Raw genomic sequence first — 144,179 nt, forward strand, 5'->3', positions numbered from 1 at the left:
ACCCGTTCTTTGGAGGCGATTACCATAATGTGAATTGATTTGGCTTTAACATTTGCTTTCTCATGGAAATCACATTTCAAGGAATTTTCAATATAGGTGTCCCTTTTAGTTTAGCCCAAATTAATAAGAGATACACCACAGTTTAAAATATACCTATTACTATTAGTTAAAATAGTTTTGCTCTAATTTATAGTGCATACCAATATAGCAAAATAAGCAATTTCGGTTGGATGATGTGTTTGAATCGGTTCAGATTTGGATATAGCTCTCAAATATATTTTCGTCCGATTTGAGTTATTTGGTGCACGCAAACACGCAAATTCTGTCCAATTTCGATGTAATTTGGAAAATGTCAGCGAATTCGAACAAGTTTGGCAAATATGTCTCACTCTATTTTATGCATTTGACACACCAAACACAAACTTGAACAGACATTTTTATGATTGGATTTACTACTTACTTACTTAGCTGGCCCATTACAGAACATTTGTTCTATAGGCCGAACTAAGAAGAGATCTCCATTCCTCTCTATTTGTTGCTTTGCACTCTGGAATACCGCGCCTTTTCATCTCATCATCCACTTGTTTGCGCCATCCATTCCTTGGCCTGCCAATTCTGCGTGCACCGCCATGTGGCATGTATTCATACGCCTTTTTAGCGGGTTCATCATCGCTCATTCTTATGATATGGCCTAGCCAACGCAATCGCTGCATCTCGATACGTTTAGCTATATTGATGTCGTTGTATAGCAGATACAGCTCGTGGTTCATGCGACGTCGATATTCACCGTCAACGCAGATTGGTCCGTAGATCTTTCGAAGAATTTTTCTCTCAAACACACCAAGCACTGCCATGTCTGCTTGCGCAAGTACCCAGGCTTCGGAGCCATACATCAGCACGGGTAGTATCAGTGTTTTGTAGAGCGTTATTTTTGTTTGACGAGATGTGGCTTTGCTTTTAAACTGCTTACTTAAACCAAAGTAGCATCTGTTGGCCAATACAATTCTTCTTTTTATTTCACAACTGATGTCGTTTGTTGTGTTTACGGAGGTGCCGAGGTATAAGAAGTATTTTACTACCTCAAAATTATAGGAACCAACTTCAACAGTTGGTCCGATCTCAATGGACGCATTGCGCGTCGACACCATCAACTTGGTCTTCTCACCGTTTACCGCCAGACCCACCTTAGCAGATTCTCCTTCGACCTTCCTAAAGGTATCAGTTACTTCTTTTACTGATCGGCCCATGATGTCTATATCATCAGCATAAGCAAGTAACATGTGACTATTGGTGTAGATTGTGCCACTTCTTTTGACGTTTGCCTCTCGTATAACCTTTTCTAGCAGGATGTTGAAGAGGTCACACGAAAGGCTGTCTCCTTGTCTGAAACCTCTTTTGGTACCAAACTCTTCGGAGAGGTTCTTTCCTATTTTAACTGAGGACCTCGTGTCAGTTAAAGTCATTTTACAAAGCCGGATGAGCTTTGCGGGGATACCAAATTCAGACATGGCTTGGAATACCTTGGAACGCAGCGGGCTGTCGAAGGCTGCTTTATAATCGACAAAAAGGTGGTAGGTGTCGATCTGCATCTCCTGGGTCTTCTCCAGGATTTGCCGCAGGGTAAATATCTGGTCAATGGTGGACTTGCCAGGTCTAAAGCCGCATTGGTATGGTCCAATTATCTCGTTGACCATAGGCTTTAGTCGTTCGCACAATATCCCTGACACGATCTTGTAGGCAATAGGGAGTAGACTTATGCCCCTATAGTTAGAGCATACAGTCTTATCTCCCTTCTTGTGGACGGGTGATTGGATTTGGTCTAGAATAAATTTTGCCAAATTTTATTGAAATTTTTGTGGTGTAAGGTATCATATAGTCGGCCACGCCCGACTTTGATCCTTTCCTTACTGGTTACTGGGAATCTTAATTTCCAATTAGAGCAAGTTTGGGCCGAAAGTGTGGAATGCAAATTCAAAATACCTGAAAGCAGGCACCTTTATGTGGAGGTTATAACCTATGCCAACAATAAACTAATAGGAACCTCAAATACCTTATTATATTATTACTAGCAAAGTGCAGCTACGTCATATGTGGAAAGGATATATGAAACAAATTAACAATATTTCATATGAAACTATCGAAAATAAAAATTTTGTTGTACTAATACCAATTTTATTTTTTCAAAGTACTGTTCCTACCACTTTAGTCCGATTTTCAAAAAATCAACCGTATCTCACCCTTAAGGCCTCGACACATAAGAAGCATGGCATTCTTGCTTAAGTCATATCTGGTAAATGACTAAAGACCAAGTTCGAAATCTTTTTATTAGGTCGAACTTGGTCTTTGGTTTTTTATCAGATATGACTTAAGCAAGAATGTCATGCTTCTTATGTGTCGAGGCCTTTACACATCAACAGCGAGCCACATTTTTGAGGCATTTTAATTAAGGGCTTTCTGTCCTCAGAAGGTAAAACATCTTTGTTAAGCAATAAACCCAAGACCAATTTTAGTACCATTTAGTACTTTTTGTGGATGTACTGTAGGTATTTCCAATACCATTCAGTCCACACGGTCGCTCTGTTCCAGTACTGCAAGAATCTGCTAATTTTTACTATTTTTTTGATAACATAACGGAAAAAATATTATCGTAGTAAAAAAAAGTAGCTTCTTGCAGGTTCTAGAACAGAGCATATAATTATATGCTCATACAATCACAAAGTGGTACCAAATGTAGTACTTTTCGTGCAATAAAAAAATTTCATTTTTATATCTACCATATATACCAACCGCGATTCTCATTTCCAGCTCTATCAGTTCCTTTAATATATCATCCATAGTATGGCGGAGGTCCTACGCTGCGAAAACTTGGACCTCTATCGACAAAATTTTTGCAATATCGACTAAAACCTTGAAAACTGTATCCATTTTCGTTGGAAAATGTGGCTGAAATCTTCAAAGTATTCAAAATCGGGAGGTACCCTGCAATAGGGATGATAACAAAACGACAACCAATATAGCCCATTTTCAATACCAAACATCCTAGATGTAATAGAAGCTTCTACACCAAGTTATAAAGCTCTATCAACCCAAATTATAAACCTCTATCTTATATTTATATCGACTTACCCCCAGTTTTTGTAAAAAATTTATTCTTCTCACACTAAATGTCAAATTTTTAGATCGATTTACTCGCTTTAGCGCGAAGAATTCTTTACTGAATATGGAACTCGTCTATGGAATATTAGGTCTGTATGTCATCTGGGGGCAGAGCTATGGATGCCTAAATTATTACGAATATAGACGAACGAACAAAAATTACTTATAAAAACAGGGGTTAGAAATTTATGTTGACCAAATTGTCAGAATCTATTAGAATCTGTCCAAGGTATTTCAAATTTAATAATAAATTTCTAACTTGTTCTGTTAGTGCTTTCTATAACAACATATCGACGCCTCCAAACAATAGTATGCTAAGTCGACTTAGCATGTTTTCAAGTTCTTTACATTTTTATATTTAACGTCCTTTAACTTAAATTCTGTCAAATTTTGGTAATGATCGGACAATCCGAACAGAAGTTATAAACAAATATTTACTTAGCATAGTACTGAAGGTCAAAGAAATTTCCAAACTTTTAGAGCTTGTCCTGCAAAACTCGCTTTTCAGAATTAGCAAACTATTATTTGGAGGTGTCGAACGCCCTTTAACTTAAATTCTGTCTAATTTTGGTAATGATCGGTCAATCCGAACAGAAGTTATAAACAAATATTGACTTAGCATAGTACTGAAGTTCAAAAAAATTTCCAAACTTTGAGAGCTTCTCCTGCAAAACTCACTTTTTAGACTTAGCATACTATTATTTGGAGGCGTCGATATGTAGTTGTTATTGTAAAATTGTTAGTTTTTGCAATTCATGCATACACCTTATTTCTTACCCTTATAGTTTACACTTTTTAAATTTTAAATTGCTTGCACTGTTAAAATCCCATCTCTGTATCACGATACATTCCATCGTCTTCATATTCCTCGGGCTGCTGACGTGCCAATAAGGCAAAACAGTCACTTACAATAGACGAATATTCGAGGCGGTAAAACTTTATTATTTTAACTGCAAAAAGGTAGATCGTCGGGATATAAATAAAACCAAAATGGAACTTCAAGTGCTTTGAGAGAAAGCTCTTAAATAAGACTCCCAAAGAACTTATGTGCATATGTGGCAGCAACCGGAAGAGAATGTGGCAATTGCCAAATGTATAAATAGTATTCACATTCAACACAAGGATTGTGTGTTCTGTAGCAAGGATGACAAGGATTTTATGTTGATTGTATTCAACGAAAAACCGCCATCAAGAGCGAACACATATTCAATTTGAAATTTATGATTTCCATAATTTTGAAAAGTTCATTCCTTTCTAGATTGGAGGTCCCAATCAATTTTGCATACACATTTGCGTTGTTTCGTAGTTTTGCTTTGCTTCCACAAGAAGAATATGCGGAAAACAATTTAATTTTATTGTATTTTGCATAAATTTTGCCAAAGTATGCCACACTTGGCATAAGGTTATAGAAGTCTTAATATATTCACGATTTTTTGGGCGAAATATTGACATCTTGATGGAATAGAAAAATAATTGAGTCACGTATTCAGATTTTGGTAAGGAATATTTATGTCCGCCCATTAAAACTAATGAAATTTTATGACTTTGTCTTTTCATTGACTGTATCATATGAGAAATATACATAGATACATATGTACGTATGTATGTACATCTTATGTGGTAGAATTCTTGTCATCCGGATATGTCCGAAGACATTCTGTTTGGTGTTGTCTTACACATGTTAACAAAATGTTTGTGTCAAGTACTTGACACAATTGAATTCCGTTCCAATGAATTGATTCTACTTAAGTTTAAGCGCTCACATGGGAATTACGCATCGTATAAATATTTTAATGCCACTGGTATTTGTATGTAAATAGCCTAATAAATTGTTATAATCCTTTTTTTCTTATTTGAGTATGAATTTGAAATGGGTGGTTGAATTATTGACACGGTTAACTGAACACTGAAAAGTGTCTTTCAATTAGAATACGAGAAGTATAAAAATTCACATATAATATTTTTAAATTGTACTCAGAAAAAACACATTCTACGTACGTCTTCTTCTCCTCATGGACTAAAAAATTTATTAGAAATGAATGGATGTGTGTTTACAATTTGTAGAGAAAAAATAATTTTCTAGAGACAAACCATTAAAATGTTGGAATGCAGCATTTGATCTCAATGCCCTTACTGGACTTTAATTTCCGAAAAGTGGCAGTTATACTGGTTATGTCACTTATACACTTGGGAGAGGTTGGTATGATGAAAGCCCTAAATGCAAATTTCAGATTTCTTGGGGCATTCAAAAGTACGACAGAAGTACAGATTTGTTTTTAGTTAATTATCAAAAATATCTATACTTATAAAAGAGTTCAGTAATGATGACTCACTGACTCACTGACTGACTGACTGACTGATAATCAACGCCCAGGCTAAACGGCTGGAGCTAGAATCTTGAAATTTTGGGTGAGGGTCACTCATGGTCCGAATAGGTCAGATAAGGCTCGGTTTTTGGAAATTCGAACTAGAACAGTACGAAAAGTACAAAAAGGTACTAAATATGGTACCCTTAGTATTAGGCAAACGCGAAGAGCTAGAATTCTGAAATTTGGAATGAGGTTCACCGATGGAGAGTTAGAAAGGTGTACCAAAGGGTTTTTGGAAATTCGAACTATAAGTGTACGAAAAGTACTAAAAGTTACTAAATTTAGTACCATTTGGTATAACGTGAACGGACAGAGCTAAAATCTTGAAATTTGGAATGAAAATCAAGGTTTAGAAGATAAGTTGATATTAGGAGGTGGTTTTGAAAATGTGTACTCATGTGTACTAATAGTACTAAATAGTACTAAATTTGGTAAAATGCGATCCGATAAAGTTGGAATTCTGAAATTTGGAATTACTATTACTGTTGGAGTGTAGGTTTGAGATACGGAGGTAGTTTTCGAAATTCGTACATATGGGTACGGAAGGTACTAAATAGTACCAAATAAGGTACAATTTGGATTTGGGGGAACGGATGGACCTGGAATCCTGAAATTTAGAATTAGGATTACTGTCGGAGTGTAGGATAGAGGTATTTTGGAAATTCGTACTTTTGGGTACGAAAAGTACTAAATGGTACCAAAATTGGTACAATATGAATTTAAGTGATCGGATAGAGCAGGAATAGTGAAATTTGAAATTAGAATTACTATTGGAGTGTGGGATTGGGATACTTGTGAAAATTTGTACTTATGGCTACGAAAAGTACTATATGGTACCAAATTTAGTACAATTTGAATTTGGGTGATCGGATACATTTGGAATCCTGAAATTGGAAATTAAGATTACTGTTGGAGTGTTGGATAGAGGTAGGTTTGGAAATTCGGACATATGGGAACAAAAAGTACTAAATGGTACTAAATTTGGTACAATTTGGATTACGGTGATCGGATGTAGCTATAATCCTTAAATTTGGAATTAAGATTACTGTTGGCGTGTAGGGTTGAGGTAGTTGTGGCAATTCGTACTCATGGGTACGAATAGTACTAAATAGTACCAAATTTGATACAATTTGGATTTGGGTGAACGGATATAGCTGGAATCCCGAGATTTGGAATAAGGAGTACTGTTGGAGTGTAGGATTTATAAAGTTTTGGAAAATTTTAGTTATGGTAGGAAAAGTACTAAATGGTACTAAATTTGGTACAATTTGGATTTCAGTGATAGGATACATTTGGAATCGTGGAGTGTTGATAGAGGTAGGTTTGGAAATTCGTACTTTGGATACGAACAGTACTAAATGGTACCAAATTTGGATTTAAGTTATCGGATGTATCTGGAATCCTCAAATTCGGAATTAAGCTTATTGTTTGAACATAGCACTGAGGTAGTTTCAACAATTTTTAATTATGGGTACGAAAAGTACGAAATGGTACCAAATTTGCGACAATTTGGATTTGGGTGAACGGATATAGCTGGAATCCCGAGATTCGGAATAAGGATTACTGTTGGTGTGTAGGATTGAAGAAGTTTTTGAAATTTTTAGTTATGGGTACGAAAAGTACTAAATGGTACCAAATTTGGTACAATTTTAATTTGTGTGATCGGATACATTTGGAATCCTGAAATTCGGAATTACGATTACTGTTGGAGTGTTGATAGAGGTAGGTTTGGAAATTCGTATTTTGGATACGAAAATTACTAAATGGTACCAAATTTGGTACAATTTGGATTACGGTGATCGGATGCAGCTGTAATCCTGAAATTTGGAATTAAGTTTACTGTTGGCGTGTAGGATTGAGGTAGTTGTGGAAATTCGTTCTCATGGGTACGAATAGTACAAAATTTGGTACAATTAGGATTTGAGTGAACGGATATAGCTGGAATCCCGAGATTTGGAATAAGCAGTACTGTTGAAGTTTAGGATTGATAAATTTTTTGAAATTTTTAGTTATCAGTGGGAAAAGTACTAAATGGTACTAAATTTGGTACAATTTGGATTTTAGTGATAGGATACATTTGGAATCGTGAGATTCGGAATTTAAATTGATGTTGGAGTGTTGATAGAGGTAGGTTTGGAAATTCGTACAAACGAATAGGACTAAATGGTACCAAATTTGGATTTGAGTTATCGGATGTATCTGGAATCCTGATATTCGGAATTAAGCTTATTGTTTGAACTTAGCACTGAGGTAGTTTTGAAAATTTTTACTTATGAGTACGAAAAGTACTAAATGGTACCAAATCTGGTACAATTTGGATTTGGGTGAACGAATATAGCTGGAATCCCGAGGATTACTGTTGGTGTGTAGAATTGATGAAGTTTTTGAAATGTTTAGTTATGGGTACGAAAAATACTAAATGTTTTGGAGTTAGAGTGAGTATTGCAACGTTGGTTTCGCTGTTAATGTGTAAAGGTGAGATAAGGCTGATCTTTTTGAAAATCGAACAAAAAGGGACGAACAGTACTAAAATAAATATTGATTAAAATTCGCCATTTTCATATTATATATTGTTATTTGTTTTTATACCCTTTCCGCATACGAAGTAGCAGGCACTTTGCTAGTATATATGGGCAATATTATTGAAAATTTAACATCGTTGAAGCCAAGGTTTACCCCTTTATAACTCGCGAATAGTGGTTGTATATTGTACAATTTAAATGCTTTTGGATAAAATGAAATGTTTTTAGACTTGGCAAAAAATATTGGGTTTCAAAGTTGATTTGCGTGGAAGCTGTGGCTATATTTATGTTAAAAAATGGGTAAAAATGGGTTGAAGCCAACGTGTCTTTTTTTGTTTTCTCTCGATTTGTGATTAAACCACACTTTTTACGATTTTCCCGGTAAAGTAAAAGTAGAAGGCAACTAAATAAGGATCATCTCACTAGTGTATAACTTCTCAAAATTTGATCTGCGTCTACCATTAAATGATGCTGACATTTTGAAGCCAGATTTTAAGTGTTTTTTGAAATTTTCTTATAATTTCGTTCCGCAAACAGGTTTTTCAAAAAATCATATATTGGAATGAAGAACTCACGATTCTGATTTATTTGATATATGTGTCGTGAATGTAGCCTACACAGCTTCAGAGAAATCTGTATCCAAATACGAAAATTTTGTGTGAACAAATTTCTAAAAATCATATTTTTCGGGCCTAATTTTTACAATTGGCATTCGATTTACTCGTACTTGATTGCAAATTTTTGATTTTTACGTTGCGGATCTTATAAATCAATACTCGTGAAATTCCATCTACTAAAACGCGAGATACGAGAAATTCCAAGGTAGGAAAATCACCTAATATTGTTTTTGAAAATATCGCGCATTTTATCGCGTATTCTGTCGGCAGCTTGCACTGCTATGAAAAAACTAGTGCAGGATCTTCCTTTTTGCGGAAACAAAGATTTAAAAACTTCACTGATAAGGGAACTACATTCATTTTATCCCAAAAATAGTGTGTGATGCTACATCCACGGTTCTTGACTGATTGCCTTGAAATAGGTATATATCGATGCAGATTTTCATGGTGACACTAAAACCGGATGCGGAACGAAATTGTATGAACTTTGGGAAAATTAGCGATGTTTTATAGGTTTTTTAATGCTAAGATGCAGCCGATGCTACATCTTAGCGTCCAAATTATATTTCGAAAAATATATACAAATTAAAAGATATGGTCTTGCTGTACATGAAAATCACATGCGGACAAAACGATTTTGATAATTACGCGATTTACACATATTTTAATAATGCATATAAGTTAAAGCGGTTTATTTGAACTCTGTTTCCGTTTAAGAAGTCTAATGATTTATTTCAACAACCCGATAACTTTCCTCAATGGGAAACCTTCTATGTGAATGTAGATAAAGCAAAATCCGCCCATTTTCTTGGGAGTTTCAAGAAAAATAAAAGAAGTACTCTTATAGAATTTTTCCAATATTTTCGACTCTAGAATGCGTGTGAAAACTATTATTCTAAACCAAAATTTGTTTTTTGTAACACAAATATGTGCTTATTTTGGCTATAATATCCTAACTACTATCCCGATGATTATAAGTTTGGTCTCATTTGATTCCCCGTGAAGTCTTTATTTAAAACTGTAACTTTTTTGTAATTTTTGACAGGTATATGGAGCTATATTTTCAAAAATGTCGGCTTACATTTAAAATTTTGTCAATTTTTTGTAAATTCCGCGAATGCTGAGAAACATTTTACAAGTATTATGCAATCTACTTAATGACGTCACTTCGTGATAACTTTTTAGTGACAATTGTGCTCAATAAAATAATTAGCGTGTTTATAATAATTTTTTCTTAAAAGCAGAAGTAAAACCGCGATAACATTTGTCCGCAACAACCAAAAATTTGCTCGCGAGCGGATTTGTACTGGGGAATTTTTTCTTAACCTATGTACCAAAAATCGTTAATGTAGCGCGAAAAGAAAAAATTCAATTTTTTGGAAATGGAATATGAAATAATTGGCAGTTTTGCCCATATATGAGGAAAAGTCAAAATTTTTTAGTTTCCATGAAGCCAAGGTTTGCACTATTATAATACGCGAACTATTGTAGTTTACCAGTAACTATGACTATTACTGGATTAATTTAGATGTTTTTGTACAAAGCTCGAAAATTTAGCAAAAAAATTTAATTTACGTGGTAGTTACGACCGCGTAAAGGAAAAAACATAGGTAAAAACACGTTGAAGCTAAACAGGTTTTTTACATTGCTATTCGATTTCTGATTAAACCATTCAAATGACGGACATCTGTCCAAAGTAAAAGTAGGAGAATACAAAATGAAGATTACACTTCTAATGTATCACTTTCCAAAATTTCCACTGCATCTACCTTTTATGGATGCTGACATTTTGAAGCCGGATTTCAGGTGTTTTTTGTATTTTTTATGTAACTGGGACGCGCATTCGGATATTTCGAAAAACCAATTATAGGATTAAAGAACTCGCGATTTCGCATAATCTGATATGTATATTGAGTATGTAGCCCACACAGCAGCAGAGTAATCTACTGCCAAGACCAAAATTTAGTGCGATATTTTTTCTAAAAAACCTATTTTTTGGGTACAGTATTTACAATGTCGTTTTGAGTGTGCTGGTACCCCGCGATATTTTAGTTTTTCGACGATCCGGATCATATGAATCACAGATCGTAAAAATCCATCAACTAGAACGGCGGAAATGGCTACTGCAAAAATTGAAAAATTTGCGAAAAATGTTTTTGAAAATATCGCGGATTAAATCGCGTTTTCTGTGGATCGTTTCCTTTTCAATGAAGAAACTGACACATCACTCAAGTTTTTGCGAAAACAGTGGTTTAAAAAATTTAGTGCCATGGGGGCTTTATCCGATTTATCCCAAAAATAGTGTGTGATGCTACATCCACGGTTCTTGATGGATTTTATCGAAATGGGATTAGATCGATGTATTTTTAAACGGTTGGTAGTGAAATCGGATGCGCATAAAAAGTGTATGCACTTTGTGCAAATTATAAGCATTATACAGATTGTTGCATACTAAACTGCAGATGATGCTACATCTTAGCGGCCAAAGTAAATCCTAGCAAATGTGAACAAATTAAAAGAGAAGAATTCGCTGTGTTGTTAAACCGCATGCGCATCAAGTGATTTTGAGGATTTCGTGATTTACACGCATTTCAAAAAGAACATTACTCTATACAGTTTTATTTCAAGAGTATACCACATTAAAAGGAACCCAAGATTTATTTGAACGATACCCATATCTTCCGCTAGATGTTAGTGTGTATTCGAGATGTGATTAGAATAAAAAATTCGATTTTTTTGCGTGAAATTTCTCTAAAATAGAAGAATAACTCCGACAATTTTCCTACATTTTTTCAACTAACTCACAAAATAAATTTTAATAAATATTTTCTCTTACAAAAATTTTATAAATTTCCTCAATATATATTTTTGTTTTTGCTATAATATGCAAACCATTAAACGGTTTTGTATAGTTTTGGTTTCATTTGAATCATCGCGATGTTTAGATTACGTACATATTTTTTTAAATATTTTTAGGATGCGTAAACAGCTTGAATTTTATTAAAACAAGTTACAAAGTACCAATTTTTTTAACTCTTTCTCAATTTCCGCGAAAACTTAAAACTTTTTCACTGATTTATGGGGCCTCAGTAATCATATATTACGTAGGGAGCCCCTAATTAAGAGAGTTTCTCAATATAATGATTAGAGTCTTTTAAAGATTTTTTTCTTTTTGTCAGAATTGAAACCATAACTTTTGCGCGCAACAACCAAAATTAGTATCTCGAACAGATTTAAGAATGGGATTTTTTTCCCAATCTATGTACCAAAAATCTTTCATGTAGCTTAACATTTTTTTTTTTAATTTTTTTTATGGAAAACTAAAAAATTTTGTCTTTTCTTCATATATATATATATTTATTTATTACTGCCTTAACCTAAGGAGTTGTAACAGGGACGTACGCAGGATTTCATTTCGGGGGGGGCCCAACTTGACCAAAAATCATGACAATTAAAAATGTTGGGTATCGTTACGTAAAGCTATTTTAAAGGGGTTTTAATCGATTTTATGTATATTCAATATTGCCACAAAGTATATACATTCATAAGAGAGAAAGATCACAATATTTTAAATACAAGATTGAAATTTGGAACTGATTATAATATATCAGTCCTTGGATAACACATATCAGACCACGTTCGGCATAGTCTCCTTACAAAAGTTTTTAACCAAATTCTCCAAGAGAACTGAAGCAATAACTAAAACATCTTTCAAATTAATATTACCCATATAGATGTACGTTTTGTTGTATCCCAGAATTTTTAACCACATAACCTTTTATTTGGCATTTTGGGTTCTAAATCCCGCAGCGAATAGCTTTCGAAACATTTTCTATATTCGAGGCTATTAGCATAGTTTGTAAAAATATCGTCAGTAATATGGATTTTGGAAATCATTTTGTTGGGAGAACTTCCATGCAAAAAGTGGTGAAAATAGATCCACGTTCGAACGCAGGGATTGCATTCGCGAATATGTCGAATAGATATATACATTGTTTGGAGGATTTAAACAGTTCGATCCGAACATAACGCCGTTTAAAAAAGTTTTGTATTATTGTAAGAAAATAATATTTTATATGCACTTAATAAACACCAAAACTTTGCTATTTTACAAGAAGTGATAGAGTCCGTGAAAGCCAACTAATAATTCAGAAAATTACATTAGAAAAAGAAAAAAAAATATCAGGATCCGGGCGATGCAATCTACGACTCATAGACTCCGAATCCAACTCGCAGTACTGTTTGAGACTGCGCTAACACATGGTCGAAAAATATCTCTAAAAAAAGCTCGGCAACATTTTAGCCAAATCCTGAAAAAATAGTTTAAGACGAAAAAATACATCTGATACATCAATGGTTGTTGTTGCCGCTTATTTCTATCTTAATTGTACGACTACATGTTTATGGACTCGATGACCTTACAAACTTTCCAACGACCAATCACTTCTGTCGGCACAGCGGATACAAACTTATGAAAATTCACAACTTTTGTTTTCTGGAAAGCAAGTAAAAAGTAACAGTCGGGTTTGCCTACAGAGATATACCCTCAGCCTGTGTGAGTTGGGACTTTTATATATAGACAGATCGAATACGGGCTACATAGCCAATTTTTTCTATAAATTGTGTAGCCAAGAAGTTTCAGAATTTGATATGTACGTAATTTTAGGATGTTTCGGTCAAATCGGATAATTGAAATTTTGTGTTGAAGGAATCTGAAGGAGTGAATCGATATAATCCATATTCGAACCTACTCTAGGTCTCGAAAAAATCGGATTGGACTTTGCTCAAGATTTTAGGGAAACATTTTGAAGTCTGGTGTCCAAAGGAAGTTTGGACAAAGTATTGCGAGATCCAAAATTTGGACCAAATCTGTTGATCTATCCGAGAGTTATAATGGGCACGAGCCAGACAGACGAACGAACAGGGATAAATCGACTCCAAATTGTTTGACGCGTGTTTCGTCAAAACATATGATTAGTCTAAGAACATTATTTCGATAGTTCAATATCACGGTGCTCTTGAACCAACGTTAAATGAATGGAGCTTACAAGTGGGAAGTTTTTGTGGATTCTGAAACAGCAATGTTCATAGATTGGAAAAATCCAAAAACAAGAAAAATAGCTTGAGGGAATTTTAAATTAGTTCACATTTTTAGGTTTCTTTTAGGTTTCCCCGATTTTGCTTAGAAACCACAAGTCCTGTCGAAATGGGGCTAAGGAAAATGTTGTAACTTTGAAAATTAGTTTGATTTGTTCCTAGGTTTTACCATTTTTGAGATATAGAAGTTCAGGTCACATTTTTAGTTTTGTTAAGTTTTCACGATTTGCTTCAAAACAGTAAATCTTGTTGAAATGGGACTACAGAAAATCCTATAGCGGTGAAAATTCTTTACAAGATTGGGATTCGTAATTTTTTTACTCGGTTGTACCATTTTTGAGATATATAAGTATAAGTTAGGAAATTGTAGTACTGACATTGTTTTATAAGGAGACGATACAGTCAGTGAATTGTCCAAATTTGAACTTCTATATCTCAGAATTGGTAAAAACAACGAAAATATCATATATGAACAATATTGTAGAGAATTTTCACTGCTACAAAATTTTCTTTGGTTCCATTTTGATAGGGCTTGTGGTTTCTCAGCAAAACCTAAAAACCCTAAAAATTATTATTTTTTTTTTTTTTTTTTTGATTTTCTCATCTAAGCTTCTTTCAAGTAAAATTGGTTCAAGAGCACTGTAATATACAATACAAATAACAGCAGATTTTAATACAATACCATATAACGAAAGTTTGACCATTAATATCGTTTACGGTTGTTTTCAGCTACAAATTTGTTACTGATAGGAAAAAATTCAGATGGGCACGCTATTTGTAGCAGATATTATCACTTTATAATGCACAACAATACATTTTTCTCCATTATTTTATCCCACTGTTTAGCAAGAAGTTGATATAAAATAGGAATACAAAATTTTGATTATGGCAGTAAAACAATTTTTTAACTGGTTTTTGAGATATACTCCACGGAAAACCCTTGATATGTCGTACATATTGTCCAATAGACATTTCATTTTATGTACTTCTAATCCACACAATACTGAATTTGTAAATGATTTGAATACAAAATGAGTTTAAAGCCTAAAGACCTTTATATTCATTACAGAATTCCAAAACACTGGCATGGCATAAAGAAGGAATTCAGTTTTACTGGAAGTTTCTCTAAAAAGAGTATTCAAACAAAAAATTTGAATATTTCTTAGACAACTTGATGACAAAGTACATTTTCAGTACAGAACCTTCAGAACAATATCAGTTTTCATTTTAAAAACAAAAATTATTTTAGAGAAAAAAATCGTAATAATTTGTTAAAGTAGCTCAAAAAATTGTAGTCGACCAAACCATTTCGGGGGGGGGGGCCCGGGCCCCCAGTGCCCCCTCCTGCGTACGTCCCTGAGTTGTAATAAAATATTATATCTGCCTTATTTGAAGAGAAGTAGTTGTCAGTAGCTAAACTATAAAGCAAAAATTGGTTGCAACGGAATATATTATTGTACGAAACTTTACCGAAAAAGAGAAAGAAATAACAAAATTATAGTACGTTTATATATAACCGGATTTAACAAACCCACTGGGTTTTAAATGTCAATTCCATTACAATTACGTCAAACAAATCCTCATAAAGAAGGTTAACCCTGCAAAAGGCTATAATATAAACATGGCTTTAGAATAATATAACTTCTATTTTTCTTTGCATTTTTGCAAATAACATGAATATTATAACTCCGAGATTTACGCCATAGGCTTCATTTTATTTCTCACAATGTCTGGAGGCTGTTGTATTTTCTTACATACATATTTTTTGCAAGCATAAGCGCTATTATTTCAAAAATATACAAATACGTACAATTTGTAAAAAATTTGATTTTTCGCGAATCCATTAAGACATCTCAAGAGTATTTTGACATCATCGCAAAGGGTACAAATTCAAGCAGCGATTTTTTAGAATTTTTCTAAATATTAAAATTAAAAAGGTCATATCTTTCGCGCGCAACGTTCAAGGTTAGTCACATAAAAATATTTGGAATGACCATTTTTTTTCTTTATCTTTGTACAAAACATCATTGATGCATCATCAAAAATTCTTTTATTTCTTTTTTTTAGTGGAAACTCGATTTAAGGAAATTTTCCGCATTTCGAAAGATTTTTTTGTAAAATCTTCGAACAGAAATTGCTGTAATTTCATATTGTGTGTTTCCAGAAGATACAAAATCTCAGGGATTAAAAATAAATGCAAAGAATAAACAGTTCGTGGTGGAAGGTATAGATAATTCGAACTTAACGCCATTCTTATTTTTTTAACATATCTCTGTTATACAGCAACGACTTTTACAAATTGTTTTTAAAATGTTGTTGTGATACGGAGCTTAATTATGGGCACTTTAAAATTTTCACCTATTAACAATTATTGGTAATTCTAAATTTGACTATTTTGAATAGAAAACAAGTAAAATAGCGTTAAGTTCGGCCGGGCCGAACTTTTCATACCCTCCACCATAAAATATTCTGAACTAAAATTGAATAATTAGTTTTCATTCCTGTCCCCAACTTTAAGTGGGTACGTTAAAATGTCAGATAATGTGCATAAAATGCTTCCTTCGGTAGGCCCTTTTTTATGGTGTATGTTGACAATTTTTGGTGGGCTAGAAATTGGGAGGTACCGTTATATAGGGGTTATAATAAAACATGGACCTATGTTGACAATTTTTGATGGGAGCCTTTAATGTCAAATAACTCCTAATTCGGTTAAAAATTGTAGCTAGAATCCTCAAAATACCGAAAATCGGTACATAACGTGGGAACTTCAAATGTCATTAACTGCTAGTTCGGAGGTATGTGGGCTATACGAAAATATGAACTTAAATGAAAAATTTTTGTTGGCTTTTAAATTTCAAATTACAGAAAGATCGTCCAAAAAATAAGGCTAAGGTACGGAAAATCGGGAGGTTTGTTTTGGGGATATACCAAAACATGGACCTACGTTGGGTTAAACATTTTAAGTAAAATCCTCAAAGTACCGAAAATCGGGAAGTATCGTTATATTGGGGCTATGTTGAAAATTGTTGATGCAGATGTGTGGTGACCACTACAACCTTCAAATGTCAAATTACAGTTAGTTCGGTTAAAAATTTTAGCTAAAATTGCCAATTACTGAAAATTGGGAGATAGTTATATGGGAGCTATATCCGAACATGGACCTATGTTGACAATTTTTTATGGAGAGGTGTTGTGACCACTAAGAACTTCAAATGTCAAATTACTGCTAGTTCGGTTTAATATTGTAGTTAAAATCAACAAATTACTGAAAATCGGGAGGTACTTTTATATGGGAGCTTTATCAATACATCGACCTTTCTTGACAATTTTTGGTGGAGAGGTATGGTGAATGTCAAATGTTCAAATTACAGATAATTCGGTTAAAACTTTTAGGTAAAATTCTCAAAATACCGAAAATCCGTTATATGGGGATACCGAAATCCGTTATACCGAGGTACCGTTATATGGGGCTATACCAAAACATGGACCTACGTTCATAATTATTTCGAATATAAGTTTTTGTCCACTAGTTATATAAATTTATTAAATGTCAATTTATAGCTAAATCGGTCTGTAAATGTAACTAAAAACGTCAAAATGCCATAAATCAGGGGTAGCGTTATATGGGGGCTATACCAATTCGTGGACCTATGTCCACAACTTTTGTTATATACGTTTATTTACACCTAAGAACCCTAAATGTCAAATTATAGCTTAATCGACTTGAAAATGTAGCTAAAAACGTCAAAATACCGTAAATCGGGGGGCACAATTATATGGAGGCTATACCAAAAGGTGGACATATGTCCACAAGTTTTGTTATATAAGTTTATTGACATTTAAGAACCCTAAATGTCAACTTATAGCTACATTGGTCTGAAAATGTAGCTAAAAACGTCAAAATACCGTAAATGGGCGCTATACCAAAACGTGGACCGATATAACCCATCATCAAACTTGACCTTCCTGCAAACAAAAGACGCATTTTCCCAAAATTTCAGACAATTTTTGTTGAGAGGTGTGGTGACCACTAAGAACTTCAAATGTCAAATGTTCAAATTACAGCTAATTCGGTTAAAACTTGTATGTTATATGGGGCTATACCAAAACATGTACCTATGTTCATAATTTTTTCGAATATAAGTTTTTTGGTCACTAAGAACCCTAAATATCAAATTACAGCTAATTCGGTCTAGAAATGCGACTTAAATCGTCAAAATACCTGAAATCGGGCGGTAACGTTATATGGGGGCTATTCCAAAACATTGATCTATGTCCACTAGTTTTGTTATATAAGTTTATTGACACTTAAGAACCCTAAATGTCAATTTATAGCTAAATCGGTCTGAAAATGTAGCTAAAAACGTCAAAATACCGTAAATCGGGGGTACCGTTATATGAGGGCTATACCAAAATGTGGACCTATGTCCACAACTTTTGTTATATAAGTTTATTGACACTTAATAACCCTAAATGTCACATTATAGATAAATCGGTCTGAAAATGTAGCTAAAAACGTCAAAATAAACCAAAACGTGGAGCTATGTCCACAAGTTTTGTTATATAAGTTTAGTGACGCTTAAGAGCCCTAAATGTCAAATTAGAGCTAAATCGGTCTGAAAATGTAGCTATAAACGTCAAAATACCGTAAATCGGGGGTACCGTTATAAGGGGGCTATACCAAAACGTGGACCTATGTCCACAACTATTGTTATATAAGTTTATTGGCAATTAAGAAAATGTCAAATATAGCTAAATCGGTCGAAAAATGTAGCTAAAAACGGCAAAATACCGTAAATCGGGGGGTACTGTTACATGGGGGCTATACCAAAACGTGGACCTATGTCCACAACTTTTGTTATATAAGTTTATTGACCCTTAAGAATCCTAAATGTCAAATTATAGCTACATCGGTCTGAAAATGTAGCTAAAAATGTCAAAATACCGTTAATCGGGGGTTCCGTTATATGGGGGCTATACCAAAACGTGGACCTATGTCCACAACTTTTGTTATATAAGTTTAGTGACGCTTAAGAGCCCTAAATGTCAAATTAGAGCTAAATCGGTCTGAAAATGTAGCTATAAACGTCAAAATACCGTAAATCGGGGGTACCGTTATAAGGGGGCTATACCAAAACGTGGACCTATGTCCACAACTATTGTTATATAAGTTTATTGACACTTAAGAACCCTAAATGTTAAATTATAGCTAAATCGGTCTGAAAATGTAGCTAAAAACGGCAAAATACCGTAAATCGGGGGGTACCGTTATATGGGGGCTATACCAAAACGTGGACCGATATAGCCCATCATCGAACTTGACATGCCTGCAAACAAAAGACGCATTTTCCCAAAATTTCAGCGTCCTATCTCCATTTTTATGGATGCTAGAGTGATTACCACAGACGGACGGACGTGCACAGATCGACTCAGAATTTTTCCCTGATCAAGAATATACAATACTTTATAGGGTCGCAAATGTGTATTTCAATGCGTTACAAACGGAAAAACAAACTTAATATACCCTCCATACTTTGTTAGTCCACGTTCAGTGCATTTTATACTCTACAAACCATATGAAAAATATTTTTCCTTCATTAGTTTCGATTACGACATTTACATATATGTATTTTAATTTTTTATTTTCTTATTTGTAAAAAAAATTCCCCAAGAAAATATGGACATTTTCCAGCGTACATTACGCTGTCACCCGTTGGAAAATAAAGAAGAAGAAATCGAAATTTTTGATGCTGAATCTGAAGAAGCAAACGCTGAAGAGGAACATGAAATCCCGTTGGAGGAAGAATCTCTAGATTTCAATATCATAATGCAAGAATTAGAATGTATGAAACGTCATATTCAGAAATTGCAATTGCATCTGAAAACTCAAATGGATGAATGTCCAAAGGAGGAGCAGTGTATTGATTTTGAAGTTCTCCTAAATTGCTCTGAAAACAAGGAAATATGCACACTACAGAAAAATCAACACAAACTTCAGTGTCAAATTAGCGAACTTGTTAAATGTTGTGGTATTGCCAAGAATCACATTAAAGATCTACGTTTTCGCCTATGCGAAAAGGCCAAGGAGCTGCTGCAACAGCAGAAGACAGTGGCCAACCTTGTGCAATGGAAAAATACTTTGGATCATGAATTTGGCAAATGCATAGAACGATTTGAATACTTGAAACATGTTAAAGCCGAATGGAAAGATGTGCGAGAGAATCTTGATGAACAAAAGAATAACTTTCTTGTTGCACAAAAAGCTTTTGTAGCTAAACTTTGTTTCCAGCAGGAGAAACAGTCGATTTTTGGAGCCATCAACGCTATTAAGGAAATGTTCAGCGAACTTTTTGAATATCAATTACATCGCTTTGAATGTCTGGAGAAACGAATTGACAATGTCCCCAGTGGCCAATAATATTTCATAGGAATGTGTAACACCTCTCCCTGGATTATACGGAATGTTTATTGTTGTTGTTCCAATAATAAAAACAACTGAAAGAAAAACAAAGAAACTCTAGCTTCATTAACATCGAAATTAATCTCATTTCATGTAAGTTTAACAAAAAGTTTGTTTTTACTGGGCAATAATAATTAAATTTTTAAATGTTTATCCGGTACTGTTTAGAAAGCTACGACAACGAAAGGAAAAAAATAAGCCTAATGTTTTCGCTTACGTATACTTTTTAGGCATTGTTGCTCTCTCGTAAGGTTTGTCGACATAAGGATAGAAATGTGTTTGAAAACATACATTTCATTACCAATGACGTATTTTAGCCGCCTCACAATGGGGGTGGCGTGCCCCTAAAGACGACTATTTTGGAAAATACTTATTTTTTGTAGATTTCTGGAGAAAAAAATAAATATCTATTTCCCAGAAACTATAATTTTTCATTGTTATGTAGGTTGGATTATTGTTTTTAAAACAAGGTACTATCCATAAGATCCATATTTTAGTCAAATTCCAAATGTAGTGAACCAGAACTTTTGATTCTCGCTACGGCCCCTGGTCTTGTATACACAGAGAGATAACAGAGAGTGCCGTCTTACAATCCACAACGTTTGTACCTATCTCGATCTATCTGTTTAACACTTTTTTGTTTACATTTACATATATGAAACATCTTTCATTATTGATATTTCTTTAATTTGGTATTTCGCTTTTTTCGGTAAAGGAAACCTCTTACCAAAATTTGTGGATACGAAGGAATATTGAGGCCACACCCTTACCCACAAATTTAGAGGGGGAAGTTGTATACCCCAACAAAGACTAAATACCAAATTTCAGCCATTTCGAAGGAATATTGAGGCCAAAACCTTCAAAATACAGAAAATCAGGAGGCACCGTTCTATGGGGGCTATATGAAGGCGTGAACCTATACCAACAAATTTCAAGGGGAAAGTTGGGTACCCACAACGAAGTCTAAATATCAAATTTCAGCCATTTCGAAGGAATATTGAGGCCACAACCTTCTAAATACCGAAAATCGGGAGGTACCGTTTTATTAGTCCATATGAAAGCGTGGACCTATACCGACAAATTTAAAGGGGAAAGTTTAGTAACCCCAAAGAAGTCTAAATTCCAAATTTAGCCATATCGGAGGAATATTGAGGCCACTACCTTCGAAATACCGAAAATCGGGAGCTACCGTTCTATGGGGGCTATATGAAGTCGTGATCCTATACCGACAAATTTAAAGGGAAAAGTTGAGTATCCCCAACGAAGTCTAAATACCCATATTGCTTTTGGTTTCATATTCATGTATTGTCATCCAAATCTGAAAAGTGTGCAAAGTTTCAGTTCGATTGGTTAACTGCAACTGTGTTAAAATAGAGTTACTAGATTTGAACTAAACGGACACCAAAGCAAGTTAAATAAAAGACTGTAAAAATAGAAAAAGTTCTTGAAGTAAACGACGGATGCTGAAATTTTTAGGACTGAAAAATGTGTTTTTTTACATTTTTGTTATAATCGGGACGTGCTGCCGACTATATATAAAAACATTTATATGATTGTAGTACTCGCAATTACGCATTCCATAACTTCATAGTATCACAGCAAACCACTCTTAAAAGCAGAAATGTTTGTGCGTAAATTTTTCAAAAAAGCCTATTTTTTGGTTAAAAATTTACAACTGTTTTTCGATATCCGTGGAAACCCGCGTAAATTGATTTTTTTCATTGTGAATCTAATAAGCCATCCACCCGTTTTTGTCCCAATTTACATTGGGCGAGTTTACTTGCGGCAATTGTCAGTTTGTAGGTGAGAGAGGGTGCTGAGAGGCAAAGGGTTACCGTATGCCTCACCTCTCTCTCCTACAAAATGACAATTGCCGCAAGTAAACTCACCTAATGTAAATTGGGACTTTTAAAGCTGTACACGCATCGTCCAAATGTAATGACTGTAACGTGATATTTCGGATTCTAACAATGTCACAAGTGTACTTAAACTCGTGGTGGTTGTATAAAAAGTTCAGCCCGCCCGATTTAAACACTTTCGTACATGTTGTGGATAAGTTTCTTTGACCACTAGAAACCGTAAATGGCAAATTAGAGCTATTTTGGTAGGACATTATTTTTCTCACCTATGAACATTGTAGTTTCAGAATCCGCAATAACTTTCCAGGCGTAAGAACTTTTTATACCCTCCACCATATTTTGTCATTCCGTTTGTAACACATCGAAATATTGATCGGAGACTCTATAAAGTTGATCAGGGTAAATTTCTAAGTCAATATAACCATGTCGGTCTGTCCGCCCGTCCATACTTCCGTCTGTTGAAATCAAGACACAACTGGCAATTTTTAAGATAGAGCTTTGTAATTTGGTATAGAAGTTTCTAATACTCCTAGGATGTTTGGTATTGCAAATGGGCTATATCGATCTACGTTTTGATATAGCCCCCATAGAACGGTACCACCCGATTTTCGGTATTTTGAAGGTTGTGGCCCAACAACCCACCGAAATGGCTGAAATTCGGTATTTAGTCTACGTTGGAGGTAAAAACCTTTTGAACTAAAATTTTTCGTTATAGGCACACGTTTCGATATAGCCCCCATATAACGGTACCTCCCGATTTTCACAATTCTGAAGGTTGTGACGTCAATATCCCACCGAAATGACTGAAATTTGATATTTAGTCTTCGTTGGGGGTATAAAACTTTCCACTTGAAATTTGTCGGTATAGGTCCACGTCTTCAAATAGTCCCAATAGAACGGTATCTCCCGATTTTCGGTATTTTGAACGTTTGAACCTGGGCTTTGGAGTCGGAGTCTAGAGTCGGAGTCTAGCAAATTTTACTGGAGTCGGAGTCAGAGTCGTAAAAAAAGCTCGACTCCGATTCCGATTGCATTTCCTATTTTTGAGATAATTATCTCTAATCTTTTTTTTTTTTTTTTTGATATGTTGATGCAGTCCAAAATGTTGGGCAAAATTTACCTTTTTATTTGTTAGATCAGTGGTAACTCTTCTAGTTAAGTGCATACACCAATGTAAAGGTTGTGAGCGGGAATAAAGAGCACAAGGTAGGTCCTGCCTTATATAGGCATACATACATATCTCTCTGTAAACAGTTTACATGTACTGAAGGAGACAAGTAGAGAAATCAAAACAAATACAAAACACACATTCTGGGTTTACGAACCACAGAGTAAAAACATTTATTTACCAATAAATAATCCTTTAACAGATCGAGAGGGATCCAATATTCAGAAATTCTTTTACTCCAATTTTGTCTTTTTCGGAGTTGACTCCGGAGTCTGCGTCGGAGTCGTAGTCGTGAAAAAAGTGGCCTGGAGTCGGAGTTGCCCAATTTTTACCTCGACTCCAAAGCCCTGGTTTGAACCACATTATCTTACCGAAATATCGGAAATTTGATATTTGTCTTCCAGAAAATTGTCGATATAGATCGACGTTGTGTTGTAACCTCCATAGAACGGTGCCTCCCGAATTTAGGTATTTCGAAGTTTAGCCACATTGTTTTACCGAAATTGCTGAAATTTTGTATTTAGTCTTCTTCATAAACGATAGGATACTAATTGTTCCATTTTACTTCAATACAACTCGTGATGGATTGTATAACAATTTCGGCCGTTCTTATTTGTTTTAAATTAGATAAGGCGCACCGTGAATATAATTAGGAATTATTAAGCCCACAAAAGTACATACATATATGATGATCGGTCCAACTATTTTCGCACACCGAAAAACGTGTTTTTAACAAATAAAAAAGGCGTAAGTTCGGCAGGGCCGAACATTTTATACCCTCCACCACGAACCGTATTGAAGTAAATATGCACAATTAGTAACTACTAAGCTCTTCGTCTACGTTAATTTTAATTCCTTGGAGGAGAATAATTCTTCAACTGATTATAATCACTTTATACTGACCTACCATTCTATGGGGCTGTATGAAGACGTGGACCTATACCGACTAATTTCAGAAAGTTTTATACCTTCAACGAACACTAAATTCCAAATTTCAGCCATTTCGGTGCTATAATGAGTATAAAACGTTTTTCTTCTTCTTGATTTGAACAGACAAACGGACGGACAGACATGGCTATTTCGACTTAGGATTTCAAGAATACCTGATCAAGAATATACATACTTTATAGAGTATCCGATGAATATTTTGATGTGATACAAATGGAATGAAAAATGTCATTATACCCTCCATATTATGGTGGAGGGTATAAAAACAGTGTCAGATGAGACAAAGATCTACTAAAAAGAGAAATCGAAGAGAAAGATTTATGAAAAAATCGATTTTTGGGCTGGGAGTAACCCCTTTAATATTGTGTGTTTGTTAACACACAATTTTTACAAATTATTACTGGATGTTGTTCGTTTACTCTACAGTACATTGCAAAAGACCTTAGTCAGTTGAAAGAAGTTACTGGACTTGTACAAATTTGTACAAATTATTGAGTAAACGAACACACCTATTGCTAGCTGTATCTTGATTTCAACAGACGTACGGACACGGTTATATCGACTAAGAATTTTATGCTAATCATAATCGTATATACATACTCCGAGGAATATACCGATGTGTTACAAACGGAATGCCACAGTTAATTATACCCTTCATATATTGGTGGAGGGTATAAAACATTTTTTAGCGCTGTTTAAGGGCTTTTCGAGTATTATTTTGAAATTTTCACCCATGGTATTCCTTTCCGTTCTGTTTATCACGATATAATGGTTTTCGAGGTAAGTCAAAAAATGGCTAGAAAACTATTAATATCCCAGTTCGGTTAAATGAAATTATGGATTATTCGAGGATTTGTCTGAAATTTATTTATTTGCGAACGAAAATGTCCTCTCCACATAGTGGTATATTCACGTCACACGTTAATATGTGGATCGGAACTATAAGTATGTACATTCCTAGCATACTAGACAGTACCATAAGTACTTTCGAAGAGTTTTTTGTAAGGGAAAAATCGGCGCGGTATGAACTATGAATTTTACTAGCTCTATATCCACATTGTCATATACATATACGTTATCGAGTACCAACGAGTCTTTGTAGAGGTTAACTTCGTCGTTTCATATATACTACATTACAAATCTTCATATTTGGTCTAGCTAATTTTAGAAATCTCCCCCACTTGTTTCCTTCGCATTAAACTTTTGGCCATAAAAATTATATTTTTTACTGTTCTCCACTTCGCTTCCATTTTGGTAAGCGTGTTTATGTCCCTCATTTAGCATTTCCGCATGGGCATTTGCGCCTTCGTTTTATCACAAAAATCAACCCCCATCTTTTCATTTTTTTCCTTTGGTAAGCAGTTTCCATTACCATGGTAATCATTGCATGTGGAAGTGGCAAAGAACTCTGAATGAAAATGATGCTTCGCAATTAAATTCATTACGCTTCAAATATAAATGTATTGACTTGCATTGCGTTTTTTTGGTGGACAATTAAAATGAATAATAATATGAGATTTTGTTGGATCATTGAAATTTGTAATTAAGTTGAGATTGAATTATTGTAAACTAAAGTAGAATAAACTCGCCTCCTTTCGATTGTTGAAAATGTATTGCAATTTACCAACAGAAAAAGGTTGGTTAATTGATAACACATTTTTTAAGAAAAAATTTAGAAAATAGATTGTGTTAATCGTTGTCCTAAGTTAATTGGATATATTCTAACATCGATGTTTACATTAAACATCCGAGACGATATGTTAACAGTATAGTTTCCAACGAAAATTTATTGTATATTTACCTATGTATAAATTATCATCTGTCATTCGAATGTGAGTAGCATTTCCTATCTAAATCCATTTCATACCCACCACCAAACACTTTATAGCACCAAAGTACAAATGCCGAATTTCCCACCAAGATAAAAGTTAACACCAAAGACATCAACGAACAAAGAGAAGTTGTGGCATTTTCAAATCAGATTAGCACTGATTTGTCTTTGGATAATAAAACTACCATCTGACACCTTTTGAACAAACACAAATATTCACCAACAATCGGCTATATACGTTACACCATTTACAATACACCTACGCTAGAAATGTACAAATATAAAATTAGACATTTTACAAAGTTTACGACAAATATGTGGAGAATCAAGGAAAACCGTTATCTTGCAAAGTTTTAAGCAAAACATAAGTAAAGCCTTATGAAATAAACGTATTCTCCCATTCCATTTAGTGGCAAAATATCAACAAATGCAGTGAACAATTAATCATGCATGTTCGAAATACAAATCAAAATATGTAACCAGTTTACCGCTCTTATTTTTGTGTGCAAAATAGTGAAAAAATTTCGTCACTTCAAAAACTCCAGTGAACGCCCATACCTAAAGAGTAACAGTAAATGGTGTTCCCAATATTGTAATAACTAAACAAATTGCTCAGAATGCCACGATTCACTCACACAAAGCCATATAACTATTCGTTTGCTATGAATCCGTAATGGTGATGACAACGATGCCAACGTACGATTGAAATAGAAACAAAGAACATTTGGGCAAAAAACAAAGCTTTAATCAAAAGATAAGAATGTTTTACAATCCCATACATTTTCGGTTGTGTATTAGTCAGTCAGTGTTCATCTACTGGATGTGTTAGTGGTTACTCACACAGACACACATACTCACACAGATAGCTATAAAATCATTAATACACCCAAACATAGATATCCAATTCGTAATTGTACGAGTTTGTTCATTTGTTTTAGTCTTTGGCCATATCAATAAAAAGGGATCAACTACAGCTAAATGGTTAAATTGGTATCCACTTTGGTCCGTCATAACGACCAATAATGCCAATGAATGAATCTCATGAAATTTTTATTCGATGGGATGTGAAATGAAATTTTCAAATGACCGGATTTGCTTCTATTCATTTATCAATATGTATACGCCACAGTGGTCAAATGTATACCCTCCACCATAATATGGAGGGTATACTTAACTTTGTCATTCCTTTTGTAACACATCGTAGTATTCGTCGGAGACCATATATGTATATACTATACTTTATTCTGGATCAGCATAAAATTCTAAGCCGAAATAGCGATGTCCGCCTTTGCGTCTGTTTGTCTGTTAAAATCAAGATACAGCTCCGATCAAGATACAGCTCCACTTCTCCTAGGAATAAGCTTTGGCGTTACGGAAGAGCTTAGTACATTCCATTTTACCTCAATACAACTAGTGGTGGAGGGTATAAAAAGTTCGGCCCGGCCGAACTTAACGCCGTTCCTACTTGTTGTGTATTGCAGGGAATATTTTGGATTATTGTTGTTAACTTGAATACACATGCATATACATACATACATACTATTTGCTTACAAGCATTCATACATATGTATATAACCAATAAAGGCTAACAATTGTGGTGTTAATTTCCATTGTCCTATAACAATTAAAACAATCCATCTTTAGAAATTAGAAGATTGTGCGTGTGCACACAGCAGAATGATGTAGAAAGACTCATAAATAATTCATGGTAAATGATATATGTAACAACAAAGGAAATAATCCATTAACACTTTGTCCAAAATAATTGGGTACTTATCAAGAATATCATCTATACGCTTTACACTCATCTTGTTATGATGTAAATGATGGAATTTAATACATAATGAATGAATGAGTTAGGACATGATCAGTTAAATTTGAGAAGGTTAATTTTTGTTCAGTTCTTTTTAATTCAACAATTTTCAATTATTCACCGTAGGAGCAAAGCTCAATTCGCTTCTGTATTAAACTAAAAACAACGACTTCGAATGAATAAAGTCAGTTCTTATTAACCGTGTTAGGGTTAAGTGGTTTCATATCGGATTCTCTGAAAAATGCTAATCGAATTACACTATGCAACACTGAAAATGCAAACAACTTCTAGTATGAATTTTTTGAAAGTACATATTTAGACTACAAAAACCCTAGTAGGGTTTTTGTCCTGTCAGATCCAGTTCGGATTTTATGGCCTCATCTAAACCGGGCTAAATCCACACTTTTTTGCATTTATTAGGCCTTTATCTCAGAAACGAATAGGAATTCGGCCTTGCTGTTTTTAGCAATATTGTAGCCCTAAACTAGTAGAACTTATATGATGTACAGACCATATAAGAAAAACTCCATCTAAGGCATCAAAATCGAAAAAATATGGAAAATTTTACATAATTGCTGAAATTCTGGTCAGTATCGGCTAAACTATTGGGAGTTGAACCAAGTAACCTTTTGCAAAAATCTTCCAAATAATGTTCTCTACAATTCTTTAGAACATTCTGAAACTCTAAAATGCTTACTTCATGTTGTTTCAGCCGTATTTTGCATCATATCTTTTACAACACCTATTTCAAACCCAGTTCACACCAACAGTTTATTCACGCATTCCGGATTTCACTACATTATTGACATTTTTATTAAATCGTAGTTGAAAAATGTACTGAAAACAACGTCATAGAGGCATTTTACATTAATGACTTGTTCTGAAGAGTTGTGTATTACATTCCAGGGAATATTTTTCCAAAAGGAAATATTCAGAAAAAATTAACGGTTTTGGAGATACGGTGCGAAATGCATAAAAATTGTGGAATTTTTGCATATATTTTGAAATTTGAGACAATAAATGTAGATTTTCGGGCTCATTATTTATCCAAATATTTTATTCTTGTCCTTATCCATAAATTTGCTTCAGAGGTCAGAAGAAGATTCGCATTGGTTTCAGAGATATAGCCCCGAATTTCTTTAAAAACTCAATATTTAAACAAGTTTAGAAGGGGCCATAAAATCCGAGCTGGATCTGACACAACAAAACCCAACTAGGGTTTCTTGTCGTTTGGGTATGTACTTTCAAAAAATCCTCGTTTCGAATTGTTTGCACAAGATGACCTTAAAAATGTTGCACAGTGTTATTTTTTCTTCACAGGCTTTCGTTCGTGTATTTTCCTATGAAAACCAAAAATATTACGAAAATTAGTTTGATAATCACTTTATACTGATAATTTTCTGTGTGGAGTTTTTCTTTTTAGATTCCATCGTAGTTCTTTCTATCCTCTGACTACACTCAATGTCAAACTAAAGCAATCTCGTTTCGAAAATTTGCCAAATGAAACTCGAAATACCTACATAAAATTCGGCAATACAGGTTTATGGGGGTTAGATTAAAACTTACATACATATATACATAGTTTTATTGCGAGTAAGTTTTCTATCTTCTGGGAACATAAGAATCCAATTAACAACCACTTCGGTGGGAAAATGTGAATAAAATCTTCAATAAATATTAAATCGGGTTTTTACACTTACATACATTGGGGTCCCGTTGCATGGGGCTAAACCAAAACATTGACATATTTTAATAACTTTTGGTACGAATGATTCTTACCTTCCAAGAAGGCGATATACCAAATTTCAGCGGAATCGGTTATAAAGTGTCGCTAAAACCCCCAAAATATCGGTACTGTTATATGGGGGCTATTACAAAAGATGGGCCTATTTTCAAAAAATGTAACAGAATTGTTTTCTACACTCTCAAAATCCTAAATATACACATTAAGGAAAATCGGTTGAAAATGCGGGTATTACCGTTCAATTTCAATTGAATACTCATAATAAGTATTTACAGTGTACAGTGTTACGTAATTAGCACACCCCCTTGGAGCAAAATTATTTCAGCCAAACAGTTTCGAATTTAAAATCATTCCCTATGATGTACCAAAGCAGATTCAATAATATGTATGTAAAAAGTGTCATCCGCAGTTGCTTGAAAATAAAATTAACAATAATTAGAACAGTATACTGGACCGACCCAAAAAAAAATATATATATCAGGAATATTGTCAATTATTTCATATTCCATTTCAGAAAAAAAGGATAAATTTTTTTCGCGCTACATCAACGATTTTTGATAGGTAGGTTAAGAAAAAAATTCCGAGTACGAATCTGGTCGCGAGCCAATTTTTGGTTGTTGCGGACAAAAGTTATGGCGCTTTTATTTCGCTTTTTAAGAAAGAAAAAATTATAAAAACGCTAATTATTTTAATGACCACCATTGTTACAAAAAAGTTCTCTCGAAGTGACTTCAGCGAGTAGATTGCATAATACCTGCAAAATGTCACACAGAATTCGCGGAATGTACATAAAATTGGTAAATTATTGAATATAAGTCTACTTTTTCAAAATTAAGGCCCATTTAGTGGTCATAAAGTTACAAAAAAAAAATTGTTGTGGATCCAAACTTCACGGCAAATCAAATGAGACTACAATCATACAGATTGATGTTATAGTTTGGATGTTACAGCCAAAATAAGCACATATTTCGGTCAAAAAAATAATTTTTTGTTTAAAAAAAATATTTTTCACATACATTATGTAGTAGAAAATATTGTAAAAATTTATAGGAATACTTCCTTCATTTTGCTTAAATCTCCCAACAAAATAGACGGATTTTGCTTTATTGACATTCATATTAAAGCTTTCCCATTAGGGAAGCTAATTGGGTTGATGTGGATATATGTCAAAGCTTCTGAAATGGAAATAGAGGTCAAATAACCCATTTTTATTTATATGCATTTTTAAATACGTGTAAATCGCGTAATTATAAAAATCAGTTTGTCCGCATATGATTTTCATGTACAGTAATACCGTATCTTTTAATTTGAATATAGTTTTCGAAATTTAATTTGGAGGCTAAGATGTAGCATCGGCTGCATCTTAGTGCCTAAAAACCTATATAACGTCGCTAACTTGCGCGGAGTGCGTATGCTTTTTGTCCGCATCCGATTTCAGTGTCCACCATAAAAATCTACATCGATATATATCTATTTCAAGGCGGTCAAAGAAGAACCGTGGATGTAGCATCACACACTATTTTTTGGGATAAAATGAATGTAGCTCCCTTATCAGTGAAGTTTTCAAATCACTGTTTCCGCTAAAACAAAGATGCTGTATTAGTTGTTTCATTGCAGTGGAAACGAACCGCAGAAAACGCGATAAAATACGCGATATTTCCAAAAACAATTTTAGGTGATTTTTCTACTTTGGATTTTCTTGTAACTCGCGTTTTAGTGGATGGATTTTCACGGAGAATGATTTATTAGATCCGGAACGTAAAAAACTAAAATGTGCAATCAAGTACGAGGAAATCGAATGACAATTGTAAAAATTAGGCCCGAATAATATGATTTTTAGAAAAATATTCACACAAAATTTCGTCATTTCGATACATATTTCTGTGAAGCTGTGGAGGCTACATTCACGATATACGTATCAAAAAGCTCAGAATCGCAAGTACTATAATCCTATTAAAGCCTTTTTGAAAAATCGGTTTGCGGAACGCGACTAGAAGAAAATGTCAAAAAACACTGTAAATTTGGCTTCAAAATGTCAGCGTCATTTATTGGTAGACGCTGATGTAATTTTGAAAAGTTATACATTAGTGAGATTATCCTTATTTAGTTGGCTTCTACTTTTACTTTGACAGGAAAATCGTGAGAAGTGTGGTTTACTCACAAATCGAGAGAAAACAAAAAAAGACACGTTGGCTTCAACCCATTTTTACCCATTTTCTAACATAAATATAGCCACAGCTTCCACACAAATTAACTTTTGAGGCCAATATTTTTTGCCACGTCCAAAAACATTTCATTTTATCCATAAACATTTAATTTGTATAATATACAATCACAAGTCGCGTGTTCTAAAAGGGTAAACCTTGGCTTCAGCTATGTTAAATTTTCAAAAATATTGGTGATATATATTTTTTTTTCTTGGAACTCCCCTTAATTTTTTCCATTTGAGCCAAAAACCTTATGTATAAAATTTTAATACGATCGGTTAAGGTTAACCCGTGCCACCCGGGCGATCTTGTTTTTTTTTTCGTTCGGTCCCACGCCACTCATACCCACCCCACCCGACCGAGGTGGCCACCTCGCTATATCGTAGGGAACGCGTACACCCCATAGACCGCATTATGTAGGGTTAGTAGAATGATGGGATGACCGGCTACATAGTAAATCAGCCGACAGACAGTAATAGTAAACAAGTATATATGTATACACCAAAACTAATTATAATATGGTTAGATGAAGAAGTACTAAATCACAAATCATGCATACGTGTCTGGCACTCACTACATACGCATAATAGAATTTTTTGTCATGTTTAAAGGGTCAGTAAACGATATACTATTATACACTACCGCTCACTTGAATAGAACCCCCCTGCAACATTTTTTTCAACCTCCATTTTTTCCAAATTATACAAGATATGAAATTATTAAGTTTTATTATATTTTGCTTCATGTGTTTGGAGTAAACTTAGTCATTCATTTGCATTCACATCCAATTTTTATTATTAAGGACATGAGCGTCAATTTACTTCACATTAATGCGTACGGCAATTTATAAAGGAGTTCTGAAACAGACATATCCAGTAGTGAGTAACATTTTTGGATATCCCGTGTGGAAATTTCATAACGATTTTATAAACTTTTGTACACTTCGAGTCATAACAACTTAAAATTTTGAAAAGAAATGCGAAAATCCTTGCGGGTCCGCCATATTCTACAGTGGTAAATATTCTCTAAAATGTATGGGAATGATTTATGCGTAAAATATACGTCTATAGGAGACAGCACGCTTCCAAAAATAAACTTGTTGAATGAAAAAAGCAAGCTTTGTTGGGCATTACACCTGATTATTTAAAGAATCCTTGCCAAAGCAGGATATACGGGTGTATCCTTAATCAGGAGGGATATACTTTTACTGAATATTACTGAAAGTACTTCGTTTTCAATATAGAGTAAATATGCATCGATATTCTACTACAATCTTTCTGTATTACCAAGTTTTAAAGGGGGGTTCTATTCAAATGAGAAAATTTTTTACTTCAATTTTTGACTTTATTTTGTTTTTCTTGCATAATTCTTATAAAAATTAGATTTGAATGCAAATGAATGACTAAGTTTACTCCAAACACATGAAGCAAAATATAATAAAACTTAAAAATTTCATATCTTGTATAATTCGGAAAAAATGGAGGTTGAAAAAAATTTTGCAGGGGGGTTCTATTCAAGTGAGCGGTAGTGTATATTATTAAAGGATTCACATAGAGATCTCATGGGATTATTAGCTTCATAATTGGTTCTAACGAGTGGCAAATTTAGTGGAATAAAATTTCGAGTTAAACGAGACGTGAAGTTAAAATTTATTTCACCTAATAAAAATGGAGAATCAATTAATCCATGAGTCAGTTTTATAATAAACACTGATTTCAACATGAAACGTCTTCTCTGGAGTGTGGGCAGGTCAATTAACATAAGACGACTTTCATAAGGGGGAGCGGTACAGACGTATCCCAATTTAAGCCGCGGAGAGCAAACAAAATGAATTGACTTTGAACTGATTCAATTTTATCTGTTTAACACTTATAAGAAGGACTCCATATAATACAGCCATATTCTAAGACCGGACGAACCAAGCTAACGAATAGACGTTTGGTCACGTAAGGATCCATAGTAATTTGTATGGGACCAAAGGTGCATTTTCACGAACAATTTCTAAAAACCGCATTTATGGTCAAAGTCTGTTTTATTCTTATAGTACGTTTATATATAGACGGAATTTCTTGGCGTATACATAAAATAAATCCTCATTAAGAAGGTTAACCCTGCAAAAGGCTATAATATAAACATGGCCTTGTACAAAAAATGTTAACTTTGGCACCCCGCCAACTAACGTTATTTACAAAAACTAATGATTTTCGATAGATATGAAGTGTTTTTATTTTTCCATGCAAAAAATATAATGTTGGAACTTTAAAAAATAGTTTCGGTCAAAAATTTCGTGATTGGAACCATAGCACCTGGCCTAACATAGCTGAAGCCAAGGTTTACCCTTTTAGAACACGCGACTTGTGATTATATATTACACAAATTAAATATTTTTGGATAAAATGAAATGTTTTTGGACGTGGCAAAAAATATTGGCCTTAAAAGATAATTTGCGTGGAAGCTGTGGCTATATTTATGTTAAAAAAATGCTTACATTTTTACTAAAAATGCGTTGAAGCCAACTTGTTTTTTTTTTTTTTTTTTTTTGTCTCCCGATTTTCTGATTAAACCACACTTCTGACGATTTTCCTGTCAAATTAAAGTAGAAGCAATCTAAATAAGGATAATCTCACTAGTGTATTTGTTTTCAAAATTTGATCTGCTTCTACCATTAAATGCTGCTGTCATTTTGAAGCCAGATTTACAGCGTTTGTTGAAATGTTCTTCTAATATCATTCCGCAAACAGGTTTTTCAAAAAATCATATATAAAATTGTAAAACTCGCATTCTGAGTTATATGTGTCGTGAATGTAGTCTACACAATTTCATAGAAATCTGTATCCACATTTTGTGCGAACATTTTTCTAAAGATCATATTTTTCGGGTCTAATATTTACAATTGTCATTCGTTCTCCTCCTACTCGATTGCAAATCTTAAATTTTACGTTCCGGATCTAATAAATCATTCCCCGTGAAAAGCTATCTACTAAAACGCGAGTTACGAGAATTCCAAAATAGAAAAATCACTTAAGACTTTTTTTGAAAATATCGCGCATTTTATCGCGTTTTCTGCGGGTCGTTTCCTCTGCAATGAAAAAACTAGCATCTTCGTTTTAGCCGAAACAGAGATTTGAAAACTTCACTTATAAGGGAGCTACATTCATTTTATCCCAAAAAATAGATATATATCGATGTAGATTTTCATGGTGTCACTGAAACCGGATGCGGGCAAAAATTGTATGCACTTTCCGCAAATTACCAATATGTTATAGGGTTTTTAATGTTAAGGTGCAGCCGATGCTACATCTTAGCCTCCAAACTAAATTTCGAAAAATATATATGATATATATGAAAGATATGGTCTTGCTGTACATGAAAATCACATGCGGACAAAATGTGCATTCCGCGAAATCCGAGTAACATTTTACATTTATTATGCAAACATCTCGCTGAAGTCACTTCGAGAGAAGTTTATAGTAACTCATTAAAATAATTAGCGTTTTTATAATATTTTCTTTCTTAAAAGCCGAAATAAAACCGCCATAACTTTTGTCCGCAAAAACCAAAAATTGGCTCGTGAGCAGATTCGTACTGGGGAATTTTTTTCTTAAACTATATACCAAAAATCTTTGATTTTTGAAATTTAATATGAAATAATTGACAATATTTGTGATATACACTTTGATAAGATCATAAATGTGCCTCATCGAAATAACGGTTTCAGACCCCAAGTATGTTTGAACGAAATTCGTTTCAGACAATTTGGAGTTGATTTAGCCATGCCTGTCTGCCTGTCTGGCTGGCTGTTAACTACAACTCTCGAACGGAGCAACCGATCCGAACCAAATGTTGCAATATGTTTCCCAAACTTGGTTTAAGTTACATCGGTCCACTTCTTCAGGTACCCCACGAAAAATCAAAATTTTTTCTAAACTTACTGCTTCATTTCTGACATAATAAAAATAAAAGAATAAAGAAGGCCGAGCAAATTTCGAACTGGGTTGCCCTTTTCTTTTTTATTATTTTATCAGAAGCAAGCAAGGCAAGTACATACTTCCTGAAATAATGACCTAAAAGCTCCAAGAAACCCGGACGACACCAACTAAAATGGAAAATCCGCAAGATAACTCTCGCAGTTATCTCTCAGGTTGGAATATGGACTATATCGGTCCCGTCATTAAGGTACCTCCCACACAAAGTTTGGAAAAGTGCAGATTGAGGACTCGTCTCTGATCTATTTGAATTTTTTTGCAGAAGGTTGTTTAAACGGTCCTTATAACAACGGTCCATACTTTCTGAGATAATGGAGCTAAAGCTCCAAAAACCTTACTTAATAATAATAATTGTTCCACAAACATCCCACAAGGGACAAGAGAGACTTCTCTCATATCAATGAGTGCACCCTCCTTACACATATTAAAATTGATAGAGTGTAAGCTAACTCTCAACATTTACAAAAATTTCTTCCAAACTTAGTTTAACGTAATTTAATATTTCGATATCTCTCTGAATCAGAAGTTTGCTTACTACAAATTTTTGGTATATGGGCAAAAATTCGTAAAATTGAGTTTTCCATTTTAAAAAAAATTAAAACAAAATTAATTAGGCATGAATGATTTTTGGTACCTAGGCTAAGAAAAAAATCGTCATTCCAAATCTATTTTTGTAACATAATTAACTTGAATGTTTAGAAAAAAAATCTAAAAAAATCGCGGCTTGATATAATAAGCTGTTATAAGTCATTACCTTTAACTGACTTCGTACTGTTTGCGATGATGAAAAAATAATCCCGAAATGTCTAAATGAATTCGAGAAAAATCAAATTTATGACAAAATATTACGTATTTGAAAAGGTATTTTGTGAAAATAGTAGAGCCATTGCTTATAAAATATATATAAAAAATTTCAACATTTATTTTGTATTATAGTTGACCTTTGGACTTACTCTTCTTAATATTTTTGTTCGGCTTGAGGTCAAGCCAAACAAAAATATTAAGAAGGAAAAAATTTGCTCTTTTCGTCAAAATTTCGTGCAATAATGATGATAACCAATTTTTACCTACCTGTTTTCGCACATTTTAAACAGACGTATCGCTCTATTTATATATTAAAGGTGAAATGACATATTCAAATCGCGTTTTAATACGCGACATTTTCAAAAATATTTTTTGTACATTTTCGAAATTTGAGGGGTATCACATCCATCGACCTAATTGAAATCCTTCAATAAGACGAGCCATGGCTTATTAGATTCAGAATGCAAAAAAACTAAATTCACGCGTGTTTCCACGGTAATCGTATGACAGTTGTAAAATTTTAACCAAATATATATATATATATATATATATATATATATATATATATATAAGGAGGTGGCTTTGGAATAGTATCCGAATATGTACGAAAAGTACTAAATGGAATTAAAATTGGTACAATTTGGATTAGGGTGAACGGATTGAGCTGGAATCCTAACATTTGGAATTAAGATTACTGTTGGAGTGTAGGATTAAGGGAGTTGTGGAAATTCGTACTTATGGGAACGAAAAGTACTAAATATGGTACAATTTGGATTTGGGTGAACCAATAGAGCTGGAATGCTTAAATTTGGAATAAAGATTGCCGTCGGACTGTATGATTAAGGGAGTTGTGGAAATTCGTAGCTATGGGTATGAGAAGTACTTAAGGGTACTAAATTTGTTACAATTTGGATTTGGTGAACGAATAGAGATGGAATCCTGAAATTTGGAATTAAGATTACTGTCGAAGTGTGGGATTGAGGGAGTTGTGGATATTCGTAGTTATGGGTACAGAAAGTACTAAATTTGGTACAATTTGGATTTGGGTGAACCAATAGAGTTGGAATCCTTAAATTTTGGAACAAATAATGCCGTTGGAGTGTAGTACTAAGGTTGTTGTGGAAATTCGTACTTATGGGTACGAAAAGTACTTATCGGTACTAAATTTGGTACACTTTGAAATTATGATTGCTATTGGCTTGTAGGATTGAGGAAGTTTTGTAATTTGTACTTTTGTGTGCAAAGAGTACTAAATGGTACTAAATTTGCTACATTTTGGACTTGGGTGAACGAATGGAGATGGAATTCTGAAATTTGAAATCATGATTACTGTCGAAGTGTAGGATTGAGGGAGTTGTGAAAATTCTTACTTATAGGTACGAAAAGTAAAGTAACTAAACGGTACTAAATTTGGCGCAATTTGAATTTGGGTGAACGAATAGAAACGGAATCCTGAAATTTGAAATTGCTGTTGGCTTGTAGGTTTGAATAGTACTAAATTTGCTACAATTTGGATTTGGGTGATCGAATAGAGATGGAATTCTGAAATTTGAAATCATGATCACTGTCGAAGTGTAGGACTAAGGGAGTTGTGGAAGTTCGTACTTATGGGTACTAAAAGTACTAATCGGTACTAAATTTGGTTAAGAGGGGTTAATCGGGTGGACAAGGAAGATTGATAGTGTATGGACCGCTTTACTCTCTGATTAGGAAGTGTTCGTACTCACCCATTATTTTATAAAAATATAAGTTAAAATGCTTACAACGATACGCTATTGGGCAAGTAGTTGACATCCAAATGTCAAAACGGAAAACATAGAAGAATTCTTAGGCCCCGGCGAGATTCGAACTCACGATCTCCTGTTTACTAGACAGGCGCTTTAACCAACTAAGCCACGGCGCCCTCACATTCCATATTTGATACAAAAATAATCGCAATCAATATTGCTATTGGTCTACTTATTATTGATGCGTACGTTTTAAAATCATTTGTATGGATAATTTGGTCTAAAAAGACAACAGCAATAGATAATACATTTTTGTATTATGAAAATGTTGACTAACTTATTGAAATTGATAAAGCAACATTAGTTATTTTTCGATATAATCCCGTATCAGTATGTGGTTCCTGCATCGTTTCAAGTGGGTAAATAGAAATACGCAGGGCATACATTATAAGACTGTTTTCGGTCAGATATCTAAAAACTTCAAAATATCAGTCAGTATTACTATACAGGCGGTATTTCTATATCCCTGTAAAATGATACTTCGGGTTCCTAGTGGTAAAATTATGGACAAAGGTAAAAAGCCATCGACTGTAACAAGAATGCAACATTGAAAAAATTGATTTCTGGAATAGAAGGGGGACAAATGAGTCGTCTTTGGAAATAAAAAGCTTCAATTTGAACTTCACAAATGCAAAATTGCAATCTTGGATGTATAAATAGGAGCTCCAAATGGCGAAAATTGTCTAGCAATAACAACAACATCTAATATGCCTGAGGATGTTAGCCTAACCAGCTAACGAAACGATCGTCGCATAATGGTTGATGTGTGTGTGTAGGACTTCCCTAGATATCAATTTTTCAATGTAATCTCCTTAAGTCATAAAAAGCTCGATTAATTAAATTAGGTAAACATTTTATTTTAGCCACATATAACAGCATCGCTGATGTCTTTTTTTAATTCAAGGTGTGGGAGCTTCAAGTAACAAACAGAATTAATTTGTCTCTTTAATAGCATATAACTTCTAGAAGGAGATTACTGCTAGATTTTTAAAATTATACGCTTTGGTAGACAGTGGTAGAAATTATACGCTTTGGTAGACATAAACTTTAAACATATTTCGATGAAATGAACTGTTTTAGCACGATACACAGAGGGATTTTAGAAAAAAAACTATTTGCGCGGAAACTGTGGCTACTTTAGGGTAAAAAACTAGGGAAAAATGTGTTGAAGCAAACATGTTTTTTTTTTTTGTTTTGTTCAATATTTATTTTGAAAATTGTGAGAAATTCAGTTTTAGTTTTTTGTGGGGATTTTCAGACTTAAACCACTATAACTTAGCCATTAGATTTAGATTTAGATTTATTGAGACTTTTTGTTTTCAGTAATAAAGTATATAAAACAATTATTGATGAGAATACTTAAAACTATATTCTATTATTTTAATGTCATGACTAAAAGATTTTGCAGCTTGCTTACACATTTAAATGATGATCATTAACAAGTTTGAAAACCTTAATGGGCCCTTCGCGGTTCTTATTCCTGGGATTGAACTGAGCAAAAAAGTCCACTACACCATAGGTCTACGGTGAAAATCGAGCCTCCCGATCTTGACTTTAAGTTTTTTATCCACGTTTTTTGGACATTTTGGCATATAACAGCCAAACCATCGAGATTTTCGATCGAACACAAGCACAACAATTGTAGCCAAGACAGTAACTAAGAACTCTCTAATACATCGCAAAAGCATTGAAACGCTCCTTCAGGCAGTTTTGGGCTTAAGAAGGTGCAAACTTTTCGAAAAATTTCGATAAATGGCACTGTGCTACAAAAGTTGACCAGAAAACTATTCAAGCGTTCTGATGCAAAATTATATCGTGTTGGGATCCATGGACAACGACAATGCCTTTAGTTCGTTTAGGTCACTTCGTTTTATTTTTTATAACGGTAAAAGTAGTGAAAATCTGTGTTTCTTTCATTTTCAAATTTAAACGAACATATCTTCATTCTTTACAAAGGATTTTTTGATCCTTCTTTCTTTTAAAGGTGTGAATAATATCTTTCGAACAAGTTAGTATTTTTTTTAATCGGTTAACAAATGGCTAAGTTATAGTGGTTTAAGTCTGAAAATCCCCAAAAAAACTAAAACTGAATTTCTCACAATTTTCAAAATAAATATTGAACAAAATAAAAAAAAAACATGTTTGCTTCAACACATTTTTCCCTAGTTTTTTACCTTAAAGTGGCTACATTTTCCGCGCAAATAGTTTTTTTCTAAAATCCCTCTGTGTATCGTGCTAAAACAGTTCATTTCATCGAAATATGTTTAAAGTTTTTGTCTACCAAAGCGTATAATTTCTACCACTGTCTACCAAAGCGTATAATTTTAAAAATCTAGCAGTAATCTCCTCCTAGAAGTTATATGCTATTAAAGAGACAAATTAATTCTGTTTGTTACTTGAAGCTCCCACACCTTGAATTAAAAAAAGACATCAGCGATGCTGTTATATGTGGCCAAAATAAAATGTTTACCTTTGTCCATAATTTTACCACTAGGAACCCGAAGAATCATTTTACAGGGATATAGAAATACCGCCTGTATAGTAATACTGACTGATATTTTGAAGTTTTTAGATATCTGACCGAAAACAGTCTTATAATGTATGCCCAGCGTATTTCTATTTACCCACTTGAAACGATGCAGGAACCACATACTGATACGGGATTATATCGAAAAATAACTAATGTTGCTTCATCAATTTCAATAAGTTAGTCAACATTTTCATAATACAAATATGTATTATCTATTGCTGTTGTCTTTTTAGACCAAATTATCCATACAAATGATTTTAAAACGTACGCATCAATAATAAGTAGACCAATAGCAATATTGATTGCGATTATTTTTGTATCAAATATGGAACGTGAGGGCGCCGTGGCTTAGTTGGTTAAAGCGCCTGTCTAGTAAACAGGAGATCGTGAGTTCGAATCTCGCCGGGGCCTAGGAATTCTTCTATGTTTTCCGTTTTGACATTTGGATGTCAACTACTTGCCCAATCGCGTATCGTTGTAAGCATTTTAACTTATATTTTTATAAAATAATGGGTAAGTACGAACACTTCCTAAACAGAGAGTAAAGCGGTCCATACACTATCAATCTTGCTTGTCCACCCGATTAACCCTTTTAACCAAATTTAGTACCGATTAGTACTTTTAGTACCCATAAGTACGAACTTCCACAACTCCCTTAGTCCTACACCTCGACAGTGATCATGATTTCAAATTTCAGAATTCCATCTCTATTCGATCACCCAAATCCAAATTGTAGCAAATTTAGTACTATTCGTACTCATAAGTACGAATTTTCAAAAACTCCCTCAAACCTACAAGCCAACAGCAATTTCAAATTTCAGGATTCCAGCTCAATCCGTTCATCCTAATCCAAATTGTACCAATTTTAATACCATTTAGTACTTTTCGTACACATGCGGATACAATTCCAAAGCCACCTCCTTATATGAACAATACTTCTAAACCTTGATTTTCATTCCAAATTTCAGTCGTTAAGCTTTATTCGTTCACAAAATATGAATTGGGACCAAATTCAGTACATTTTAATACGTTTCGTACGCTTATATTTCGAATATCCAAAAAGGAGTGTAGGATAGACGTACCAATCCTACACTCCATCAGTGACCCTCGCTCCATATTTAGTACTTTTCATGCCGATCTAGTTCGAATTTCCAAGCCTTATTTGACACCTTCGGATCAAGGGTGACCCTCACCCAAGATTTCAAGATTCTAGCTTTAGCCTGGGTGTTGATTGTCAGTCAGGCACTCATCATTACTCAACTCTTTTATAAGTAGAGATAGCCCATTTAACCCACATGTGTAATCGAAAGCCCAACGCGAACGACCCTAACGAAAACTCTCCGATGTTTTTTTTTTTTTAATTTTTGTCAAAAGGTAGCGTTTGTTGCGCTGATTACGGAAATGTATAATTTTCATTTTTCGCCGGTTATTTGACCCGAAAGGCCAGGGTATCGTTTGAAAGCTTAAGCAAATACCTTTGTTATTTGAACCGGTTCGCCTCATGATGTTCTTACGCGGTTTAATTCTTCACATGTGTAATTTGACACTTATATCGCGATATCTCAAGAATGGTGACTCCTACTGAAAAGCCATAAAGATCATTATTGTAGACAATTTGTAAGCCTAATTTACTTTACCCAATCTTTGTTAGGTCTTACCGTTTTTGAGAAAAATAAAAAGCTGAATAAGCCTTCCAAAAAATTACCTTTGACCCTGAATAATTTCGTTTGCACATATGGGAGCGATGGATGTTACTTCTACTGGCAAACCCTAGCTTTCCACTAAGTTTTTCCCATATTTCCCCTTATACACATGTCTATTTTGACTGGGCTAATATGTCAATGACATCCCAGCAAAATTTGAAGGAAGGGGTTCTTTGCGATAAAGTGATTTCATGGCATCTTTTGTATTGGTTCAAAGAAAGTCGTGAAAGATCCGATCTCTTCATTAGCATTTGAACCCATGCTAAGGATGTCGTGAAAGATCCGATCTTTTCATCAGCATTTGAACCCATGCAAAGGAAGCCGTGAAAGATCCGATCTTTTCATCAGCATTAAAACCCATTCCTTCGATCCAATAGAGATGAATTTTGTGTTTTTATTTTTACACATTTTCTAAATATATAAGATTAATTATTTACAATAGGCTTGATGTTGTCGGAAATTCGAAATCACAACCAACGTTGTGAAAACTCTCGTCGTAATCATAATGTCATTGTAAAGGGTTGGTGAAAATGACATTCCAAAGCATTGGTGTAAATTACATGATTTGTATCCAATATGAGATTTGTATCTCATATAAAATTCATCGATGAAGATGCTAAAAAGATGACATGCCAGAACACTTTCACCCATGATTAAATGACATCTTTGGCATCAAACATTTTGCTGGGATGGTATAGCCCCACATTAGCATACCCACATAGTCCACGTATTTAGAAGCAAACTCGTGATGCAAAATTAATACATTTACTGATACTTTCTTACTTGTTGAGATATAGAAGTTTAAATTGACAGTGAAAATTCTGTACAACATTTGAACATTGACCGCGATTTATTTAAAAAACTCTCCGCCGATTTTTTTCTTCTCATCTATGAACAGAATCCTCAAAATCTTCTCAGGTGTAAGCACCTTTCATTTCAGGTGCACCGTGTATATCAAAACCTTCCTTGCATAAATGTAAACATTTTAAAACATAAACAAAACAAATCTGTTGTAAATTGGTCGAGTTTTAAATATACTTACGAACGTCATTTCAGTTTTATATACGAGAAAAGTATCTTTGGCAACAACTGCGACTCTACAATACTTTCCGTAAAATACGCCTAAAAAGAATCCTCTGTCTACCAAAGCGTATAATTTTAAAAATGTACCAGTAATCTCCTCCTAGAAGTTATACCCCGTTTACATATAACCGGATTTAACAAACCGACTGGGTTTTAAATGTCAATTCCATTGCTTATATTTCAAACAAATCCTCATAAAGAAGGGTAACCCTGCAAAAAGCTCTAATATAAACAGCATGTTATATGCGATTAAAGAAACGAAATAATTCTGTTTGTTACTTGAAGCTCCCATACCTTGAATTTATAGAAAGTACATCAAATCATAAAGATAGGAAATTAAAATTGTTATGCTTTGGAGGGAACCACAAATGCTTAACTTAAATCAGCGATGCTGTTATATGGGGACATTCATTCATTTTACAGTGATATAGCAATACCGCCTGTATAGTAATACTGACTGATATTTTGAAGTTTCTAGATATCTGTCCGAAAACAGTCTCACAATGTATGCCCTGCGATTTCTATTTACCCACTTGAAATGATGTAGGAACCACATACTGATACGGGATTATCAAAATGTCGAAAAATAACTAATGTTGCTTTATCAATTTCAATAAGTTAGTCAACATTTTCATAAGTAATACAAATATATACTATCTATTACTCTTGTCTTTTTAGACCAAATTATCCATACAAATTATTTTAAAACGTACACATAAAAAATAGGTAAACCAATAGCAATCTTGATTGTGATTATTTTTGTATCAAATATGGCACGTGACGGCGCCGTGGCTTAGTTGGTTAAAGCGCCTGTCTAGTAAACAGGAGATCGTGAGTTCGAATCTCGCCGGGGCCTAAAAATGTAGTTTCCTTTTGCAACATAAGAGAAATTCTAAATATTCGATGTTTTCCGTTTTTACATTTGGATATCAACTACTTGCCCAACCGCGTATCGTCGTAAGCATTTTAAGTTATACCTTTATAAAATAATGGGTAAGTAAGAGAACTTTCTAAACAGAGAGTAATACATACGGTCCTGTTCTGGCATTCACCTCACCAGTACAAGTTAAAAGCGCACACTCAAAAAAATGTCTGCACTATGGTTTCACACTGCACTATGGTTTCAATCAGGAAATTTTTGGCCAAAACTATATTTTTTAGTTTAAAAATCTTTTTTGAGCAGAATAATAAAAAACACTTCAATTCAATCGAAAATAATTAGTATTTGTAAACACCGTTAGTTGGGGCAGTGACAAAATTGATACTTTTTTGTATGAACATAAAAAAAATTTGTATTGAAAAATATGCTCTTTTGTTGTGTTGTGTCGTTGCATAAATATACCGAATTGAGACCAGAGTTATTATGAATAGGGAAGCTGACGGTGAGTACTTTCATAATATTTAAAAAAGAACGAAAAGTTTTGTTAAATTAGCGTAGTAAAATCAATGTTTATATGTATTTTGAAAATTATTTTATATACATATTTTTAAATATATTTAAACTTTATAAAAAATGTCCACTGCCAAATCGTTTTTGGAAACTAGCAGAGGGAGTGTACTAATATATTCAGAAGTAAATTCTTGCTCAAATTTGCCACAGTTAAAATAAAGTGGATTTTTGTATTTTAAGATTGGTAAATTGTTTATAAAAAACTGTTGTGACTGTAATTACAACATTTTCAACTGTAATTCAGAAAATAGCAGTTGTAATTCAGAAATTCCATTTGAAATTCAGATATTTTATTTGTAATTCAGAAATTCTATTTGAAATTCAGATATTTTATTTGTAATTCAGATATTCCATTTGAAGTTCAGATATTTTATTTGTATTCAGATATTCCATTTAAAATTCAGATATTCAATTTGATATTCAGAATTTACGTTTGATATTCAGAATATTTCATTTGAAATTCAGAAAATGAAATGTAATTTAAATTTGATATTGTTTATATATCGTCATAAAGTAATTCTGAATTTCAATAAAAAATTTTATGAATTTCAAATGAAACATCTGAATTTCAAATGGAAATAAAATATTTGAATAAAATATCTGAATTTCAAATAGAATTTCTAAATTACAAATGGAATTTCTGAATTAAAAATAAGATATCAGAATTTCAAATGGAATTTCTGAATTACAACTGCTATTTTCTGAATTACAGTTGAAAATTGAAATATAACTGTAATAAACACATTTATCAACCGATTTTCTTTTAAATTAATATTTCGGGGTTTGAGAATGCAGAAAACAAGTCCGTATCATGTTTGTTTGTTTTTTTTTTGAGGGTACAGCCTGATTCACAGGGGTTTAGCGACATTTTATAACAGATTCGGGTATAATTTGGTATTTCAACGTTTTGGAAGGTAAGAATCCTTTGTACCAAAAACTATTAAAATATGTCAATGGTTTAGACCCCATACAACGGGACCAACCTGTTCAAAGTTTGTGGGCGACAAAACTTAAGGGTTGCTGTTCTTACACATTTATTATAAATAATAATTAATTTTAGTAGAAAGAAAGTAGTTTTGGCCAAAAAATTCTAGATTTGCGACTATAGTGCACTGTTATTTTCTTACTGAGAGCCTGGTGTATTCCTGTTTTTATACAAATAACGGAATTTGACCGCCAAAATAAGGCTTTGACAAAAATTTAATATATGTATATTAATAAGATGTATGCGAAAATTCAAGCCACGAAAAGAACAAATTCACGTAAAAAATCAATTTTTCTTGAAATGTCACAATCCACCTTTAAATTTGTAGGCAAAATAGTTGTTTACTTTTTTGTGCACATGAAATAAAAATAGAAAAATTTGAAAGTTCTAGGGCGGCCCAAAAAAGTGACAAAATTGTTTTTTTTTTTTTTTTTTTTTTTTGAAATTAAACTATTTTCCAATCGATGAAGTAGATTTACCAGTAGTGGAATTCTGTAACTCATTTTTTGAATTACCGACAAAAATCGGTAAAATTAAAATTCGGTAATTAACGAAATTTTTCGGTAAGTTAACAACCAATATAAAGCTGTCGCGAAGTCCTGCCGATAACAACAGCGTTGTCAACTTTTGTTAATACTTTTCATTCATTGTTCATTGTTGTGTCTAAAAACGAGTCCTAAATTTTTTTTTTTTTTTTTTTTTTTTTGAAATAGTGGCCTTTAGAGCGATTTCCTGAAAATTCGCCTTTGGCCCCTATACAAGGTATTATGGAAATAAAGATCGATCAAGGTGCAAGGGTTATCGTTAACCGATCATCACAATTTTTTTTGTAGAAATCGTTTTTTAGCCACAATAATGAACTGGTAAATTTTTTTCATCGATTGGGCCATAAATGCGGCAACATCAACACGATATGATAAGTGGCCCCAAACTGCAACTAAGCAAAAATGTTTGATCTTTTATGGGGAATGAATATTTAGTATTCCTCCTATGTTGCAAACGGAAACTACATTTTTAGGCCCCGGCGAGATTCGGACTCACGATCTCCTGTTTACTAGACAGGCGCTTTAACCAACTAAGCCACGGCGCCACCACATCGGCGTAGTATTTCAATTTAACTACATTCGTGAAAAGTCCAAAAGGCTAAAGATAAAATATGTTACAGGAATCTTTTTCTATTGTAATATCACAAAAGTGTTATATTCACGCTGAAATTATAGCCCCGAAATAAGGGAAAATTAATTGCTAAATTCGAATTATGGTATATTATCCGTTTTTGTGGAGGCAGGCGGCATTACGGATAATCGATTTTGACAGATAATGGTGTCAACGCTTTTCAGCGGCTTTTGAACACATTTTTTAATAAAAATGGCATAATATCGTACACATTTGCAAAATGATATTTAACGGTGCTATTTTTATTATATTGGTTTAAGGATAGAAATGAAATAAAATTAAGAATTCAAGAATTTACATCTGCATAAAAATATTTCGAGAACATAAAGCTATTTATGCTTGCCTTGGATGTTATTGTGATCCCATGAATGCACAAAATGTGTGAAACAGGAGAACTTCTTTATCAAATTAATTGAAAGGTGTGTTTTTACTCCCGGATAATGAAGTTTTTAATGGATAATAGAGCAATCGAAACAAGACCATCATTTATTTTCTATAATGGAGGATCCTGAAAAATCGATTTATGGATAATCGAGGCTCAACTGTATTTATCATTTTATTTATTTATTTATAAAATTTATCTTATATTAAATTAAATATAAGATAATTTGGAAGAATAGCATTAGCAGTTTAGGCCATCGGCTACATATATTTATTATATTTTTGACAATTAGATGATGGCTAATCAAAAATTTTAGAAATAAACCGGAATACTCGTTGTCGACTTTTAGATATCCTATAAGGATATAAGGACTAATATTGGATTCTGGATTGTGAGAACGCTTAGAGACAGCGATGATGATGGCGTGTCAAATATGAATTCCAATTTTCTCCAAGTCGGACGGAAAAGGTTAAGATATGGGATCTCCATACTGGGTCTCAGTGAAGTACGTTGAAACGGTTCAGGTGAATATAACTCTCACAACAGTAACACCAATTTCCTATATTCTGGGAAACCTATTGGCAGTAAACATAATATGCGTCATGGGTAATTTAAATGCAAACGTTGGCTCCGACAATACCTCACTACACCATGTAATGGGCAAGCACGGCTTGGGAACTCGAAATGATAATGGAGAACGGTTCATGGACTTTTGCAACGCACGAAGAATATAGAAAGATGACCAGTTGAAACGTCCGCAGAAGCTTGCAGTGTACCGAATGAACATATTAACTCGGTAAAAAAAAAACAATTTTATTGGCAAACTGCGAGAAGAAACATCGAGAACAAATGGTGAACGTAACGGCTGCAGGAAAATGGAACAAAACCAGAGACATATTAATGAAATGCGCAAAAATACTCTGGGTCCTCTGACTAAAGGCAGACAAATATGGATGACGGACGAAACATGGAACATCATTCAAAATCGATTGGATCTAATGGAGAAAATCCACTCGCGGGAAAACATTAGTCCAATATAAGTTAGAATATCGATCCCTCCATAAAGTAGTGCAGCGTTCAGTCAGAAGAGACAAACGAAGTCATAACATTGTTGACTCCCGGACAGTATTTAGGATCACCAATGAATTGATAAACCGCAATATACTTAAGATGAGACAGGAAATCTTCTTAACACCGACGAAGAGCAACTATCTCACTGGAGGCAACACTTTTTAAACCTTTTGAATGTGGAAATTAATTGTGAACATCATATCGATTTTGATTCCAGCATCTGTGATGTAAATTCAAGGATACGAGCAACAAATCCAAGCTTATGTGAAGTCACGTATATAGTATAATTTCAATAACTCGGTCAATTTTGATCGAATAGCCTTCAAATTTAATATGTAATATTTTCTTGGGCTCATGAGTAGTTCTACCGATTCTCACAAAAATCGCATCAGATTTGGATATAGTCCCCATATATATCTTTCCCCGATTTTGCTATAACTCGGTCAATTTTAATCGAACAGCCTTCAAATTTTATATGTGATATTTTCTTATGCCCCCGAGTAGTTTCACCGATTTTCGTAAAAATCGGTTCAGATTTGGATATAGCTCCCATATATAACTTTCCCCGATTTTGCTATAAATCCCTCAATTTTTGATGAATAGCCTTCAAATTTAACATGGTATGTTTCCTCAGGCCACTGTTCAGTTTTACCGATGTTGATTTGATTTCGCAAAAATCGGTACAGATTACGAAATAGGCTCTATATATATCTTTCACCGATTTTGCTATAAATCGATCAATTTTTGAAACATAGCCTTCAAATTTAACATGGGATGTTTTCTTAAAGCCTTTTTCAGTTTCACCGATTTTGACAAAAATCGGTTTAGATTTGGATATATCTCTCATATATATTTTCACTAAACACGCAATGTATGTGAGATATTGGTTAAATAAGAAAAAATGTTCAAACCTGAACCGATATGGACCAAAGTTGATTTTTTTCATTCCTGTGCCCTCATAAGTACTTGTGCAAACATTCATCAACCTAGGTCAAAGGTAAAACTGAACAGATCCTGAGGAACATCCCATGTTAAATTTGAAGGCTATTCATCAAAAATTGAGCGAATTATAGCAAAATCGTGGGAAGATATATATGGGGGCTATATCCAAATCTGAACCGATTTTTACGAAAATCGGTGAATCTATTCAGCGGCCTAAGAAAATATCGCACATTACATTTGAAGGCTATTCGATTAAAATTGACCGAGTTATAGCAAAATCGTGGGAAGATATATATGGGGGCATATCCAAATCTGAACCGATTTTTACGAAAATAGGTGTAGCTATTCAGGGGCCTAAGAAAATAACACGAACTAAATTTGAAGGCTATCCGATCAAAATTGAACAAGTTGTAGCTAAATCGGGAAAAGATATATATGGGGATTATATAAAATCTGAACCGATATATCTCAGAAGGTTGCAGGGATGGCAGAAAGTTTTTGCACATTTCGCTTCGGAAGAGATGTCCAATTAACAGAAAACAAGAGCCGAGGTGGCAATCAAAAGATCTGCTCTACTAAATAATAAGAATTTGAATTTTTTTTATCAAATTTAAATTTTGATTTCTTGATAACGGTACATTGCTCACGTGCAGTTGATGTCAACTTTTTGTACTAAAATTTTATATTTATAGCCCACCCATCAAATCCCCATCCAAAACTTTTAATTTTATCGACAAACTTTTCAGAAAATGTTATTTTAAAAATTGTCTAATTTGCATATGATTACCGCTTTAGATTACCTGGGAAATATTTTTCATATTTCAAGGGCTATAATTTCATTATGGATGCACATATCGACAAAATTCTTTCAGATTCGTTGTATGGGATGTGTTTAATGTAAGAAAAAATCATGAACATATGTAAAAGTTAACATCACAATTTTTGATTTTTGTCCACGAAGCAACACTGTGCGCCATCTCCACACATAATAGTCGAGTAAGCCGTGCGATAGAACAGTGATAGTAACCCCTTGAGACTGTCAAGCACTCCACGCTGTTTGAGTTATCGAGCAGACTACGCTCCGGCCAAGTTTGAAACGTTGGATAATAAATTATATGTTTGGACCCCTGTCGTACTGTCTAACCTATAACGTATGCGGATGATTGTGCGAACTTGGTGTCGGGTGCCTTTCCTGATGACATTTGTGAATGGATGAACTCATTTTTGTCTGATCTTACCAACCTTTTCCACGCGAGGGATATACAAATACCAGCCAATAAATCTATGGATATTTTGTTGAGGTGAATTTAATGGTCGATGGGAGCAGAACCATGATCAAGCAGGTTTAAGAAATATTCACAAGAATTCAGTCGCAGATTCAATAAACAACTATCTATCGTCTGCATGCGGTCCTCGGAGAATATGCACCATTTATCTCAGATGAGGAGCGTCAGCTGTCAGGACAAAACAGAGTATTTTTGGCTCAATACGCTCGGGATGGTGCTGCCGTCTAAATTTCTATAGGGCAAGGTTTCATTACACAAAACATCTGCTCAGCATCAAATCTACTAAGAAACTTCAATATGTAGCCCACATTCATTAAGCAGAAAGATGAACATATAAACTACTGTTACAACAACAAACTGCAATTATAATTTTGATGATAATTAAATTATAGTTATTTCGTTAATTGAATAAATAAAAAAACATGAAAATCATATTTCAATACAGCATTTTCCGAACAAGACGTGAAAAATTCATGCCAAAGGGTTGGTGAAAATGACATTCCACCGAGTTAGTGAAGATGACATGCTTAGGATCTGGAAATGAATTGCATCTTTTGGGGGTCACGCTCTTGTAAAAAGAATGAGTGAAGATGCTAAAAAATTACATTCCATTTCACTTGCACCCATTCTTGAATAGCATCTTTGTCAATTACTGGATTGAAGATTGCTCAAAAAATTAAGTGAGTGAATCACCCTGTGCCTTGGTTTGTGCCTTCGCTTCACTGGGTGTTAAACATATTTTAATTCACAATAACACTATCATATTGTAGTATGTATTTCAGTACAATCCCAGCAAAAAGTTTGCATCCGCGGATGCCGTTGAATCACTACAAGTGTACAGTACATTTGCCGTTGGAATACATCTTTTCCTATGAATTCACTTATGAATTTTACAAGAGAGCGCGCAGCTAGGATGCACTCCATTTTGCTTCCACAGCACACAGCTAGGATGCACTCCGTTTTCGATCCAAATCACAACTTTTTATGTAGTATTTTGGATTGAATTTAAAGGCACTCTTCGGATTGTGTTTTTAATCAATCCAAAGCTGCAGTAAAAATGCAAGCTATTGCGAAATATCCCAGAATAAATAAAATGCATTTATTATTTGTGTAAAACAAGAATACAAAGAACTTTATTAAACACAAATTAAAAAAATTTCCATTAAATTGAATCACATTTGAGTTTACTTTCTCCGTTCTCCAATTAATCCAAGCGCATCTGATTTTGCTTCATCATACTAAAGGGTTTTTATGTTGACTTCCCATCACTAGTTCAGCTTTCGACATGGACTCCAACTGCACTTCACTCCATTAACAATTTCCGTCTCGTGAATTACAGCAGAAATGTTCGCAACTTCAGTTTATATTTCTTTATTTTATAACAAACTCTCCGAAATGTATATGTACACTCTTGTTTGTCTTTTGAAGAAATGTGCAGGGATCAACCAACTGGTTTTTTGCTGTATGGATCAGGGATCTCTACAGCAACTGCTTAAAAAAGGTATGTTACGGAGTGCATTTTTCATAACTCTGTTGGACTACATCGAAAGATGTTGTGAAATCATAACTCCAATTGCACAACTTCCAAAATTTTTTGCTGGGATTATGGTGAATTACGTTGTCCGCATTCACAACATCACAACCTGTATTATGGACGTAAACCCATTGAATGGTGTGGCATGGAATCGGAGAGGAATCAGAGAGTTTATAAGTTTATAAGTGTTGGTGTGAATCAGAGAATCAGAGGATATTTTGTTGTTGTTGTTTATTCAGCAGCATTTAACAACAAATTATAATTCGTTAATTTGTTGTTAAATGCTGCTGAATAAACAACAACAATTTTGGGGTTAAATATAAATTAACAAAATCAATTTGAAAGATGCAAACATTCAATACATACATTAATTGTGTTTACTTTATAATATAAAAAAATTCATTATGTCGAAAGAAAATGATTGCGAACGAAAAACACCCAAACTTTGGTTTTCGTGGCAATATTGACTTTGTTTTTCATTTTTTAAATGTAGTTTAAAAGTCCAATATTAAGAAAGATCGTCTAAGTTTTGTATTGGCATCAATTTTGTTACTGAAAGTCTTGCTCGCTGAATTCCAGATAACATCGAAATATCATTTCTCAACGGTGGCAAAACGGCAAAACGGCGTCGTTAATATTGACGTTAAGTGTTCTTTGTTATCCTCTCTTATTACGGATTTGTTTTCCTTTGTTCCTACAGTTCGTAGGAAAATTCATTCGGACGATAGTTGGATTAATACGAATCCTATTAAGTTGGCTCGTTCCCTTCGTAAAATATAGGAACAAAGCGAAGACAATTATTCATCGCGAAAGAAGGAAGTATTACTCGAAGAAATTTAACGGGATGGGTTCGACAGCGTTGTGGCGGTTTTTTAGGGTGTCTGGTTTTACGGGTAATGATGGTATGGCATTTGATTTTGATGTTGATGACATGAACTCTTCCTTTGTGTTTCAGGGGTCGCCGAATGTTATCGATTTTGGTGAACATTTTTCTGATTTTACTAGTAGCTCTGTTCCAGAACCTGCAAGAAGCTACTATTTTTTACTACGATAACATTTTTTCCTTTATGTTATCGGAAAAAATAGTATAAATTAGTAGATTCTTGCAGTACTGGAACATACCAAAAAAATGGGTTTTCCTTTAATTGTGTATGTATAGATGATGTTGTCATTGCCCTTAATAAAATTAAATCTAAGTCTATTGGTATTGATGGGATACCTGTGGATTTCTTGAAAATAGTTTTTCCATATATTTCGGGTCATGTTCTAGATTTTATTAACTCTGTATTGACATCTTCAACTTATCCTTTGGATTGGAAGTGTGCTCGCGTTGTCCCAATACCCAAGACAAGTGTCGTTAGTTGTCCTGATGATCTAAGGCCTATTTCTATACTTCCTGTTCTGTCGAAATTGTGTGAGCACATTTTGAAGGACCAAATACTTTGCTATGTGTCCAGTAGGGTTATGACTTTTTGACATTTTTCCTCAAAAATGATTTCCTGTAGCAGGGATGAATGAACTTTTGCCTACTAATCACTATGCTATCGTTTATTCCATTGAAATATAAAAAAGTTCACGCACAAATCGATTTTAAAAAAATAATTTTTTGAAAAAATATATGAAATGAAAAAAAAAAATTTTTTCAAAATATTATTTTTTGTTGCACGAATGAATAAATATAAGCCTACTAATAACTATAATAACGTTTATTTCATTCAAATATTAAAAAAGTCGCGAAAAAAGTCACTTTGAAAAAATTTTAAATTTTTTGTTTTTTGTTAAAAAAATATATTTTTGAATAAAAGCGTTTACGACATTTGTACGATTCTAAGAATTAAAGAAAAATAGTGAGAAATAAATGTTATGTCATTTTAATTATCTCATGTGGCTCTAAAGTTTATTTTCAATTATATATCTGCTTTCAGTGACTTCAAAAAATTGTCCATAATTTTGATAAATTAAAATTTTAAAATCATTTTGTGCGTGAGGTTTTTTCGCCGAATCACCTTATAATTAAGATTTTATGTAATCTTATGGCAAAACTCATCACGCTATGATACAGGGATATGAGGTTGTAAAAAAGTCATAACCCTAGTGTCCAGATTTATTTATGATGGTCAGTTTGCCTTCCGCAGACATTATAGTACCACCGGATTGCTTTTGTATTTCACTGATTTAGTTAGGAGCAATGCTAATATTAATAAAAGCACTCTTGTGGTCTCTTTGGATCTTACTAAAGCCTTTAACTCGGTTTCACATCCCTTACTCGTTGCTAAACTCAAGAATGAGTTTGGATTTTCGGGAACAGCTTGTAAGCTCGTTACCTCTTATTTGGTTGGGCGGTCTCAATTTGTTTCGTACAATGGAAGATCTTCGCAAAGTTTACCTCTTGCATGTGGATTACCGCAGGGATCTGTTTTAGGTCCCCTGCTTTTTATTCTTTATGTAAATAATATTGCTGAATCGGTTTGTGATGTGAATTGTACACCGCTTTTGTTTGCCGATGATATTTTTCTTATTTTTAGTGGGGATAGGAGCTCTCTATCTAGTTTGGAAAGTAAGGTTAATCACTATCTTTCTCTTGTTAAGGAGTGGTCGCTGAACAATGCTCTGACATTGAATCCTGCTAAGACCAAAGCCATTATGTTTGGTAGCCACACCCACGCAATCAACATTTTTCTTGACAAGTGTCCAGTAAGTATTGTGGATTGTCATAAGTTTTTGGGCATATTTGTTGATGATAAACTTTTGTTTGATCATCATATGGACTTCGTCCAGCGAAGGGTGTATGGGACTTTAAGGAGGTTGTATTCAACAAATTTATTCGTACCGCCTTGGGTTAGAAAAAGGTTAGCTCATGCTCTTCTTATGCCACATATTAATTATGGTTTAGAGGTCATTTCTGGGTCACTGGAACGGGTGTTTTTGAGGTTGCAACGTACTGTAAAGTCTATTGTGCGCTATGTTTATGGGATTAGACGTCGTGAGCATGTCTCGAACTATGTTAAGGACTTTTTGGGTGCGAATTTTGAGCACTTTGTGGCTAGTAAGGTATTATGTTTATTCTATAAAGTTATTCGGAGGGGTTCACCAGTTTTCCTGACGAACTTGTTTGTTTTTAACTTATTTTCTAGAAGTACGCAGATAATTATACCGAGGATATACAATTCTTGGTTTGAGAAATCTTTTGTGATACGAGTTGCTCGGATTTGGAATTATTTACCGTTGGAACTAAGAATATTTTCGCAGTCGAACAATGCGTTTCGATTGAAACTACTGAATCATTTTTTGTCTCCAAGCCCTCATATCTCATAGCATGATTCCGATGATCCTTATTGTAAACGTATGTTCCGAGTACTCTACTTATTTGAGTGCGTTTTTTAATAAATCGCTTGTTGCTTTTCCCATCCTGTTTTATAATTTTCCACTTTTTTAGTTATGGCTGGGGAGCCAATCTTTTTCCTTTGCTTTAGAAATTAATAAATTTCTTTGCTTTTGTTAATTAATTGATGAATATAAATATATATGGGGGTTTCTGAGTGAAATCGGACACTTTTTCAAGATGAGGTTTTTGATTTCCTTTATTTTTTGCTGTGGTGATGCTGCTCATTGGCAAAATATTTTAGTATATTTTTAGATTTTTTTGACTAACGGTTTCAGAGATATCGCGCTTTGAAAAAGTCAAATTCTGTATAAACTACATGCAAAGAAATACTCATAACTTCTTTAATATTGGTCCAATGTAAAAAAATCTTTTTTTGTATGCTTTGTTGTTTTATCAGCTATTTAATGAAAAATAGCAAAAAAATTTGCACAGTGGGCTTGGATGCTATTTTCGCGATTTAATATTTAAAATCAATTTTTAAAGATGTTCGACCCCTTCGATTTTCTTTAATTTTTTTGTATTAAACTACGTTCAATTACACAAATTTTAAGTCCTATGTGGTAATGGGATTCGGACGATTACTATTTTATCTGAATTTTTTAAAATTTGTCAATACAATTTTTCCTTTATACCAGTGTGAAACATTTGTTATTTTACACAAAAAATACAAAATTAAATTTGTTTAACATTTGTTTTGTTGCTTTATTTACGAATTTATCTTAAAAGTCTTAAAAACCGCGACATTTTTCGATTTTGAAGATGGTTTAGCAATTATTCTATTTAACAATTATTGTATGACTGAATGGCGTTTTTTGTGCCCGCGATAAGTTTAGCCACTTCATATCTCAAATTCAACTCCTCTTTCGAATTTAAATAATCATCTTCTTGAGAAAATCTCTCTTTAATAATTGGTAGATTATTTGGCTCAGATGCCCATTCATGTAATTCCCAAACCGTGGTTATTTTATTATCAATTTATTAAGCTTATTGTCCGGCTGGTACACTTATTGCTAATACATTTTCAAAATAGAAAAATTACGCACTTTTTAAGATGTTTAAGATAAATTCCTAAATAAAACAACAAAACCAATATAAAAAATTTATTTTGTATTGTTTTGGTAAAATAACAAATGTTTCACTCGGGTATAAAGGAAAAATTGTATTGAAAAACTTAAAAAAATTCAGAAAAAATAGTAATCGTCCGAATCCCATTACCACATAGGACTTAAAATTTGTGTAATTGAACGTAGTTTAATACAAAAAAAAATTAAAGAAAATCGAAGGGGTCGAACATCTTTAAAAATTGATTTTAAATATTAAATCGCGAAAATAGCATCCAAGCCCACTGTGCAAATTTTTTTGCTATTTTTTATTAAATAGCTGATAAAACAACAAAGCATACAAAAAACGTTTTTTTCAATTTGGACCAATATTAAAAAAGTTATGAGTATTTCTTTGCATGTAGTTTTTACAGAATTTGACTTTTTCAAGGCGCGATATCTCTGGAACCGTTAGTCAAAAAAAATCTGAAAATATACTAAAATGTTTTGTTAATCAGCAGCATCACCACAGCAAAAAATAAAGGAAATCAAAAACCTCATCTTGAAAAAGTGTCCGATTTCACTCAGAAATCCCCATATAGATGTTAATTTAGTCTACTTTGAGCATGAAATGTTTTTGTAATACTATTTATTGGCCTTGAAGGCTTTAGTATTATTAAATGGATTAATAAATAAATAAATAATTAAAACCACTCATTTCATCGAAGGAAAACTTCTCTTACAAGTAATGTCGTTAGACACACCATTCGGACTTGATGATAAAAACAAGGTCCGATATGATTGAGTTAATATGAATGGGGGTGCACTCATTGATATAAGAGAAGTCTCCCTAGTTGCGTTGGAAGGAGGTGGAAGCACAAAAACACTTTTACTGCAAGAAAAGATCAAATTAACATTCAAATAATTAAACTTAATACCTATATTTTCCTGCGCCATATACACCTATACACGAACTTGGTAGAAGTAGAAATGACATGATGCGCATCCGATTTTCCAAAACAGCGCGTCAATTCCTTTTATTCGATATACACTTTGTGATATTCGATTTGGGTCCACGATATAGCATCTGTTGCATATTAGGGTCGAAAAAACAGTAAAATGGTCATAATTTCCACGAAGTACATTTACATTTCATGCGCATCTTATTTCAATTATCACCATTAAAAAATACATCATTCTATGCCGTTTCAGTGCGATCCATCGTTTTTAAGTATCCGTTTAAAAATGACACATCTAACACGTGTTTTAATACGGGATATTTGCAAAACCATTTTTTGCAGTTTGTCGAAATTTGAGGGGTATCAAATCCGCCGACCTAATTGTAAGAGGTATATCGAAAGCAAAACCTGGCAAGGAAAGTACAAAATATCGCCTTTACAACGATGTGAAGTAGATTGTCATAGGTGGTCAAACAACAGAGATATCGCAATAGTCGGTAATGTGTATCCCTTTTCTCCATTTTGTGTGCAATCTCACAGAGAAAGAAGCCTATTGATGGTTGGCGTATATCCCACTTTTCCATTTGTTTATTTGAGTTGTGCTGACGATGCACTTAAATGCGTTCCAACAAAATTAACCTGTATTAATGAAGACATTCAGAGCAAAGGCGCTAAGCTATCCCAATTTTATTATATTTTGAATTTTACCAGTCAAAAGCTTATGCACAGGGATTGTGGTGTAGAGTATCACGTAGTCCGCCCCAACCCGACTATAGCCTTGGCTCGCTTGTTTAAAACATACAAAATTTCTTCAGATTATAATAAAAATAATTTTTAGAGTTTTAAATAATCAAAATTAATAATAACAAGTATTGGTCTTTTTTCTGGATACCTTTTTCGAATTTGTTTTTAAATTATTATAAAATGAATGTTTTATATGAGTATCAATATAATATGAACATCAACAACTTGAAATAAAATATCTATGTTATTTGAATATTTGTATTGAATTATAAATGGCTTTACATTTTGGATTCGAATCCACTGAATCCTAAGCCATTACACTTTTGAAGAGTTGTCTTGATCGCGTGGTAGGAATGAGTAGCCAGTAGTGGGATTTTTTTAACACATTGTTTGCTTAACGACAAAAATCAGTAAAACTAAAATGCTTATAAATTCTGTAATTAACGAAATTTGTCTGTAAGATAGCAACCAAAATAGAATTGTCGCTAAGTTCTACCGATAGCAACAGTGTTTTCAAGTTTCTATTGATAATTTTCATTCACAATTTTGCATTTTAATTGTACCGACCTCTGTCGGTAACCATAAAATGAGTTACAGAGTTCCAATGCAGATACCAAAAATGTTTGGTCTATCTGTTCCACTGGGAAGGTCGAATTATTGACTGTGTATGTGACATTGGATTTGACGTGTGCATTATGAAGGAATACATGAATGGTTTGTTAGTGATAATGTCATGAATACCAAGATAATATGTCCATTGCTGTCCTTTGTAGTTTGGGTGGTGTTGGCAAAAATTTCATAAAATCCAATGCTACAACTGCATATATTTTCTGGTTAAGTCCAATTGCATCCCAGCAATTTAGTATCAGCATATATTTGTTTGCAACCAGTCCCAAACATAACATATGTAAGGGTCCTGCAAACAAATATATGTTTGGGTGCAAACAAATATTTGTTTAGATAAAATATAAATACAAACGCAAAATCCACAAAAACACAAAAGCAATACCAAACACAAAAGCAACAACAGACGGGTAGATACATTCAAAATTGCAAATAAAAAAATAGTGTCACACTTTTTGAAAGAAAAACAAATAAAAGCTATTAATTATAAAATATAGAAACATCGTTGAACGCTTCTCGTTATCTGTAAAATAAAACACATTTTCCTCAAAATTGAAATCATCAACGGGAAATCGGCATCTGAAATCAAATGATTATGTAATGTAATAAATAGGTACATCCGTATTTCAAATACATGCATGTATATTAAAAATGTATTAATGTTATTACCAATATTAAATGCGATTTCTTCCTTGTCCAATAAAATATTTCCATTCACCTTTTAAATTCAATTATAAAATTTCCAATTATAAAAGGTATTAGGCATTCAATTTACTAAAAAGCATAATTTCTTAAAAAAAAAACAGATAACACTGATTTATTCACTCACTTTGCCGTCTTTACTCAACGACTGCCTTGCGGAAACTGAAGAGAAAAAAATGCGAACATGCCACCGTGGTGCAATGGTATGCACGCCCGCCTTGCACGCAGAAGGTCGGTGGTTCGATTCCCCGGCCAGGCAACATCAAACATTTTTCAACGGTGGCAAAATACCCCTCAGTAATGTTGGCGACATTTCCTGAGTATTTCAGCCTTGTAAAACTTCTCCACAAGTGGTGTCTTAAGACACGCCGTTCGGACTCGGCGATAAACAGTAGGTCCCATATCACTGAGCTAAATATGAATCGGGGTGCACTCATTGATATGAGAGAAGTTTCCCTTGTCCCGTACGGGATGTTGTGGAAAAATGTTTGTTTGTTACAGAACAAAAATAATGCATACCATTTTTTTCTTTTCATCTTCGCTTGGTTAACTGTTACAGAAAAAAATTACTGCTTGTGAAAGAATAAATCGTAACAACAAATAACGAAGCACAAGAGTTTGGCCGCATACCGCATACACACCACCAAAGCAAAAACAAACTTTTTATCCTTCCGTCGTCGCTTCTGTGTCTTCCATTGCACCATACACACAGCTCTTTAAAATAAAATAAGTGTTACGCTCTTTGACAAAAATCCTCTCTCCACTCATAAAAACTATGTTCCACATATACACTGATTTTGTCACCCACTTTATTGTGTTTACTCAACGATTGTATTTAGAAAACTGAAGAAAAAATAACTACATTATTCATACCATTTTTTTCTTTTCCTCCTCCCTCCTCATTTCTCCCTTCTTCGCTTCCATGACAACATACAAACATATTATGTTGGGATCCAAACATATATTTTTTTGCAACCAGTCCCAAAATAAAACTTTCCACCTGAAATTTGGCTGTATATGTCCGCGCCTTCATATAGCCCCCATATAACGGTACCTCCCGATTTTCAGTATTTTGAAGGCTTCAGCCTTATTATCAAACAGAAATGGCTGAAATTTGGTATTTAGTCTTCGTTGGAGGTAGAAAACTTTTCACCTCCGAAATGGCTTAAGTTTGGTATTTAGTCTCCGATGGGTGTATAAAATTTTCCAACTGTCTTCCATGGGGATATAAAATATTCCCGATGAGAATTATCAGTATAGGTCCTCGTCTTCATATAGCTCTCATAGAACGGTACCTCCCGATTTTCGTTATTTTGAAGGTTGTGCAGAAAACTTTTCCCATAGGCCCACGTCTTCATATTGCCCTCATTGTTTAATTAAGATATGCTGCTCTTGCAAGGAATAAGAGGAAGAGTTTAGTACTTTATTCAATAATTTACACTTCGTGGTGCAGGGTATAAAAAGTTCGGTCTGGCCGAACTTAACGCCGTTCTTGCTTGTTCTGAATTCCTAGTGGTAAAAAACCTTTTCCAACAAAAATTGTGGCCTAAATTTGCTGTAATTGGTAATTAGAATTCCCAGTGGCAAGACAACTTTCCCTCAGAAAAACGAACAAATTGAGGATCTTGCTTTTGCTTATTACATGATATAAGCAAATGCAGGATCCTCTTTCTTCAGAAAGGCTCATTGTCAACTAAGGTTCGTTACCAATTATGTCTTACAAGTACTATAAAAAAATAAACTAAACTAGCAGGAACACGAGGAAGAAAAGAAAATTGCTGTTCACCTCTTATTTTCTTTCTCTAATAAAATATGGACTTGAAGCTCTTGATGTCTGTTCCTTTACAAACCTTAAAGATATCTAGTTGCTACACGATAGTGGATATAATCAATTTCAAAGGATAATAAAAATAGAGGAAATGCAAAAACCTAAAATAGTGTTTTTATACCCTCAGCATTTATGCTAACGAGGGTATATACACTTTCATACGGGCAAAATGTGCCTCATCGAAATAATCGTTTTAGACCCCAAGTATGTTTGGACGAAATTTGTTTCAGACAATTTGGAGTTGATTGAGCAATGTCCGTCCGTCTGTCTGTCTGTCTGGCTGGCTGGAGCGCACGATAAATCTCGAACGGATAAACCGATTCGGTTCAAATTTTGGCTATCGCAATATTTTACCCAAACTTAGTTTAAGTTCGAAGATGGGTTATATTGGTCCACACCTTCCGGTACCTCCCCCACAAAAGTTCGAAAATGTTCGGAAAATTTGTACGTACGATAACTCTTGAAGGGAGTAACCGATTTGGTCCATACTTTGCAAATCGTGAAATGTCTACCAGACTTAGATGAGTTTCCAATATGGACTCAATCGGTCCACTCCTTCGGGTACCACCCACACAAAATTTGGGATAAGTTCAGTTTAGGACCTGCTCTCGAATCGCTTTGATTTTTGTTTTAGCAACTTGTATTCACTGCCCCCTATACGCCGGTACGAATTTCATCAGGGGCAAGTCCACACTTCCCGAGAAAATAGCCCCAAAGTTGCAAAAAAAACCTATGACACCCTGTAAGGTGGTTGGAGTGCAAGATAACTCTCAAACGGATCTGCCGATTCGGTCCAAAATTTGGCCTTAGTCATTTTTTGTCCAAGCATAGTTTAAGTTCGAAGATAAGCCATATCGGTCCATTCCTTCAGGTCGGAAAAAAAATTGTTCGTACGGTAACTCTTGAAGGGATTGGCCGAATTGGTCCATACTTTACACATCCTAATATATCTTCCAGATATAGATCAGGTTCAAATATGGACTATATTTGTCCACTCCATCCGGTACCTCCCACATAAAATTTCGGATAAGTTCACTTTAAGTCCTGCTCTCGAATCACTTTGATTTTTGTTGAAGCAACTTGCATTCGCTGCCTCAATTACGATGGTAAAATTTTTTTCAGGGGCAAGTCCATACTTCTTTAGCAAACAGCCCGAAGGGTGCAAAAACCCCCTTTGGCACCATATGTAGTAATTGGAGATCCACTTCCATAATGGTCAATGTCGATCCATTCCTTTAAGTATCTCCTCCGCAAAACTTTTGATCTTTAATCCTAATCAACATTTTTGTCGGTTCATACATCCAAAATTTTTAAACCCCCCTAAATACATACGTTTTTTTGGGAAAATTGTTTCAATATACATAGGCTGAGGGTATATCTCTGTCAGCAAGGCTGGCTGATACTTTTTTACTTGTTTCCTATGATTCGGTTATTTTTTTCTGATGACCAGTTGAGCAATTTGGCCACCAAATGCAACATACTTTAAACACTAAATAAATGTTCGCTTTCAAAGTTAAAGACAAGAATGTCCTTATTATAACACTTTAACGATCACTTTAATTTTCCAACAATTGATAACATAAGATTATAAGTCTGCATATCAAATATTTATCCTTCAATCCTTATATACTAAATAAACGACAACAACAATAAAATATGACGGTCTCTCATAGACAAGTTTTGTAAAATTATCCATTTTCTCATCCATTAGGTGACGCATGCTCATGTGGATACCTTGATTTTGTTTTTCAATCACCGATAGAATACAAACAATGCGATGCCTGTACCGAAAAAAAAAACAAATTTTAAAATTTGTATTACAAAAACATTTCTTTACCTCTTATGATTAAATCTTCGAACTCCATCACGTATGTCAGTAGCTAAACTTTCGGCTAGCTGTAGAGAGCGCCATGAATCGTAAGATCGACTAAATCTATCCCAAGTTAAACGTTCCTCAATAGAAGATTCAATGAGTTTATAAACTTCTTCCATGCTGAAGTTTGTTCTGAAAAATTCCCAATCACGTGATGGTTTTGCATTTGCCTCCTCAGCTTCATTTTCCCCCTCAACTGTGGCCATCTTTGTCAATGCCTTGCGTCGTCCCAGCATAGATTCAGACAGCAAAGCATTCATGCGGTTTGTGGTTCGCACTGAAGCCGTGATTCTGAAAATAAAAATATTCACAAATTTCCATTAGGACGTGTTTGGCAGGATGACTAGCGAAAACCCCTAATTCAGTAATTTATGTATTTAGAATGGGTGCCACCGTGGTGCAATGGTATGCACACCCGCCTTACACGCTGAAGGTCGTGGGTTCGATTCCCCGGCCAGTCAACATCAAAATTTTCAACGATGGCAAAATAATGTTGACGACATTTCCTGAGTATTTCAGCCATGTAAAACTTCTCTACAAAGTGGTGTCTTAAGACACGCCGTTCGGACTCGGCGATAATCAGTAGGTCCCATATCATTGAGCTAATATGAATCGGGGTGCACTCATTGATATGAGAGAAGTCTCCCTTGTCCCGTATGGGATGTTTGTGGAACAATTATTATTATTATATGTATTTAGAATAATGTATTAAGAAATTGAATATAACAAACCGAGACTTCATGTTGCTCCATGATGACATTTCTATTGAATAACAACGATTTATTGTATCCCTGAACTTTCCAGCGATTTGCTTACTTCATGCACCGTTTGCATGTGACTGAGCTTGCATATTTGTGCAACATTACAACAAAGTAGGAAAAAAGTCTTAAAACCATAAAGTTTTTGTTTTCAATTTTTGCCTTTCATTACATTCCTCATATACAGTTACATACCACCCCCACCTGATGATGTGGTTATGTCTGACACATCGTGACTTAAGGACATGAGCACGGTATGGGTGACGACAAAGCGTTCGTTTTCAATAAGCAAACAAATAAGACCTTGTGGTCTGATGGAACACATTGTGGATAATTTACAGAATTATTGGTTTATAAAAATCTAAAAGTAAGGGTTTTAAAACAAAGAATTTAAACTGTCATTTATTGAACATGTTAACTTCTCCAACAGATAATTTGTTCAAAACTAAATTGTCTAAATTGCCAGAATCTACAATTTTTACTACGATAATAATTTGTCCTTTATGATATCGACAAAAATGGAAAAAATTACTAGATTCTTGCAGTTCTGGAACGAACAGTAAGTAAATGGATAAATAAATAAATAATCATATAACAAAACAATCATATAGTAATTATCGTGGAAATTAAACCTTTTTATTTTAATGTGTACGTACAGATTGAATAACATTGTGCAACATTTTTAACGTGATCTTGTGCAATCAATTCGAACTGAAGATTTTTTGAAAGTACAGACCCAAACGACGAGAAACCCTAGTTGGGTTTTGTTGTGTCAGATCCAGCTCGGATTTTATAGCCCCATCTAAACATGGTTAAATATTGAGTTTTTAAAGAAATTCGGGGCTATATCTCTGAAACCAATGCGAATCTTCTTCTGACCTCTGAACCAAATTTGTAGATAAGAACAAGAATAAAATATCTGGAGAAATAATGAACTCGAAAAAATACACTTATTGCCGCAAATTTTAAAATATATGGAAAAATTCCCCAATTTTTATACATTTCGCACCGTATCTCCAAAACCGTTAATTTTTTCTGAATATTTTCTTTTAGAAAAATATTTATTTATTTATTTATTTCAGTCTTTAGAACAATCTTTCCTTACAGACTATGATGGGATAGATACAAAAAATATGTTTATATAAATTTTACAATTTGGTAATGAAATACAATTTAAACTCATCTCTTGATATGCTAAACTCTATATATTTATGATATTTCTTTTGAAGTTTGTTGCTGATGGTATTTATAAAAGAAAAAGCTCTAGTCAATGAACTATGCAATGCATAATTCACACGATGTAGAGGAACATTGAACACATCAATGTACCTCATTTGCCTAGGAGGACATACAGTGGTATAGTGGATAAAAGTTCAGGCGAATCAATTTCGTTATTTATTAAATCATAAATGATTAGAGCGGATTGTATTTTTCTTCTTTGCTCAAGCGTTTGCAGTATAAGTACCATTGCCTATATCGGGGAATTTCTTAAAAGCGTACTTTATAAACACACGCTGCACTCTTTCAACACGAGATATGTGATTTTTACTGTAAGGATCCCAAATTATTGATGCATATTCAACTTTAGATCTTACAAAGGATGTAAAAATGGACTTCAAGGTATGCGGATCTGAAAACCAATTACAGTTTCTTTTCAGAAATGCTAGCATTTTGTAGGCTTTGGGAAGAATATAATCGATATGAGGCAAAAATGTCATACCAGTATCAAAAATTACCCCAAGATCACGAATTGTGGAAACTTCCCTGGAATGTAATAAACAACTCTTCAGAACATGTCATTGTTGTAAAATGCCTCAATACTTTTGTTTTCAGTACATTTTTCAACGACGATTTAATAACAATGTCAATAATGCAGTGAAATCCGAAATGCAAGAATAAACTGTTGGTGTGAACTGTGTTTGAAGTAGGTATTGTAAAAGATATGATGCAAAATACCTCTGAAACAAGATGAAGTAAGCATTGTAGAATCTCAGAAAGCTCTAAAGAATTGTTGAGAACTTTATTTGGAAGATTTTTGCAAAAGGTTACTTGGTTCAACTCCCAATAGTTTAGCTGATACTGACCAGAATTTCAGCAATTATGTAAAATTTTCTATATTTTATAGATTTTGATGCCCTAGATGGAGTTTTTCTTATGTGGGTTTTTCAAAAGATAGGTTCTACTAATTTAGGGCTACAATATTGCTAAAGACAGCAAGGTCAAATTCCTATTCGTTTCTGAGACAAAATGTAGGTTTAGCCCGGTTTAGATAAGGCCATAAAATCGGAACTGGATCTGACAGGACAAAACCCTACTAGGGGTTTTGTAGTCTAAATATGTACTTTCAAAAATGCATACTAGAAGTTGTTTGCATTTTCAGTGTTGCATAGTGTAATCTCAATCAATATTCATATTTGTTGATTTAAATTGTTAGAGGACCTTCGTTTTACCATTTCTATTGACAATTCATGTTGTTTTGGCGTAAGTGCAATTTTTCCGGTATGGTTGTACGTACGGCGTAAGACGCGGTGTGCACATGTCTCACCTGTTCTTTGTTGATTTTTTACGCCGATTTTCGCAAACTTTGTGGGTTTGCGTGCATCGAAATGATCTATTTTATTGATACCTCCACCCCTTTTTCACAATAAGCGATTGTAATGCAATTCTTAGATTGTACAATCTCTACCTGGATGTATTAGAGTGCAGAACAGTGTTTATTATTTAGCAAAAGCAAATAAGTACATACTCGTATGTAATATGAATTTTGTTTTACACAATTGAATTTAAGGTTTAAACATATGGTATGGCGAATCCATGTTTAACGTACTACAACATAGATATGTTTTACTTTCTGCCGTGAAGTGTTCCAAAGTGGGATTAATATATATGCGATGTATACAATAGGGCCCAAAAAAGTTTTTGGGACTCCGACCCTCCAATTTTCTCTTTGATCCAAAAACCTTAGATTTTGATTTTTAAAATAGTCAGGCTTATCCCAAAGTCTTTGTTTTAATATTTTATTAAAACTGCTTTAATTTATTAGTGGGAAAAATTAGCGCTGTTTACCAAGAGGCAAGACAGGGAAGACTATAATTTCGGATCTCGCCACAGATCCTCATCAGTTCCCTTGCTTCTTGTTTTTCAACAAGAAACTTGTTATACCCAAGTGTTAATTGCTCCCTCAAATAGATAAGTGTCCAAAGAAACACTCTGATCGGAAATTTCTTTGGCACTACCTAAACTCGAGCAAGTTGCAAACAAAACCAAATCTTTCCCCCTGCTATGCGTTCGTTGAGTCTTAACGAAAAACACATAACTAATTTTTTGGTATTGCTTTTATAACAATAAACCACACATGACGGTGCCCGGTCTCACAAAACCTTAAACCAAAAACCTTATAACCCGTGCCACCCGAGCGATCTTTGTTTGCATAGTAATTTGTATGGGGAAATGGTGCATTTTCACTAAAATTCTCTAGAGGCCGCAATTATTCTCCAATCGATGAAAAAACTTTATAGCTATTTATATCAAAATCTGGTCAGATTTTCACAAATTTTTGTAGGATTCGTTTTTTAGTTGAAATCTGCTGTCAATTGATCATAATTGCTCATCAAATCCTGCACAAAGAGAAGTACTCGATGTTTGGTAATTGATGGAGCTCGCCATCAATGAAAACGCTAGAACGCTGAGTAGCTAGCCACTGATGAACTTGGTTAACCTTTCTCATTGATCATTTGCATCGACAACAATCAACACAATTGATCCCCATAGGTTGAACTCATCTAACAGATTACTTAGCCACTATTTATCTCTTCTGCCTCTTAGTCATTGTCCATCTATGGTACTTTTAGTAATACATTGTATAAATTTGTATTTATCATACCTCATCAGGTGTCCAAGGTATGCGATTTTTCTTTCAATGGTAACACTGATCTCAAAAAAAAAAAAAAAATTGTTGAAAACCTGGCTAAACCTTTAAAACTATGTTGTTTATTCTCTTTTCTGATATGTGTTGATCATGTGTGCTGCAAAATATGAGTATGTATGTTCGGTGCAGTTTTATTATAGCAACAATATCAAATAGCATTAGCTTCGCTAGCAATATTTTTGTGTAATATGTTGCTACATGTTGCCGTTGTTCATTGTTGTTAAACTGCAAATTTTCGCTGCATTTGCTAATATGACGTCAGCATTTTAAGCCCTGATTCTCAAGCATGAATTATACACTTTTGCATGCGCTCAAACCAATTGTTGTATCACTTTTTTCACTCCGAATGTTACAACTCCATACCATGATTTTTGAGCGCTTCAACAAAGGATGTCTCTATCTCAAGGTAAGTCGCATGACTATTTTGCATTATTAGTTGACGCACGGCATCAATGTTTTCTGACACAACGGCATCAATGTTTTTTGACAACCTTCGTTATTCAGCGAGAGTCTACCACGATTGAATTCAGTTTTTCTCAGTACTATGGGACGGGTCTTCATCGCTATACAAAGATTTAGTTTCATCGATGCATTCTTACTGTAATAATACACGTCGAAATTTGTGACGAAAAAGTTCACAAGTAAACTGCATTTTTTTTCAAAGTGATTTTTTCGAGTCACTGTCATGGTAGAACAAATATAAGGTAAAGTTAATACTACAACAAATACAACTCGAACAACAACCACAAAGGAATTTGTTTTTGTTTGTAACGTTACTGCCAGTTGTATTTGTAAACAAAGCAAGGAAATGTCTATAAATTATTGGAATTTAAAAAACTAATAATTTTTCACATTTGGTTGAATATTTTGGAAAACATGAATGAAAATTCGTTACATTTTCAATTTTTATGTTTCCACATCATTCCACTAAATGCATAAATTCTCGCAGAAAGTAGAATTCTTGCAGAAAAGTTTGGGGTCGCTGGAAATTCATAGAAAAAGGAGAAGCTGTTTCAATGTTTTGTTTTAGAAATCAAAGAAGCATATGTTTATTAGGGCTTTATTTTTTTAAATTTTAACAAAATACCTCACATGTTAACAAACGTTGTATCGCCTCTACAAGCGGGGATTTACTGCGCGGCTTATCGTTCGAACTTGGAGGAGGTTACGTATCATTGATATGAAGAAGTCTTTCTGGGAAATGTTTTTTCCGAATGATATATTTTTTTCTCAAAAAATATATGTCCCCAATGTACATCGAAATAGAAATAAATGTATAAAATGTCATATGAAATTTGACACTAACGTTACAACCCAGTTCAGTCAGCTGTGTATTGCTGCTACCTTTTCTTATTCTACCATGAGTCACCGTAAGAACGCAACACATGGTCGTACGTCAAACCGTATTGATTACGTTTAGACTAAACACTGTCAAACTTTTCAAAAAATACCAAATGTCGTCTGTCAAGACTATGTGCTGCTTAGGCCAGAAACTTATCTAGTATTAAACAAGTGAGCAAAGGCTATAGTCGGGACGGGGCCGACCATGTGATACCCTACACCACTACCCCTGTGCATAAGCTTTTCACTGGTAAACATTTCTTTGAGGGAATATAATCCGACTACCAACAAACATAGTATGCCTCTTTCTCTCTGGGACCCCCATAAGCAACAACAATTTCGTGACCATCCGATCAAAATTGCGACCTGTAGCGTGATTGCAAAAAATGGAAGAATTGGTAGCATTACCGACTATTGTGGTATCTCCCTTTTTTGGCCACCTTCGCCAACATACTTTACACCAATATAAAGCTAATATTTTCTTCTTCCATTAACAGGCTTTGCCGTTGGAATACCCCTACTAGAAGCCGATATATTCACAAAGAATAAAACTTCGAATTTTTCTTCACATGAGTTTTTCCCCATTCAATAGGCTTCTTCCTCTGTGCGGCCCTCATCAACCCCCAAAATTTCGTGACTATCCGATCAAAATTCCAACCTGTGGCGTGATTACAAAAAATGGAAAAATTGGATATATTACTAACTTTTGCGATATCTCGGTTGTTTGACCACTTACGCCAACATACTTTGCATCAATATAAAGGAGATCTTTTCTTCTTCCATTGAAATACTCCTACCAGAAGCGGAGATATTCTCATAAGAAAAAAACCTTGACTTTTCTCCACATAAGCTTTTTGCTTGTTGCGACTCCTGAATATTATCCGAACATCACCAAACTTAATAGGCTTCTTCCACAGCGGAACCCGCAACAACTCCCAAAACATTCGTGACGATCCGATCAAAATTGCGACCTGTAGCGTGATTACAAAACAATCGGAAAATGTGATGCATTACCGACTATTGCGATACTACTTTACATCGTTGTAAAGGTGATATTTTCTACTTTCCTTGTCAGGTTTGGCTTTTGATATAGCTCTGAAAGAAACTGAGATATTGGCTTTGAAATAAAACATTGACCTTTTCTCCAAATAAGTTTTTGCCCACTCCGACCCCTGAATATTATCCGACTATCAACAAAATCAATAGGCTTCTTCCTCTGTGGGACCCCCATTAATCCCCAAAATTCCGTGACGATCCGATCAAAATTGCGACCTGTAGCGCAATTTCGAAAAAATTTGAAAAATGGGATGTATTACCGACTACATATTGCTATATCTCCGTTATTTGGCCACCTACGCCAACCTACTTTGCATCATTGTAAAGGTGGGATATTCTACTTTAATAGTCAGGATTTGCTTTAGGAAGCTCCCCAACCAAAGCTGTGGTAGTCATTCTAATTTAAATCGCAAAAATAAAAATTTGGGTTGAATTCGTGACTATTGCGGTATCTTCGTTGTTTGACCACCTAGGACAACCTACTGTACATCGTTGTATAGGCGATATTTTCTACTTTCATTAACAGGTTTTGCTTTTGATATACCTTACAGAAACGTTGACTTTTTCTCCAAATAAGTTTTTGCCCCTGAATATTATCCGACCATCACCAAAATCAATAGGCTTCTTGCCCTCCGGAACCCTCATTAACACCAAACATTTGGTTACGATCCGATCAAAATTGCGACCTGTAGCGTGATTACAAGGTTTAGATGGACAGACGGAGTGACACACATAGCCAGATCGACTCAACTCGTCGAGACATTCATTTTGGTATATATAAGTATGGGTCTGCGACCATTATTTCGATGCGTTAAACATTTTTTGGCCAAAACCAACTTATAATACCCTCCCCACATAGTGGTGTAGGGTATAAAAATACTTTTCGAGCTTTTAATTGATCCCAATTGTGTTAGAAAAATTGATCAAATACTAGAAATATAGAAAACGAAGCTCAGTAGTGCGATTGTTTAACTTATTTTTTCAGTTACCGACAAATGTCGGTAAAATTAAAATGCTTCTATTAATTAATTAAAGTTTTCATTTATAATTTTACGTTTTAATTTTGCCTATTTGTGTCGGTAAATTAAAAAAATGATTTAGAGAATCGCGCTACAGGCATCCTAATTTGCAATTTTTTTAATTTTATTTCCATGGCTGATATCTCTATTTAGGTTGGACATTAGGGCGACCCAAAAACAGGTTTTTATTTTGGAATTCCTAATGTGCATTTTCACGAAAAACCTTTACCAGTTCATTGTAATGGCTAAACAACAATTTCTACAAAAAATTAAGACGTTCGGTTAACAATAACTTGTGCCCCCTGACCGAACTTTATTTCCATAGTATTTTGTATGGGGGTCAAAGGCGAATTTTCCGAGAATCGCTCAACAGGCCACACTTATTTTACAATCGATGAACAAGATTTACCAATTCATTGTCGTGTAAAAAGACATATTCTAATCCAAACGAATTATGAAATTATGCGACCTTTAGAGAATTTTCGTGAAAATGCACCTCTGACCCCATACAAATTGTGTGTTTTTGGGTCGCCCTAGTGGACATATTCCATAGGGAGACCCTGATAGACAGTGTGAGCTTTAAATCGATACCAAATGAGATGGTGGTCAAATATCAGAGATGGACCTATGCCATCCGAATTTTAGTATTTAAAAACATGTTTTTAATGACAAAGGTATTATAAACATGTAATCTGCTAATAAAGAAGTCTAGCAGACCTTCAAATAAATACCAGGTAGGTTATTGTGTGTTGGCAAATATAAAAGTTATAGCAAAAGGCGTCAAGTTATCCCAATCTTTCCCGACTATAGACTTTCTTCACTTGTTTATAATTTAAGTTGGATTTATTTATATATTAAGTGCAAATAAAACAGCTGTTTTTGGAGTTAAAGTCATTTATTTGACAGATATTGTATGGAATTGACAACTTAAATGATGCATGTTTTACAAAACACGTTAGATGTAAATTGCGGTTTTCTTAGTATTGCAAAATATGTATTTATGGTTTAGGTTCATCCTTTAATTTTTGTTATTTGTTTTCAGTAAATCTCTTAATACCACTGTACATCAAAGTGTTTTCATTTGTGTGAGATATGAATCCGACATCAATGGTACATATAAATCAAATACAACGTGTAAATATGTAATTTGATTTTGTTGTTTTTCCACAAATCACTTTCACTTGCAAATTAATTATTGAAAAAAGCGAACTTTTCAATAATAAGTCAATTTTATTGATTAAATTTGATTGAAATTCTGTTTCAAGTTCAAGCACGAACAACATTTATTGTGCCGTTATTAGATAATGTTTATTATTTAATATTATATTGTACAATAAATGTTTTTTTTTTTATTTATTAAATAAACTAAATGTATATACCATTTTTTAAACGGCAAATAATTTTATTTCAACTTTTGGTTAATACAACTTTCTAAACACACATTTTATGGTAGGCCGACACTTTTTCCGGTGCAAAACTACAAACTAATTGAGCACTAATCCAAACTGTTTTATTTATACAATTCACACAGAAACTTTTTTGGCCACAAAACTTCTTCGTTTGTTTGAACGATGGCGTCAAATCACGCACATCACCCACACGTGAGAGTCGAACGGGAACAAAAAAACACTGTCACGTTTGATATTTTTTTATTACGATTAAATGTGGCAAATTTATCGGATGGATGTACTCGTATGATGACTTGTGGAGTATTCAACCCTTTAAGAGTGGCGTATGTCTGTCTATCAGTCTGTCTGGCAATTCATTTAATTGTCGACAATAAAAATTGGAAATAAATCTTATATTTGAGGTTAACTTGATTACTTACAACTGAATGCGATTCATCATATCGTGTTTTCGTTGTCGTTTTACAATTTCGAAATAATTATTCACAAATTTCCTTGTACTTTTTGTCTTTTTCCTATGGCGTTAATGTAGAACTCAAGCTGCAGGAAGTAATATTAACAGGATATGTAACGTGGGTGGACTACGGTGGTTGGAATGGAAATGAAGTTAAGCCTTTGACAGTGACTGGCAAAGAGTTATGAGCTGTGACTACTAACGTGTTCACATGACAGAAACAAAAACACCAACAACAAAAAGTAACAAAGCTAGCAACGAAATGAGAACAAAATACATAATGATAACGCTATTATAATGATGGAAATATAAAGGCAATCACTGTTGGTATCCACATGAATAGACAAACAAATTTCTTCTTTTGTCTGTAGAGGCCAAAACATTATTGGCAAATAAGGTGGCCAGATTAAAGCAAAAAATGTTAAAACTCTTTATGAAATGTCCCTATTATTTAATTGTTGAATTGCATCGAGCAATTCAGCGAATTTAACTCAATATTGAGCTTAACATTAATTTATATTGAAAAGACTTTCGACGCAAAAAATATAATACAAACAAAAAATACGGAGAACCATTAAAACGAAGATGAATGAATAAAAATAATTTATATTATTTAGGCGCAGTTGATTGGTTGGGAGCAACTATGTTTGGTTAAGCTGCCCGCCTTTCACACATAAGGCATGTGTGTCAATACTTGCTTGTTGAAAAAATTCCTTGTCCCAATTCCTACATCAGGCAAACAACCCCAAAATATGTACAATGGCTTCCTTACTAGAGGTCTGAGATACCAAGACCTCAATTAAGAAACCCATGGTACGTCCTGCCGTGTCATGTTACTATCGAATAGAAAAATTCGACATATAGGTTTACTTTACAATCAGAAAGTAGTACCCAAGAGAGGTATGTATCTTGAAAATAGAGGGAGGAGAAACATATTTTCCACAGGGTAAAGATGGATTTGGAAAGGCGTGAGAGTGAAATAATAGTACATCTAGATTTTGTAAAACCGAAATGGCTGAAATTTGGTATTTAGTCTTTAAAACTTTCCACCTGAATTTTGTCGGTATACATAAGTCCACGTCTTCATTTAGCCCCCATAGAACGGTACCTCCCAATTTTTGGTATTTTGAAAGTTGCGGCCTCAATATCCCACCGAAATGGCTGATATTTGATATTCGTGGAGGGTACAAAACTTACCACCTGAAATTTTTTAATATAGGTTCTTGTCTTCACATAGCCCATATAGATATCTTGAGGGCTTTGACTCCAATATCCTCCGAAATGGCGGGAATTTGATATTTAGTCTTTGTTGGGGGTATAAAACTTTCCACCTGTAATTTTTCGGCATAGATCCACGTCTCCATGTAGCCCCCATAGAACGGTACATCCCAATTTCGGTATTTTGAAGGTGGTGGCTTCAATACCCCACCGAAATGGTTGAAATTTGGTCTTTAGTCTTTGTTGGGTGTATAAAACTTTCCACCTGAAATTTGTCGGTATAAGTCCATGTCTCATATAGCCCCCATAGATCACGATTTTAGATATTTTGAAGGTTGTGTCCTCAATATCCCACCGAAATGGCTGAAATTTGGTATTTAGTCTTCGTTGGGGTATGAAGCTTTCCACCTGAAATTTGTCCGTATAGGTACAGGTCTTCATATAGCCCCCACAAAACGGTACCTCCAGATTTTCGGTATTTTGAAGGTTTTAGCCTCAATATCCCGCCGAAATGGTTGATGTTTGGTATGTAGTCTTCATTGGGGTATAAAACTTTCCACCTGAAATTTGTCAGTAGAGGCCGACCTCTTTATATAGCGCCCATAGAACGGCACCTCCAGATTTTCGGTATTTTGAAGGTTTTAGCCACAATATCCCACCGAAATGGCTGAAATTTGGTATTCAGTCCTCGTTGGGAGTATAAAACTTCCCCCCTGAATATTATCGGTATAGGTCCATGTATTTATATAGCCCCCAATGAACGATACTTCCCGATTTTCGGTATTTTCAAGGTTTTAACCTTAATATACCACGGAAATGGCTAAAATTCGGTATTTAGTCTTCATTGGGGGTATAAAACTTTCCACCTAAACTTTGTTGGTATAGGTCAACGTCCTCATATAGCCCCCATTGAACAGTACCTCCCGATTTTTGGTATTTTGAAAATGTTGGCCTTAATATCGCGCCGATATGGCTGAAATTTGGTATTTAGTCTTCGGGGTATAAAACATTCCACCAAAAATTTGTTGGTATTGGTCTTCATCCCTTGCAAGAAATCAGACAGCATACGTCCAGGTTTTGCCAAAGGCCTCATGTAAGGGTACTAACCGATTTAAGAGTATTTGAAGATTTTATTCACATTTGCCTACCGAATGTTGTTAATTGGAAACCGATATTGCCCAATTTTATGTGTTTCGAGGGGTTTTTGTCAAATTGTCGAAATTTTGTATTGTGTTTAGTCAGAGGGCAGAAATAACAACGGTGAGCTCTTTTAAGGAGTGTTGCTACATTTTTCTTCTGAAGTGGATGTAAGTTGGTATTTCGGAATTTTAATGGGTAGAAAACCTCCACAGAGGCCAATTTTGTGGAGGCGAACAAATTTAAGCCAAAACTCATAGATGTGTTGCAAAAGAAATTTGGTTTCTTGCGCTGTTCAATACCACAGATGTATGAACTCATGGCTGCAAATATTTTTCGTTGCATTTATTTGCGTGAAACAGGCATTTCAAAACATCGACCTTCTTTTGCCATTAAGTTAGTAAAACACAAATATGTTCAATTGTACATATATTTAAAACATAAATCTACATACATATGTTATTATAAAATTAAATATTTTTAGCAATAAATATAAATTCTTTTGAAATGTTGGGAAAGGAAATCGTGTACAAGCAAAATTTCAGCTTATACACCCAATTAATATCTGGACCTACGTTCTTGATTGCGGAATGAAATAGCCAAGATACAAGCAGAAACGAAAGCAACGGCCTAAAAAGAAAATAATATATCAGTAGATTTTCATCGAAAAATGGAAAAAATAAACTTACCTCTACGGTGAGTGTAGACCAGCTGAAAATTGTTATCCAGTGTTCGGCAGCTTCATAGACAGCAATTAATTTGTACAAGCAGCCATCGGGATAAATGAATGTGGCATTTCCAACATTTCCATTCGAGTAACAACTATCGGGTATGGTTAAATTGGCATTTGTGTAATCAGTCGAGTTAACTTTACCACAACAGCCCAACTGTAATCAAACAAAAAAATAAAAATTTCATATCACTTGAAATACGCCTAAGGTAATTCTCGAAATTTGTACTTACGGTATTCTGAACATGAGACATGGCATCAGTGCCATTCAACTGTAATTGCCAGGCCATATCAATGTCCTTGTGAGCCTTTGTCTCGCCATCAATGTGAGAAATGTAACCGAAATGAAGAATGGCATTACCGGTTATTAAGATCACCAAGAAGAAGGCATACTGAAGAATAAAAATGGTTATAAAAAATATGAAGTCGAAATATATCTGCAAACAGTGAACTTGTGTTCCCAAACCAAATTACATACCGTCCATGTCAAACAGATATTTTGACGAATGGCACCACAGCAGCCAAAGAAGGAAACAAGGAATACAATAGCACCTAATACAATCCAAAAGATGCAGAGTATACGTCCTTCATCGGTGTAATTGTTTAAAGCCAAACAATTCACGACAATAGTGCCAATACCCAAGAGCTGAAATCAAATAGAATGACGCAAATTAATCAAATTGTTATAATATGAACATAATTGTAAACTAATTGAAAAGAGGAAAGGAAGTAGCTGGCGAAATCAATCATCAATAAAACTAAAATGAATAACAAGTGTGCTGACTAAGGCTATGACTTGTTGACATTTCTCTTAAAAATGATTTCCTGTTGTGAGAATAAATGAACTTTTGCCTATTAATGCCTAAAACAACATTCATTCTCTTTTATTATAAAAAAGGTTCCGCACAAACCCAAATTTTTTTTTAAAAAATACTATAAAATGAAAAAAAATGTTTTCCTCAAAAAAAATATTTCCTGTTGCACAAATGAATGACATTTTACCTATTAACTTTTATTCCATTTATATATTGAACAAGTAAGAACTGCGTTAAGTTCGGACCGGCCAAACTTGTTATACTCTCCACCCCGAGTTGTATTGAAGTAAAACTGAACAATTAGTCTGCTTTGGTTTATGAAGAAGACTAAATACCAAATTCAAGCGATGTCGGTAAAACTAACTTTCAAAATACCGAAATTCGGGAGGTACCGTCCGATGGGCGCTATATGAAGGCATGGAACTTCAACTGTACACATTTCTGGGGGAAAGTTTTATACCACCAACGAAGACTAAATATTCAAGCCACAACCTTTAAAATACCGAAAATCGGAAAGTACAGTTCTAGGGGTGGCAATATGAAGGTTTAAACCTACACCTACAAATTTCAGGTGGAAAGGCCACAAACTGGGATGTGCCGTTCTATGGGGGCTGTAAGAAGGCGTAGACCTATACCGACATATTTAGAGGGAAAAGTTGAATAACCTACCGGGGCAGCGTTCATCACTTCCAATCGTCTCAAGTTCAAAGGGAAATTCGACAATAGAAATGCCTTCTTCAGAAATGGTACCCATATGTTCTCTAACTAATTCTGTTCCTCTAGTTACTGTCAATGCACCCTGTTCAAATGTTAATGCTTCTGTTCCAATTACATCTCAAATTCAGGAAACTGATCAAACTTTAAATTCCAATCCTTCTTGGTCTGGGGGTAGTAATGAACTAATCGTAATTCCTCCCAGAAAAAGTATTTTTATTTCCAGACTACATCCTAATACAAATGTAGATAACATCTATAATTACCTAAAAGCTAGATTGAATAATTTACGTGACACTGACTGCAAAATTATGAAATATAATTCGTCAACGCCACGTGTCATATCATCTTTTAAATTAACTGTGCCTCATGAGTTCTTTAATGTTATATTAAATGATTCATTTTGGCCAGAAAGTACACTAGTTAAAGAATATATATACAGAGAGAAATCTAATACTAATAATCCTGTAGTTATTCCTTCAGTCGTGCCTGTTTCAAAAAACCAATAAGTTCGCTATCCTTACTTTACCAAAATGTTAGAGGTCTTAATACTAAACTTAATAATATTTACTTAAAATCTTTTGGTTGTGATCTTAAAATCCTAGTTTTTACAGAAACTTGGCTGAAACCAGGTATTCGTGACACTGAGATTTTGTCAGATCAGTACCAAGTATACAGAAAAGATAGGTTAAACAAAATTGGTGGAGGAGTATTCATTGCAGTTCATAATTCCATTGCATCAGAGCGAATTATGCTTACTGAATACCCTTATATTGAATTTGTGTGTGTTAAAATAAAATATTTAAATCAATCCTTTATTATAACGTGCTCCTACATTGCCCCAAACTCAGACATAGACATTTATCTTAAACATTCTGAATTAATAAAAGAAGTTTCATTACGGCATTCAGCAAATTCTGAATTGATTTGTCTTGGTGATTTTAATTTACCAAACTTAACATGGGTCTCAGGTGACAACATAGTAGATTATGTACCTGTTTCATCAACAGAACTCTCTACAGACATGTTATCCTTCTGGGAAAATAATTTTGATCAATGTCTCTATCAAATAAATAATATCTATAATTCTAAAGGCAAAATTTTAGACTTAGTGTTTTCTTCAACCATAAACTCTTCTGTATGTGCAAGTCCTTCATTCTCAGAACCTGAAGATATGTATCATCCCACCCTTATGGTAACTCTTGAACTCAATAATAGTTCAACTACTAAAACTTTATCGCAAACTAAGCCAAGTAAACTAAATTTTGGTAAAACTAATGTGATCCTTCTGCGTTCTATCTTATCAAATAATACTTGGTTACCTCAGGGAAACATTGATTCCCGTATTTCAAATTTTTATAAAGTACTTAATGATGCATTAACAGTATCAGTTCCTCTCTTAAAGATGTGCTCAGAAATGGGTCCTGCTTGGTTTACTCCACATCTCAGGAGTTTGCGCAATATGAAAAGTAGAATGTATAAAAAATTTAAAAGATGTAATTCCACTTTAAACTTTACCAATTATGCAAAAGCTAGAAATGCGTTCAACAGAGAAAATTCAAGGTGTTATTCAAATTACTTAATTAAGATGCGAAATAATTTTCATAGTAATCCTAAAAACTTTTATAAATTCGTAAACTCTAAAAGAAAAGTACGTGAATTTCCTAGTAGCATGAGACTTGGTTGTAGTGAATCATGTGACCCTAATGACATTGCAAATATGTTTGCTGACTTTTTTCAAAATACTTACTCCAAATTTTCAACTAACTCCCTTAATTACCCTTATAATATTCATAAACTTAACCAGTTTCCTCGCATTATTCTCACTGAGGATGAAGTATTAAATGGTTTATTGTCATTGAAATATTCAAACTCACCAGGTCCTGATGGTGTTCCGACTTCTATTTTAAAATCATGTGCATATGAACTTTATCGTCCCCTAACAATTATTTTCAATGACTCGTTGACATTGGGATATTTCCCACTTGTCTGGAGATCTAGCTTTATTATTCCTTTGCATAAATCTGATAGTAGATGTGTGATTGAAAACTATAGAGGTATTGCAAAACTAAGTGCAATTCCTAAACTTTTTGAGCTTCTGGTTTCACGCCGAATAACTCATTTCGCTAGATCTATAATATCACCTTATCAACATGGTTTCGTTAAGGGTAGGTCTACCTTGACAAATTTATTGGAACTTACATGTCACGTTCACAATGGATTCGTAAATAAATGTCAAACTGATGTTATATACACAGATTTCAGTAAGGCCTTTGACACCGTTGTACACGAATTGTTAATATATAAGCTTGATTCTATGGGGTTCCCATCAATACTCTTGTCTTGGATACGTTCTTATCTACAGGACCGTACCCAAAGGGTTTCTTTTAATGATATTCTGTCAAAAAATATAACTGTGCATTCTGGTGTTCCTCAGGGTAGCCATTTAGGTCCATTACTTTTTGTACTCTACTTAAATGACCTTCCATCTGTTATTCGTTGGTCTAAAGTATTAATGTTTGCTGATGATGTTAAACTGTTTAGCAATCATGATTCTTATAATCAATCAATTAATCTGCAACATGATTTGTATTCTCTTTCCAACTGGTGTAGTGTCAACGGTATGTCATTAAACTTAAAAAAATGTAAAAAATTGTCATTTTATAGATCTCGTCCTGATTCTTGCGATTATTTCATAGGTTCGCACAAATTGGATAATGTAGACTCGTTTGTGGATCTTGGAGTTATTTTAGATAGTAAATTACGTTTCAACTTACATATAGAGTCTTGTGTTAATAAAGCCAAGTCATTACTTGCCTTTATAAAACGCTGGTCTAAGGAATTTGACGATCCATACGTGACCAAACGCTTATTCACTAGCCTTGTCCGACCAACATTGGAATACGGTTGTGTACTCTGGAGTCCTTTTTACAAATGTTATTCTGATAAGAAAGAATCAGTACAAGTTCAATTTCTTTTATTAGCTCTTAGAGGCTTAGGGTGGAGCACAAGTGAATCTCTTCCACCATATGAAAACCGTCTAAAGTTAATTGACCTTCCAACGTTGGAAAAAAGACGTTTAATGCTCAGATCTATATTCATTATTAAACTTTTGCGTGGACAAATTGAATCACAGTTTTTAATTGGCGAAATCAATTTTAATGTACCTTCACGTAATACTCGAAACTACATACCACTTAAATTAACGTTAGCGAAATCTAATTATGAAATAAGTAATCCACTCCGATCTTTATGTGATGAATATAACAAGTTATATAATAGGATGTCTTTATCGGAACCTCTGCATGTCATAAAAAACTTTATCTTACGTTCTTAGTATTGTTGTAGCAGTTGCCAGGCAATATGTTAGATTAGACCTATTTTATTTCTTGATGTGTTTGTCTTTAAAATGTAACTTTCTAACCGGCTGATGTTTGCTGTAGCTGGTTTTCCCTAGTCTACTAATCCCCCATATTCCGGAATATGAGGTGTACGCGCTCCCTACGTTAAGGGGAGGTGGCCCTCTCGGTCGGCAAGGGCGGGAAAGAGTGGCGTTTGGAACGATCGAAAAAAAACCCTTAAACGAAGACTAAATACCAAGTTTCAGCCATTTCGAAGGATTATTGTGGTCATAACCATGAAAATACCGAACATTGGGAGGTACCGTTCTATGGGGGCTATATTAAGACGTGAACCTGTACCGACACATTTGTGGGGGAAAATTTTATACCACAAACGAAGACTAAAAAAATATATGAATGGCGACAAATTTCGTATGGAAAGTTTTATATTCCAAATGACTAAATACCAAATTTCAGCCATTTCGGAGGAACATTGAGGCCACATCCTTTAAAATATGTACCAAAGATCGGGAGGTACAATTCTAGGGGCCAATATGAAGGTTTAAACCCATACCTACAAATATCAGTTTGAAAGTTCTGCACCCCAACTAAGACTAAATACCAAAATTCAGCCATTTCGGAGGAATATTGAGGCCACAACCTTCAAAATACCAAAAATCGGGAAAATATATTATGTTGAAGGGTATAAAAAGGTCCCGCATAAACCACTTTTAATTTTTATGATATATGAAATAATGTTATATATAACATAAAAGTATTTATATGTAATAGTGCGATGATAAAATTATTGACAAACAAACGGTTATGTTATTTTGGTTATGCCGTGTGCCCCTATACCTTGTATTCAGTTAAAAATCAACTTACAGAGACTTCAAAAAATTGTCAAAAGTTCCTAAAAATTTAAAAGCTTTTTGCGCGGAAGCCCTTTTTTATCGAATCACTTTATAATTAAGATTTTATGTAATCTTAAGTAAAAACTCATCAAAATATCATACAGGGAAACGAGGATGTAAAAAAATCATAAGCCTAGTGTTGACTCTTTCAATAATTGTTTTCTGATATCAGACGTTTCAATTACAGTAATAATTTGTCATCAAAAAGCGTGGAAATTTTGTGCACAGATATTCGAATTTGATTTGTATCTAATTTAATAGATGTAGGTCAATGTTTCCACCATTTTATTTTTGTCTTTTAACACAAAAAACCTCACAATTCTTTACATAATTCTGAACATAAATCCAATTATTTCTATAAACTATTATTTACCGATGAATTGTGATATCGCATATGGTCTGAAGAAACAATTTTCTTTTTGGGTGCTACATAAATTTCGCCGTAACTCCATAGCTCCATATACTTTGGTTAAAAATCTTCACAAAAAAATAAGAACACTTTTGAAAAAATTACTAATAATATTTGCACTTCACTTCTGAGTTCTTCTTAGACACGATGCGTTGCTATGACTTCTTGGATAAATATTAAGTTCATAGTTTTAACTGCAACGATCTTAATCCCTTGGGATACCGTACTATTCTAATTCAATATTTATTCATTGGATGGATAGACATTCATTGTTTCTCTTTGTTACATTATCTCTTAATTGAATAGACATAAAAACAGCAGTTGAACTTTGAATCAAAGAAACTTCAAAGAAAGTTTGCCGAATTTATCTTTGCAAAAGTTTCCTACCCATTTTTGTTTAAAAACAAACAAAATACATATTTGACCAATATTTCAACATTTATGACGCAAGTCCAAAGTTCTTCTTCTTGACACCGTTATCTCGTATCCAACTATGAATGCCAGCCAGCCTGCCTTATCGTTAACCAATGTTTCTGTTTTCATTTTGGTCAGATACAAAAGTGGTATTTTTGGATTGTCAATGAGAATTTCCAATCAATTTTCTTTATTGGGCAATTTGTGTAAAAATACTGTTATCTCCTTCTAGAATTAATTAAAATAATACCAATTATGAAAAAATTTCCAGATTGAACTGGTTTGTATGCATTCTATGACACTATGCAACACTGAAAATGCAAACAACTTATAGTATGCATTTTTTGAAAGTACATATTGAAACTACAAAAACCATAGTTGGGTTTTGTCCTGTCAGATCCAATTCAGATTGTATGGCCTCATTAAAACCGGGCTAAAACTAAATTTTTTGCATTAATCGGGCCTTTATCTCAGAAACGAATAGGAATTTGTCTTTGATGTCTTTGGCAATATTTTAGCCCTAAACTAGTAGAACTTATCTGTTGAACAGACCATATAAAAAAACTCCATATAGGGCATTAAAATCGTTAAAATGTATCACCTAAACTATTGGGAGTGGGTGCCACCGTGGTGCAATGGTATGCACACCCGCCTTGCACGCAGAAGGTCGCGAGTTCGATTCCCCGGCCAGGCAACATCAAACATTTCAACGGTGGCAACATTTCAGCCATGTAATACTTCTCTATAAAGTGGTGTCGTAAGACACGCCGTTCGATAAACAGTAGGTCCCATATCATTGAGCTAATATGAATCGGGGTGCACTCATTGATATGAGAGAAGTCTCCCCTGTCCCGTCTGGGATGTTTGTGGAACAATTATTATTATTTTAAACTATTGGGAGTTGAACCAAGTAACATTTTGCAAAAAAATTTCAAAAAATGTTTTCAGCAATTCTTCAGAACATTCTGAAACTCTAAAATGCTTATTTCATGTTGTTTCAGCGGTATTTTGTATCATACTTTTTACAACAAGTATTTCAAACACAGTTCCCACGAGCTATTTATTCTCGCATTTGGCCTTTACCACATTATTGACATATTTATTAAATTGTCGTTGAAAAATATACTAAAAACAACGTGATAGAGGCAGTTTACAACAATGGCATATTCTAAACAGTTATGTTCTACATTCCAGTGAATATTTTTCAAAAAGAAAACATTAAGAAAAATTTAACAGTCTTGGAGTTATGGTGCGAAATGTATACAAATTGTGGAGTTTTTAGATATATTCTAACATTTGAGGCAATAATTGTAGTTTTTCAAGTTAATTGTTTCTCCAAATACTTTATTATTGCCCTTATATACAAATTTGCTTCAGTGGTCAGAAGAAGATTCCCATTGGTTTCAGAGATATAGCCCCGATTTGTTTTAAAAAGTCAATATTTAACCATGTTTAGATAGGGCCATAAAATCCAAGCTGGATATGACACAACAAAACCCGACTAGGGCTTTTGTCGTTTGTGTCTGTTCCTCATTCCTCAGTTCAAATTGTTTGCACAAGATTACCTTAAAAATGTTGCACAATGTAATCGATAACATATTTTTTTTCTTAGCGTTTGCAATGCAAATTGGAAGAGGCGAATTGTATTTGATTTGTGAGATTGCTTAGCAGCACTTAGGCCTGAACACACAATCAAAATTCACGTTTTGTCGAAGTCAAATTCTAAAGGGGAACACTTCCCGGCTTTATATCCTCCCATTTTGCAAATGTGAAATTATAAAGGAACCCTCAGTCTGTGTGAATTGAAACACATTTTCCCCAAAAACGTATGTATTTAGGGGGTCTTAAGAATTTTGGTCGTATGAACTTGCCGACAAAGATGTGGATTTCAAAAGTTTTACGAGGAAGGTACCTAAAGGAATGGACCGACATAGTCCATTTTGGAAGTGTATCTTATTTTGGGAGTCATTCCTCTCGATAGGACCATTATATCAGGAAACATGGACTTGCCCACGAAAAACATCATATCGCTGTAAACAGGGCAACTAGGAGTATCTCGGGTATAATTTCCAAAGAATTGAAAACGCGAACATTTATTATCGACAATAGTTTTATTGTTTTCTAACGTATTCTACAGCATGATTTATACACTTTTCAATAAGCTCAAGCCAATTCTTGAAGCACTTTTTCAACTCCCATTGGAACATCTCCAAAACGTGGTTTTAGAACGCTGCAATAACATTTTCTGTTGATTGTTAAAACGGGGAGATTCATGATTCTTCAACTTCGACGATCTTATAAACGTCTTTTAAAGCACAGCGATCGTATTTCTACCAAAATTTCATGCACCGATCGACACGGGATAAAACGAGAATACATTTTTTGCGGTCAGATGTTCATGTAATATCGAATGTAAGCTGGTGGAAGAAATGCCCAGGGATGTCTCTATCTCACGGTATATAACCTGGCGATCTTGGATTATCAGTTCACGCACGGCAGTTTTTGGACGACCTTCAATAACATTGTCTTTGAGAGGATACGATTGAATTCATTAAACCAATAATTCACAGTGCTATAGGATGTTGCTTCATCGCCATATTTACTTTCATCGATGCACTGTTCCATTTTTTGGCAAATTTTTTCTTCAACTCACTGTACTGAGTACATTTTTACTACAAAATGTCACACTTTCCAATGTAAAGTTTAAATGGCACTTAGCAGCACGTAGTGTTGCCTAGGCCAGTAACCTTCGTATTACCGCAAGGGTCACTAAATATATACCAAAACGTAGACTATACCAAACTGTGGACCTGTACCAAATACAAATTTATAAGGGGACTTTTTGTAGGTTTTGTAAATTTTAACATATTACACTTACACATTAGTAACTTTTTTATAAGGCATACCGTTTTTGCGAAAAATCAAAATAACAAATTAAGAACAACAAATGACCTTTCACCCAGTTTACTGCGTGAACTTTTTTAACATTTCAATGGAATAAACGTTATTTTAGTGATTAATAGGCAAAAGTTCATTCATCCCCAGCAAAATAAATTGGAAGTAGTGCAATGTAGACTAGTTCTTTCACGGCATGTTTTGGTGCAGTTCAAACGTAGTCGTGAAAAAGGCACTCCAATTCCTTACATTTTAACAGCATTTGGATGCGATCCAACGATTGACATCCATTTCTCACATTTAAATAGCATCCGGATGCAGTTCAAGGGAGTCGAGAAAAAGGCACTCCGTTCGATACATTTTACATGCAGTTGCTTAGTGATCCCTAGCAAGCAAGCCAATTTGTTGATACCTATAACTACAAAATTTTTTCAAAGATAGAAAAAGTGTGCATCAATTTCTAAAATTTTTATTAAAATAAAAAATACAACCAAAATTTTAGAACATTTTACGGTAACTCACGAGAGGAAAATTTCATAATGAAGAGCTGTTGGAGTACTTGTCGAAATCTATACATGTGGGAAGACAATATAAGAACCCCTTTAGCAGATGAAGCAAAAACATTTCAGCTTGGATTATGGAGAGCGGACGAAACAAACTCAGGTGCGATTATATTTAGTGAAGAAATTTCATAATCTGTGTTAATGTAATAAAGTTCTTATTATTCTTGTTTTACACAAACAATAAATTCTTTTTATTTATTTTATGATAGTTTGCAATGGCTTGCATTTTTATTGCATCTTTGAACTGCATAAAAACACATTCCGAAGAGTGCCTTTAAATTCAATCTAAAGCACTGCATCAAAACACGTGCTTTGGATGCAATTTGGACTGCATCCTATTCTACCCTAAAGGATTAGTTAAAATGCGATTCCAAAGGGATAGTTAAAATGCAGTGCCGAAGGGTTAGTTAAAATGCAGTGCTTTCAGTAGTCACGCTCTTGTAAAAATCATGAGTGAAAATGCATAATTTAATGCACTTCCAGATCACTTCACATATGATTTAACTGCATCTATGGATGCAAACATTTTGCTGGGTCCGTGCTACAGGAAATCATTTTTGAGAAAAAAAGTCATAACCCTAGTCAACATATTATATTGATATACATATATTCTTTGCATGACTGCTTTATAACCTTAGCGAAGACTAGATAACAAATTTAATGGTAAGGTGGTAAAATCCTTCAAAATGCCGAAAATCAGTCGATACCGTTCTATGGGGTTATACGAAAACTTTGACCGATATAACTCAGTTTGAATACCAAACACCCTAAGAGTAATATAAACTTCTGCACCAACTTATATGGCTCTATCTTCAATGATGCGAGTTCTATCCTGATGTTAAAAGACAGATAGACAAACATACATCTTTATACGAATATTTCGAATGTAACAAAGGGAATGACAAATTTAGTATCTTATGGTGATAAGTGTCAATTGTACAATTAACCAATGTTAAGTTCAGCTAGGCCGAACAGACAATCAAAAATTATTAAATTGACATTAATATATCCCCCATCCTATAGAGACTTATAATGCCCATAACACTATGAAACAAAAATTGAAAAAAACTTTGCAGGGGTTCTGATGCATAAATTCTGTTTTGTGGGAGTCCATGGAAGACGAATATACATTTGGTTTCTTTGGGTCACTTCGTTTTTTGATTTTATAACGGTAAATGTAGTGAAAAACTGGGTTTCTTGGATATTCAAATTTAAACCGACATAATTTGTTTTTTTCACAATTGATTTTTTAAATGTGGAGAATAATGTATTTCGAAGAAGCAATCGATTTTCATCGGTTAACAAATGGCTAAGTTGTAGTGGATAGAGTGTGACTAAAACTCAATTTGTGTGTTTTAACTTTTTGGTGTTTTGTATACTTTCCCTTATGAAAGATTGGTACCGTAGTGCGTATGATTGTAACTTGAATATTTCTGCTTAATAATTACGCACAAGGTATATAAAGGAGAGTATAAAAAAACAAAAGGTTAAAACACACAAAATGGCATAACTCATCTACTTGTCATCCGATTTTATTGGCTTATAAAGCTTACTAAATTTGCTTCTTGCCAAAATTAAATAATTACACTGTATGGTATCTTCTAAGCAGCATAGAGCACGAGAAAAAGTATTTTTTCTTTCTCTTTTTTAATGCGTTTGTGCCACACTTTAACTACATTTACCGTTATAAAATCAAAACAAGTAAAAACGGCGTTAAATTCGGCCAGGCGAAACTTGTTATACCCTCCACTATGAGTTGTTTTGAAGTAAAATGTAACAATTAGGGCTATATGAAGGCGTGGGCCTATACCGACAAATTTCACATGGAAAGTTTAATACCCCAAATGAAGAACAAATGCCAAATTTCAGTCATTTCGGTGGGTTATTGTGGCCATAACCTTCAAAATACCGAAAGAGTCCGACAAATTTCTGGGGGAAAGTTTTGTACCCCCAACAAAGACTAAGTACCAAATTTCATCCATTTCGGTGTGATAATGTGGGTAAAACCTTCAAAATACCGAAAATCGGGTGGTACCGTTCTATGGGAGCTGTATCAAAACGTGGACCTAAACCGACAGATTTCATATGTAACGTTTAGTACCCCAAATGAAGACTAAGTGTCAAATTTCAGCCATTTCGGTGGATTATCGTGGCCACAACCTTCAAAATACCTAAAATCGGGAGGTACCGTTCTATGGGGGCTATATCGAAACGTGAACCGATATAGGCCATTTGCAATACCGAACATCCTAGGAGTAATAGAGATTTTTATTCCAAATTACAAAGCTCTATCTTAAAAATTGCGAGCTGTATCTTGATCTCAACATATGGACGGACAGACGGACATGGTTATATCGACTTAGAATTTTACCCTGATCAAGAATATATATACTTTAGGGTCTCCGATGAATATTTCAATGTGTTACAAACGGAATAACAAATTTAATTATACCCTCCATATTATGGTGGAGGGTATAAAAACGAAACGACCCGGAGAAACTAAAGGTATTTTTTTAATTAATTTCTCGTTGAAATCGAGCTTAATGGTCAATAATGCATCTGAAAAAGGAAAGCCGACGATTCGAACCCACACACCCACCACCTTGTGACATGCATGTTTCGCCTTCGGTAAAGGCTCTTCAGACATATCGGATGTGGAGCGGCTTCGCTGTCCTCGAACTTTTCTTCTTTCAAAGTCATTTTTGTTTTTTTTTTTTTTTTTTTGACAACAACAATGGCGTTTTCCCATTTAGTTGTGCTTTCATGACAAACGCTTAACGCTGCCTTTGAGAGCAAAGAGTTTGGCTCTGAACGCTAACACGCCGTGACAACACTTTTTCCTGTGTTTTTCAAGGACATGGGTTCGGGTTTCATGGACTCCCACAAAACCGAATTTATGCATCAGAACCCCTGCAAATTGTTCATGTAGCACAGTGTAATTTAACGTCGATTTTTTAATAATTTTTCCTTTCGCTCATTTCAATTATAACGCTATTATAAAAATACATTTGCGCCTTACCCAGCATATACATATCTATGGATAAATTTACCCCACCCGCCTGATATGGGCATTACATTTAATCGAAAATTCATTTCATCTCTTCTAATCGAAGACCAACAGTAGTTCCTTTCCTAGAGAGACAATGGGTTGACCACATGTTCTTCTGTTATAAAAACAAACAGACTTCCTCATAAAAGACGCTTCGTTCCTCAAAAGACTAAAATTTCCTCATAGCATACGAATAAGGTGTCTTTGACTTCTAATAGAAAACAAGAGAAGACTAGTGAGCCTGCTATGAGATGAACAGTGGATCTTCTAGAAGATGTGGGATATGAAACCATTATTCCAAAGTGTATTGTAAACAATCAATTGAAACTGTTTCCGATATGCATTTTTTATCAATATATTAAAATGGTTGTATATAAATTATGCTTCTCTAACTGATTTAAAGAAATTTTTATTTAAAAAATATTTGTTAAATGTAGCACGAATTGTTGCCCGGAGCGGAATCAAGTTTTTTTTCACGACTGCACCTCCGACTCCTGCAAATTCGCTAGACTCCGACTCCGAAACCCTGCTTATCAGATATGGATGCAAATATCTAATATATCATTGCTAAACATCAATCATGGTTTGACAAACATATCTAATTACCTTCTCTCCTTAGGATTCAATAAAAATTATGATTTATACCTTCTTGATTCAAAATGGAACGAGATAGGCCTATAGCTCCTTTTGATGATCCACATAAAATCAATAATGAATGTATTTTTGAAATCAAAATGCATGTAGCATTTATTGTCCAATTGGAATGAAAATGAGATATCATGTTGTTATAAAAATCCTTAAGTCATAAAGTTCAATTAATTAAATAAATAAAAATTAATTAAAAAAACTGACCTTTGATCTAATAAGGCAAAAATTAAGAAGATATTTGTATGACCAAAGGGCAAACGCCATTTGATGGGAATCGGTACAGTTTAAGATATAGTTCCTATATATATTCTGTCGATTTCATGTATTTGATGCATGATGCTATGTCGGTCACATTTTTATAAAACCTGAAATATACGACGGAATTTGGGCTAGAAATAATTTTGCTGAATTAAGTTGAAATCGGTGCAGATTTGTATTTACTTAATTTTCTCATAAATATTTTCGCCCCATTTTATGTATCAGATGCAACAAGCACGCCATGTCTTTTAAATTTTGATAATATTTGAAATATGTATGTTGGACAATGGTGTAGGGTATCATATAGTCGGCCCCGACTTTGATACATTCTGCACTGGTTTTAACTTTTTGTTCAATTGCCGATTCACAATGGTTCAGAAATCTATTTTCCTGACCAAAACCCCAATTTTTTGTCGACACCGATAGTTAATTTCTATATGGGATAGTAGTCATATTGAAATTTATGTTTATTGTTTTTTCTGTTAGGTAGGTAGGATTGCTTGTTTAAGAAACGTTATACGATTTAAGACACACGCTAATAAATTATCGTAGCGTTTACACAAAATGAGTTATTTTATTTTTCATCAGGTACTAAATTTAAGTGAAATACGAAGATGGGCCATATCGGTCTACTGCCTCGGGTACTCCCCCACAACAGTTCAAAACAGTTAGCTAAAATTGTGCGCACGATAACTCTTATTTTTAAGAGGCATATATCAGTTAATAATATGGACTATATATCAACTCCTCTCCTCCTACACAAAAAGTTTAGTGCAAGGCCCCTATTACGATGGTACAAGTTTTTGAGTGGCAAGTCCATACTTCTTGAGAAAATGAGCCGAAAGCTGTAAAAAACCCCTATGACCAGCAAGTGTAGTGGCACAAGACAGCTCTTGAACCGAAGGCTGCGTTGGTCCACACTTTGCATATTGTTCACTTCTTTCGGTACCTCCCCCCTAAGTACCTAAGTTCTTTCATAAAAAAAGTATTTCAATTTACTGATAATTTTTTACTTGTTTCCATACCGTTTTTTACAATTTTTGTTTTACAAAAATGAACACTTTTTATACCCTATACCACAATGTGGAAAAGGGTATAATAAGTTTGTTTTCCCAAAAATTCATGTAACGCCGCGAAATATTCGTCGTAGACCCCTCATGTGGTATACCAAACTTCATATCTCGACGAGATAAAGCGATTTAGCTATGTGTGTCCGTCCGTCCGTCCGTCCGTCTGTCCGTCCATTAAAAATTGTAATCAAGCTACAGGCCGCAATTATGGACCGATTGTCCCGAAATTTAGTATGAAGGTCGGGGTTGTACCAGAATAGAACTGATTAGTTTTTGGCGATGATCGTGAAATGTTAAAGGGATGAAATGGACCAAAAACAAAATTTTTGGTCGATTTTGTAGCCGCTCTGTAGGTCGCAATAATAGTTCGATCGGCGCGAAATTTTAAACAAAGGTTAAGTTTATGATGGAGAAGGCGTGTGCAAACCAACATGAATATCAGATAATATTTAACGGGTTAAATGGACCAAAACTTTTGTGTGAAAATTGGTAAAATTTGTAATGTACAGGTTATATCTTTATCCATGGAGGAAATATATTGCAAATCTATAGTGGTATAGGGTATCACATGGTCGGCCCTGTCCGACTATAGCCTGCTCTTACTTGTTTAAATACTATATGAGTTTTCCTATGACTTATATGAGTTTTATGATTTTTTATAAATTAGAAAAATTACATTCTTTTGAAAAAAATTTTGTTTAATTAAAAAAAATAATATTTTTATTTTAATAGTTTATTCATTGGCGTTTGGCCAATTATTAGATAGGAAGATATAAAAAAACAAAAACAAAAGTTCTAGGACAGAGAAGCCATCCCACAGTCGATACGTCTGAAGAGCTACTCAACTAATAGCGAAACCAGGTCACGTAATTTGGTGACTGTGTGGGTTCGAGTCCTTGGCTTTCCTTTTTCACTTGCAAAGAATTTTCGATCATCAAGCTTAACTCTAAACGAGAAAATTAATTAAAAAAACACTTATAGTTTGATGCAAAATATTAAGATAACTTAAAAATATTGTCCTTGAACAACCGTATTACTTTGTAATGAATAAAATAATACACTTCGACTTTTGAAATCCAATCAATAACAAAAGCAAATTTATAAAATGATTATAAAATGTTTCTAACAACTCCATTATTATATTTTTAGGTGTTTAGTGTACCATGCTAAGAAAGTCATGTGCTATTTCATTGTAAATATATATATATATATATGATATGATATGGGACCTACTGTTTATCGCCGAGTCCGAACGACGCACAGAGGACGAAATCATTGATCTAGCGGCGCGAAAGTCAAAAAATCAAAGTATAAAATTGCGAAATGTTTTCCATTATATCGATTACAGACACTCTGCTGACTAAGATTTTGGTTTTACTTTTTTGTTGTTGTAAATATTCACTCAGTTATTCAGTGTCAAGTGCAAAAAATTTTGACGGATCAGATTTTAATAAAATTGTTGCTAAAAACCTGATCTCATATTTGTTTAATTGTTAAATAAAATCGTAATTAAACTAAACAAAGTTTATTTTTTATTGATAGGGGAGGGTTTAAGTTAAATTAAAATAAAATGTTTGGGGCCTGAAGTTACATAGTTATCTTTATATATAAAACTCAATTGTCGTTTGTTGGTAATTGAATCAGTTGAAAACGGCTGGAGCGATTTGGATATTTTTTTGTGGAAATGTTAGTCATAGTCCAGTTTAGGTTTTTATGCAAAGAAAAATTGGCCACGCCCACTTTTCCCCCCACTTTTATAAATATGTTATATCTACGAAACTACTCAACAGATTTTCCTGAAATTTTCAGGGAACGTAGAGTGATGGCCCCCTGTTGAAATAGGCTACACATTTGGTTGAATTTCGGATCGGGCGGGGTACCTCCCCTATGCCCTATTTTTGTAAAAATGCAATATTTGCAACAATTACAAATGTATCGCTTTGAAAATTAATTTCCGAGTCAATTGCGATTGTGTCTCCGACCTTACGTGCTTATTTGGGGCATTAAGACTGGACAACGCCCACTCTTTTAAATATGTTATATCTACGAAACTACTGAATCGATTTTCCTGAAACTTTCAGCGAATGTACAGGGTTGGTCCCCGATAAAAATAGGCTACATATTTTTTGACTTTCGCATCGGGCGGGTACTTCCCCTACGCCCTATTACAAATACGAATGTATCGGTTTCGGAATTTATTTGCGAGTCAATGGCGATTGTGTCTCCAACCTTACGTACTTATTTTGGGACTTAAGATCCGACCACGCTCACTTTCTAATTAGGTTATATCTACAAAACTACTGAAGCGATTTTCAAGGAAATCGCGATTTGTCTAAACTTTTAAATCTTTAAAAATAAAAATCAAATGTCGTTCGTTGGTCATGACATCAGTTGAGAACGGCTGGACCGATTTCGATATTTTTTTATGCAAAGAAAATGTACGCCCCCTTTTTTTCAATTTTAAATTTTTATCATTTCTACAAAAACTACTGAACTGATTTTCCTGAAATTGCCAGGGAATGTACAAGGATGGCCCCCGCTTAAAATAGGCTACAAATTCATTTGAATTTCGGAAGGGGCGGGGTACTTTCCCTATACCCTACTTTTTTAAAAATGTTATATTTACAATAATTACGAATGTATCTATTTCGGAAGACCTTACCCACTTTTTTAGGATCCAATGACTTGACCACACCCACTTTTTAAAATATGTTACATCTACAAAACTACTGAACCGATTTTCCTCAAAATGTCAGGGAATGTACGGGCATATTTTCTTGAATTTTGAAGGGGGCATATTTGAAAAAAACGCCTTACCTTTATGAATAAAAATCAAATGCTGTCATAACCCAACTTAGGTTTTTTGGAAAGAAAAGTTTACCACGCCCCCCGAAAACAGGTTACATATTTTATTGAATTCCAGAGGGAGCGGGGTACCTCCCTATGTGATATTTTTAAAAAACGTTATATTTGCAAAAATTATGCATGTATCGGATTAAAAATTTAAGGATTAATCTACAATCTAGGTACTTCTATAGGGCCTGTAGGCCCGACCACGCCTGTTTTTTTAAATATGTCATAACTCCAATACTACTGAAGGGATTTCCATAAAATTTGCGACAAAAGTTCAATGTTTGCCGTTGTTATGTATATATTATGAATTTCGGAAGAGGTGGGGTACCTTCCCCATGCCTTTCTGTTAAACGCTATATAAGCCAAATGTATGATTATATCGGTTTCAGCATACATTTTGGTAGGCAATGAAGTTGTGTGCACCCTAGGTACATATTTGGAGCCAAGATACCGGACCAGGACTTCTTTTTTTATATATGTTATATCTTGAAAACTGATGACCACGCCCACTATTTTCAAAACATTATTTTTCCAAAACAACTGAACCTAATATTCAGAAAATGTTCAGGAATGACCCGTGGTCCAAAATGCTATATATTTGTAGACGAATTTCAGGGCCTATGATTTTATAATCGCTATATTTGCTAAACTTATGAGTGCATCGGGTTGCAAATTAGTTTTCGAGACAACGGTGGTTGCGCCCCCGACCAAGAAAAACTATATATTTACAAATTTACTTGAATGGTGAGGTTCAACGGTCCATCAGCCATGAAAAGCTAAAACATATAAGTCTCAATAAGCGGGAGAATTCGATTTAACCACTTTTTAACCTTTAAAATTAGAGACAGGGACATGGACGATAATAAATCGTAAAAAGCATAAATTGGCGAAAAAATCCGACAAAGTCCGTAAGAGAAAAGAAAGGTTACAGACAAAAAATCCTTCTCGGTTTGACAATAGACCGAAGAAGTGAGGTAGAAAATACCTATTTTTGAATTTTCAAGCATAAAGTCGATAAAAAGTTGTCATTAAAACTCATTACGACGGGCCAGCAACGCGGACCGGGGTCTGCTAGTAAAGCAATAAATTTTCAAAAATTATTATTTTTTGTATGTTTTTAGTGCAATATAGTTTTGTTGGATGGAGCGTAACTACAAAGGTCCACCGAGGTTCGGTCCAGTTATTTTTTTAATAATTAAATTGGACTCCCTAGATTCCGAATAACCAAATCTTGCTGATAAATGGTCTTGAAAAATAGCTTAAATCCTGAAAATACCCAAAATCTGTCGGTACGGTTATATGGGGGCTATATCAAAATGTAGACCTATGTTCGCAATTTTTGGTGGAGAATTTTTGTTTCCACTGGGAACCCCAAATACCAAATTACACCTAATTTGGTCGGAAAATGTAGCTTTAAATCCCCAAACTACTGAAAGTCGGGAGGTACCTTAAAAGGGGCCTATACCCAAACGTGGAGCTATGTCCACAATTTTTGGTGGAAAGGTTTAGTGATCACTAGGAACCCTAAGTACCAAATTACAACTAATTTGGAAGGAAAAAGTGGCTTAAATCCTCAAAATGTCGAATATCAGGAGGTACCGTTATATGGGGGCTATACCAAAATATTTGCCTATGTTGTCCATATTTAGTCCATAATTACCCACAGACACAGATTGAGTTTGTGCAAAATTTCAGAAAGATATCTTCATTCGTTTCCAAGTTATTAATTTCGCGCCGCTAGATCAGTGGTTTCGACCACTGTGCGGCGTGTCTAAGACACCACTTGTAGAGAAGTTGTACAAGGCTGAAATACTCAGAAAATGTCGCCAACATTACTGAGGGGTATTTTGCCACCGTTGAAAAGTGTTTGATGTTGACTGGCCGGGGGATCGAACCCACGACCTTCAGCGTGCAAGGCGGGTGGGCATACCATTGCACCACGGTGGCACCCCGTGTATAACAAACTGAAAACATATGTATAATATCTGAACAAAAATTGATTTTATTCAATATTGCTAAAAAAACTAACATGTTTTTGACAATAAAATCGTTAAATTTGAATGGCGTTTTGAGATATGAGCATTCATAGCTTCCAACAAACAATAACATTAAGGAAACAATTTAATGACGTCAAAATGATAACTGACTACCGTTTATTCTTGTCGGTATTAATCAGCGTACAAACCGCCTCACATCAATCAACATATTTCTTTATCAATAGGTGCACTTCATCATACGCAATGCACTTCAAATCGACAGGTAAATACTGATAGAAATCTACATAGAATGTTTTGGTTCCGTAATGACTCATATTTAAAAAATAATTGTTAAGTTCTCTGGTGTTCGATAAATATTTCACTGTCGGTCTTGACTTTAATTTTGTCAACATGTCTTAAAAGTTCTAATATGGAACAAACTATACATATACCCCCAAACAAGTCTGAATCATCATCTATCGAATGCAAATGTGTATTTGTCATTGATATGATATCTATATTCTCACGTCTAGCCATTTCAGAACTTTGTATGTTGTTAAAGTGTAATTGTTGCGATATTTACTTTCGTCTACCTGCATTAACATCGCATTAACAAAAATCGATGAAATTTTTTCAAAAGTTGTTAATTTTTAAAGGAGCAAAATGGAGGAAGTTCACATTGAAACTTTATAAGACTTAAGGCGGAAACCCAAAAGCGGCTGACTAATTTGCATAAGCCTTTTTTGGTAGAAGAGGAAATAACTGTCGTGCCCAATTTGAATTAGGTTGTCAATTCCTTTTATTCTGTTACCAGGAATCAACAAGAATGCCAGCTGCACATGTGTGTCAATCTTAAGGCCTCAACACATAAGAAGGATGGCATTCTTGCTTAAGTCACATCTGGTAAATGACTAAAGAACAAGTTCGTACTAATTCAAATGTGATTCTGAAATCTGTTTATTAGGTCGAACTTGGCCTTTAGTCTTTTATCAGATATGACTTCAGCAAGAATGTCATGCTTCTTATGTTTCGAGGCCTTTAACAATATTTTAAGAGTTTTTTTTCTACCCAATATTTACATAAAACAAGTAAAAACGGCGTACTTTTTATTTCGTCTACCAACTTCCGAAAAATAACGAAAATCTTCCGGTACCTACCAATGCTGACTATATCAAAACGTGGTTATGTACCGTCATTCTTTGCCATTCTCTGTCTGTACCGACAATTCTATTCCGGAATATATAAGCTATCTCTTCCGAAGTTTATGTATTTCCGTTGGATAACGTTACTAAGACCTTTAAAATTTCCAAAATCTGAAGATATTGTTCTATGGAGAGTATGAAAAAGTGTTTACTACCCCCAACGGATACTAAATACTACATTTTAGTTATTTCGGTAGGATGGTGCGTCTAAAACGTTGACCAGAGCTGTATTAAAACGTGGACCCACATAAACTGAATTTAAGGGCAAAAATTGTAAACTTTTGAGGTGGAGGTACCTGAAGAAATGGACACCGACGTAGTTTATCTTGGATTTGGTTCATTTGGGTCACTTCTTTATTTTTCTTGTTTTATAACGGGAAGTGAAAACCGAGGTTTCAAAGAATTTCAATTTTAAACGGGCATAACTTTGTTCAGAGTGAATTTCCATTTCCATTTAATAGGCGAATAATAAATTTCGAACAAGCCGTTAATATTTTAAATCGGTTAACAAATAACAAGTTATAGTAGTTGAAGTGTAAAAAAAGCATCAAAAAACGGGAAAATGATTTTCCTCGTGCTATAGGCTGCTTAGAAGATACCAAACAGTATTATTATTTACTTTTACCAAAAAATAATTTAAGAATTTAAGTTAACGGGAAAGCTAATGAAGTCGCTTGAAAAATGGATGAGTAATACAATGTTTTGTGTTTAAACTTTTTGGTTTTTTTTTATGAATGTCCGCCTCTCAGTCTGCCTGTGGTAATCACAGTAGCATCCACAAAAATTGGTATAGGACGCTGCAATTTGGGAGAGATAAGTCTTTTGTTTGGGGGCAGGTCGCGTTTGAAGATAGGCTATATCGGTCCAAGTTTGGTACAGTCCCAATATAACGGTACCGCCTGATTTCGGTTATTTTGACGTTTTAGCTACGTTATTAGACCGAATTATCTACAATTTATATTGGAAATAATTTCGGTAAAAACAAAACGTTTTGGTATAGTCCCCGTGTAATGGTATCTCCGGATTTTAGATATTTTAAGGATTTTAGCCAAATTTTTTGTCCGAACTAGCTGCAATTTGGCATTAGAGGTACCCTGTGCTCTCGACCAATAATTGCTAACATAGGTGCATTCAAGGCACATTTATATAAGGTAGACGCATGAATTACAACAACTAACAAATTTACAAAAACAACAGTTGAAAATTTAATTTCAAAGAAAATATTAAATAATAAGGTCGTTCTTAAAATTTTCTCAGGAAAAACATTTTGAAAATCCACTAAAAAAGAACAAATTTGAATCCAAATGTAAATATAAAGCATTCAGAACTGTCGTGGGTCCTTTTTATTACACGTTTGAAATGACACGAAATATTTTCTGGGTGAAAATTTCGAATTTTTAAATTTCAGTACATTTTGAAAACCCAATTTACAAAAAAAAAGTAAAACTACAGCTGATTGTCACTTCTTATATATAATAATTGTTCCACAAACATCCCAGATGGGACAAGGGAGAGTGGGACAAGGGAGAGGGACAATGAGTGCACGCCGATTCATATTGGCTCAATGATATGGGACCTACTTTTTATTGCCGAGTCCGAACGGCGTGTCTTACGACACCACTTGTAGAGAAGTTTTTATGGCTTAAATACTCAGGAAATGTCGCCAGCATTACTGAGGGGGAATTTTGCCACGGCCTGGGATTCGAACCGCAGACCTTTTGAGTGCAAGGCGGACGTGCTAACCATTGCACTACGGTGGCCCCGTCACTTTTACCTTTTATAAATTTGTCTTGTGCAGTTCCAACGAAGACTAAATACCAAATTTCAACAATTTTGGTATGATAATGTGGCTCAAATCTTCAAAATAGCGAAATTGGAAAGTGTTAAGATGGCTATATCAAAAAGTGGAATCCATTTCAATACCAAACATCCTAGGAGTAATTAAAACTTCTGTACCAAATTTAAACGCTCTATCTAAGATATTGCGAGCTGTATCTCGATTTCAACAGACGGACGGACATGTTATATAATTTATAGGATCTCCGATGAATATATGAATATTTCGATGTGTTACAAACAATTGAAAACAATTTTTTAATTGTTTCTTAAAATAATAATAAAAAGTACCTTTTCAATGAAAAATGTACCATTTAAGTACTTTTTGAAATTTCTAATTTTCCATCCCAGCCCTGTGCTCTCGACCAATTATTGTTAACATAGGTGCATGCAATGCACTCTTATATAAGGCATGAATTACAACAACTAACAAATATACAAACACAACATTGTTTTTATTGAAAATTAAATGTCAAAGAAAATATTGAATAATTGGGTCGTTCTAAAAATTTTCTCTGGAAAACCATAAATACATTTTGAAAATCCTCTAAAATACAACAATTTTGAAACAAAATGTTATATAAAGCATTCAGAACTATCGTAGGTCATTTTTATTACATGTTTTTGATGAATGGAAGTATTTTATGGTAGCAAATTTCGAAGATTCAAATTTCATTACCTTCAACCTTCTACCAAGGCACATATATATAAGGTAGAAGTGACAATCAGCTGTATTTTTACTTTTTTGTAAATTTTGTTTTCAAAATGTAATAGGGTCTGCTCATGAAATTTGAAACTTCGAAATTTGCTACCATAAAATACTTATGTTTATCGTAAACGTGTAATAACAATGACCTACGATAGTTCTGTATGCTTTATATTTACATTTTGATTCAAATTTTTTCTGTTTTTGAGGATTTTCAAAAGGTATTTATGTTTTTCCTGAGAATTTTTTTAGAAAGACCCTATTATTCAATATTTTCTTTGACATTAAATTTTCAATAACAACAATGTTGTTTTTGTAACTTTGTTAGTTGTTGTAATTCATGCATTTACCTTATATAAATTTGCCTTGCCTTCTACCTTCTCCACCAAAATGTGTCACCATAGTGCATATTTTGGCATGAGCCCATATAACAGTGCCTCCTGATTTCATGTATTTTGAAGATATTAGGTACAATTTTTACCGAACTACCAGTAATATGACATTTGATGTTCCCAGTGGTCATAAAAGTTTTTCACCAAAAATTGTCAAAAATTGTATAGCCCCATAAAACGGTACCACAGATTTTAGGTTTTTTAGTTTTTATCTCCATTGGCAAGATTGGATGTCCTATGTCATTTTTGCTTCCCAGTGGTTAAAAAAGTCTCTATCAAGACTTGTAAACAATTTCCTCAGTCTTTTAAATCGCCATTAGTTTTTTTATATATCTTTATTTTGTATATTTCACACCTAATTTTAATCTAAATAAAGCCGATAGCCGTAGTCGCTAGTGATTTTAGCTATGTGGGGAGTAGTCAAATATAAAACTAAATATTAATTATTTTGGTTCAGTTCGCCGCCGTAAAAGAAATGTTTTCGAGTGAAAAGATTATGCACAGGGGTAGTGGTGTAGGGTATCACATAGTCGGCCCCGTACCGACTATAGCCTTTTCTCACTTGTTTTTAATTGTAATAAATAATTAAATAAATAAATAAAATAAGTATGGCGATCGTTAAACGGTAACCCGTGCCAACCTAGCGATCATTGTTTCCATAGTAATTTGTATGGGGCCAAAGACGCATTTTCACGGAAATTCTCTAAATGCCACAATTATGATCGATGAAAAAACTTCACCAGTTAATTATTGTGGCAAAAAAACGATTTCTACAAAAAATTTTGAAAATCCGATCGGATTTTTACGTGGCTCCAATATGAATATTTAGAGAATTTTCGTGAAAATAAACATTTGGCCCCATACAATTTACTTGGGAAAGAAAGATCGATAGGTTCACACGGGTTAACCTTAACCGATCGACATAATATTTCATATATAAGGTTTTTGGATCAAATGGCCCGGGAGAACTTAACTCTTAACATGGAAGTTATAAAAATTATATTTGTCATTCCGTTTGTAACACATTGAAATATTCGTCGGAGGCCCTAAAAAGTATATATATTCTTGATCAGTATAAAATTCTATGCCGAAATAGCAATGTCCGTCCGTCTATAGAACTGTAGCGGCATTTTGAATGTTGTGTCCTGAATATCCCACCGAAATGGCTAAAATTTGGTATTTAGTCTTCGCTGGGGGTAAAAAACTTTCTACATGTCCACGTCTTTATATACTCGTAGGTACCATAGAAAAGCCCCTCCCGATTTTCGGTATTTGAAAGTTTTTAGCTACATTTTCTGACCTAATTAGTTACAATTTTGCATTAAGGGTCCCTTGTGGTTAAGCAACTTCCCCAACAGAATTGTGGACATAGGTCCACGTTGTGGAATAGCCCCCATATAACCGCCCGATTTCAGGTATTTTGAAGGTTTAGCTAAATTTTCTAACCAAAAATAATATTATTTGTTGACATAAGCCCACGTTATGGAGTATCCGCCATAGAAAAAAAGCTTTTTTTGCCACGTAATTTAAGAAAAAAATTCTGGTTTTAAATATTTTCGCATTCACCAAATTGGATGATGCGAGCAAAAGCTATGGCGGTTTTTATATTTTAAAGTTATTTGTTGTATGTATAAATCGTTAACAGCATTAAATACATATCTATTCGTAGAAGTTTAAACATTTCTTAAATTTATTTTTATTTTCGCGAAAAAGCAATAATTAAGAACAAATTTTGGAATAAATCCAAATTATTGTATAAACCTTAAAAACTGATTTGTAAATCTTTACAAAATCTAGACAAATGTGAGACCAAAATTATAACGATTAGATTTATAACGTGCAGGTTACAGCAACAACAAAAAATGGAAACCTATTATGGTAAAATTATTTCAAATATGTTTTTTGATTTAATACGAAACATTTGAGAAAAATGTTTGGGAGTTCTTTAACTATTTTTCTAAAATCCCATACAATATTTTATGTATTCTGGTCAACCTTCATCAAGAAACATGATTTACCATTGCGAAAGCTTAGTTACTTACTGCAATATCTTATGAAGGTGAAGAAATATTAGAATTATAATCATTCAAAAAACATGAAATTTTGAAACCGAATTCGTTAAATTCTTTTAAAATTAAAAATTCTCAAACATTTCACAAACATAATTGTTTTGTTGCTTCTGAATTTTGTTCAAGGTCCAATTTTCAGAAATATTATGCTTTTCACTACTTGTAGTGACCAATAAAATTGAAAAAAAAAATAATTCAAGGTTGTTTCATTTCACTTTTATCCATACTTGGGCAAATGATTCATTTAATAAACATGCCTACAAACATGTACATATATGTGTAGGTATATACTTTTGGTATTTACGATACCAACACTCAGTATATTTCCGCCAAAAATATATTGCCGTAACTTACCGCACAAAGGGTATTGAACAAGAATGTGGTATATTTTATTGTCGCTGTAGCACAACCCATTTTCGTCGATTGATGGTGGTGGTGGTCACTTCAGTTTAGTGTATCTTCGTTAAGCGTTTAAAATCAACTAATTGTCCAAATATTCTTTCAAATGCTTTAAACACTTTCTTTTGTTTTTTTCTATTCCATTTAGATTTTCTGTTAAACTGTTAACCTTTATTTAGAACGCTATTTGCGTTGCGATAACATATCTCCAATAGCAATAGCAAAAACTAATCATATCTTTGGCATTTTTAGATATTTACAACAACAACAGCAACAAAATTAATAAAAATGAAAACAAAAAGGCTCCAACTAGTCGAAAATGTTGAGATATGTATGCATAATGACCAACTAACTTACCGCACAAACTACACTGGAGAGTGTGATCGCATATTTCACTGTCGCTAACTCACATCCCATTTTGTTGGTGGATGCGTTCTCTTCTACTCTTTACGGTTATTGTCACTTTCAAACTGATGTCGAAATTTGAATGGAGTTGCAGAATATGTTTGCTGTATTTTGTTTATCAGTTGATTTTGGCCATTGGAACCATGGGAAGCCAATCTGACTGATAACAAACGGTGCTATCTCATTTTATTCGGCAGTTAGTTAAGTGGAATTGTCAGTTGGTACATTGGCTAAAATTTATTAATTTATATTTTGAATCTTTCAATTCTTCTGTTGAGATATGTTAATGCGGAATGAAATATGTATGTTTGAGTACAAAGTATTTAAAAGTGTGTTATTTTCATGGTTTTTGTAATAACAGACTCATAAGTAGACAGCGGAATTTTATGCAACCCCCATTTTTGGTCCGATTCATGTCAAATTTTGGGACTGGGCATATTTTTGGCTTCTGATTAAATTGCAATCGAAAGATATGGCATATGCAAAATTTTGCAAAATTTATAAATGTTTGCGTATGCAAAATTTATGCATTTTACATATTTTCTTATGCAACAAATATTTCAATAATAGGTACAAAAATGTTTGTATGTACAATTTTTCTGTTTAAAGTTCTTTTCAGACAAGTCAATAAAAACGAGAAATGCATAACCACAGCCTCAACCTTCAAAATACAGTCGGACCTCGATTATCCGTAATGGTCGGGACCGGAGGAATTTTTTATGCAGTTTTTGAACATATTTTTAAGTAAAATGGTACAATAACAAAATCTACAATTATTATATTTGTTAAGGTAATCCATCAAATTTTAGAAGGATACATAATAACATCATCATCAGATTCATTTGAATTGATTTTGTCCCATGGTTTTTGTGATACCATAAATACACAAATTGTGTAATACAGGAGAATTTCAAGTTTTTTTTTTTTTTTGTTTGCTTAATTAAATTAATTGGAAAATGTGCTTTTACTACCAAATAATGAAGTTTATAACGAATAATACAGGAAATGGCAAAAAGATCAACATTTATTTTCTACCCCGGATAATGCACGTTCCCGGATAATCGATTCACGGATAATCGAGGTTATACTGTACCGAAAATCGGAAAGTATCGTTCTATGGGAGATATATGAGACATGAACCTAAACCGACAAATTTTAATTGGAAAGTTTTTTACCCCCAAGGAAAGTGTAATACCAAATTTCAGCCATTTTGGCAGGATATTAGGCCACAATCTTCAAAATACCGGAAATCGGGAGGTACCGTACTATGGGGGCTATATGAAGATGTGGACCTATACCGATAAATTTCAGGTGGAAAATTTTATACCCCCAAGGAAGACTTTCAAATTCAAATTTCAGCCATTTCGGAGGGATACACTGTGCAACATTTTTAAGGTGATCTTGTGCAAACAATTCAAACTGAGAATTTTTGGAAAGTACAGACCCAAACGACGAGAAACCCTAGTTGGGTTTTGTTGTGTCAGATCCAGCTCGGATTTTATGGCCCCATCTAAACCTGGTTAAATATTGAGTTTTTAAAGAAATTTGGGGCTATATCTCTGAAACCAATGCGGATCTTCTTCTGACCTCTGAAGCAAATTTGTAGATAAGGACGAGAATAAAATATTTGAAGAAATAATGAACTCGAAAAACTACATTTATTGCCACAAATTTTAAAATATATTCAAAAAATCCACAATTTTTAAACATTTCGCACCGTATCTCCAAAACCGTTAATTTTTTCTGAATATTTTCTTTTGCAAAAATATTCCCTGAAATGTAATACATAACTCTTCAGAACATGTCATTGTTGTAAAACGCCTCTATGCCGTTGTTTTCAGTACATATTTCAACGACCATTTAATAAAAATTTCAATAATGCAGTGAAATCCGAAATGCAAGAATAAACTGTTGGTGTGAACTGTGTTTGAGATACGTGTTGTAAAAGATATGATGCAAAATACCACAGAAACAACATGAAGTAAGCATTTTAGAGTTTCAGAATATTCTAAAGAATTGTTGAGAACATTATTTGGAAGATTTTTGCAAGGGTTACTTGGTTCAACTCCCAATAGTTTAGCCGATACTGATCAGAATTTCAGCAATTATGTAAAATTTTTTATATTTTATAGATTTTGATGCCTTAGATGGAGCTTTTCATATGTGGTCTTCTCAAAAGATAAGTTCTACTAGTTCAGGGCTACAATATTGCCTAAGACTGCAAGGCCAAATTTCTAATCGTTTCTGAGATAAAGGCCCAATAAATGCAAAAAAGTGTAGTTTTAGCCCGGTTTAGATGCGGCCATAAAATACGAACTGGATCTGACAGGACAAAACCCTACTAGGGTTTTTGTAGTCTAAATATGTACTTTCAAAAAATGCATACTAGAAGTTGTTTGCTTTTTCAGTGTTGCATAGTGATATTGAGGCTACAACTTTCAAAATACCGAAAATCGGGAGGTACCGTTCCGACAAATTTCAGGTGGAAAGTTTTATACTCCCAACAAAGACTTTATACAAAATGTCAGCCACTTAAGTGTGATGTTGAGGCCACAACCTTCAAAATATCGGAAATTGGGAGGTACCGTTCCATGGGGGGCTATATGTAGTAAACACCTGCATAGATACAACTGAATATATCAGTTCCGACATTTTTCAACATTCAGGGATGTTAAACATGTGGGATATTACTCTCCCTATCTCCCTCTCTGTTTAATCACTACCACACAAATTTAAAAATATTTTTAACATATGTAACAAGCTAACACTTCCCTGCGGGAAATAAATTGGTTTAAAGGTTAAAATACCTTTAAGTTAAATAAGTTTTGAAATAACCACAAAAAACGCTTTAACAATTGGCTTATGCGCATGAAAAAGTGTATAAATCAAGCTGGAGAATGCTTTGGAATATAACAAAACTATTTTTGATAAATATTTTGAATATAATAAAACTATTTTTGATAAATATTCGGGTTTTCATTATTAGGTTGGAAACTTTTCTTCCACTCACTGAAACGAGAAAAACATTCAAATTGGTGCGTTCAGTTGTAACAGTTCATGTCTTTAATATTTATTTATCCCCTAAATAATAAAAATGTTTAAAAATTTTATTTTTTATGAAATTTTCATTAGAAGTTATTCACACAAGCCTGTTACACCTATAGTATCTGTTGGTATCTGCAGTATTTGAAAAATATCTGTTGTACAATAGATACTTGAGAAAGAAAAAACAAATAAAGTTCTCACTCGTTCATATACAACACAGAACTGTTTCTATCAGTTATGTTATTGTGAGTATACACAACCCAAACAATATCATAACTGTTACACTCATTCCCACATTTATATCATATCATATCTGTTATGTATATGATATATCTGTTTTGTTAATACAAACAGTTATACCATTGCACGTGTTTAATATGAAGACGTGGACCCATGCGGACAAATTTCAGGTGTAAAGTTTCATACCCCTAACGAAGATTTAATACCACATTTCAGCCACTTCGGTGGGTGTTTTAGACCACAAATCCTTGTATATATTTTTGCATATGCCCATTTTATGCAAATATGTAAAAATATGCACGATATGCAAAATATGCAAAAATTTCTGGGCCTAATTCGTTTTATTTTGTGATAAAACGAGTTTCTGTATAATCAGATTTTCTCTACGACATCCTAACCATATATGCATTTGCATAGGATTCCGCTGTCTGCATATCAGTAATGTAGGCGAGATTTTCTGAGTATTTTATCTATGTGAAACTACAAGTGGTGTTTAAAGACAGACCGTTCGGAATCGGCGATAAAGAGCATGTCCCATATCACTGAGCTAATATGAATCGGAGTGCACTCATTGATCTAAGAGAAGTGTCCCTTGTCCCGGCTGGGATGTTTGTGGAACAGTTATGATTTATTGTATAAACTACGATTAAACTATTTATCTTAAAATACCCTGCATGAGTTCCTTTAATTCCAAGTGCATCCTAAACGACCAATCGGCAAATTTTAGCTAAAGCTTTTCGGCTGTTTTTTCTACTTTTGATATAAACTAAACATTACTGGAAATATTTCTAAACTTTAATCTATTGCTCCAAAAATTACATAGCTTTGACAAATAACAATCGTTTCTTTAAAAAAAACTACACATAATTTTTCGCTGATAATAAGCAAATAAATCAACAAGGACTCTACCCCAAATGTTTTCCCCAAAACTACGTATGCAGGGAGATATTAGAATGCTGTGGTATTTTTGGGGCTTGCCAGTGAAAATATCGAAACTTTTGGGATATTTACCTTAACTGTTATTGACGTTCCAAAGAACAAAGCGCAGAAGTATTAAATATTTGCGGAGACGGCACCTGCAGGAATGACGCGATATAGTCCATTTCGGAAATGGATCCTCGGTAGTTTCCAAAGAATAAAGCGCAGAAGTATTAAATATTTGCGGAGACGGCACCTGCAGGAATGACGCGATATAGTCCATTTCGGAAATTGATCCTCGGTAGTTTCCATACCCACAAGCCATAAGTTAAATTCGGTGATTCTATGCCGTATAGCATAACCAATTTTTGAAGCCCGTTTTAAGGCAAAATATTTATGGGTACCCGTTTTTAATAATTTTGCATTTTTCTGTAAATTCTTCTCTAAAAATAAATCAACAAAAATGTGATTGGTTGACCCTACACATTGCTATGTCAGAAAGAGCGAGTGAGTGTTCCTCGCGTGATTAACAATTTGTGAAAAATACCATTATATACTTTTTTATATATTATTAACAAAAAAAATTTTTTTTTGGTTACCTTTTTATACCCTCCACCATAGTATGGAGGGTATATTAAGTTTGTTTTTCCGTTTGTAACGCATTGAAATACTCATTTGCGACCCTATAAAGTATATATATTCTTGATCAGGGTAAAATTCTGAGTCGATCTGTGCACGTCCGTCCCTCCGTCTGTGGTAATCACTCTAGCATCCACAAAAATGGAGATAGAACGCTGAAATTTTGGGAAAATGCGTCTTTTGTTTGCAGGCAGGTCAAGTTCGATTATGGGCTATATCGGTCCACGTTTTGGTATAGCCCCCATATAACGGTACCCCCCGATTTACGATATTTTGACGTTTTTAGCTACATTTTCAGACCGATGTAGCTATAATTTGACATTTAGGGTTCTTAAGTGTCAATAAACCTTTATAACAAAAGTTGTGGACATAGGTCCACGTTTTGGTATAGCCCCCATATAACGGTACCCCCCGATTTACGGTATTTTGACGTTTTTAGCTACATTTTCAGACCGATGTAGCTATAATTTGACATTTAGGGTTCTTAAGGGTCAGTAAACTTATATAACAAAAGTTGTCGATATAGGTCCACGTTTTGGTATAGCCCCCATATAACGGTACCCCCCGATTTACGGTATTTTGGCGTTTTTAGCTACATCTTCAGACCGATTTAGCTATAATTTGACATTTGGGGTTCTTAAGTGTCAATAAACTTATATAACAAAAGTTGTGGACATAGGTCCACATTTTGGTACAGCCCCCATATAACGGTACCCCCGATTTACGGTATTTTGACGTTTTTAGCTACATTTTCAGACCGATTTATCTATAATGTGACATTTAGGGTTCTTAAGAGTCAATAAAGTTATATAACAAAAGTTGTGGACATAGGTCCACGTTTTGGTATAGCCCCCATATAACGGTACCCCCGATTTACGGTATTTTGACGTTTTTAGCTACATTTTCAGACCGATTTAGCTATAAATTGACATTCAGGGTTCTTAAGTGTCAATAAACTTATAAACCAAAACTAGTGGACGTAGATCAATGTTTTGGAATAGCCCCTATATAACGTTACCGCCCGATTTCAGGTATTTTGACGATTTATGTCGCATTTCTAGACCGAATTAGCTATAATTTGATACTTAGGGTTCTTAGTGACCAAAAAAATTATATTCGAAAAAATTATGAACATAGGTACATGTTTTGGTATAGCTCCATATAACGGTATCTCCTGATTTTCGGTATTTTGAGATTTTTACCTACAAGTTTTAACCGAATTAACTGTAATTTGAACATTTGACATTTGAAGTTCTTAGTGGTCACCACACCTCTCCACCTAAATTGTCTGAAATTTTGGGAAAAGGCGTCTTTGGTTTGCAGGCAGGTCAAGTTCGATGATGGGCTATATCGGTCCACGTTTTGGTATAGCCCCCATATAACGGTATCCCCGATTTACGGTATTTTGACGTTTTTGGCTACATTTTCAGACCGATGTAGCTATAATTTGACATTTAGGGTTCTTAAATGTCAATAAACTTATATAACTAGTGGACATAGGTCCATGTTTTGGAATAGCCCCCATATAACGCTACCGCCCGATTTCAGGTATTTTGACGTTTAAATTGACATTTCTAGACCGAATAAGCTATAATTTGATATTTAGAGTTCTTAGTGACCAAAAAACTTATATTCGAAATATTTGTGAACGTAGGTCCGAGTTTTGGCAATTTTAGCTACAATTTTTAATCGAACTAACTGTAATTTGACATTTGAAGGTTGTAGTGGTCACCACATATCTGCATCAACAATTTTCAACATAGCCCCAATATAACGATACTTCCCGATTTTCGGTGCTTTGAGGATTTTACATAAAATGTTTAACCACGTGGGTTCATGTTTTGGTATAGCCCCAAAATAAACCTCCCGATTTTCCGTACCTTAGCTTTATTTTTTGGACGAACTTTCTGTAATTTGAAATTTAAAAGCCAACAAAAATTCTGCAACAAAAAGTGTTCATTTAAGTTCATATTTTCGTATAGCCCACATACCTCCAAACTAGCTGTTAATGACATTTGAAGTTCCAACGTTATGTACCGATTTTCGGTATTTTGAGGATTCTAGCTAAAATTTTTAACCGAATTAGGAGTTATTTGACATTAAAGGCTCCCATCAAAAACTGTCAACATAGGTCCATGTTTTATTATAACCCCTATATAACGGTACCTCCCAATTTCTCGCCCACCAAAAATTGTCAACATACATAGTTAGATATAGGCACCATAAAAAAGGGCCTCCCGAATGAAGCATTTTATGTACATTATCTGACTTTTTAACGGGGACAGGAATGAAAACTAATTATTCCATTTTAGTTCAGAATATTTTATGGTGGAGGGTATGAAAAGTTCGGCCCGGCCGAACTTAACGCTTTTTTACTTGTTGTAATTAAATTAGTAGATAATCAACACCGATCCGAAACCTAGTTAAATAGAGCTGCCCGATTCTTTATATATCGTACTTTTCGTTGTTTGACTCCAAATCTTCTATAAGAAAACATCATGGGGCCTAATTCACGCATACGTGATCGAGTTATTTCGATCGATATTTTCAATATTTGGATTACGGCATCCGTTATCGAATACACTTTCGAGTGGAATGTTGCGAGTTTTTGCCCGCAACATATTTGCTGTCGAAATGATTATTTTTGTGGCATAAAACAAACTTTAATGAACGATTTTGCAATAAAACTAAACAAAATCACATACTAATGACTTTTTCCAATAAAATGAGTAGGAAAAATAGACTAAAATGATATGTTTCTTAAAAATTAAAATTATATTTTCCAATGCCAGAATGGGATTTTTATATTTTTACATCGTGCAATTTATTTTGGGTCACTATTATGATAAACGTATGTATCGATAGCTTTTTTATTAAATTCGATCGTATTAGGGAATCCAAAAATTTTGAACGTTCGTAATTTGTCTTCGAACAAAAACTCGCTCGATAACGGATGCGAGAATTAGGCCCCTGGCCTTCTATGAGAAGACGTCCTGCTCTTCTATAAGATACATTTGAATTAAAAACATTTATATAAATATATATATATATATATATATATATATATATATAATATATATATATTAGTTTTGTTTTTTTTCCTTTACATACATTCTATGTGGCATAGTGTCTAAAAACCACTTCTGGGAACAAAATGCAAAATGCACCATAATATTTATAGCTTTGTCACGAAGCATGTACTTGCCCACGAAAAAGACAATATCGCTGTAAACAAGACAAAAAAGAGTACCTTTGGTCCAAACATCGAACAATCTTCAAACTGCACTTATGTTTAACTTTTTTGAGGGAGGTAACCGAAGATGTTTTCCATACATATCCTCTTGGGACTTCATATACAGTTAGACAACATTGCAAAGGCCAAAATTGTAAAAAAATTGACAATGGCAATTTATAAACAAATACGGACTAAAATAAGAATTACCTACTACTTTTAGGTGACAATAAATGTATTGCAAAGGGAAATGCAGTACTATAAAACGAATCATTTTTGCAAATTTTTGTAGGTATTATGTATTTTTATGACTTTTGCGATTAATAATGGACCAACAATGTTGAATATGATAAAGTTCAGTGATAAAAAAGCCGTCATGGAGAGAGAGTCTTCATACAGCTTGAGAACATATTAACAATAAACAATGACGAATCGGCCACAGACAAGTATGCAAAGAATGAATATTTGACTCAATATGTATTCCCGGGTAATGGGCCAATGCAAAACCGTCAGATTTTGGTTTTGAAAACATCAAAATACTTCTTGAAAGTATAGGGAACAAATAGACCCTCAGTGCAGTGTTTTGAAACGACCAACAGCAAGTCACTATTTCCTCTCTGAATAGTATTGGAATGACTTCAATTTTACTAAATGGATAGATATTATCCTCTACTATAATAATAAATCCCAAAAAGTGTGCCAAATCCAATAAAAATCCATAAAATATGGAAATTAAACCCCTACTGGAGAAGCTGGAAAAGTCTATGTTTGGGTACTATAATCTATACGAAGCAAAATAGTAATCGAAATCGGGTTCACGGACATAATAACGATTAGGAAAACATCCCCACCGACATCATTAGGAAATATTTAATAGTCATTATTCTAAAAGTCAATAAAAGGGATCGAGAAAGCTTCAACATGTTCAACTGCCACCATTCCAAACGCCAGATCATGGCATATTAATCTTATTTGTGTAAATTGCTAATGTAATATAACGACACTAAACTGATAAATACCTGATATCAACCCTTATAAAATTTGTGGATCCATTTTAAGAAAAAAAAACTCGAAAGGATCTTCCAACGAAAGATCAAGATTTACTAAAAATTGGGGTAATTCTTATTTTTGACCGTATTTTTCATAAATTGCAAATAAACTTGGCCTATTTTGACAGTATATTTTATTGGGGCCAATATTGAATTTACGTTGTGGCGGCCGGACTAGGCTAAATTGATTCCAAACAAATTTGTCTAAAATAGAACAACAACATTTTGGTGAAGGCAGTAAAACAAATTTCTAATTAGCTTTTGAGATATAGTCCACGAAAAATCCTCGATACATTTTGTCAAGAAGGCATTTCCATATACTGAACTAGTAATTTTTTGTGGATACTAGATGAGTGTAAAGCTTCGAGACCTCTTTATAGCTCGAACATTGCATACCAAACATGGAGTATATTCAATACCGAAATCGTTTTTGATAGTGGAATGATATGTAACGAAGAAGAAATTAAGATTTTATTGGATGTTTCTCTCAAAAAGAGTATCCAAACATAAAATTTGAAAATATTTTTTATACAATCTTATTAATGAAGTAAATTTTCTGTACAGAAACTTCCGAAAAATGTATGACTTCATTTAAAATCTCCAACCGTAAATAAATTTTGTGAGAAAGACCATTTCTACCAAACCTCCCTGAACTCGGAGTTTCTGTGGTAGGATCTATAATTTGCAGATAATTGGAAAAAGATTTGTTTGCATGTGGTCTGCTTGGTGATGGGGTTTCCTTTTATGATTTCAGATTAAAATGATCAAATACTTCCACTTACTTTTTGATTATTTTCTGACTTTTCAAAAAAAATGTACATTCTACCTGTACAATAAACTCTAAAAATAGAGCAGACCTAAAAAATGGATGTTGAATTCACAGCTAGGTATTAGTCCTTGAGTACCACAACTGCAATTCATAATTTGGAAAAACACAAAAAAGTAATTCTTACTGTGAATTAGAATTTATTTTTATTCTGAAATCACAGAAACGACAAGATACATACAGTCTGTCGCAAAAATTAGTATACACCGTTGAAACCAAAATGTATTAGCGATAAATATCACTATAACTTATTGAAATCAACGAACAATTAGTTTTATTTGATAGACAAGAAAGTTGTCTTCCGTAATAACAATTAAAAGTGCGCAATATTTGCATACATTAGCAAATGTACGGTTCGAATCCCAAAAAGACCAAAATTTATGTCGCAAAAGTTAGTATACAACGGAGAATCCTCGTGTAACTATGTAAAAAATTCTTGATATTTTTGAACAAAATGAAACTAAATCTGTACTTAAGCTCATAAAGAGTATATTAATTGGTTTTAATGGCAGTTATAGTACTTATAGTAACAAGTCCAACGTACACTGGATCGTAAAATCCACAAAAATTGGTCATCTACAAATACAACAACTGTAGCGACAAAGTTCCAATTGTTATGTGCTGTTTATGAATTCTAAAGCCATGAAATGCTCAGAAAAGCTCTAAAGTTTCAATATGGGGTGATTTTGATCGAGTTTCGACTTGCCTTGTTTGAAAAAACGAGAATTTCCAGAAGGAAACCCATACTTTTGAGGCCATTGTCCTTCTAAAACATGTGATAATCCTTAATCCTTACACATAAGGAATTTCCTTTTGAGTTAATTTTCTCACAAATGTTCCCCCTTTTCGTATTCCCACCAAAGTAAATAGTAGGAGAACCTCAAGTTCTGGTGTAAGCCCTACAGTGATACTTCCCCACCACAGAAGGATATGATAGCTAATTTAAAATTTTAATGCAGAGTTTTCTCTGGTGTTATAACGCATGGATTGTGCAAAAACGTACTGAAAAACTGTGTTCGCTTCACTTAGGACCAAAATACAACTAAATGGATCAGTTAGAAGTAGTTCATTAGACATTAGACACTATAGACATGAGAAGCATGTCCGATACTGCTAAAAGACCGGTAGAACAGTATAACTGTAGGGCTACAACGGATCTTGAGGTTCTCCTACTATTTACTTTTGGTGGGAATACGAAAAGGGGCAACATTTGTGAGAAAATTAACTCAAAAGGAAATTCCTTATGTGTAAGGATTAAGGATTATCACGTGTTTAAGAAGGACAATGGCCTCAAAAGTATGGGTTTCCTTCAGGAAATTCCCGTTTTTTCAAACAAGACAAGTCAAAACTCGATCAAAATCACCCCATATTGAAACTTTAGAGCTTTTCTGATCATTTCATGGCTTTAGAATTCATAAACAGGACATAACAACCGGAACTTTGTCGCTACAGTTGTTGTATTTGTAGATGACCAATTTTTGTGGATTTTACGATCCAGTGTACGTTGGACTTGTCACTATAAGTACTATAACTGCCATTAAAACCAATTAATATACTCTTTATGAGCTTAAGTACAGATTTAGTTTCATTTTGTTCAAAAATATCAAGAATTTTTTACATAGTTCCACGAGGATTCTCCGTTGTATACTAACTTTTGCGACATAAATTTTGGTCTTTTTGGGATTCGAACCGTACATTTGCTAATGTATGCAAATATTGCGCACTTTTAATTGTTATTACGGAAGACAACTTTCTTGTCTATCAAATAAAACTAATTGTTCGTTGATTTCAATAAATTATAGTGATATTTATCGCTAATACATTTTGGTTTCAACGGTGTATACTAATTTTTGCGACAGACTGTACATATTTTGTTATATTTGTGTAAGAAGTAGTTGATACTCAAAACAATTACTTCCAACTGTTCTTCTTGACGTTGCTAAAATAAATATTAAAAATAACTCTAATTACTCATTGGGATACATGTAAAACCTCAGACAATATGTATAAGAATATTTTTTTATTATGGTTCCACTTGCTTTCACAATACAAATAGAACAATTTTAATGCGCTTCGTACCCTTAAAGTTCAAATCTTTAAAACATATACCTCTATCACCGATAGCAATCCAATAGGATAGGAGCGTTTTGTTTAGGCATTACACAATTCTTGCACATGTATTTATTTGTATTTATTCCACAAAAAAAAACATAAAAGCTTTGTTCCTTTATTTTTTTAATGGTAAAAGTGGTAAAAGAGAAAAGTGTAAAAATTGCCCAAATTTGCTCTCTCATGAACATTTTACCAGAAAAGTAAAGGAATGGAAAAATGGTACATCTGGTAGCAATGTCAAAAAGAAACATAAAAAATCAATGTTCGTCTTTTATTTCACAGTTTTTAATTTAGTTTTGTCAGCGTTCGACTTTTTCTTCTGTTTTTCGTCCATTTTGTTTTTCTTCATTGTAAAATAATCGTCAAACAAAAGTCGAAAAAATCTGTTCTACCATTTTTTACCTGTAGAAATTTGTCGGGTAGCCTGCGGTAGAAGAGAAAGGCATATGCGCTCTCTCTCCTCTCTCACTCTCTTAAAAATTGCTGCCGGTATTACCACTTTTTGCATAGACTAATAAAAAGATAGACGAAGGAATACTCAATTTTGCGCCGTAAACCTACTCAAACACGAAAACTCAAAAAAGTTCGAAGACGATTTTTGCGGAAAATGGCAATATTTTCATGGATATTTTTGTCTGAGGATATTGTTCCCATCAAAAACTAACCCCATGTAGCCTTTTGCCAAAACAAAATATTTATTAACTTGTATTTTTTGGCATTTTATTTTGAGTACCTCTGTAAGCATACTCAATTCGAACATACTCGGTGAGAGCATTCCTTCGTCTATCTTTTTATTAGTCTATGCTTTTTGGGGCATGGACATAGACTAATAAAAAGATAGACGAAGGAATGCTCTCACCGAGTATGTTCGAATTGAGTATGCTTACAGAGGTACTCAAAATAAAATGCCAAAAAATACAAGTTAATAAATATTTTGTTTTGGCAAAAGGCTACATGGGGTTAGTTTTTGATGGGAACAATATCCTCAGACAAAAATATCCATGAAAATATTGCCATTTTCCGCAAAAATCGTCTTCGAACTTTTTTGAGTTTTCGTGTTTGAGTAGGTTTACGGCGCAAAATTGAGTATTCCTTCGTCTATCTTTTTATTAGTCTATGGCATAGATGGGCAAAATTAAATTGAGCGTAAGTGCGAGAGAGAAAATAACAAAGCACTGTGAAAAATTGTATGCGTGAGCATTTTGTGTAACTATGACAGAGACAAGCAAACACGTGAATCAACAAACTAAAGCGCTCGGCACATACGGTGCTTTGTGCGTTGCGTTACAACAACCACATGAAAAAAGTGTAAGTGAAGCCAAGTTTTTTGAAAAACAACAATATGGCTGACGCATTAAAGTTAAACATAATGGTGTACACTATGTGGTTTTTTAATGTGCGCCCTTATGTACGCAACCATTTCGGTTGAGTACGTGGTTATTACATTACGATGGTGGTTGCGTACCAAATATGTGTCTTGGACGAACTTTTCGATTCTCGTTGGGTACACGTACATAAACGCTAAAATGGATTCTTAAAGTTTGTGTATGCGTAAATAAACATTATAAATATTTTAGTGCTTGTGCAACATGTACGGTACGTTATGTTAAGTTACGGTTTGTTTCCGAACCCTGGTTTAGATTTGAATATATTATTTTATTATTTACTAGCAAAGTGCCCGCTACTTCGTATGCGGAAAGTGAATAATGTACAAATAAACAATATGTAATATGAAAACTGTGTACACTGAAATTTTTGATGTTCTAATGCCTATTTTAATTCATATTTAATTTCATTTTAATACTGTTCGTATACCTTTTGTTCCATCTACAGGTTATTTTTGAAGAAGTAGCTGTAATTTCGGAATTTGTGCTTCAATATTTATTATTATTTAATAATTCTAGTACATTTATTGCAGTACCACCTCTAACAATGAATCTAACAATTAAATAATAAATCAGAATTCCACTTCTACTCCTTAGCCCCATACCATATGCATTGCACTTTCGTACTCTTCACACACTAATTGTATAATTCAGCTTCACCCAACATTAAATTTAGTACCATTTTGTATTTTTCATATTTCCAACACCAACTCAATAATTCAGTCTTTAGCGACCTCCATACCTAATTTTAGAATATGTATGCCTTTCAAAAACTCCTTATCTAAACACCAACATAGACCCTAATACAAAAATTTTAAAATCCAGCTATATCCTTTATGCAACATCCCAACCGCGATACTCATTTACAGCTCTATTTGTTCTCACAAAACAAATTATAGCAGTATTGAGTACTTTTCGTATATATAAGTACGAATATTTTATATTTATACGAATATTTATATTTTTTATAATTTATATTTTAAATTTTATTTTTTATATTTTTATGATTGCTAAGTCTGGAGTTTCCCCCATTGGCTTAACTTCATCACTTTCCTCTTTGCAGAGAAAAATGTTTACAAAACGCACTGACAGCTTGCAAAATTTACTGATCGCTACCAATATCATGATTTCATCCCGGCGAAGGGAATTATCAATTGGCTTTTCAGTTTTTGAAATGATGATTTTTTTAGTGAAAACCTGAACTCTTTAAGCATCGAGTATTCTCATGTTAATGAGAATGATGCTCACTTTTCGGCTTTCCCAAAAAAACACCAGAACAAAATATTTGCAAGCTGACAGCACGATTCAACTAAGAAATCATCGATTTCTGTTAAGTTGAAATAACATCAACACAGTTACCTGTGAGTATGTCGTTGGAATTTTATTTACAAAATTCCGTTTTGTGCGTGCCTTCGCTGTTTTTTGTTTGTTTTGTTTTAGTTGAAGATTCAATCATATGATTGCTAAGTCTGGAGTTTCCCCCATTGGCTTAACTTCATCACTTTCCTCTTTGCAGAGAAAAATGTTTACAAAACGCACTGACAGCTTGCAAAATTTACTGATCGCTACCAATATCATGATTTCATCCCGGCGAAGGGAATTATCAATTGGCTTTTCAGTTTTTGAAATGATGATTTTTTTAGTGAAAACCTGAACTCTTTAAGCATCGAGTATTCTCATGTTAATGAGAATGATGCTCACTTTTCGGCTTTCCCAAAAAAATATATTTTTATTTTATATTTTACTTTTTATATTTTTATTTTATATTCTATATTTTTATTTTATATTTTATGTACCAAATTTAGTACCACTTAGTACTTTCCGTATCCAAAATTACGAACATCCAAAACTAAATCAATCCTACATTCCAACAGTAGACTTAATTCCAAATTTCAGGGTTCCAGCTCTATCCGTTCACCCAAATCCAAGGGTAGAACTACATATTTAGTTCTTTTCGTACTCAAAATCTGTTCAATGTTCATTTACACTTTCAGCCGACCATAGATATTTTGATGAAACTTGGAAAATGTCATGCAATTTAGGAAAAATTTCTCCAAACCATATTGAAATTGTGGTGGTGTAGGGTATCATATTCTGTCCTCACTGTTTACTATTTTCTTCGATATTATAAAGGAAAAAATTGTTATCGCAGTAAAAATTTTTAGATTCGTACAGGTTCTGGAACAGAGTAAATATTGTTACGAATGTAACTGATAGGTTTAAGTTAATTTAGTTTAATTTCCGTTAAATTAAAAATTTGAATTGTAACGTATAGTTTCATTGCGCAGCTACATTATTTAAGCAACAACAACTACCATGTAGAATTCTCTTCATCATTCTAGTTCTTACTTTACCTTTCATTAATGTGCTTTTGTTTGTTTTGCCATAATCACGTAATTATCGTTTAGTTTCCTACTTCTTGTATTTCTTGCATTTGTTTGTTGTTGTAATTACGTCAATAGTGTGCTTGTCCACTTATATTGATCTTCGCCCATGTATGTGAGTATGGTTGTTCGCTTAGTGCGAATGTGCGTCTGTGTGTTCGTTGCACAGATTCGAGGTGTTACCAGATGTTCTGGATAATTCCCGAACAGGGAGATTTTGGGATAAATACAGGTGGAATCAGCAACGGCGAGTTAGTTGTTTTTTAAGCGTTAAACTGAACAGACCGGTTAAAGAAGAGCTGCGTGCTAACTAGAGACAAGCTGTGTGCTTAGTAATTAAACTCGGTTCCGAATGAGTGTAATAAAGTAAATAAAGCATTGTAGAAACGTAATCTAAAACGAACCCTGTTTTATTTGGTACAAATCGTACTGGGGAATAAACCAACGTCTACACGGAGATTAGTTAAACCTAATTCCGTAGCAATATCTTCAATTCATACGACAAAATCTGTCTGTCTGCGAATGCTGGAATAATACAACCAAAGACGGCAAATTAATGTAGTTCTTTATAAACCGCTGTGTACATCTCAGCCTGAAAATATTCTGGCCAACCACTTTATTCAGTAAAAGACTAAAGTGAAAAAAAGGTTTAGCTGGTTATGCAGAATCCAAGAATCTCGTAAAAGTAGTTTTGGGAGTAGTGTCAACATGCATAAATGTAATATAATTTAATTCTTTTCTATTGGCCCGATGGCTTGAATTAATGTAAAATTGTTTATGAAATAAATAAATAAATAAAAGACCGCCTTCATATTAAAGTATAGTCAAACTTCCCTATAACGAAGTTGTTTTTGAGGTCAGTAGAAATTCTCCCATTAAATTTTAACTCCGGAAGAGGTTAAGAGCGACATAGGTCCAGAAGCAAAATAAAACTGAAGAAAAGGATCAAAGTCGAGCGGGACCGATTAATTGGGTGAAGTTTTTTCTAGACCAAATTCTGTCACATTTTCAAAATGTTGTCCAATTGTGCATTTGGTTCATTTAGTACTTACAATTGTAGAATTTGTTTTTAAGCCACAACAATGAAATGGTAAAGTTTTTTCATCTATAGGGTCATAATTGAGCCCTTTAGAGTATTTTCGTGAAAATTATTTTCTCTCTTGGGTTGTCACCGTCGGATGCCACAGTACTTACCGTTCGAATCACCGACATTACTATCTTCGTCATGATTACAGCAGTTGGTGAGAAGGGTCAAGGCAACGAAGAACTATTAGGTAGGGATGCTAACTCACACCGCATTTCGTACTCGCAGAAAAATATATGTAAGAAATATGTTTGTGTCCAAACAAATATATGTTTGCAACATTTTGTAACATATCTCAATTTTATATATTTGGGTACCAACGTATTTTTTATGTTAGAACATATTTTTTATGGGTGGAGAGGATTTTTGTCAAAGAGAGTAACAACAGGACTCTCGAAGGACAGCGAAGAGGAAAAGAAAAAAATGGTATTAATTATGTTGGTATTTTTTCGTCAGTGTTCTAGAGAACATCGTTGAGTAAAGATGGTAAAGTGAGTGAAAAAATCAGTGTTTTGTCTTCTCTTAAAGAAATTGTGCTTTTTAGTAAATTAAAGGTCCAATACATTTTATAATTGAATCAAAAAGGTGAATTGAAATATTTTATTGGACAAAGAAGAAATCGCATTTAATATTGGTAATTACATCAAAACATTTTTCATATACATACATATGTATATTTGAAATATGGAAGTACTTATTTTTTACATTATATAATCATTTGATTCCAGATGACGGGACATCGACATGATGATTTCAACTTTGAAGAAAATGTGTTTTATTTCACAACTAAGGTTCAACGATGTTTCTATTATTTTTTCTTTTTGAAAGTGCGACTTTTTATAAGTTATTTCATTCAGTTTTTCTTTTATTAAAGTGTGTTATGTATTTCTTTGGAATTTTGTATGTACTTATGTGCCTTTGTGCCAGTGAGCGCTTGCTGAGAGCATGCGAGCATACATTTCAATGTTTTTCACATTGACATTTACGCTCCCTTGCTCTCCCCTGGTGCATGTGTTTGTTTTTTTTTTGTGGCTTTTGGGTTTTTATTTGTTTGCACCCAAACATATAATTTGTTTCCACCCAAACATATATTTTTTGCAGGACCCAAATATATGTTTTGTTTGGAACTGCTTGCAAACAAATATATGTTTGCTGCAAAATATGTTTGGGACATATGTTAGAGAGGCCATTTTTTTCTGTATGTAGGGTAGTACTAACACTAACAAAAGCAAAGATGTAAATACATAAAGATTGGAAAACTCAATTGTTAACATTTGTCAAAAGATGGAGTTAAGCTCTGTTGTTACGATATCATAACAACATTCTGTCCATTTCAGGCATTTTTAGCCGCCAAGTTCATATTCAATGAACTGGAAGCTGGTATGGAATACAATCCTGAATCCAACATATTGCTTTCCTACAATTTGTTTGTATAATTGAGCTTTAATAAATATTTGCATATTTTTACAAAAACTTTGTACTTTCGAAAATTTTTTAATATATATTTTTCCTCTGCTACTTTCCAAATGAATTCAAACAGAATTTGAAAGGAGAGTAGAAGTGGTTTCAATATGTTAAAATTATAAAACAGTATACCCATCAATTAGTTAGTTATTACAAACTATTGTATGTGAATAGATATTTTGGGGCGTAAAAGGATAGTTTGGTGTCCAATTGTATTTTGCTTGTTTGCGGTGATATTGCATTTGCCAAATGCACCCCAATTTAAAAAATGCATTTGACCCCAATGAAATTTTGGAGCATAAATGTAATATTTTTGGGCCCAAATTTGCTAGTTTGGGGCCTTTTTGTATTGGGGCCATTTTTCAAATTGAAAAAAAACACCCCAAAAATTGGGGTCCATTTTCATTTCCGTTGGGGGTGTTATTTCAAGGGGCCTTATTTCTGTACGCGAAACTGGATAGTGAACTATGAAATAGATTGTTGGGTAAAAATGAATAAATCCACAACAATTTAATTTTATAAAAAAATTTTATGTTTATTTTTCAAAAGACAAATTAGAACTAACTAGAAAAATGAAAATTATTTTGTTTGTCAGAAAATACATAAATTATGAAAATCAATGCTAAGTTGATAATAGAAAATTACAAAGCCAAAGGCAACTTGATGAAATAAAAATAATATTTGTAAAGTAAATAATAATTGAGTATTTTCAAGCCGCCACAGTAATCCCCCTCCAGCGTTGTCATTCAGCGAAACGAACTTTCTTTATTATGGGTTTTGATTTCTTTGCCTCTTGTGCTTGATCGTTCAATTCATCGGATACTATATACGGCTTCAATCTATCAATGGAAACAACTTTCTCTTTTCCTTCAACAAGAATCATGAAAATTTTATCGCTTCTGGAAACAACTTTGTGTGGGCCTGTGTACGGTGGTTGCAGTGGTTTCTTGACTGCATCACATCTTAGAAAAACATATTGACATGTTTTCAGCTGTTCGTTGACGTAAGGTTTATTACTCGTGTGATATCCTGTAATAACTGGCTTTAAATTGATCATCTTGTTTCGGAATTCGGCTATCCAATCGGATTCTTCTTGTAGCTGTTGCGAATCAATGATAAGTTCTCCAGGTAATGATAGACTGCTTCCATAAACCATTTCAGCAGCGGATACCTCAGAATTTGTGATAATTCGGGTTCTTAAGCCGAGCAGGATTAGCGGTAGTGCACTTACCCAGTCGTTATTGTTACTACATCGTAAAGCTGATTTTAAAGTTCGGTGCCATCGCTCTATTAATCCATTTGCTTGAGGATGGTAGGGAGTTGTGTGATTTACTCTTGATCCGCATAATTTCGCAAGTTGCCGGAATAATCTGCTTTCAAACTGTTTTCCTTGATCCATACGCTGACAAAGGCTTCCGCTACTGTTTCAGCTTTAATGTCTGCAAGGGGAATGGCTTCTGCCCATTTTGTGTACCTATCGATGCAAGTTAAGAGATATCGATAACCTTGACAGGGTGTCAATGGGCCAACAATATCTATATGGATGTGCTTGAAACGTTGAGTTGGAGGTGTGAATTCGGCATGTGGACTTTTTGTATGTCGTTGAACTTTTGATCTTTGGCACACGATACAGGATTTAGCCCATTCGCTCACGTCCTTCCTCAGCGATTTCCAGATGTAACGTGATCGAATTAAATTTACCGTACCTTTCACTCCAGGGTGAGATAATCCATGAAGAGTATCAGAAACCAACTTTCGAAATGACGGTGTTACGTAAGGTCTTATAGTAGAGCCGGATACATCACAGTAAATCTCATATCCTTCATTTTTCATAAGCTTAAGTTGTAGGCCAGAATTTTTGTCGGATAAAATTGATTACAATTCTTCATCGGATTTCTGTTCCTTTGCTAGTTCTCTAAAATCTATGCATTGGGGTGTTTTGATTGCTTCTATACGTGACATGGTATCAGCAATAACATTATTTTTGCCGCTAATATGTCGTATATCTGTTGTGAATTGCGCAATGTAATGTAGATATCGAAGTTGCCTTGGAGATGCCTTCTCTGGACGCTGCCTAAAAGCGAATGTTATAGGTTTGTGGTCCGTAAAAATGCAGAACTGACGACCTTCTAAGAAATACTGGAAATGCTTCAGTGTAGAATATATAGCCAACAGTTCACGATCATATGCACTATAATTTGTCTGAGTAGGCGACAATTTCTTAGAAAAAAATCCAAGCGGTTTCCACTCACCGTTGACATATTGCTGTAGGACACCACCCATGGCATAATCGGATGCATCGACACAAATTGATGTTGCAGCATTTTCACGCGGATAGGACAATAAAGTAGCACTTGCTAGCTCTTGTTTGCACTGCTCAAACGCCTGTTTTTGTTCCTCAGTCCAATTTATAACGCTTTTATCGTTCTTCACATTACCGTTGTACATGCTGTGTAAAATTGCTTGTGAATTTGCAGCACCTGGCAGAAATCTTCTGTAGAAGTTGATCATACCCAGGAAACGGCGAAGATCCTTTATAGTGCTGGGAAGCTTATATGTTTGTATTACCTGAACTCTGCTAGGAAGGGGTTTCAATCCATCCTTGGTCACAAGATAACCAAGAAATTCTAATTCAGTTGCTCCAAATACACTTTTATCGATGTTGATAGTGAGACCGTACTCGCGAAGTTTTTCAAATAATTTCCTAAGATGCTGTTGATGTTCTTCTGGACTCTTTGATGCAACGAGAATGTCGTCTATATAAACGTAAACGAAATCCAAGTCTCGACATACCTCGTGCATAAATCGCTGGAAAGTTTGTGCAGCGTTGCAAAATCCAAATGTCATCCTGAGAAATTCGAAATTCCCTATGGGTGTTGTTATTGCTGTCTTCTTTACATCTTCTTCGGCCACCGGTATATGGTGGTATGCTTTCACTAAATCAATCTTGCTAAAAAACATCTTACCATCAAGCAATGAACCAAAATCATGAATATGTGGAACTGCGTATCGGTCTGGAATTGTGCGAGCATTCAAACCTCGGTAGTCTCCACACGGGCGCCACTCTCCATTGGGTTTCTTCACCATATGTAGCGGACTAGCCCAACTGCTATTTGATGGGCGACATATACCAAGACGAATCATTTCCTCGAATTCTTTTTTCACAACTTGCAATTTTTCAGGTGGAAGACGTCTAGGTTTGCAGAAAACGGGTGGACCTTTGGTTGTATCAATGTGATGCTGAACTGAATGCTTTGCCTTCGATTTGAAATTGATCTTTGTTAAATCATGGAATTCTCGAAGTAATGAGTTATACTCAGATGCGCTTGAGATGCATTTAATTGAGGAATCCTTCACACTTGCTACGGATCCACTACATCTCCGATTGGTATGGGGGTCTATAAGACTATTATTTTTAATATCAATAAGTAGTCCATATTTACCCAAAAAATCTGATCCAATAATAGGTTTCTGTACATCAGCAATCACAAAATTCCATTTAAACAATCTATTCAGCCCCAAGTCTATGGAAAGGGTTTTTGTGTCATACGTCCTGATCGGTGTCTGGTTAGCGGCATACAAAATCAATTGACTGGGAGGTTGACTGCGCATGGATTTTGAGACAGGATACACCGTTAAATCCGCTCCTGTATCTACTAAATACCTGATTTTCGATTTGGTGTCTCGAACAAACAGGCGACATACTTCTGGGGTACACTCGTCCGTCACCAAAGACGGTGCACCATTCAGTTTTCCGATGTTGGTGTTCTGTAATTGCATGGTGCAACACATTTTCTGGCTTTCTCGCCAAATTTGAAATGATACCAGCAATACGGTTTTGATTTGCTTCCAGAATTCGAACGTTGATGTTTTGAGGATGACTTACCACGGCTTCTTGACATCCGGAATGAACCCATCCGTGTGCAAAGGGCTTCTAATTTCTTCTCTATTTCTTCTAAGCGAGTGTTTGATGGAGAGAAGCTACATACATCTGATTCGCTACTATCCGCAATCCTGTCGGCCATCGCTGCCAATTTTTCCAGGCTGTCTTCACTAACGGATAAAATTGCTTTCATCTGTGGCGGAAGTCGTTGCATCCACAGCTGCATCAAAATATCGTTGGAAACCTTACCCTGAGATAATGACCGCATTTCGGATAATAGTTCGGAAGGCTTTTTGTCTCCGAGCTCAATGTTCGTCAAAAGCTTCTTGAGACGCTTCTCCTCTGAATCCGAGAAACTGCTAATAAGTTTGCTTTTTAACGTGTCATACATATTTTCAGCAGGAGGATTGATGATTATATCAGCAACTTTCTCCAAAATATTGCTTTCAATCGATGCAATAATGGTGTGGAATTTTGTAGAATCTTGCGTAATGCCGGCCATGATAAATTGTGATTCTATTTGCTTGAACCAAAGCCGCGGATCGGAACGCCAAAATGGAGGAGCTTTCACAGCTACTCGTAAAACTTCCATTGTTGATGATGTATTTGTTGAGCTTGATGGGCTTGTTGATGCATTTGCAGCGTCCGTTTTCATTAGAAGTTCTTTATTTGAGTTCTTTTGTCGGGGGTCACCAATTTGTTGGGTAAAAATGAATAAATCCACAACAATTTAATTTTATAAAAAAATTTAATGTTTATTTTTCAAAAGACAAATTAGAACTAACTAGAAAAATGAAAATTATTTTGTTTGTCACAAAATACATAAATTATGAAAATCAATGCTAAGTTGATAATAGAAAATTACAAAGCCAAAGGCAACTTGATGAAATAAAAATAATATTTGTAAAGTAAATAATAATTGAGTATTTTCAAGCCGCCACAAGATTACTGAACTAGTTCAGTTAAAAGAGCTGAACTATTGAACTAGATCTTTCAAATGAACTAGATTGTATAACTCTAATCTGTATCAGTTATCAAATTACCTTGCTGTCTCTACAGGAGGATGTGCCTGTCCCAAAGCCATCAGTGTGATATTTCACACTTTAGTAGAATTTTCGGACTTCATTTCGGATCTCGATTTTTATACTCCCACTTCTCAATTTCTCTCTTTTTCCTGACGAAAAGAAACTTTTCATCTCTTCTTTTCTCCCGATAACTCTCCCGTGTGCTGCGAGTTGCAATTGCTAGTAGGGTAGCCCTATTTGCCGAATTGCTCTTCGGTTGCAGCACCGCACTCCTGGTCATACCATGGGTTCCTCGGTGGAGGCTTGTTTTATCCAAGTATAGATTTCGCGGCCGTTTGTTTGGATTGGATAATACTTTGCCACTGTGCTGATATGTTATCGGGACGAGGAGTGCTTTATTAAGCAATTGGGTCAGTTGAGTGGAATATTCTGTGGATATCTGTTGTGATTGCAGCTTACCGATGTCTTACATTCGTGTTGTGACTGTTCGTACTTTATTTTCTACGTATAATCGGTCTATGTTTGCTACTCGGAACGATTGCACATCCAACACGCTCGGTGCATGTCTTTCTTGTTTTCTAGTATATATACAGCCAATTGCCCTTATGAATTCTTAAATCTGATACTGCTAACTTCCTTGCTTTTTGCCCCCTGTGAAGTCTATCAGCATCATACCATTGTCAGATGTTAGACTATGCAGACTGAATTTCCCCTCTGTTAGGCCAAAGATATTCTCCTTTCCAATCTTGGCATTAAAATCGCATAGAGTCATGTTAATGGCATGGGTAGGGTAACAGGTAATGAAAAAATTAGCTTTTGACCGAATTGTCTTTCATTCACTGGGGTGAAGTTGAAGACCAGTTGTTTTAACCTCCGACCAACTACAAATCCGCAACCAAACTCATGCTTTATGTCATAGCCGCTATAATACAGTGCGTCACTTTTAGGTGTTGTTGTGACGCCTTTCCCAATCCATCGTATTTCCTGTATGGCAGTAATGTCGGCCTTGTACTTTCCAAGTACATCTGCCAATGAGTAAACTGCACCTTCTCTATAAAGAGTGCGAACATTCAAGGTACAGATTCCCAGATCATGGTTATTAAAATGTTTGCGGCGGTCATCAACATTGGAGGGATTTGTTTTCCACAGTATATTGCTTTTTTGAGGTATAGGTTACTAGCCCAAAGCCCAACCCAACTTTTAAACGTTCGTATGGGTGAACGCGCTGCACATGTTAGCTCACCACGGGAGGGTCACTGTCCACTTGAGACGAAAGAGGGACCAAGATAATTCCTGGGCTTTGTCATGTTAAAGCTGGTCAGGACCGTTGCTTGGTATCTTACATCCCCTACGCCACCCATAACAATATGTTCAGAATATCTAATAAAAGAGGTACATAAGTAGAGGGTCACAGAGGAACGCTGATTTTCTGACCATAGGTGTATTAGGTTTAAAATATCATATCATACCAATTAATTTCCCTTGCCCATGAGACATGAGCAACGCTATAGAATTTCAGAATTCAAATGCACTCATCTCGGGAATATTTAGCGATTTCTATGAACATCACCCAATGACTTCGTCTCATCGACGAAATCAAAGAGAAACTTTGTTTTATATAAATGTTATAGCATACGAATATGACAAAATGTAATATAATATTGGTTGCATAATTACGAGAATGCAATACAACAATCCTTTGTTACCGGTGATTTTAAATGTCGCTTCCTCGTTTAGATATTAATCCCAACGCTTTAAATGATTTAAACATTTCTAGGTAAATTATCCTTGGATTACATTACATGCTCCCAAAGAACTTTCTCATTAATAGGAGGGCTAATGAACCAATTCATTTACAGGAAAAGGCCACTCAACATCGATTTTTTAGGGAACCAGGCTGCTGTGTTTTAATACTGTAGCATAAAATAGCCAGCCATCAATGGTTAAACGATAGGAAAATTATCTTACAGATTCAAATAGTTAATTCCATATTGACTGTATAACTGAGTTGACAGTGGATATTTAGTAAGTTGAGATTTGGACTGAAAACGTTGAAAACCTTAAATTTTCTTATTAATACACCAATTGCTATTTTTAAGAACGAAAACGTCAACTAAATAAATTCCACTTCCAATTACTTTTGTTAGATAATCGATAATTTTTAGGGTTTCAAAATGTTGTTCACCCTATTTAACCCATTTCGTACTTGGTGATTTTTCGAACAGTAAAATCACTTTTTTTCAAAAAAAAATTATTTATGGATGAAAAAGATTAAATTTTAAAAAAGTTTTGGTATACATATGTATAAAGTCTAATCTGTCAGCAAATAAAAAAAATTTAAGTTTTTGCCTTTTTAGGGGCGAAGGCCATTATTTGTGAGATTTAATTAATTTAATTAATCGAGCTTTTTATGACCTAAGGAGATTACATTGAAAAATTGATATCTAGCGAAGTCCTACACACACATCAACCACTATGCGACGATCGTTTCGTTAGCTGGTTAGGCTAACATCATCAGGCATATTAGATGTTCTTGTTGTTGCTAGACAATCTTCGCCATTGGAGCTCCTATTTATACATCCAAGATTGCAATTTTGCATTTGTGAAGTTCAAATTGAAGATTTTTATTTCCAAAGACGACTCATTTGTCCCCCATCTATTCCAGAAATCAATTTTTTCAATGTTGCATTCATATTACAGTCGATGGCTTTTTTCCATCGTAGACTATATATATGTCTTTCACATCGATAAATTTTTTAAGTGGATTGTGGTTGTGGTATAAATACTAGGAGCTCCAAATGGCGAAGATTGTCTAGCAACAACAACAACATCTAATATGCCTGATGATGTTAGCCTAACCAGCTAACGAAACGATCGTCGCATAGTGGTTGATGTGTGTGTGTAGGACTTCGCTAGATATCAATTTTTCAATGTAATCTCCTTAGGTCATAAAAAGCTCGATTAATTAAATTAATTAAATCTCACAATTAATGGCCTTCGCCCCTAAAAAGGCAAAAAACTTACAAATAAAACATTCAGCTGAGCCCGGCTGGGATTCGAACCTGGGTCGTCGCCAACTAACAGACAATGTTGCTGACGTCTTAGCGTTCTAAACCACAATCCACTTAAAAAATCTTTCGATGTGAAAGACATATATACAGTCTACGATGGAAAAAAGCCATCGACTGTAATATGAATGCAACAGTGAAAAAATTGATTTCTGGAATAGAAGGGGGACAAATGAGTCGTCTTTGGAAATAAAAGGCTTCAATTTGAACTTCACAAATGCAAAATTGCAATCTTGGATGTATAAATAGGAGCTCCAAATGGCGAAGATTGTCTAGCAACAACAACAACATCTAATATGCCTGATGATGTTAGCCTAACCAGCTAACGAAACGATCGTCGCATAGTGGTTGATGTGTGTGTGTAGGACTTCGCTAGATATCAATTTTTCAATGTAATCTCCTTAGGTCATAAAAAGCTCGATTAATTAAATTAATAAAAAAATTGTTCCCTTAGAAACCCCCCTCCCCCGCGATGTTAAGGGTAGATTTTTGAAACCTATATTATTGGATACTTTTTAATTAATTTTAAAAAAAGTATAAACATATGAAATTAAAAAAGTAATCATGGGGAATTATTGCCAATATATGTAGCCGTTTCAGAAATCTCAATACCAGAAATCTCAATAGCCGTCCAAAGAAATCTCAATACCAATCTTCAATCAATTTTTAATATAAAAATTGTGAAATAAATCGATAAAACGGCAAATAAATCAATTGTATTTTACTTCTATACATATAGCTTAAGCGCCAGTGTTCGAAATTTCGAACACCACTTTCCGGGAAAACGAAAATTTGGAAATTTTTTTTGAGTTCATTTTTGATATCAGTGGATCCTAATTACCTTAAAAAAGTGCTTTGTTTTTAAAAAATAAATAAAAAATTTGTCTCGGTACGATATGGGTTAAATTATCGTCACTGTTATTTCTATTACAAAGTCTATTTTTATACCCTCTATCATAATATGGAGGGTATAATTAATTTTGTCCGTTTGTAAAACATCGAAATATTCATCGGAGAGCCTATAAATTATATATATTCTTGATCAGGATAAAATTCTATGTCGATATAACCATGTCCGTCCGTCTGTTGAAATCAAGATACAGCTCACAATTTTTAAGGTAGATCTTTGTAATTTGGTATAGAAGTTTCAATTCCTCCTAGGATTTTTGGTATTGCAAATGGGCTATATCGGTCCACGTTTTGATATAGCCCCCATATGCACCACCTGATTTTCGGTATATTTAAGGTTTTAGTTTCATTATCACACCGAAATGATTGAAATTCGGTACTTAGTCTTCTTTGGGTTTAAAGGACTTTCCCCATAATTTTGTTGGTATAGGTCCTCGCTTTCATATAGCCCCCATAGAACGGTACCTCTCGATTTTCGGTATTTTGAAGGTTGTGGCCTCAATATTCCTATGAATTGGCTGAAATTTGGTATTTAGTTTTCGTTGGGGGTATTCAACTTTCCCCTCTAATTTTGTCGGTATAGGTCCACGCCTTCATATAGTCCCCATTGAACGGTACCTCCCGATTTTCGGTATTTTGAAGGTTGTGGCCTCAATATTCCTATGAATTGGCTGAAATTTGGTGTTTAGTCATCATTTGGGGTATACTTCAATATAACTTGTGTTGGAGGGTATAACAAGTTCGGCCCGGCCGAACTTAACGCCGTTCTTGCTTTTTTAAGTATTATTAGGTATGTCATTGTACTTTCTTTTATCTGAAAGAAAATAATAACAATGAGAGTATTACCAATGCGCTGCTGACATTGTGGAACAGTTCCTTATCTCAACTGATAACGTCAAACTTATAATCCACATTTCTACACACATTAGTTCATGTTCGAACACACAAACATGAGGTAGAACAGAAATTGATTAGAAGAGCTCTCAATGTTATTCATCATTGAGAACACATGTTTAGTTCCCAATACTCAGTAGTAAAGTGCGGATCCGTCCCGGTTATACGATTTACAATACAAAATTTACTTACGCCAAACAAAACAATAAAATATGGGTTGTGGCGAATCAACATTAAAGTTTACATTATTTGTATTGAATATTCTGTGTTTTGTGAGTGTTTTTAATTGAAAATATACATATTAAAATTATGTAAGAAAGTATAGAAAATGAACTGAAATGAAATGAACTGAAAAATGAATTAAAAACATAATTAAAAACTTAATTAAAAAATAGATGTTGAGTGATTATAAAAACAAACGAGTTTTGTATTGACAATATTACCAAGTCATATCATGTTAACATATTAGATGTTCAGAAGATTTTGTCGATATAGAACTGATATGTAACGGAAACAACATTTTAATTTTGACACAACATTTTAATTTTAAAGGAATACAGAATTATTAATTAAGTATTGTGACGAACGATGAATGTGGGATATCTGAAGGAGATATATGAGAATATCTGAAATCGAAAACGAATATAATTATTTGTTCTATAAACGCCAAACACGGTTTATACATATTTTACTTCCAAAATGTGTATATATGTATACGTGTTGCTGTTAAAGCACTTAAGAACAAAATATCTTGTCTGCAGTAAATAACATAAGAAAGAACAGTAGCGGTATCTGACAAAGATAATATATAATTATGTGATAAACGGTGGTATTAATATATTTATTTTATGATAAAATATTTGTAAATATTTGATAAAACAAATATATAAAAATTATGTCACCACAAAGTTTTAAGTGTTACACTCCAATTTGTTGGTAGTGAAAACTCAATTCAATTAATCTGGCAATTCAATAACGCTGGCTGAAAACTTGTTTCCTAAGTATCATATAACACATTGTGGAGAATTTCAGCGTTTGTTCAAGCTTTTCCATCCATTACTCAATTTGATCGCAGCCAACTTAATTTCTATAGATTTCTTCTTTAGGACCACGGCCTGATATTTAATGCTCTGACGGTGTTTGACGCCAAAGTGCTGTGGGTTACTGGCCGTCTTGGGGTTGGATTTTAATACCCTCAGTGGAATGGTGAAGGAACGTCGTTGTTGCTCTTTGGGACGACAGGTTTGAGTTTATAAGAAAATGTCTAACAATCCCTCTTTTGCTCGTTGATGCTGCATTCTCATCCTCCCAAGGATGAGCCTGAGTTACTTTCGGAACAATCAGGTATCGCTGAGCTGGTAAGCGTGGACGCAGTGACATCCATCGTCCTCCTTCGCTTGGATGCGTGAATGGCGGCCTTAGCTCTCAATTTACAGTTTGTATTGGTCGTCTTTGCATTGGTCATGCCAAACAGTTCGTTTCGTCTGCAATACCAGTAGTCTTGCAGAAGTGTCGGTATTTTTGCACAAAGTGTTTCATCAGATATATGCATAATGTTTAATTTTTCGCTCCATATGGCTTTAAGCTTTAACTAGGATTTTCAATAATAACCGCTGTGGTGTGGTTTCTATAAAAATCATACATAACAGGTAGCCAACAGAAAACATACATCAATAAAAATGGACTTTAATTGCATCAAAAATCAAAACGTGTCTACCATAAAATAAGCCGAGGACCAATTCCGCATAAACTTAGGAGAGTTTATTACTTTCCTATAGCAATCATAACAAACAAAAAAGCGTTAAGTTCAGCAGGACCTAACTTGTTATACCCTCCAACATATTTTGCCTGTCCAAAGATATTTTGAAACCATGGAAACCCAAATGGCAAAATAATGTCAGAAAATGTATCAAGCAAGTAAAAAATTATCAGTCGGCTTTTCCCCGGTAGTGTCCATCTTCGAACTTAATCTAAGTTTGGGCAAAATATTACGAAGGCCAAATTTTGGACCAAATCGGCGCTCCAGCCACTTCTCAGGAAACTTGTACCGTCTCTGAAAAACTTGTACTGTCGTAATGGGGGTAGCGAATACAACAAAGATCAAAGCGATTCGAGAGAAGGCCTTAAACAGCATTTTACCGACATTTTGTGTGGTACCTCCCAAAGGAGTTGACATATATAGTCCATATTTGAACCTGATCTATGCTTCATAAAAATATTACGACGTACAAAGCATGGACCAAATCTGTTACTGCCTTAGAGAGTTGTCGTGCGCACCATTTTAGTTAAAAGTTTTGAATTTTGGTGGGGGAGATACATAAAGGAGTGGACAAAATATTACGATGGTCAAATTTTGTACCGAATCAGCAGACACATTGGAGACTAATCGTGCGATCCAACAAAAATCAAAGCGATTCGAGAGCATGTCCTAAACTGAACTTTTCCGAAATTTTGTGTGGGAGGTACCCGAAGGAGTGGCCGATGGTGTTCATATTGGAACCTTACCTATGTCTGGAAAAAATTACACGATGTGCACAGTATGGACCAAATCGGTGATTTTTCCGAACATTTTCGAACTTTTGTGGGAGAGATACCTGAAGAAGTGGACCGATATGGCTCATCTTCGAACTTAAACTAATGGCCTGTTTCTCTAAGACGATTCGAATTCAATTTCGTTCAAATTACTACCAAAATCCTGTTGTTGTAGACAATTTTTGTTTGATTGAAAACAAAAATGAATTAAATATTTTTCAAACAAGTAAAACAGTGTCACTCGGCTTTGCCGACAGATATATACCCTCAGCCAATGTGAAGCGAAAATTTACCTCTGGACAGATCGAATATATTTAAGGTATATTCAGAATTTTGTGGCCCTTTTTGGACATTTGAACTTGCCGACAAAAATGTGGATTAGGAATTAACTGTACTAAGACACAAATGTTGAACTTTTGTAGCGCAGGTACCCTCAGGGAGGACAGATATGGGCCATTTTAGAAGTTAAACTAAATTTTGATAAAATATTAGGAGATCCAAAGTTTGGACCAAATTGGTTGCACCATTCAAGTGATATCGTCCTAGCATTTTAGTGACATTTTTTAAATATTAGGGAGAAGTACCGAAAGTTGTTGACCGGTATTGCCCATGAAACTAAGTTTGGATATAATATGACGAAGACCAAATGTTGGACCAAATCGGTTGAACAGTTCGAGTGTTCTCCGACCGCCACATATGGTGACATAGGGGTTTTTTACACCTTTCGGGCTGTTTTCCCAAGAAATATGGACTTGCCCCTGAAAAAACTTTTACCGTCGTAAGCGAATGCAAATCGCTTTAACAAAAATCAAAGTGATTCGAGAGCAGGTTTAAAAGTGAACTAATCCGAAATTTTGTGTGAAGGTACCAAAAGGAGTAGACAAATATAGTCCATATTCGAACCTGACCTATATCTGGTAGATATATAAGGATGTGCAAAGTATGGATTACATCGGTCACTCCATCGCTCGCAAAATTTTTCCGAACATTTTTGAAGTTTTGTGTACCTGAAGGAGTGGACCGATATAGCCCATCTTATTATTATCCGAAATTTTGTGTGGGAGGTACCCAAAGAATTGGGCCGATTGAGTCCATATTGGAACCTCATCTAAGTCTGGTAGAAATTTCACGATGTGTAAAGTATGGACCAAATCGGTTACTCCCTTCAAGAGTTATAGTGCCCACAAATTTTCCGAACATTTTGGAACTTTTGTGGGGGAGGTAACGGAAGGAGTGGACCGATATAGCTCATCTTCGAACTTAAACTAAATTTGGACAAGATATTACGAAAGCCAAAATTTGAACCGAATTGGTTCATCCGTTCGAGAGTTATCGTGCGCACCAGCCAGCCAGACAGACAGACAGACGGACGGACATTGCTAAATCAACTCCAAATTGTCTGAAACACATTTCGTCCAAACATACTTGGGGTCTAAAACCATTATTTCGATGAGGCACATTTTGCCCGTATGAAAGTGTATATCACCAATATTTTTGAAAATTTAACATAGCTGAAGCCGAGGTTTACTCTTTTAGAACACGCGACTTGTGATTGTATATTATACAAATTAAATATTTTTGAAAGATAATTTGCGTTGAAGCTGTGGCTATATTTATGTTAAAAAATGGGTAAAAATGGGTTGAAGCCAATATGTCTTTTTTTGTTTTCTCTCGATTTGTGAGTAAACCACACTTTTCTCGATTTTCCTGTCAAAGTAAAAGTAGAAGCAAACTAAATAAGGATCATCTAGTGCATTACTTTTCAAAATTTGAACTGCTTCTACCATTAAATGATGCTGACATTTTGAAGCCAGATTTACAGTGTTTTTTGAAATTTTCTTCTAATTTCATTCCGCAAACAGGTTTTTCAAAAAACCATATATAGTATTGTAGTACTTGCGATTCTGAGTTATTTGATACGTATATTGTGGATGTAGTCTGCACAGCTTCATAGAAATACATAATACAGGATTTTAGACTAATATGTAACATGCGCGCCAGTGCAAATTGTCTGAAACGGATTTCGTCCAAACATACTTGGGGTCTAAAACCACTATTTCGATAAGGCTCATTTTGGCCGTATGAAGTGTATATGGTAAAAACCAAAAAATGCTTTATAATCGATGAATCGGAAATTCACCCTTTCGGAATTCGCGAACTGTTATGACTAAAATGAAGTGTTTTAGGAGGGATCCCATAACGTCGACCATTAAAATTAATTTACGTGGAACCTGTGTTGGCATCAATGTGGAAAAATGGGTTGAAGCCAACAAGTTTTTTATGTTCCTTTTCGATTTCTGGCTTAAACTTACATTTCATGGACCTATGCCCAAAAAAAGAATCACGGAAAATTCCATAGGCAACATGATACTAGTGTATGATTTTTCGATATATCCACTGCATCCACCTAAAATTGATGCTGCGGGGATTTTTGATTTTTTAATCATCCGGGCGCGCAACCGTATTATATTCAAAAACTCATAATATGATTATAGAACTCGTGATTTTACATCGTTTAATGTATATCAGCTTCGTAGTAATTGGAGTCCAAAGGCCAAAATTTGCTGAGTCAATTTTCTTAAAAACCTATTTTTTCTGTAAAACTTACAAGTGTCATTCAATTTCCTTTAAGCCTTTCCGCGTTCGAATCCATCCACTAAAACGCTGGATATAGGAAATCTTATTTTGACAAATCCGCGTACTAAGCCGCGATTTTCTTTGAAAATTATAATATTTGCGAACATTTGCATTTCATAAATTACAGTAATACGCGAGTAATATGAGCCTTTTACCAAAAATAGAATGCTGAGGCATATCAGCGGTTTTTGAGGAATCCATTTGCAAAAGGTGTATATTGATCTATTTTTGATGGGTGCTACTGAAATCGGATGCGCACCAAAATCATATGCATATTGCGCGACTTTTACCCACTGCATTTGCATTGTGTGATGCAACTGACGGCACACTTTGGTCGCTGAGTGAAACATCGAAATATGCATAGATGTTGAAATAGATTGATTAGCTGTATCCAAATACAGATGCACATCAACTGATTTTAACTAATTCGCCTTTTTAATTTTTGCATGATTGTAGTTTTTATATTACTCTTAACTTCCTATCCTTATAAGTATAGATACCACAGTAAGCAACTAAACTTTTGCGATCGTAAGCCCTATTTTTGATGAAGTTTTAGCAGTATGCATTAATTATTGTATGGGATTTTAGCGAAATAGTTGGAAAACTCCCAATTTTTTTTCTATTTTTTCTAAACAAACCAAATAGCCATTATTTCCTTTAATTCCCTGAAGATGATTGGTGACTCCAATCAAAATATTGGAAATAAAACAAAAACTTAAGAACAAAGAAAATCAAGTCTTTTTATTAAAAAAGCCTGTAGACGAACAATCCCAGCAAAAATTCGGATCCGCAAGTCATTATGTAACCCATAACAAAGTAATGTAACAAAAATAACTACTTATATTACTCCTTACTAAGTTATGAGTACGGTAGCACAGAGCTAGTGTGTGCGACTACAAATCAGAGTGTTGTGTGTTCAACGCGCGCAGCCGGCCGGTAATTAAAAAAAAAAAACAGTAAGGAAAGAATCAAAGTCGGGCGGGGCCGACTATATGATATAAATCGGAGCTATATCCAGATCTTAACCGATTTTGATATTATTTGGCACATTTATTTCCAGACCGAATTCAGTCACACATTCCAAATATCATTGAAATCGGACTTATATATCGTGTTTAGAGCAGAAAATACACGAAATCGGCCGAAAATATATATGGGTGCTATATCCAAATCTGAACCGATTTCGATATATCTTGGCACATTTATTTCTAGACTGAATTCAGTCACACATTCCAAATTTCATCGAAATCGGAAATATATAGCGTGTTTGGTGCAGGAAATACGTGAAATCGGGCGAAAATATTCAGATTGGATATAGCTCCCATATCTATATCCCATCTGAACCGATTTTCACCAAAAGCAATAGCGTTCTTCCTATGGCTAAACAAGTGAGCCAAGGCTATAGTCGGGTCAGGGCCGACTATGTGATACCCTACACCACTTCCCCTGTGTATAAGCTTTTGACTGGTAAAATTAAAAATATTAAAATTGGGATAGCTTAGCGCCTTTGCTCTGAATGTCTTCATTAATAAAGGTCAATTTTATTGAATCGCGTTTAAGTTCATCGTCAGAATAACTCAAATAAAAAAATGGAAAAGTGGGATGTATGCCAACCATCAACCAAACAAAAAATTAAAAAATAGGACGTATTACCGACTATTGCTATATCTCCGTTATTTGGTCACATACGCCAACATGCTTTACATCATTGTAAAATGGGATTTTTTTCGGACTTTGGTTTTGGAAGGTCCCCAACCAATGCTGTGCTATTCGTTATTATTATTAAAATCGCAAAAATGAGAAGTTGTGTTTTAATAGCGGCTATTGCGATATCTTCATTGTTTTACCACCTACGACAACCTACATCGTTGCAAAGTCGATATTTTCTACTTTCATTAGCAGGTTTTGTTTTTGATATACCCCTTATAGAAGCGGAGATATTCGCTTTGAAATAAAACGTTGACTTTTTCTCCAAATAAGTTGTTTGCCCATTCCGACCCCTGAATATTATCCGACCATCACCAAAATCAATAGGCTTCTTCCTCTGTAGAACTCCCAATAATTTGGTGACGATCCGATCAAAATTACGACCTGTAGCGTGATTTCTTTAAAAGTGGAAAAATGGGATGTATTATCGACTATTGTGATATCTCCGTTATTTGGTCACCTACGCAAACCTACTTTGCATCATTGTAAAGACAGGATTTTCTACTTTCATAGCCAGGTTTTGTTTTTGGAAAGTATCCAACAAAAGCTGTGTTATTCGTCATTAGAATTAAAATCGAATAAATGAAAAGTTGTGTTCTATAAGCGACTATTGCGATATCTTTGTTGTTTAACCACCTACGACAACCTACCATACATCGCTGTAAAGGTGATATTTTCTGCTTTCATTAGCAGGCTTTGCCTTTAATATACCCATTAAGATACGGAGATATTCGCTTTGAAATAAAACGTTGACTTTTCCGCAAATAAGTTTTTTGCCCATTCCGACCCCTGAATACTATCCGACCATCACCAAAATCAATAGGCTTCTTCCTCTGTAGAACTCCCAATAATTTGGTGACGATCCGATCAAAATTACGACCTGTAGCGTGATTTCTTTAAAAGTGGAAAAATGGGATGTATTACCGACTATTCTGATATCTCCGTTATTTGGTCACCTACGCTAACCTACTTTGCATCATTGTAAAGACAGGATTTTCTACTTTCATATCCAGGTTTTGTTTTTGGAAAGTATCCAACAAAAGCTGTGTTATTCGTCATTAGAATTAAAATCGAATAAATGAAAAGTTGTGTTCTATAAGCGACTATTGCGATATCTTCGTTGTTTAACCACCTACGACAACCTACCATACATCGCTGTAAAGGTGATATTTTCTGCTTTCATTAGCAGGCTTTGCCTTTGTTTTTGGAAAGTATCCAACAAAAGCTGTGTTATTCGTCATTAGAATTAAAATCGAATAAATGAAAAGTTGTGTTCTATAAGCGACTATTGCGATATCTTTGTTGTTTAACCACCTACGACAACCTACCATACATCGCTGTAAAGGTGATATTTTCTGCTTTCATTAGCAGGCTTTGCCTTTAATATACCCATATAGATACGGAGATATTCGCTTTGAAATAAAACGTTGACTTTTCCGCAAATAAGTTTTTTGCCCATTCCGACCCCTGAATACTATCCGACCATCACCAAAATCAATAGGCTTCTTCCTCTGTAGAACTCCCAATAATTTGGTGACGATCCGATCAAAATTACGACCTGTAGCGTGATTTCTTTAAAAGTGGAAAAATGGGATGTATTACCGACTATTCTGATATCTCCGTTATTTGGTCACCTACGCTAACCTACTTTGCATCATTGTAAAGACAGGATTTTCTACTTTCATATCCAGGTTTTGTTTTTGGAAAGTATCCAACAAAAGCTGTGTTATTCGTCATTAGAATTAAAATCGAATAAATGAAAAGTTGTGTTCTATAAGCGACTATTGCGATATCTTCGTTGTTTAACCACCTACGACAACCTACCATACATCGCTGTAAAGGTGATATTTTCTGCTTTCATTAGCAGGCTTTGCCTTTAATATACCCATTATAGATACGGAGATATTCGCTTTGAAATAAATCGTTGACTTTTCCGCAAATAAGTTTTTTGCCCATTCCGACCCCTGAATATTATCCGACCATCACCAAAATCAATAGGCTTCTTCCCCTCCGGGACCCTCATCAACATCCAAAATTTGGTGACGATCCGATCAAAATTGCGACCTGTAGCGTGATTACAAGGTTTAGATGGACAGACGGACAGACGGACGGACGGACGGACTGACGGACGGACACACATAGCCAGATCGACTCAGCTCGTCGAGACATTCATTTTGGTATATATAAGTATGGGTCTACGACCATTATTTCGATGCGTTACAAACTTTTTGGCCAAAACCAACTTATAATACCCTCCCCACATAGTGGTGTAGGGTATAAAAAGTTGTAGTCCCCAATTTTCAGCTGAATCGGACAAAAAATGCGACCTGTATGTTGCGAACAAAAATACATGGACAGACGGACAGACAGACAGACGGACAGACAGACGGACGGACCTACACGCATAAATCGACTCAGAAAGTGATTATATGTATATCCCCAAAAGGAACTGTGGGTCTATTTCGTTTCCTTTTGTATGTTACATATGTACAAATGCACAAAGACATAATACCCCTTACCACTGTGTGGTGTAGGGTATAAAAACTACTGTGTTGGTTGTGCACTAGGGTTATAACTTTTTGACATGTTTTCTCAAAAATGATTTCCTGTAGCAGGGATGAATGAACTTTTGCCTAATAATCACTACCCTGTCGTTTATTCCATTGAAATATAAAAAAGTTCACGCACAAATCGATTTTAAAAAAATATAATTTTTTGAAAAAAATGTATGAAATTAAAAAAAAATTCAAAAATTATTTTTTGTTGCACGAATGATAATAAGCCTACTAATTACTATTATAATGTTTATTTCATTCAAATATTGGAAAATGTCATGCACAAACCACTTTGAAAAATTTTAAATTTTTTGTTTTTTGTTAAAAAATTATATCTTTAAATAAAAGCGTTTACGACATTTTTACGATTCTCAGAAATGAAGAAAATTAGTGAGAAATAAATGTTATGTCAGTTTAATTATCTCATGTGACTCTAAAGTTTATTTTCAATTGTATATATGGCAAATAACAAAATTCCTTTGCAATTCCATTTGAAAAAAATTAAAAAATTAAGTTAAAGGAAAAAAATCTGGTTTCAAATCTGTTCGCGTTCACGAAATTGGCCGATGCGCGCAAAAGTTATAGCGGTTTTTATCCTCTTATAAAGAAAAAATATTTTAAAATTTCTTATTTTTTGTATTGAGAAAATGTAAACATATATCAGTAACAGCATTTGATATCCATCCGTAAATGCACCAAAATTTCCAAAATGTGTTTTTATTTTCGCGAAAAATCAAAAAAATTAAAAAAATCTGGCAATAAATTCAAATTATACTAACTCAGAGTCCGTATAAACCTCTAAAAACTAAATTAAAAATACGTACAGAAACTAGACAACGCGTAAAAAAATGTGAAACCAAAATTATAAACATTGGCTTTATAAATTGCATATTATAACAACAACAAAAGAGAAACAACTTATTGTTGGAAAATATTGTTACAAATATATTTTTTGGTTTGTTTCGAAAAATTAGAAAAAAATATTTGAGAGTTATCCAACTATTTCGCTAAAATCTAATACATAAATTAAAGTATTCCGCTAAAACTTTTTCAAAATATATGGTTTACCATCATGGAAGCTTTACTGCTTACTGTGATTACTTATAAGGATAGGAAATTAAGGGTAATATTGAAATTACTATCATTTAAAAGATATGAAAATTAAAAAGCCTGTAATTCGCGAATTAGTTAAAGTCGGTTGATGCGCATCCGATTTTGGATATTTATGCATATTTCGATGTTTCACTCAGCGGCCATTGTGTGCCGCCAGTTGCATCATGCACTGCAGAAAACCTTAAAGTTGGTAAAAGTCGCGCAATGTGCATACGATTTTGATGCGCATCCGGTTTCATCAGCGCCCGTCAAAAATACGTCAATATACACCTATTTTAAATAGATTCTTCAAAAACCGCGGATGTGCCTCCACATTCAATTTTTGGCGAAATACCCATATTACTCGCGTATCTCTGTTTTTTATGACACGTATTTTCGTAAATATTATAATCGCGAGTAAAGGATTCCATTTATGTAAAAAATTTTAAAGAAAATCGCGGTTTAGTACGCGGATTTGTCAAAATATATTTTTGCTGATTTTCCGATTTTCAAGGCATCTATATCCGCGGTTTTAGTAGATGAATTCGATCGCGGAAGGCTTCATTAGAACCGTCGCGTAAAAAAACTAAATTCACGCGGGTTTCAAAGGAAATTGAATGACAGTTGTAAATTTTACACGCAAAAAATATGTTTTGTAAGAAAATTCACGCATGAAATTTTGGCCTTTCGACTCCAATTACTAGGATGCTGTAAGGAGCACACACATGAGATATGCACCAAACGACGTAAAATCACGAGTTCTATAATCGTGTTATGAGTTTGGAATATTATCTTCTTGCGCGTCCGGATTATTAAAAAAATTCAAAAAAACCTGAAATCCCGGCTTCAAACATAAAAAAAACTAGTTGGCTTCAACCCATTCTTACTCATTTTTCTACATTGATGCCAACACAGCTTCCACGAAATGTAATTTTAATGGTCGACATTATGGGATCCCTCCTAAAACACTTCATTTTAAAGAATTGTAGTCATACTTTATAGAATATGTTAACAGTTCGCGAATTCTGAAAGGGTGAAACTCGGATTCATCGATTGCAAAACATTTTTGTTATTTACCATATGCTTACAGTGACTTCAAATTTTAAAATCATTTTGTGCGTGAGGTTTTTTCACCGAATAACCTTATAATTATGATTTTATGTAATCTTATGGCAAAACTCATGACGCTATGATACAGGGATATGAGGTTGTAAAAAAGTCATAACCCTATTGTGCACATGTAAACACAGGTGGCATGTCATAACGTCCAGGGTCATAATGACCATGGACGCTATGACACCACAAAAAGTGTCATATCATCCATGGACATTGTGACACTTTTGCAAATGTCATAATGTCCATGGACCTTATGACACTTTAAAAATAAAAAAATGTGGTATAAAAGTTTTATTCATAATTCACAATTTCATTGATAAATTTTTAAATTTGTTTCAACAATTTGTCTGCAATAAGGGCAAAGCAAAGGTGATCGATTTGTTTTGGACTTTTCAAAACAATACGAACAAATCTTGAAATGTTTACATGGTTGAAGCAAAATATTTCTCGGTTCCTGCACACAAACAACACATTTAAGGACCTCTGTAGGTTGACTCGGAGATGTTTCTGCATCCTCCTGAGTCTCTGATTCAGAAATATCTTGGCTATCAGCATCCTCTATGATGTCATTATTAACAATGTTGTTTTCCTTGTTTATAATAGCTTCGAAGAACTCAGATAGAGTCATAATGTCTTTGTTGAGTTTTTTCGGTAAGACAACTGATCTTACAGTTTTTACTATCTTCAATTCGTCGTTTTTTCGGCAAAACACTCAAATTACCTGCCGAAGCTTGCGCCAATGA

At 34.3% G+C, this 144,179-nt stretch overlaps 4 protein-coding genes and 4 non-coding genes across 12 annotated transcripts in view; 4 read left to right on the forward strand and 4 right to left on the reverse strand.

The window, feature by feature from the left end:
- The first annotated feature begins 19,381 nt into the window (after window positions 1-19,381).
- Window positions 19,382-20,271, forward strand: LOC141406581 (uncharacterized). Its single transcript, XM_073992311.1, has one exon. It carries the CDS (start codon window positions 19,439-19,441, stop codon window positions 20,177-20,179), a length of 741 nt encoding a protein of 246 aa, XP_073848412.1. The 5' UTR covers window positions 19,382-19,438; the 3' UTR covers window positions 20,180-20,271.
- Window positions 20,272-38,410: 18,139 nt separating this feature from the next.
- TRNAT-AGU (transfer RNA threonine (anticodon AGU)) lies at window positions 38,411-38,484 on the reverse strand. The gene has a single exon. It is a non-coding gene; the product is annotated as a tRNA-Thr (tRNA).
- A 2,751-nt stretch (window positions 38,485-41,235) lies between these two features.
- On the forward strand, window positions 41,236-41,309 carry TRNAT-AGU (transfer RNA threonine (anticodon AGU)). The gene has a single exon. It is a non-coding gene; the product is annotated as a tRNA-Thr (tRNA).
- Window positions 41,310-44,466: 3,157 nt separating this feature from the next.
- TRNAT-AGU (transfer RNA threonine (anticodon AGU)) lies at window positions 44,467-44,540 on the forward strand. Its single transcript has one exon. It is a non-coding gene; the product is annotated as a tRNA-Thr (tRNA).
- A 2,595-nt stretch (window positions 44,541-47,135) lies between these two features.
- TRNAT-AGU (transfer RNA threonine (anticodon AGU)) lies at window positions 47,136-47,209 on the reverse strand. Its single transcript has one exon. It is a non-coding gene; the product is annotated as a tRNA-Thr (tRNA).
- Window positions 47,210-63,323: 16,114 nt separating this feature from the next.
- On the reverse strand, window positions 63,324-73,883 carry LOC141406294 (dynein light chain Tctex-type protein 2B). Of its 3 annotated transcripts, none has more exons than XM_073991547.1 (3): window positions 73,596-73,883; window positions 63,630-63,956; window positions 63,324-63,573 (listed from the first exon to the last, which is right to left on the reverse strand). In XM_073991547.1, the coding sequence occupies exons 1-3, from the start codon at window positions 73,613-73,615 to the stop codon at window positions 63,408-63,410; spliced, it is 513 nt and encodes a 170-aa protein (XP_073847648.1). In that variant the 5' UTR covers window positions 73,616-73,883; the 3' UTR covers window positions 63,324-63,407. The 3 variants fall into 3 exon arrangements, with proteins under 3 accessions (XP_073847648.1, XP_073847649.1, XP_073847647.1); XM_073991548.1 differs by lacking the exon at window positions 73,596-73,883 and adding an exon at window positions 73,147-73,362; XM_073991546.1 differs by lacking the exon at window positions 73,596-73,883 and adding an exon at window positions 64,397-64,516.
- A 2,515-nt stretch (window positions 73,884-76,398) lies between these two features.
- Window positions 76,399-103,678, reverse strand: Tsp42Er (Tetraspanin 42Er). Of its 3 annotated transcripts, none has more exons than XM_073955862.1 (5): window positions 103,593-103,678; window positions 77,191-77,358; window positions 76,946-77,104; window positions 76,672-76,869; window positions 76,399-76,612 (listed from the first exon to the last, which is right to left on the reverse strand). In XM_073955862.1, exons 1-5 carry the CDS (start codon window positions 103,650-103,652, stop codon window positions 76,541-76,543), a joined length of 657 nt encoding a protein of 218 aa, XP_073811963.1. In that variant the 5' UTR covers window positions 103,653-103,678; the 3' UTR covers window positions 76,399-76,540. The 3 variants fall into 3 exon arrangements, with proteins under 3 accessions (XP_073811963.1, XP_073811962.1, XP_073811964.1); XM_073955861.1 differs by lacking the exon at window positions 103,593-103,678 and adding an exon at window positions 103,191-103,305; XM_073955863.1 differs by lacking the exon at window positions 103,593-103,678 and adding an exon at window positions 82,870-82,942.
- Window positions 103,679-131,929: 28,251 nt separating this feature from the next.
- The window catches only part of Tsp42Eq (Tetraspanin 42Eq), a 15,521-nt gene continuing 3,271 nt past the window's right edge, over window positions 131,930-144,179 (forward strand). The window contains exon 1 of the mRNA XM_073992295.1: window positions 131,930-132,069. Coding sequence (XP_073848396.1) covers window positions 132,010-132,069 — 60 coding nt within the window. The 5' untranslated portion in view covers window positions 131,930-132,009. The remainder of the gene's footprint in view (window positions 132,070-144,179) is intronic.

Source organism: Musca autumnalis, unplaced genomic scaffold (assembly GCF_047663935.1).
Source record: "Musca autumnalis isolate F117 unplaced genomic scaffold, ASM4766393v1 scaffold_5, whole genome shotgun sequence".
Taxonomy (NCBI): Eukaryota; Metazoa; Arthropoda; class Insecta; order Diptera; family Muscidae; genus Musca; species Musca autumnalis.

Bases quoted from the DNA above. Each gene is read 5' to 3' on its own strand.
- LOC141406581 (XM_073992311.1), top strand. From the start codon at position 19,439: ATGGACATTTTCCAGCGTACATTACGCTGTCACCCGTTGGAAAATAAA.
- LOC141406294 (XM_073991546.1), bottom strand. From the start codon at position 64,425: ATGTCATCATGGAGCAACATGAAGTCTCG. The intron at 63,957-64,396 runs GTTTGTTATATT...TTTTATTTTCAG, and splicing joins TGGAGCAACATGAAGTCTCG to AATCACGGCTTCAGTGCGAA. The intron at 63,574-63,629 runs GTAAAGAAATGT...TTTTCGGTACAG, and splicing joins CGAAGATTTAATCATAAGAG to GCATCGCATTGTTTGTATTC.
- Tsp42Er (XM_073955862.1), bottom strand. From the start codon at position 103,652: ATGGGATGTGAGTTAGCGACAGTGAAATATGCGATCACACTCTCCAGT. The intron at 77,359-103,592 runs GTAAGTTAGTTG...ATTTGATTTCAG, and splicing joins TCTCCAGTGTAGTTTGTGCG to CTCTTGGGTATTGGCACTAT. The intron at 77,105-77,190 runs GTATGTAATTTG...TTTATTCTTCAG, and splicing joins ATATCTGTTTGACATGGACG to TATGCCTTCTTCTTGGTGAT.